This window comes from Strongyloides ratti, scaffold srae_chrx_scaffold0000008 (assembly GCF_001040885.1).
Source record: "Strongyloides ratti genome assembly S_ratti_ED321, scaffold srae_chrx_scaffold0000008".
Taxonomy (NCBI): Eukaryota; Metazoa; Nematoda; class Chromadorea; order Rhabditida; family Strongyloididae; genus Strongyloides; species Strongyloides ratti.
Genome location: NW_020171516.1, coordinates 955 through 142403, shown reverse-complemented (window position 1 = coordinate 142403; position 141449 = coordinate 955). Strand labels below are relative to the sequence as shown.

General features: G+C 18.8%; 27 protein-coding genes across 27 annotated transcripts; 13 read left to right on the top strand and 14 right to left on the bottom strand.

Annotated features, from left to right (window-relative positions):
• Window positions 1-3889: 3889 nt before the first annotated feature.
• On the bottom strand, window positions 3890-5938 carry SRAE_X000248900 (Peptidase S9, prolyl oligopeptidase, catalytic domain and Six-bladed beta-propeller, TolB-like domain-containing protein; the record flags this gene model as incomplete). The annotated part of the gene is made up of 2 exons (XM_024645772.1): window positions 3890-5784; window positions 5827-5938. The coding sequence occupies 2 exons, from the start codon at window positions 5936-5938 to the stop codon at window positions 3890-3892; spliced, it is 2007 nt and encodes a 668-aa protein (XP_024500022.1).
• Window positions 5939-8127: 2189 nt separating this feature from the next.
• SRAE_X000248800 (Hypothetical protein) lies at window positions 8128-8799 on the top strand (the record flags this gene model as incomplete). The annotated part of the gene is made up of 1 exon (XM_024645771.1): window positions 8128-8799. One exon carries the CDS (start codon window positions 8128-8130, stop codon window positions 8797-8799), a length of 672 nt encoding a protein of 223 aa, XP_024500021.1.
• Window positions 8800-8917: 118 nt separating this feature from the next.
• SRAE_X000248700 (Protein-tyrosine phosphatase,receptor/non-receptor type domain and Protein-tyrosine/Dual specificity phosphatase domain and Protein-tyrosine phosphatase, catalytic domain-containing protein) lies at window positions 8918-11635 on the top strand (the record flags this gene model as incomplete). The annotated part of the gene is made up of 3 exons (XM_024645770.1): window positions 8918-10936; window positions 10986-11280; window positions 11328-11635. The coding sequence occupies 3 exons, from the start codon at window positions 8918-8920 to the stop codon at window positions 11633-11635; spliced, it is 2622 nt and encodes an 873-aa protein (XP_024500020.1).
• Window positions 11636-18427: 6792 nt separating this feature from the next.
• Window positions 18428-19433, top strand: SRAE_X000248600 (Hypothetical protein; the record flags this gene model as incomplete). The annotated part of the gene is made up of 3 exons (XM_024645769.1): window positions 18428-18539; window positions 18584-19261; window positions 19309-19433. 3 exons carry the CDS (start codon window positions 18428-18430, stop codon window positions 19431-19433), a joined length of 915 nt encoding a protein of 304 aa, XP_024500019.1.
• Window positions 19434-22219: 2786 nt separating this feature from the next.
• Window positions 22220-23211, top strand: SRAE_X000248500 (Doublecortin domain-containing protein; the record flags this gene model as incomplete). Its single annotated transcript, XM_024645768.1, has 2 exons — window positions 22220-22349; window positions 22463-23211. The coding sequence occupies 2 exons, from the start codon at window positions 22220-22222 to the stop codon at window positions 23209-23211; spliced, it is 879 nt and encodes a 292-aa protein (XP_024500018.1).
• Window positions 23212-23363: 152 nt separating this feature from the next.
• Window positions 23364-25176, bottom strand: SRAE_X000248400 (Sialin; the record flags this gene model as incomplete). Its single annotated transcript, XM_024645767.1, has 6 exons — window positions 23364-23594; window positions 23639-23736; window positions 23788-24157; window positions 24207-24767; window positions 24835-25082; window positions 25152-25176. 6 exons carry the CDS (start codon window positions 25174-25176, stop codon window positions 23364-23366), a joined length of 1533 nt encoding a protein of 510 aa, XP_024500017.1.
• A 4677-nt stretch (window positions 25177-29853) lies between these two features.
• Window positions 29854-30867, top strand: SRAE_X000248300 (RNA-binding protein squid; the record flags this gene model as incomplete). The annotated part of the gene is made up of 1 exon (XM_024645766.1): window positions 29854-30867. One exon carries the CDS (start codon window positions 29854-29856, stop codon window positions 30865-30867), a length of 1014 nt encoding a protein of 337 aa, XP_024500016.1.
• Window positions 30868-36818: 5951 nt separating this feature from the next.
• Window positions 36819-42135, bottom strand: SRAE_X000248200 (Potassium channel subfamily K member 18; the record flags this gene model as incomplete). Its single annotated transcript, XM_024645765.1, has 7 exons — window positions 36819-37138; window positions 37187-37417; window positions 37779-38250; window positions 38302-39230; window positions 39283-39472; window positions 39657-39809; window positions 42061-42135. 7 exons carry the CDS (start codon window positions 42133-42135, stop codon window positions 36819-36821), a joined length of 2370 nt encoding a protein of 789 aa, XP_024500015.1.
• A 2661-nt stretch (window positions 42136-44796) lies between these two features.
• Window positions 44797-45154, top strand: SRAE_X000248100 (Hypothetical protein; the record flags this gene model as incomplete). Its single annotated transcript, XM_024645764.1, has 2 exons — window positions 44797-45078; window positions 45134-45154. The coding sequence occupies 2 exons, from the start codon at window positions 44797-44799 to the stop codon at window positions 45152-45154; spliced, it is 303 nt and encodes a 100-aa protein (XP_024500014.1).
• A 554-nt stretch (window positions 45155-45708) lies between these two features.
• On the bottom strand, window positions 45709-47628 carry SRAE_X000248000 (Calmodulin-like protein 3; the record flags this gene model as incomplete). Its single annotated transcript, XM_024645762.1, has 3 exons — window positions 45709-45750; window positions 47109-47447; window positions 47500-47628. 3 exons carry the CDS (start codon window positions 47626-47628, stop codon window positions 45709-45711), a joined length of 510 nt encoding a protein of 169 aa, XP_024500013.1.
• Window positions 47629-53453: 5825 nt separating this feature from the next.
• On the bottom strand, window positions 53454-53791 carry SRAE_X000247900 (Hypothetical protein; the record flags this gene model as incomplete). The annotated part of the gene is made up of 2 exons (XM_024645761.1): window positions 53454-53501; window positions 53564-53791. 2 exons carry the CDS (start codon window positions 53789-53791, stop codon window positions 53454-53456), a joined length of 276 nt encoding a protein of 91 aa, XP_024500012.1.
• Window positions 53792-55126: 1335 nt separating this feature from the next.
• On the bottom strand, window positions 55127-55472 carry SRAE_X000247800 (Hypothetical protein; the record flags this gene model as incomplete). The annotated part of the gene is made up of 2 exons (XM_024645760.1): window positions 55127-55189; window positions 55233-55472. 2 exons carry the CDS (start codon window positions 55470-55472, stop codon window positions 55127-55129), a joined length of 303 nt encoding a protein of 100 aa, XP_024500011.1.
• A 1143-nt stretch (window positions 55473-56615) lies between these two features.
• On the bottom strand, window positions 56616-59474 carry SRAE_X000247700 (Sterol-sensing domain and Patched family-containing protein; the record flags this gene model as incomplete). Its single annotated transcript, XM_024645759.1, has 5 exons — window positions 56616-56930; window positions 56998-58575; window positions 58615-59058; window positions 59106-59216; window positions 59292-59474. The coding sequence occupies 5 exons, from the start codon at window positions 59472-59474 to the stop codon at window positions 56616-56618; spliced, it is 2631 nt and encodes an 876-aa protein (XP_024500010.1).
• A 293-nt stretch (window positions 59475-59767) lies between these two features.
• On the top strand, window positions 59768-62365 carry SRAE_X000247600 (Pheromone shutdown, TraB family-containing protein; the record flags this gene model as incomplete). Its single annotated transcript, XM_024645758.1, has 3 exons — window positions 59768-59775; window positions 61258-61262; window positions 61317-62365. The coding sequence occupies 3 exons, from the start codon at window positions 59768-59770 to the stop codon at window positions 62363-62365; spliced, it is 1062 nt and encodes a 353-aa protein (XP_024500009.1).
• Window positions 62366-62497: 132 nt separating this feature from the next.
• Window positions 62498-64201, bottom strand: SRAE_X000247500 (Sodium/solute symporter family and Sodium/solute symporter, subgroup family-containing protein; the record flags this gene model as incomplete). Its single annotated transcript, XM_024645757.1, has 2 exons — window positions 62498-63661; window positions 63710-64201. The coding sequence occupies 2 exons, from the start codon at window positions 64199-64201 to the stop codon at window positions 62498-62500; spliced, it is 1656 nt and encodes a 551-aa protein (XP_024500008.1).
• A 3748-nt stretch (window positions 64202-67949) lies between these two features.
• On the top strand, window positions 67950-69539 carry SRAE_X000247400 (Large neutral amino acids transporter small subunit 1; the record flags this gene model as incomplete). Its single annotated transcript, XM_024645756.1, has 3 exons — window positions 67950-69188; window positions 69246-69330; window positions 69385-69539. 3 exons carry the CDS (start codon window positions 67950-67952, stop codon window positions 69537-69539), a joined length of 1479 nt encoding a protein of 492 aa, XP_024500007.1.
• Window positions 69540-75500: 5961 nt separating this feature from the next.
• On the bottom strand, window positions 75501-78610 carry SRAE_X000247300 (ShKT domain-containing protein; the record flags this gene model as incomplete). Its single annotated transcript, XM_024645755.1, has 2 exons — window positions 75501-78439; window positions 78487-78610. 2 exons carry the CDS (start codon window positions 78608-78610, stop codon window positions 75501-75503), a joined length of 3063 nt encoding a protein of 1020 aa, XP_024500006.1.
• Window positions 78611-79390: 780 nt separating this feature from the next.
• Window positions 79391-81823, bottom strand: SRAE_X000247200 (Carboxylesterase, type B domain and von Willebrand factor, type A domain-containing protein; the record flags this gene model as incomplete). The annotated part of the gene is made up of 4 exons (XM_024645754.1): window positions 79391-80385; window positions 80433-81606; window positions 81645-81766; window positions 81814-81823. The coding sequence occupies 4 exons, from the start codon at window positions 81821-81823 to the stop codon at window positions 79391-79393; spliced, it is 2301 nt and encodes a 766-aa protein (XP_024500005.1).
• A 2375-nt stretch (window positions 81824-84198) lies between these two features.
• Window positions 84199-85481, top strand: SRAE_X000247100 (Hypothetical protein; the record flags this gene model as incomplete). The annotated part of the gene is made up of 3 exons (XM_024645753.1): window positions 84199-84352; window positions 84393-85352; window positions 85471-85481. 3 exons carry the CDS (start codon window positions 84199-84201, stop codon window positions 85479-85481), a joined length of 1125 nt encoding a protein of 374 aa, XP_024500004.1.
• Window positions 85482-85577: 96 nt separating this feature from the next.
• On the bottom strand, window positions 85578-86789 carry SRAE_X000247000 (Six-bladed beta-propeller, TolB-like domain and Strictosidine synthase, conserved region domain-containing protein; the record flags this gene model as incomplete). The annotated part of the gene is made up of 2 exons (XM_024645751.1): window positions 85578-86649; window positions 86689-86789. The coding sequence occupies 2 exons, from the start codon at window positions 86787-86789 to the stop codon at window positions 85578-85580; spliced, it is 1173 nt and encodes a 390-aa protein (XP_024500003.1).
• A 380-nt stretch (window positions 86790-87169) lies between these two features.
• On the bottom strand, window positions 87170-88586 carry SRAE_X000246900 (Solute carrier family 22 member 13; the record flags this gene model as incomplete). Its single annotated transcript, XM_024645750.1, has 2 exons — window positions 87170-88339; window positions 88380-88586. The coding sequence occupies 2 exons, from the start codon at window positions 88584-88586 to the stop codon at window positions 87170-87172; spliced, it is 1377 nt and encodes a 458-aa protein (XP_024500002.1).
• Window positions 88587-89848: 1262 nt separating this feature from the next.
• On the top strand, window positions 89849-91797 carry SRAE_X000246800 (Hypothetical protein; the record flags this gene model as incomplete). The annotated part of the gene is made up of 4 exons (XM_024645749.1): window positions 89849-89905; window positions 90103-90225; window positions 90396-90542; window positions 90598-91797. The coding sequence occupies 4 exons, from the start codon at window positions 89849-89851 to the stop codon at window positions 91795-91797; spliced, it is 1527 nt and encodes a 508-aa protein (XP_024500001.1).
• A 1326-nt stretch (window positions 91798-93123) lies between these two features.
• Window positions 93124-94397, top strand: SRAE_X000246700 (Gamma-aminobutyric acid A receptor/Glycine receptor alpha family and Neurotransmitter-gated ion-channel ligand-binding domain-containing protein; the record flags this gene model as incomplete). Its single annotated transcript, XM_024645748.1, has 2 exons — window positions 93124-93283; window positions 93334-94397. 2 exons carry the CDS (start codon window positions 93124-93126, stop codon window positions 94395-94397), a joined length of 1224 nt encoding a protein of 407 aa, XP_024500000.1.
• Window positions 94398-96611: 2214 nt separating this feature from the next.
• On the bottom strand, window positions 96612-97543 carry SRAE_X000246600 (Pyrroline-5-carboxylate reductase 3; the record flags this gene model as incomplete). The annotated part of the gene is made up of 2 exons (XM_024645747.1): window positions 96612-97375; window positions 97414-97543. The coding sequence occupies 2 exons, from the start codon at window positions 97541-97543 to the stop codon at window positions 96612-96614; spliced, it is 894 nt and encodes a 297-aa protein (XP_024499999.1).
• Window positions 97544-108386: 10843 nt separating this feature from the next.
• Window positions 108387-109308, top strand: SRAE_X000246550 (GPCR, rhodopsin-like, 7TM domain and 7TM GPCR,serpentine receptor class x (Srx) family-containing protein; the record flags this gene model as incomplete). Its single annotated transcript, XM_024645746.1, has 2 exons — window positions 108387-108822; window positions 108875-109308. 2 exons carry the CDS (start codon window positions 108387-108389, stop codon window positions 109306-109308), a joined length of 870 nt encoding a protein of 289 aa, XP_024499998.1.
• A 13616-nt stretch (window positions 109309-122924) lies between these two features.
• On the top strand, window positions 122925-123149 carry SRAE_X000246500 (Hypothetical protein; the record flags this gene model as incomplete). The annotated part of the gene is made up of 1 exon (XM_024645745.1): window positions 122925-123149. One exon carries the CDS (start codon window positions 122925-122927, stop codon window positions 123147-123149), a length of 225 nt encoding a protein of 74 aa, XP_024499997.1.
• Window positions 123150-124613: 1464 nt separating this feature from the next.
• SRAE_X000246400 (Hypothetical protein) lies at window positions 124614-125342 on the bottom strand (the record flags this gene model as incomplete). The annotated part of the gene is made up of 1 exon (XM_024645744.1): window positions 124614-125342. One exon carries the CDS (start codon window positions 125340-125342, stop codon window positions 124614-124616), a length of 729 nt encoding a protein of 242 aa, XP_024499996.1.
• Window positions 125343-141449: the final 16107 nt, after the last annotated feature.

The window sequence follows — 141449 nt, the reverse complement described above, 5'->3', positions numbered from 1 at the left end:
AATTGAATATTTAAAGCATTTTATTGAGTTAAAACAAATCTGTTTATTTAGAAATATTTTAAACATTTATATTTTAGAAATAATCTCAAAATATTTTTGACATTCTATTTTTTGAATATAATTTCTTTATAATAATATCTACTTAACACTTTAAAGTTTTAAAAAATATTTAAAGTTTATCTAGCTGTAGTTTAAAGTATATAAAATAATTTTTGATATTATCCATAATTTTTTGATAGAAATTTTGTTATATATACAACACATTTTGATTTTTTGTAACATTTATTTCAAATTATGTATAATATGATTTATGATGTATAAAATTTATTTTGATAAAATGTAATTTTGCTATATATACAACTAACATTAACTATTCTTTAATTTTAAGAGTATATAGAGAATAGTTTAAATAATGTTAAATAATGTTTTATATTATCTTTAATTTTTTGTTATCTTTAAAGTTTATATAATGTGATTTTAAGACATATAAAATATTTTTGAAAATTACTTTAAAAATTTTTTTATATACAATTTTGTAAATTAATAGACAAATTATAATTAAAATATTTGATAAATAAATCTTTAATTATATATACTGATATTTATCCTTTACATATATAGCTATAAAAAAAGAATTAATGTAAAAAATAATTTATTTTCTTTTAAATTTATTATAAATTATAAAATCTAAAAATAAAATAATATAAAATTATAATTAATTATTTTATCATGAACTTTTACATTCTCATTATTCTTTGATAAATATCTTTTCTTTTTTTTAAAGAATACAATAAATTTTCTTGTCAATTATTAAGAAGTAGAAAAAAAAATACCTTTGATTTGCAACTAAAAATTGAAAATTTATATTTTAAATATTTATGTTGATATTAGTGTTGAATAAAAGCTTTAAAACTTTGATTATCTAAAGAGAAAAAAAAATTCTTTCAAAAAATAACATTTATATATTTACAAATAAGACTTTTTGTAACATATTTTTATGTTGATATCTTTCTTTGAATATTTTTTATTTTATATCTCAAGAATAGAACGTCTGTTTTCAGTGAAGATTATCTTATTCTAAAGTGAATAAAATGCTGCATTAATTGTCTTTCTATTGTTATGTTTAAATAATTACGTTTTAAAAAGTTATTACCAAAAGAATAAAAAGACACAAAATTAATAAAAATGTTAAAACAATTTTTTACACTTTTCTAAGGATATCTGGAGAACAGAAAATGATATAGATATGGCATAACAGTCAAAATGTAGAGAAAAAAAAATCTCCTAAAGTTTTTTTTATTATTTTTCATATAAATGTTTTTTTTTAATTATAGAGTTTTATAAAGTTTTGAATTTTTTACCTAAATTTAAATTATCAAATATCTCTTTAATATTCATCTTTTTTGAAAAAATATGACCAAAAACGTTTTCTCCGATTTTTTTTTACCTTAATGTCAAATTTGGCTAAAGAAACTATTGAAATTGTAATGTTACAGCAAATAAAACATTTGCAGTTTTTGCTGTAATATTAATATAAAGACGCAATTTTTTCAAAAAGTTATTGAATTTCTTCTAATTAGCGCATTTTTTCAATTTAGGAAAAGTTAAAAAATATCAAAAATTCTAAAAAAATTTTTCTTACTCAATTCTCGTCTATATATATTTACAATATAAAAATATTTAAAATTTGAAACTTTTATTAGATTTATACTTTTATATTACAAAATAGTCACATTAATGGTAAACGTAAATAAATCTTAAAGACAACATTTTTGATAAGAAATTTAAAGCAACTATTTTAAAAATCTTTTTTATTGTATAAATGCTTATTCTTTTTATCTAGGATGAAAGTGTAAAGAGAGGAGGTAAATGGATATTGTGATTGAAATATTAAATTTTGAAAATTATTTTAATATATATTCAATTCATTTTTAACATTACTAAAAATAAATTATATTTTTTTTATTAACAAAAGTAAAACATTTGAATAAATCAAACTTTTATTTCTATCAATATTTATTATAATACAATAATTTTTAGATGTTAAAAAAGTAGGAAAAGAAAATTATCAATTTATAATGTTATCTTTAATTTATTCAAGGTTATATATAGTTATTATTAATAAAATTTAATAATATTTTTATAATAATAAAAAATTATAAATTTCTTTTTAATAAAATAGAGTCATTATCAAAAAATATTTTAAAAAGTAATTCTTTTTATTATAACTAAAATACTACTACTTTGATATATAGAAAGGTCACACAATTTAAAAAATTGCCAATACAGAAAAGTCTTATTTATTATTTGAAATGATTAATAGTATACTTTTGGCGTGAATAAAGATGAAAAACATAACTTATGAATACACTATATTGGCCACATCTCCTTTTCGTAGAATATTAACAGTTCTCGAATAAGACACTTTTTATTTTAAATGATAATGCAATGATTGATAAATCCTAAAACTTTTCACAAACACATATGTTTTTGTTTATTTAAAATATTTTAATCATTTTTAGCTTAAAAGTTTAGTGATAATTATAATAATACGACCTGTTACAAAACCACAATGACACTAACAATATTCTAAACATTCTAATTAATAAGCTATTTCGAAAATCGTAAATTTTTAATGACAGGAAATTACCATTTATATGAACATCTGTTCTTAATGCATAAACTTTATCATATTAAAATAGTAAAAAGTTTTAAAATATAAAAAAAACAGAAAAATATTAAAATAAACAAAATAAATTGTCAATATATTTGTCAAAATAATATTTACCCCAATCACTAATTATTATTTATATATTTTTTTAAATTTTAAATTATTCATTTTATAAAATAAAATAATAAAACCATTTAAAACAATTGAAACTTTTAAATTATTTTACAACTAAAAACATAATTAATTATTTTTATAACTGATACATTGCATATCTTTTAAAATATTTTTATGCTTAATTTAACTTTATGGTAATTAAAAATTGTAGAGAATAAAAATAAATTATTTAAAGAAATAATGTAAATATTTATTAAAAAATGAAGCATATTGAACAAAAAATTACCCTTAGAGATTTTCAATAGTTAAATTATCAAAAACAATACCCGGTTTTGTTGTATTTCTCTTCCTCCCACTTTTCTTCATATTTAGACTTTTGTCATTCATTCCTGAATACAAAATAAGCAAATATGTATACTTTTTATTTTCATATATTATAAATTCTCCTGTATAATTGTGATATTTAAAAAAAAAAATAAAAACTAAATGTATTTTTTTATTTGTTTAACAAATTTCAAAAAACATTGATTGTTTATTAAATCTCCTTTGGTTTTTGTAAATCATTTTAAAATTAGAAAATTTACTATTTTTTTATCAAAGAAGTACTCGTTTTTTCCAAATAATTATGATATTTTTTAGCACTGTTTCCTTTATAAATATAAATTTTGCAAGAAAATTAAATTATTCAAAAAAATTAAAAAAAAAACTTATTTATTAAGTTTTATTTCAGAATTTAGAATCTCTATAACTGTTATATCTGGAAAACTTTTTGCAATTGATTCAGAAATAAAATATCAACGTAAGTTATAAATAATAATCTTAATATCGTTATGCTTAAAAAAGTTATTATGATTTTATTTTATGAAGCCTATTTTTTTAATAATAAAATATAAATTATTTTTAAAAAATCCTATTTTTTGAATTCTCATGAATATCTATAAAATTTGAATTATTTTTTGAATCATTTATATCATGTGTTTAAAATTCTTCTATATATTTTTAAAAAATGAAATTTTTAGTATCTTCATTGTAAACTAATTTATTAATTACTTTTATTTTCAAAAATAAAACCGTAAACACGTGATATAAATTATACACAAACTGTTAACTATCCGTATCTTGTGACTCTAAACTAAGAGGTTTAATATTTAGTGCTTTACAGATAAAGAAGTATGTTGCTTCTGTGCTTTTTTGAACAGCCTCTGCTGTTCTGAATCCATGTCCCTCATCAGGGAAAATAATAAGATCTGTCATAACATTATTTGACTTAACAGTTTCATAACATTGAAATGTTTGTTTTGGTGAAACAATATTATCTCTTAATCCATGCATGAAAAGAATTGGTGTGGTTAGTCTTCCAATATGATTAATAGGTGATCTTTCATAATAAACATTTTTTCCACTTGGCCAAGGAGCAATTAATTGGTCATTGTAAAGTGCTTCAAATTTATGAGTCTCTTCATTTAGTGCCATTAGATCAGCTACACCATAAACTGAAACTGCAGCACTAAATGGCGGAGGTACAGTTGGATGAAGAAGTACAGACAAAACAAGATAACCGCCAGCAGATGATCCATAAATTGCTAATTTATTAGGATCTACAAGTTTTTTTGAAATAAGATGTTTTGCTCCATTAATCATGTCATCTCTGTCAACTATTCCCCAATTGAATTTAAGTTTATCTCTAAACATTCGCCCAAGTCCAGTTGAACCACGATAATTAATATCAAAAACACTAAAACCTCTACTAGTATAAAATTGTTTCTTAAAATCTAAGTTATTATAAGCTTGTCCAGTAGGACCTCCATGAGCTAGAAATATAACAGGAGGTAAAGTGTTTTCAGGAGCTTTAAATTCTGGATTATATGGAGGATAAAAATATCCACTAACTATAGTATCATCAGAAATAAAAGATATTTCTTCAGGAACGGAAATTGGAATATTTTCCAATTTTTCTGAAGGAAATGATTCACGAACAACATTAATAGTTCCATCAAAAATATTAATTCCAATAACTGCATATTGACATCTTGGACCAGATGCTATACAATATAATATATTTGAATCAGATGATCCAAAAGCTAAAGATGAAAAATTTGTATATCCGTTAACAGGAATGTTTTTTGGAAAATCATGTTTCCCATATTTAGAAAATTTATTAATTTTTAAATTTTCTTTTTCAACATAAACGATAGTATTTTCTTTACTTGATACAGCAAATACACGTTCACTTCCTAATTGCCACAATGGGACACCAACATCATTTGATGCATTTGTAAGATTTTCTTTCATTTCAAGAGAAAAGGTATCCTTATTTAACAAATATTTGTATACATTCCATTTATCTTCACTGTCATCAATAGCAAAAAAATAAACATTATTATCAATAGCTATATCTGGCCATCCAACTGCAGCATAACTTCTATCATTATGTTCTACTTTTATTTGTCTTATTATTTTTCCATATTCAATTTCTCCAACAACAATGGAAGAAGTATCCCATGGCATATTTGGTTTTTTCCACTCTATCCATGCAATATATTTACCACATGGACTTAATCGAGGACATGCATAAAAATCAGAACCTGAAGCTATAATATTTTCTTCAGAAGTTTCAATGTTTATAGAAACGAGTAAGTTATCTGGTTCAGTTTTTTCTTTTAAAAATTCTTCTCTTACACTGTAAATAAAAGGATGTTGATAAACATAATCAGCATGACGAACATCAATTTTATCTTTATGAAGATCCAAATTAATTATTGATTTCATATTTTTGTCTTTTGGTTTTTTTAATAAGCATATCTGTCTACCCTGTGTAATAAATACATCATTAGAATTACTTTTTGAAACATGAAATGCTCCACCACCATATTCATGAATTGCAGCAGCAACATTTGTTTGCTCATCTGTCCATTCAATTATTTTATTAATTTTAGGATTAAATTGAAATAATGCACGTCTACCTTTTGGAAAAGTTTGTTCAACCCAAAAAACAGAATCTTAAAATATTAAAATAACGAAAATTCAATTTTTTTTATTACCTTTTGATGTTTGCAATTCACAAATAGCTTTACAATTTCCTGAACTTAAAAATGATGTGTCAATAACAGAAGACCAACTGCCATATTCTTTAATTAAGGGTTGAGACGTCATACTTCTAGAAGTAAAAATTTGTTTATTTGAAATAATAAGATTTTTTAAAATACAAGCGCGTGTTTCGCACACGCTTGCCCGCAGGGCTAGGCTTAGTAAGCTATATATTTTTTTAATTATATCTATAAAATAAAGTTTTGTAAAAAAAAATTCAAACAACTTTTAAATTTTTTAAAACATATTTTTTACATTTCTTAAAAGAATATATAGAGCAGCGTTATCATTTAATTTAATTACTTATTTTTTTATAAATAGAGCTAAAAATTTTTCTTATTTATAAAATAACACAAATATGAAAATTTTTGATAAAAAAGTAAAAAAAAAAAAAAAATTAAAATTAACTGAATTCATAAAACTTCATTATTTTAAATCAAATTAATTTTAATTATTTAAAAGAATATTATTCCAGAATTGGTAAAGTGTTCATTTTAATTCTTTTTAAGATCCAATCTGATCTTACTTAATTAACAATTTTTTTGATACAAAAAAAAAACTGAAAAAAATTTTTTTTTGTTAAACATTTCACTATATATAATTAAATGTTTATATATAGTATTTATAAAATTAGTAAATATATATGGCATATAAAAATTTTAAAAAATTTCATATTAAAAATGTTAGAAAAAAAATTATTGTTATCCATAGTATATACAAAATTTTATATTTACATAAATTTTGGTAAAAGATATATATAAAAAAAAATTTTTGCAAAGTGAAATCAGTTTGCAGAAGGCTTCATATATAAAAACACAATATTTATCCTTGATCTTCATTTTAAATTGAAGCTAACAAAATTACCTCGAAAGGTATTTTTATTTTCTCAAAAAAATTTTTCTAAACGGTATTTTTTTATATTTGAAAAAAAAATCAAAAAAAAAAACCACATTTTCTCTTCGTCATATCTCAAGAACAAAACATACTTTTTGAATGAAACTTATATCATCAAAAGAGAATTAATTAATGCGTAATTAAAGTCTTATTAACAATTTTAAATTTTTTAGATTAACTAACATTTTTTCTAAATTATATACAAAAAATTTTTTTCAGTCAACTTTATATAGCAAAAGTCAATATTTTTTCATTAATTTTTATCAAATTGTAGCCCTCAAAATTTGCTCTAGACAATTTTTTTTAATAAACACAAAATTTTTAAATTTTTAAAAATCTTTTTTTTGGCTATATCTTTGGAGCTAATAAATATTTTTTTATTGAGACTAATTTTATTTGAAAAGCCTTCAAAAATTACATAATATTTCTACTCATCATCTTATTATAAAAGTTACTTTATGAAAAGTTATGGCTAATTAAAAATTTTTTTATTAAAAAAATTCATTTTTTGATTTATCTTAAGAACGAATAAAGGTACAGAAACCTAATATTACTTAACATATATAGCTTCAAATCCACCAAGAGGTTTTTTCTCTTTTTTGTTAAATTTTAAGCCCAACTTCAGAAGCTTATATCTTGCTTCAAAATTATTTTTTTGAACATGTTAATAAAAAAACGGTTTCTCCGAACTTTCTTTACCTATACATAAAGTATTATCTCAAAATCACTTGAAACTACAATTTTGCAGTAAATATTATTGATACTACTTTTTATATTATGCTGCAATATCTCAAAAAAAAGATTTTTTTTGAAAAAATGAATGTACTTATCGTTTGTCAGTGTGTTTTTTTACATAAGAAAATTTTATTAAAAATTTAATTTTAGAAATATTTTTTTGAAAGTCATTTCTCTACTATATATATAGAAAATAATATTATTTCCTTTAATAACTTTCTTTTATAATGTATCAAAAGATTATTACTTTCTTAACATTTTAAATATATTAATTTTTTGATCAATTAAATACATAACAAAAATATGTGTACAATAAATAATTTTAATAAATATCTTTAATAATATTTTTATTATTATCATTCCATTTTTTCTTAAAAATTTATAACATCCACTAAGCTTATTACATATATATTATTTAGTCATAAATTTATTGTAATATCAGTCATCTTATATTCAAATTTTTACAACAATACGTTCATTAATATAATTTCATCAAATTTAAATATTAATATTATATTATGATTATTTTTTGTTAATAATTTGAAATAATTGAATGTAGCATTCAAATTTTTATCTTTAAAATAGTAATTTATAATGTCGTATTTTTAATCAAAAAATAAATTACGATGTTGCTGTTTTTACATCACTTTACAATTCTATGGTTACTGCTTCAAATTATTACTTACTGCAAAGGAACTATTCACGGATCTTTATTTCTTTCCGTTTCTAGAAATATCACTAAAAGTACCTTTCCTGTTGCTATAAAACTTGAAGAGATATCAGATGTAATACTTGTGAAATGTCCAGGAAAATATTACAAGCACTCGAATGCTAGAGATAATTTTGCCTTAATTGACTCTTTATGGTCGCCAAATTCTACAAGTAGTATTGAAAAACCAATCTATGTTTGGACAACACTGTCGCATAGAGCATCTGGATATAGTATAGTCACTTGTGGGGAACTTGGTATAAGACGTTTTGACAATAGTTTAATCACCTATGATTGGAGTTACCAATTCAATTGGCTGTCTAAACCAAAACCATTTGAAATAGCAAAAAGAGAGAAAATATCAAAGACACTCCCTTTATCTAATAATTGTAATGACAATCCAGCTAAAGTTGTCAAATTCACCAGAGATAAACAAGGAAATATGAAACGTCTAAATATAAATAATGCTGATTTAAAGGAAGCAGATGAAATACCTCATGTCAATAAATTATATTACTTTTTTGTTGTACCAGAAGAAAATTCTACTCTGGTACATGTACCTCCTTGTGAAATTGTTAAGAGCAGTTAATGAAAAACCAGAAATAAAAATTAATGGTCAAGAACATCCAGTATCTCCAAATAACAATAAAATTCATGTTATTAAGCGAGAAAGCATGACAAAAGTATTCAACATAAAACTTCACTTGATGTCTTCAGATACTCCTGATTTCTATAAAGGTGAAAAAATTTTAATCAAAGAAATGAGATACACAGAATCAAGTATTAAAGATATGCCAAATACTGATGAAATGATAATAGACAGCTTTACTCTACATCAATTTAAGATACTGAAGTTCACCTACAATTATCCTGCACTTGAAAATGATAAAGTTATAGAAAAAATATATTATTTTGGACCAATGAAAGATGATTATAACTTTCCAAATCAGGACATATTATATCTGGCAAATGAAACGTCTATTAAACCAAATTGTACCATTAATGGAATCACATATGGATATTTTAATTCAATTATATATGAAAATGAAACTATTAAATTAAATGAATTTATTAATAATAAAAAGAATAATTTTGAACGTTCTGGAGATTATATTATTTTAAAAAATAATAAAACCAACATGATATCTTTAATGTGCCGTTATATTACTCTTACTGGAAGTGTTACTTTAACTCAAACATTTATTAAAGGAAAAAAAGTATTTATGGGAAAAAATAAAAAAGGAGAAGATATATATAAAATTTTATCACAAACTGATGCATCAGAATATGAAAAAAAAATGGCTGATAAAAAAAAAGAAATGGAATCTATGAAAAAATCTTTTATTGATAAATTAATTGATTATATTGGTATTGGTGGTACATATGGTCTTATTGGTGGTATATGTCTATTTATTATTATTATTATAATAATTATTATTATATTATGTTATTTCAAATCAATTAAACCACGTCTTATCAGAAAAAAAATTCAAAAAACATATCCTAATATATTTGAATTATGGAATGATATATCACAACAAAAATTAGAAAAATATTCACAAATTGGTGTTAAAAGAGATTATGTTGCTGATTGTGAACGAGGCCATGATTACAAAAAAACATGTGAAGGTTTTGAAGAAATATTTATTGATACAACATCTTTATTTGATAAATATTTAGTCAATTGTTATAAAAATATTAATGGAACAATAACTGCCTATTATATTGATAAAATATCACCACAAAAAAAATATATCATTTCTGATGGACCATCAAATAATAATATTAATTATTTTTGGGAATTATTGTATCGTGAAAATGTTAAAGTTATTGTGGCATTTATTGATATTGAAGATGACAATGTAAATTATTGGCCAAAAAAATCTTCACAAAAATATGGTAATATTAATGTTGAATTTATTAAAAATTTGTCTGCTAATGATATTTCACATTTATCTATTTATCATTTTCAAATGACTGTTGATGTTGGTAAACCTAAAGAAATAACATTATTTCATATTAATAATTGGAAAGAACATGAAATACCTAAAACTGATTTATATATTACAAAATTATATGATGTTATTTCTTCATATTCAGGCAATAATATTACACTTATTCATTCATCAAAACAGCCTGATTCACGTTCATATATTTACCTATACTTTTCTTGTGTCTATGAAGTTATGAAAGAAAAAAAGAATATATCTAATCCTATGGAAATTATTAAAGATATTCGTGAAAATTTTTATGGTGGTAGTATTTCTGCTATTGAATATGCATTTATTATCAAGTCACTTATATCATATTTTATGGAAAAAAATATGCTTCTTGATTTAATTAACCATCGTTTAGAATTTAATGAGCAATATAAAAAATATAAATACAAGTATGATTCACGTAATATTTATAAGGATGAAAAAGTTAAATATTTTATCAGATTTGTTAATATGATTGATCGCGGAAAATTAAGATATCTCTATGATAAATTTATCATAACAAAAAAAGTTGATAAAAAATATATTACCAAAAAATGTTCCCGTTTTTATGCTATACTTCAAACTCCTAATAAAACCAAAATACGTCATCCAGAATTACCATGTTATGATAAGCATTCAATAAATATTGGAGAAAAAGATTCTACTAATGTTGAAGGATTTATTCATGCTAATGAAATGATTTATAAATATGGTAATGGTAAAGAAAGAAAAATTATCATGTGTCAGGTATGCTTATATTTATTTTTAAACTTTTATTTATTTCTTTTTTTTCTAGGCACTTGTAAGAGAAACTGTTGATGATACATTTGATATGTTTTATAGATATCGTGTTAAAGTTGTTGTTTTACTTGTAAGTAAAGAAGAAATTGATGTTTTAGATAAATGTCATTTCAAATCATATCCTGATATTAATAAATTTGTCCAATCACTTAATTATATTCTTATAAATAGAACTAGTATTATTGATAAAAATAGTTGCTTCTATGAACATGATTGTGAACTCCAACATATAGCCACAAAAAAAACATTACTATTGAAATTAATTCAATATATGGATTGGCCTAATAAAAGTAAATTTTAACATTTAATTATTTTTTATTATTATATATTTTGTTAGATATACCTGTTGATAGAAAAACATTATATGGATTATATAAAAGAGCTGTTGAATTATGTAAAAATGATTATTTGGTAATACAGTGTAGTTCAGGTGTTGGAAAATCTGGTACACTTGCAATGATCATCCACATGATTGATACAATCGACAAGGAAAACCCATTTGATCTCTTCAAAAGTTTGGACTTTATAAGAGAACATCGTTATAAAGGAGTCCAAACTATAAGTCAATTTTTCCTGGCTTTATGTATTCTTTATCAACATTTTAAAGATGAAATTAAATTTGTTGATGGAAAATTATATGATTAATTTATGGAATTGGCACAAATTGTCTTTGATGGAGAAAAATTAAGTTAATGCTAAAATTTATTTTTTTACTACTTCTTTTTATATATTATATAAATATAATTATTTGTTTTGTCATGCGAATATATAATAATAAATTTTATAATAACACATTTTTTCTATTTTAAATACATTTTTATTTACAATAATTATAATAACTTTAAAAGAAAACAACTTCTTTATTTAAAATAAATATTTTAAAAAAAAAAGTAACAATACTCTATATACAAAGTTATGATATAAAATTAAATATAGATTTATTTTTTTTATCATTATGATATTATTATATTTCTTTTCAATATATAATAAAATTTTAATTATCATATTTATATGATATCATAATAGATATAGTATATACAAAAATAAATCACACTTTTTTTTAGTTATTTTTTATTAGTATTAATTTTAAAAATTAACTTTTTATATTAATTAATTAGAAATTATAACTCATATCAAATGCTATTTATCTTAAAAATATTTTTTTTTGCAATATTAGTGGGTAAATTTCAATTTACACTATTAGCTTATTATATTAAAGTAAAAAATAAATATATTTTAAAATAAAGGTATAGAAAGTCAATCAGTTAAAATGTCTTACACTTATTATTTTTTTAAAATACACCAATATTTCGTTTAATCTTCAAAATGAATTTTTAATTAGAAGCCATCTTATTATGTAATATTGCAATTAACAAAAATAATAATTATAATTACATTAAAGGATAACTTTTTTTTCTATTGTCAGTCATAATAAAGTTATATAGATATTATTTCTTCTAAATATTTTATGGTTTTAACAGTTTATTATGATAGTGATTCTACTGAATCTATTGAACAAAAACATTTAAAAGAAAAGAAAGATAATTTTGAAAATTTTGTTGATAAAATTTGAAAATTACTGATAAATCACTATTGACAGAAATTTTATTTAATGTTTATATTTCTTATAATTAAACAAGATAATTACATTGTTAATAAACTTTCTTTACTTCTGAAAATTATACAATACTTAAAACTTATATGTAATCTTTTTGTTAAATTTAACCTATTCTTAATCAAAGATATAATTGTTTATGACAAACATAATTTATTCATGTACATTAAATCATGTAAAAACATTCTACAATTTATTCCAAGTTGAAGCTTATTCTTTCTAACGATAATATTTATATTTGTTTATTTGTAAACAAGTTTTTGTAAATTTGATCTTTGTTGAAGCATTCTTGCAATTCAAATAAAATATTTTTTAATTCAGGAATCATTTATATTTAAAATCACATATCTTACATTAATTAATTTTTGAATCAATTATTTATTTTGAATCTAAAAAGAATTATTTTACTTATGACATGATTTTTAAGATATCTAACAAATTTTTAAGTTTAAAAAAAAGGAATCTTTACATAAAGATAAAAACTTTAACTTTTGATCATCTTAGATTGCTTTTATACAAACAAAAAAAATAGTTCAAGTTATTATCAAAAAACAATATAACATTACATTTGAGTGATATCTTTTTTATATTTACTCATACATATATAAGAATTACTCATTACAATATAATGATGATTATTAATTTGTACCAAAAAAATCTTAGAAGTTAAAAATGGTGTTCTATCATTCTATGTATTATAAATATTTTATACTAGATACATGTACAACTTTACAATAATTTTATTTTTTTTTTTTTATCATTATTTTATTGCTTTGAAAAAAAACCTTATTAGATCAAACATTACTTTTACTTTAAATTTTATATTTAATTGAATCCCTATTACAATAAAAAAATACAAAATAACAAAAATATAAATTTTCACCCATAAATTTAAAACAATTCAACTTTTTCCTTATTATTGAAACTTTTTTTTTTTATTAACTTTTAAATAAAACAAAAACGATTATTAACATATTAAAAAATAACATAATACTTTAAATCTTATTTTATTTTAAACAAAAATTTATTAATTTTTTTTTTAATATTTAAAATTTATATTATGAATCCTATATCCTATTTATATAGAAGAAAAATGACTTTCAAAAAAATAAATTTGAAAATAAATTTTTTAATATTAGTTTCTAACGTAAAAAAACACGCTGATAACAATAAGTATATTAATTTTTTCAAAAAATTATTTTTTCACTAAGATATTATAGCATAAAGAAAAAAAAGTAACATCAATAATATTTGTTGCAAAATTGTTGTTTTAAGTGATTTTGAAGTGACAATTAATGAATAGGTAAAGGAAGTTCGGAGAAACCGTTTTTCAAATTAACATGTTCAAAAAAATAATTTTGAAACAAGATATATGCTTTTGAAGTTGGGCTAAAAATTTTCTAAATTTTTTTAATTTTTAATGTTCTATAACTTTTTTAAAATTAGTTTATCAAAAAAGAAAAAAAAGTTCTTTTGGAGAATTTGAAACTCTATATTTTAATTATTATTAGGTTTATGTAACTTTATTTGTTCTTAAGATAATCAAAAAAATTTTTAATTAGCCATAACTTTTTATAAGTAATTTTTTTAATAAGATTATAGAGTGAAAAATTATGTGATTTTTGAAGACCTTTCAGATAAAATTAGTTTTATCAAAAAATATTTATTGGCTCCAAAGATATGGCTAAAAAGAAAATTTTTAAAAATTTGAAAAATTTCGTGCTTAATTTAAAAAAAATTATTAAAAATTAAGTTTTTGAAGAAAAAAAATTGTCTAGACCAAATTTTGAGGGCTACAATTTGATAAAAACTTTATGAAAAAATATTGACTTTTGCTATATAAAGCTGATTAAAATACAAAAATTTTTGAAAACTGTTAGTTAAACTAAAAATTTTAAATTTGTTAAGAAGACTTTAATTACGCATTAATTAATTTTCTTTTGATTAAAATAAGTCCCATCCAAAAATATTGTTTCGTTCTTGAGATATGACGAAATGAAAATGTGGTGTTTTTTGTGATTTTTTTAATTTTTTTTTTCAAACGTGAAAAATAACGTTTAAACTAAATTTTTCGAGGTAAATAAAAATTATTTTTGGGTTAATTTTGTTAGCTTCAATTTAAGATGATAATAAAAAAAAATAATGTGATTTGATATAAGAAACTCACTTCAGACTGATTGCATTTTTACAAAAAAAATTTTTTTGATACGTTTTACCAAATTTTACATATGTTATATATATACAAATATGTAAATTTTATATACTATATATATGAATATTTTTTTTTGTAACATTTTTAATTATAAAATATTTTAAAAAATTTATATACATTATATGTGTATGTTATAATTTTAATATATCATATATATTTATTAGTTTTATATATACTATATATTAACATTAGCTTATATATAATGTAATATTTAACAAAAAAAATTTTTTTCAGTTTTTTTTTGATATAAAAAACTATTAATTAGTCTTAACTTTTTAAAGAGTACATTTCTTGATGTGATAATAAAGTGGAAATTTATGTAGCTTTTTAAGATTTTTCAGTAAAATTTAGTTTGGCTTGTAACTAATTTACGGCTTTTAAGATATGCTCAAAAAAAACTTTAAAATTTAAAAAAAAATATTTATTATTACTATATTGAAAAATAATTTTTTTTATCTATGAATACACAAAATTTTGTAAAAAATAATAAAAATAAATGTATTAAATTTAATTATTCACAATATATATTTTTAGTACAATACTCTACAATTTTTAAATATTAAATATAATTAATTTGGTTTTATATTTTGTAATGCTTAAAAAAATACTCATTAAAAAAATTTAAAAAATGATATAATTAATATTAGGTTGTCCCATATGAAATGTTGTTTTTTTAATGCGCGACGTTTACAGCTAGTTTTAATTAATAACTAGCTATGTTTTAAAAATTCTAAAATATTTGCTAGATTTCTATGAATCTCCTCTACATAATGATATAAAGATTATGCCAAAATATAAAGTTTAATTATTTTTAATTTAGTTTTTTACAAAGCCTTCTAAACGTCGATTTCCTAACATTTTCCTTTTTGAAGTTAAAAAAAGGACAAATGAAGCAAAAATAGAAAAAATTTTTGATAATGTTTTTGAGGTGAATCTTGTCAATGCTTCTACCAAAGAAAATTTTTTATAAAGATTCAGGGTGGGAAAAAAGAAGCTTAAGAATGCGCAGCATGGAGAAAAATTTCATTCTTTGATAAAAGCGTCATGAAGAACGATTTTAAAGCATATTTTTTTACAAATTGTCAGAAGGACATCTGAAGCTTCAGATGTTTCAAAATCTAAAGTTTCTAACCATTTGTAGCTAAATAGATACTCAAAAAAGAAAGGTCAAAGGTTATTGCCAGGGTTGAACATAAAGCAAGCAATTCATCGTATTGATGTCTGTTTTTTATCAACTTTTGAGAGTAAAAATGACTCATTTTTTAAATGAAACATAACCTATGAAAAGAATTGGATTCTAAGCAGCAATAGTATCCATTTTTTATTATAGTTTCATAAAAATTTTGTCTTAAAAACTACAATAAATCTTAAAACAGGAATATGGTAGTATTTTAAAAAAAATTGTGCACTGGAGATCTATGAAACCTAGTAAAACTTGTTGAAACTATGAAAACTGAATCCAATTGTGCACAATTTAAAAAAATGTTAATAAAAATAGCTCTAGGACAAATCTTTTTAGCAAAAATAAAAAGCTAATTAATTTTTATAAAAAATTCTCTTTCATAGATTTCGGAAACCATGCTTCAAAAACTGAAGGATTCAAAATAAAAAATTCTTCTTTTGCCCAAAATATATCCCTAACCTTGCCCTCACTTACCCTCATTTTTTTTAAAATTTGAATCATTCTTAAAGAAGAAATTCTTCAAAAACGATAAGCCATTAGAATCTGCCCTTGAAGCTTCTATCGCTTCTAGTTTTTAAAGTTTTTATTCTAAACGCTTGAAAAGGTAGTTATACGATAGAAAACAATTTGGTGAATCTAATGACTGTTATTAGAAGAAAAAATATTAATTTTCCACTGAGTTACGCGCATTTAAAAATTTAACAAAAAAAACAACATTTCATGTGGGACAGCCTAATAGAAATTTTTTCGTAACGTATTATACTTCAAAAATTATAAAAAAAAATGAATTTTTAAAAATCTATACAAAAATTTTATTTTTTTTTAATCAAAAAATTTACCAAAATATAAAAAAAATAAAAAATATTTTAATAATAAAAAATAACAATAAAATTATCATTCTAAATGTTTTTAAAACAAAAAAAAACACAAACAAAAATATAATAATTTTATAACATTTATAGTTGTTTTATATTTTTATAAAATAAGAATAATTATAGATTTTTTTTTTCATTTGCAAAGTTTATACATATATATATTTAAAAAAATTCTTTTCTTTAAAATTGTTATATTTTTTAATTTAGTTTACCCCATCATTTAAAAAGCGTGAGTGAAACCATGAATTAAATCAAAAATAGGCGCATTATTTTCTTTATATAAATTTATTTTACTTTTTAATCAAAAAATTTATATATTTATATTATTTTACAAATAAGAAAAATTTTTACCTCTATTTAAAAAAAATAAATAATTAACTTAAATAAAAACGTTCCTCCATAAATCTTTTTTAAAAAATGTAAAAAATCTGTTTTAAAAAATTAAAAAACTATTTGAATTGTCCTCAAAAAAGTTTAATTTATTCCATTGATATAATTAAAAAAATATATAGCTTTCTAAGCCGAACCCTGCAGGCAAGCATGTGCAAAGCACGCGTTTATATCAATCAAAGAATGTTTTTGTGATTATTCTTATATAATACTTTTAACAAAAATATAAATAAGAGACAATTTAACAAGATTATTGTATAAATTTCATATATTTAAATTTTCTTATTTACAAAGTTTTATGTTCTTTAAAAAATAAATTAAATATATATTTTCAGAATTTATTATAATTTTTTGATCTTAATTTGAAAATTACATTGTAGTATTTTAAATATATGTTTCATTTATATTTTTATCACTTATATTTTATGCTTTTTTTATTCCTTAATATTTTATTGCTTTTATTATTATCATTGTTTAAACTTTTGTTATTTTTAATATATAAATGTAAAACTAAAAATTTATTAAAATTAGGTTATGAAAAATTTGTTTTATTTTTGACAACATCTTACGAATGAAAAACTTTTTTAAGATGGAAATTTATCATTCCTGGACAACTTTAAAGAAATATAATAAATATTTTAATTATACATAGATGGATTGATTTTTGTGTTAATTCTATTATTGTACTTTTTCATAATTTTATCAATTTATTTATTATATTTAATGTATGTTTAAAAAGAATGTCATGGAAGCATTAATATTATTCTTTTTTCTTATAATTTAATTTTGTTTAAAAATTACAATTTTGAAATAAATACTATTTTTAACATTTTTGATATATATGAAAACGTAATTGTTGGAGAAATAACTGCATTTTTCGTTGTCAACGCAATATTTTCGTTAAAAAATTTTAAACTCAAATTTTTCTTACATATACAAAATTATATTATTTCTTATTAATAATTAATAATTGTTTGTTTTTTTACAAATGTAGATCATGCTTATTATAATCTCTATTTTTAATATTTTATTGTTTTTAAACCAGATATGTAAAAAAAATGTTATTATTTCATTTTTATAGTTATAAATTAAAACCAGTTATTATTATAATATTTATAAATATGTGGAATAAAAAAATTCTTAAGTATAATACAAATTTTATATGATTATAAATAAATATTATTTTTCTATTTTCTTTTTATTAATTTTAATTAACTTAATTAAATGTAATAATATTTTTAATAATGAAGATATTATTTATAAGGGAAAAAAAGGTTAGCCTACTTTTTAAATATTTAAAATTTCTTTTTCTTTACAGAAAACTCAATATCATTAAATATTTATTTGGCATGTAAAAATAATCCTCAATTATATATGTGCTCAAAAATAAAAAACTTTGAGGATACTTCAAAAAAATTGAATTATTTAAAAAATACCTTAATTTATTCTTCAATTAAAAAAAATAAAATGTTTAACAAAGTAAATATTGTCAACGATGATAAAGAAATGGAAATAAAACTTTCAAAAGATATTTTTAAATGTTTTCATGAAAATTTTGATAGTATATGTGGAAGAAAAAAGTGTTTTTGTTTGGATTCAAATGATTATAGTAAGAAAATATGTGAATCATGGATAAAGGAATGTTACATGAAGGAAGAAAAAAGTAATAAACGAAAAAAACAACAAAATGTACGTCAAATGGATACGAAAATAAGTGATGATGATTCAAGATCATTGAAACTTTCCACACTAAAAGAATTTTCAAATTTTATAGCTAAAGATCAAACTGATGTTCATAATGATCTTAGTGCTATGTCAAATTTTCACAAGTTTGATTCTTTAACTGATCAAACTGGAGTTCTTCATAGGGCTAGATCACGCTCACCTTGGGTAAAGCCTGGACTTTGGGAAGCAAATCCTGATAATCCACATAACCGTGATCATGCTAATAAATGGTTTTATTATCCAAAATCAGCGACAGCAGATTGGTTATCTGGTAAATATTTAATATTTTTTAACTAAGTTATATAATTGTTCTTTTAGGTCAAGTTTATTGGGGTGGACATTGGGCTGTTCCAGCTGCATCTGTAGGTGGAACAAATGGTTTTAGTGCAGTTCATTTTCCATCTGTGGGTAGCTTTCTTGATATTGCTGATGATTATGATTAAAAATTTACCTAAAATTATAATAAATAAAATTTTTATAATAATTTAAATGATGTATAATTTAATAAATAAAATATATAGTTGATTTTATATAAAAAAAATTTATCTTCATAATTTAAATTAATTTTTTTAAATAGCTCAAAATAAATGTTAAATTTTTTTTTATATTTTTATATGGTAGTTGATTAATATTTATCTAATAAATATATGCAAATATTTCTAATATCTTTAAAATAATAAAAAATAATTTTAAAATATTTCTCGTTTATTTATATTCCTGTTTTAAAATTCCAAAATGTTTGCATTGTTTTTTTTTTGGTAAATAACAATAAAATGCCTAAAAAATAAAATAAAATTTGTTATTATTCAATTAGAATGATAACAATTATTTTTTTATTGATATTTTTTTATGTTAATAAATTAAATTATTTTATCTTTGTTGTTAAAAAGAATTTATGGTATTTAGATAAATTTAATTATTTAGTCAAATTATAATAGGGTATATTTTTTGCATTGCTATGGTTTGATAATTCTGGTAAATATTAGTTATAAAAGTTAAATTATTCAAATTTTAATATCATAATTTATTATATTTGTAAATATTTTATTTAAATTCATACATGCTTTTTAAAAGTAAAAATATTTTATGTTTAATGATCTAAATCAATTATGCATTAAATTATTTTTTCTTTCTTTTTATAGTATTATTATTTATTAATTTTAGTAATGTTAAATTATTTATTCCATTTATTTTATTACTTTTAATACTACTACAACAACATTCTTATGAGTAAGCAGTGTTATAAACTAAACTTTTTAGAATATTTAATTGTTACTGTTCGCTTGATTGATACACAAGAATTTTATGTATGTTTGAATGGGTATGACTAAATATTTCATATCAATTAAATATATAATGACAAATAGATTCAGTTAAAAATATTTTGAATATAACTAAATTAGTTGATCTTTTTTTATATTTCTATTAAGACTAAAGTACAAATCAATGATATGTTTGATGATACGTTAAAATATATCTTATTTAACTAAATATTTAAATTTAAATTTCATCAGATTTTATATTTCTAGAATTTAACATTTTGTCCAATTAATTAATTATATATTAACATTTTTGACAATGAAGCAATTATTTAAAGTTGTTAAAGAAAAATATATAAATGTAATTATAACTACTATTTGTCATTTTTTTATTTCCTATATTATTTAAATAAGACGTAGAATTTTAAACTTTAACAACTAAAAATATTTAACAAATAATCTTAGACAAAAGACTATAACATAATATTATTAAATTTTGTAATTCTTATACAATCAAATGATAAGTTAAGCATACATTTACAAAAATTACAATTACAATATTATATTTAAAAAAGATATTCATTATTTTGTTCTATTATTTATATAATTTATTTTATCACCAAATAATTTAATAAAATATTATTTTTAAAATTTAATATAAAAATATATTATATTATATAAATGTTAAAAAAACTTTATAATTTTTATATAATATATTTTTTTTTCTTTTTATAATATCAAAAAAAAAAAAAAATTGAACAATTTATTTTTCTTTTATTATAATTTTGATTCACTAAATTTGTATAAATATTTAAATATTTATATAAGGTAGATAAAATATTTGGTTGGATAATAATGTGTAAATGATTTATCATTTACATTCAAAAAATTTAATGCATTAATATTTTCCCTATTTTAACTTTGTCATTTAAAATAACTTTATTTTACTATCAATGTTATTTTACTAAATTTTTATTTAACTTTAATTAATTTCTTTATGCTATTAATACTTTATTTCTTAGATAAAATTCTTTATGCAATCATTTCATTTCATGATAAATTTTTTTTTCATACTTTTAATGATTAAGACATAATATGATAGTAATAGACAATATATACATTTTTTTTTTAAAATGTTAGTATGTGATAAGAATTAAGTTTATCTTCTTAAAAAACAAATAACTTCAGTTAAATTGTAACGTCAATTGATAAATTTATTAATAAAATCAAAGTTTACGTCCAACAAAATGATATTTAAGTTTTAATACATTTGTAAATAAATAGTTGATGTATTTCAAATTGAATCATTTTAATATAACAAAATTTTAAAATAAATTTTTTTTTTTAAATATCTTTTAGTAACTATTTATATTATTTAAAGTATAACATTTTATTATTATTATAATCTCTTTTGTTGTAATCATACATCTTTTCAAATACCTAACATTTTAAATTTATATAAATATATTTTAATTTACATACTGATAACTTTTTTTTATTTAGATATGAATAGTTATAGAATAGTATACCTACCTAACAAAAAGATCAACCATTTTTTTTTCTATTATTATAAAAAAAGATAAGATGTAATTTTAAAATCTTTTTTTTTTTCTAATAATCTTAAAAATTTTAATGTATATTTTATTTTCAATAGGTTTTATAAAATATTTTTCACTATTATTTTTATTACTTTATTTTTACTTGTAATAATGACAATGAAACAAGAACAATAGTGTTAAGGTTTAACATAAATATAAAATAATATTTAACAATTATATTCTTATACAATATATTTTCTTACTATGTTATTTTAAAAACTTTTTTTTATTTACCTATTTTTACAGGAAATAAATTTTTTATATTTTAGACAATTATACATTTTACCACATAAAAATATACCAAAAAGATTAAGCATTATTTTGTACTATATATAAATTTAAAAAAAAAAAAAACTTTATATATTTACTATAATGATAAAAAAAGAAATTGATAGTTCAAAAAGACAATCACCAAAACCTCTTGTATTACCACCATATAAAAAACAATTATCATGTATTGTTGATCATGATCATCAAACTAAAATAATTAACATATTTGCAGGTAAGTCATACTAATTATTTTTTTATTTAAAAAATTATTTAAAAAAATTTTAAAATATATTTTAAAATATTTTTATTTTTTATTTAAATTTGTTAAATATATTTTAATTTTAGCTGGAGAATATTTTCTTCCACCTATTCGGGTTAATGTCTGTTTAAAAAAATATCGCTCAATAGATGTATTATTAGATGAAATTTCAACACGTATTCCAACATTACGCTTTGGGGCTAGAAAATTAGTTACTGCTGATGATAAAAAAGATATAACAAATATTGAACAACTAGTAAATGGAGGTAAATATTTGTGTTCTGACAAGAGAGATATCAAAAAAATTCCTTCATTTGATTGGGATTTATATGAAAAAAGATTAAAAAGACAACAAAATTTTAGAACTTATTTCAGTCCAACATTATTTTTTGATGATATGAATAAAAAATTAAATAAATTAAAAATTTCAAGAACATCATCGGGTCTTGGAAATCACAAAATTACAAGATCATATAGCAGTCTTGATAAAAAAAATTTTGCCAGAAATAACAGATATTATTTTAGTACACGCTTACCAACTAAAACACAATTAACAAAAGATTCAATAAATAATCATTCATTAACAAAATCAAAATCTCCACATAAAAGCAAATTAGCATTAAATAATAATTTGAATGACAAAGATATTTCAAAACATAATAAAGATAAAAATTTAGATGATGAAAAAAATGTTGAAAAAAGAGAAAATATTAATAATGAATGTATTAAAAGTATAAATGGTAAAAGTGATGGTTTATTTATTTTTAGAAGACATGATAAAAATAATAACAAATCTCAAGTAATTCATCAACTGCAAACACCATTAATCTTTTAAAAATATTTTTATTGTGGATATCCCGTGTATAGTTATATATACATAAATATATATATGCGGCAGCAATGATATGATATTTTTTTTTTGTTAATAGCAAATTAATATAATTTTAAAAAAATATATATAACAGTTTTATAAAATTTATTTTTTATTTAATTTACTTTCAAATTCTTTAGTTCATTATCAATTTTTTTTATTGTATCATCTATACCCTCATCTTGTATTTTTGTATTTTGTAATGGTTCACCTAATAATTCATCTTGTGTTTCAAATTTTGCCCATCCCATTGGTGATGATGATCCATATATTTGAAAATGTATACCACATAAAGAAAGAAGTCCTGTTAAAATATAAAAAACATATTTCCAATCATCAGGATTATTCTAAATAATTATTTATTTATTTATATATTATCTAATTAACTTACACTTTTTACTAATAAACCAATAGTAAATGGTGCTAAAACTGATGCAAATTGCGCCCAAATCCTACAATAAGATCCAACAACAGCTGTATATTTTGGGGCTATACAAACAATACTTGTATTATATCCTGGAATATATCCTGATGACATACCAACTGACATCATTATCAAAATAACTGCCATTAATTTATTTTCACAATCAAAATATGTTACTAAAAATATTAATATAGATGCACCAATTGAACCAATAAAATTAAACATTTTTGTAACATTTGTATTACTCATAATCATATTTTTTTTTAAGTAATCAGCCATTGTTGCAAAAGTAATTTTTGTTACTAATTGTACAATAAATGGTAAAGCACTCATTATACCATTTGATGTTAAATTTGCTCTTAATACAGTTTTATAATATAATGGAATGTATGTAACTAGACCAACATTAAAAAAATTTTGTGCAAAAGAATTTAATGAAGCAGCTAATACTGTACTTGATGTTATTATTTTTTTCCATGGTATTGTCTAAAATAATTATTAATTAAAAATAATAATAAATTTTTTTTTCACTTACATTATTTTTTGATATATTAACAACTCTTTTTTTATTACCATTTATAAAATTAATTTCCATTTGTGTTATTTTTTTATCTAATTCTGGTCTATCAATAACAAAAAAAAACCATATTGTACAAAAAATAGTTCCAATAATTGCATAAATATAAAATGCAGCTGGCCATCCACCTAACATTTTTATTTGACAAAGTTCTGCTGTTAAGAATAATGCAGTTATAACTGATATTTGATTACCAGTTGTTGCAATTGCTACAGCCATACTTTTTTCAAACATTGGAAACCAATCAGCAATAAGAACATTCATACATGGCACTAAAATTCCTTGTCCTGTACCCATAATAAAACGTACAACAATAACAGCATATGGACCTAAATATCTAGCTGTTAATGGTGTTAAAAATGTCCCTGCAACATTTAATACTGCTCCCCAAAATACAACATATTTTGATCCAAATTTTGTACAAAGATATGCACCAGGTATTACACTAAAAAGTCCTCCTAAGTAGAATGATGTAAATATATAACTTTGTTCCTGTCCTGACCATTCAAATTCACCTTCCTATAAAATTAATAGAAAAAAAAAATTTTATAAATGTTAAAAATAATTAAACTTTTTTTCTTCTTACATAACGTCTAACTAAACTAATGTTACTATTACCATTTTCATACATGCATTTTTTATTATATTCAGTTAAATTATATTTTTCTATTTCTTGTGACTTTGGTATATTATTTTTTATCATACAAATCATTGCCATATTAATATTACTTCGCATTAAACCTTCAATTCCTAATGCTAAAGCAAGTAATATAGCAATCCGTAACCTTCGTGAATATGGCGACCATAATAAATTAATTTTTGATGATTCCCTATCTTAAAATAATAATAATTTGAAGGTTTTATTTATTTTTTTTTTTTAAAAAAAGAAAAAAAAAAACTTACTAATTGTTACATTTGTTTTTTCCATTTTTCAATGTTATTAAATAAAAAACCTAACAATTATATAATTACAAATATATTTTTAATAAAATAATTAGAGTAAATGTTATAAAAATTTAAGTAAGATGGTATCACTAAAATTATGTTTATAAAAAAAAAAGAATATATAAGAAACTTTAAAGGACAAATCTAATAAAAGAGAACAACTGCTAAATATTAATTTTATATACATATACAATTAAAAAGCTGTAGTAAATAAAAATTAAGAAGATTGACAAAGAGATTAGTATATATATATATATATATATATATATAAAACAGATAATATATTATATTAATAAAGTATTGCCATAATATATATTTACCTATAATATTTCAAAATTAATAATTAAATATTTTAATAATAAATATAAAAAATGATTTTTTTTTTAAAAAAAAAAACATATGTGTATAAATAATAATATAAATAAAAAAATTTATATATTAATAAAAATTTTATTTAATATAAATTAACAAAATTATTTAACAAAAAAAAAAGTTTTTAAGAAAAGATTGAAGGTATTCACATTTTTATATAAATTTTGTATACTTAATATTTTAATTTTAAATAGCTTTAATCTTTACAATGTCAACGTAGACAAAATACAAAGTTTAGATAAGCATATTTTAAGTTTGCCATTTATGTTTATTGGAAAGAAGCATCTTAGCTATTTTATTCATGATTATTTCTTATTTTACTATTTAATTTTTACTTTTTAAATAATTATAATTTAATGATAATAATAAAAAAAAAGTAACTTAGTTAAAGATATAAAATATATTAAAAAAAATTTTTATAATAAAAATGTAAAGAAAAATTGAAGAGTAAACTTGATTATGTCAACAAAAATTTACTTGTTTAGTAAGTTTATAAATTTTGTTAATCCTATGAAACAATACTTTAAAAATTTAAAAGGTGTCAAAATTAAAATATATATATTTTTTTTAAATATCAATTTATCTATCTATCTATATTTATATATATTTTTATAAATTTAATAATATTTTAAGTATTTAATAGATAAAATATTAAAAAATATACTTAAATGATTAGTTTATATTTATGCTAATATAATTAGAAATTATTACTTATTCCCCCGTTTATAAATGTTAGTATATATTTTTAACCTTAAGTTATATCTATGAATACTGATAACAATTATTAAGCATATTAACATTTTTTTGGAATGTTACAAATTGATGTAAAAAGAAGAAAGTGAATTGATTTATATTAGAAGAACAGTATTTTAGTTTTTAAATGACTGCATGATAATAAATTTAATAAATAAAGCTTTACTTGTTGATGTCACAATAATTGTTTATTCATATAAATCATACTTTATAAATTCACATAAATTTTAAATATTTTTACTTCATTGTTTGTAAAGTTTATTTTAATAATATTTTCATATACTTTATTCAACATCTAAATATACATATCAATGATATTTTTGCACTTTTTTTTACCATTTTTTCTAATACTAATTTTGGAATAATATGATATAATATTTTAGAAAAAAAAAATTATTAATAAAATTTAGATAATAAATATGATAATTATTGTCAAAAAAAAAAATAAAATAAACTATCATTCAATTTTATATATTAATGACCTACATTTAGTAAAATTTTTAGTTGACATTTTTAAATTCTTTTTGAAAAAAAATTTTATCCTGTCATATTCCATTATTAATGTAGCATTTTAATGATTTTATTTAAACAAAAATATCTTTCTTTATGAATCAATGAAATTTAACTACTAATCATGCAATTTCCTATTAATGTTTTTTTTTCTTCATATTATATTACTACATAATTTATTTAATTTTCTTTTTATTCAAATGATAATAAGAATATTATATCTATAGAAATAAAATATTTTTAATACTTTTTTTTTCTTAACATTTATTTTATTTATATTTTTATTAAATAAATAAAAGTAATTATTACTTTTTATTTAATATATATATTACTTAAATTTTAAAAACTTATATAATAATTTATAAATACAATTAATGGCACATTATAACAATAATCCTAGCTTAAAGAGAAAAAAAAAAATTGTTGGCTAATCTAAACATATTTTCTTACCATTATATTAATTTTATAGTTGAAAAAAAAAAATATATATATATATATAAATAAAATTACCCGCTGTTAGTCGTCCTCATTTTATATATTCATACTAGTATGTCATTGTTGTCTTGTTATATAATAATATTTTTATAGAAATCTTTTTAAGATTTATTGTTAAGAAATAAAAATATATTTTTTTGCATTTTGCAAAATAAACACTTAAAAATGATATTTTTTAAGCTTTTATTTAAAATTTTTGTTATTTTCTAATGTTATTTATGAAATATTAGAAATTGTAAATGATAAACGATCAAATCACTTTAAAATTTTTTCTTTGTCTGTTATCTATATAATATAGTTCTACCAACCAATCTTGAGTATAACGTGAAATATACATCGTCATCAAAGAATATATATATATATATATTAATGGCAGAGACAAAAGTAAAAATGGTTGTTGTAAGTCGCCACCAACACAGCAAAAACTATGGTGTACAACTATGTTTAACTCAGACAGTTGAACTAGCTCAATCGACTTTACCATCTTATAGTAAATGTTGTAAAGAAGCTTGGGTTAGCGCTAACTAATATATAAAGATCTTTTCAATGTAATATATACACCTTTTTATAAAAATTTTAAAAGATAAATGCATATTAAATGACAAGATAAAATAAAAATAATTTTTATGATTGTTCAATTTTTTTTTTATGTATTTTATAAGATATATATGTATATATTTTTAAAAAAATATATTAATAATTTATTATTAAACTTATATTTATATTATTATTTTAACTTATTCAAAATGTCTATAACATTTTCAATTTAAAAATTTGTAAGAAATATATTTTTATTATAATTCTATATATATATATATATATATATATATATACCAATTTTATTACCATATTTTTAATGCATGATAGTATTATTAATACTAACAAACTTTTACCCTCTAATTTTTGCAAAAAAGAGGACACCAAAACTTGTTTAGACTTATGGTTGCATTAAAATTGTTTCATACTTCTTTTTAGTATATGCAATGCTCTTTAAAGCATATTCCTATTTTGCTTATCCTTGAACAGTCATCACTCATATTTAAAACAACCCTTAAAAAAATTATTTTTTACTCCATGAAACTTTTCTCCATAGTATAATGTATAATTTTATTTTATACATATACATATACATATAATATTTAAATATGGAAAATGTTAAATGTATAATTCCTTTTAATTTAAAATTATTCTATACTATTTGTATCCATCTCATACATATAACTATAATATATTTTAACAATCATAATGATAAGACAGCATCTTTATGAAAATATAATAATTAATTTAGTTATCATTTATTTATCACATCATTTAAAATGTTATAAAAATAATTATTTTGAAAAAAAATTTTTTTTCTTTTTTTAGTAATATATATACATATATAAATATATATATGTATAAATATATATATATATTTTTTTTTTAATTTATAATTTACAATATAATATAACATATAGTTATGATCTCCCTCCAAAATTATCCTTTTTAATAATTAAAGGAAGACAATGTTAGTCTATTAATATTAAAAATTTTAATATTACTTCTGTTTTTCGGTAACATTAGGTTAATTATGGCAACATATTGGCATTTCAATGAAGGTATATGTTATATATTATGTTGCCGAAAATTATGAACTAGGTCAAATAGGCGGATATGTTATGCTTTTTTGCATGCTCATAAATGCCATATATATTTTAAGCATCATTATAAATCTTCAATTATATATGTTTCCTTTATTAGCACTTCAGATTACACTTTTTGAAACAGATGTGGTAAATTGTTATTACAATTTCATTGCCACATGACATGTCGATTTTAGTCTTTGTATTTTGGTAGATAGTCAAAATATACATATATATTTATATATATGTTAAACAAATGTCAAATAGTAAAAAAAAAAAATATTCTTTTGCATACTATATTATTCTTTAATTTAAATCTAATAATTAAACAAACTTGTGCCAATGATTGGATAATGTTTTAACATATTCATGCTTATTTATTTAAAACTTTTTTATATATATTCAATTTAATTTAAAATAATTTTTTCTAAAATTAAAATTATTTCTATTTATTATAATATAAAAAAAAAAAATAAAATTAATTTTTATATAATTAAGTAAAAAAATTATAACATTTAATATGATTAAAATTTGCGCAACATAAAATTATTCTTAAGATTTATTCATACTACTAAATTGTCGTGTTGTGTGTTATAACGGAAAAATATAAATAATACCAATTGAGTAGTATTTAAATTAATCTTTAAATTGTATATACTCTTATTCTATTTATGTATATCATATCGATTTTTTGACTATTGACTATTGTTTATTTGAATTTTAAACTACTAATCTTCTATTTTTCAGGGTACTTTTTTTAGATAGTAAAAACCACCTTTTTGTAATTTTTTTTTATTCAATTATTTAACTCTTATTTAAAGGTTAATTTTGTAATTGCTAATTTTTTTTTTTAAAATTCTTTTAATTATTTTATAATAATAACATTGTAAGAATTTTTTTTCTGTAAAATGGATTCATCTGAAGGTAATAAAAAAGCTAATTCCCCTGCCGCTACTACCCCAGCTGAAAGTAAACCTGATGCTCCATCTTCTACTAAGAATTCTTCCGGATCTACATCACCAATTAATAAAGAAAGTGGAAGAGATTCAAGTAAAGGAAATACATCTGAAAACATCAAAACTAATGGTCCTACCTCACCAGGAGGTAAAGGACAAACGAAAGGAAATGAAGACAAAAAGATATTTGTTGGAGGAATTCCTTACGATATATCTAATGAAGAACTTAGCAAATATTTTGCTCGTTTTGGGCCTGTTGCTCAAGTCCAAGTTAAATATGATCGTCTAACCAATAGATCAAGAGGATTTGCATTTGTTGAATTTGAAACAGCTGCTGGTTGTTCTAATGCTTTAAGCGTTAGAGTACAAAATATCAATGATAAAACAATTGAAGTTAAACCAGCTAAATCTCGTGAAAACAAAAAAGTTTTTGTTGGGGGACTTCCATCGGATTTCCCAGAAGCTGATTTAAAAGTACATTTTGAAAAATTTGGAAAAGTCGAAGATATTGAATGGCCATTTGATAAAACATCAAAAGTCCATAAAAATTTTGCTTTTGTTGTTTTTGAAGAAGAAGCAGCTGCTGATCGTGCTGCTGCTGAACAGAAACAAATGTTTGGTGTTCGTGAATGTGACGTTAAAAAGGCCGTTCCTCAAGGAAAACGTTTCGTAAGTAATCATCGTAATTTGCAAACATTGAGAAACTTTAGTGGAGCTTATCGTTGTCAAATGAATATTGCTAACCCTAATTGGTACCCACAAGGTTGGAATGGATTGGCAAGTGGTCCTATACCAAATTACAATCCAGCTGGTTGGGCTCCTGATTGGTATCCAAGTACAATTTATCCACAAAATGGATCTGGTGGATATGGTGGATATCAAAATAATGGTAATACAGGATACGAAAATTATGCTTCTAATGGAGGAAGAAATAATCAACGTTACCCTCAAACACAATTTCAATGAAGTAAAATGGTAAAAAAAATGTATTTACATTTTTTTTCATTTTTTATTGTGTGTACACTGAAAGTTTTTCAAGACACCCTTAAACACCATTATAAAAATACAACATTTTTTCAACAATTTTCAAAATCAAATTTTATTACAATTATCTATCTATCTTATTTTTTTTCAAATAATTGTCTAGAAAAATTTTAAAAAAAATATATCAAAATAGGCAATTTTTTAGATTAGTATGCTGTCATAGGAATTCAATAACGGAGAAGATCTTTTTGCCAGTCAAGTATTTACCATACTTAAATGCCTCAATAAATAATGTTTTTTTTTAAGCAAAAAAAAACAATTTTACTTGAACAAAAATATCATTATTAAAATTATCAATATCTCAATCTTCTAACCTTCCAAAAAAAAAACATCTATGCAACTTAATCTCAACATAAAAAAATTTTACTCTAACAAAAATAGAACAAGTTTCTGTGTGCGTCGCATCATCAACAAACCTTAAAACAAACAGAATTTTTGATTTTGAAAAAATGTACAAATATTGTTGTATAATTACTTCCTCTTTTTTCATTTATCCTTATGATAATTTGTTGTTGTTTAAACATAAATTAACATATTTCATACATTTTTTTTATGCCTTACTAATTACAAAAAAAATTACAAATAATATTCTTGTAAAATATGGTGGAAAATATTTTAAAATGTTAGCTTCAGTTTTTTTCCAGCATATTTTAAATAATTAACAAAATTTTAGGAAATATTTTTTTTAAAAAAAAACATACTAGTATATTTAATAATAACTAACTTTCGAGTTTATTTTCAAAATTAGAAACATAACTTTAATTGCACGTGTAAATTATAACATAATGGATGTTTTTTTTTTATAACATTTTATCAATAAAAAAAACATTCAAGTAACACCATGCTATTTATTGTAATTTAATAATTGAATTGTCTTTGACACTTAATTTTGTTAAATTATTTTTTTCACGCTTTAAAATAAAATAGGTTTCAAAGCAAACATAATTATTTTAAAAAATGTTTTTTTTTTTGAAAAATATAATATTGCAAACATTCAGTGAAATTTATAATAGTAATATAATATATCTAGAACATTTTTCTACATCAAATAACAACTTTTTTAATTTAATTATATATCTACTTCTATATAAAAAAAAGTATTAAATATAAAACATTTTAAAAATTTTATTTTTCAAGTGAATAAAGTTGTCGAAAAATTGGTTATCTTACCATAACTATTTTATTTTTAAATTATATATTTATAGTAATTTTATTATAAAAGTTTTCTTTTTGATAACTACTAAATTGTATAATAATTTAATTTTTGAAAAAAGTTATTGCTGGAAATATGAATAATGCAAATGATTTTTGAATTTTTATAATCTTATTTTCCAAAAAAAATTATGAATATAATTTTTATCATTACAACAACAAAAATAACTTTATTTTATAAAAATATAAAATGTTTTTTTTAAGACATAACTAAAATCTTTTAATAGATTAAAAATTTCTATTTTTCTTAGTTTTATTTTTAGATTTTTATAAGTTAATTTTATAGTTTATTACACATTTACTGAGACAATTAAAGTTATACAAGAGATAATTAAAGGTAAACAATTTTTATAATTGAATTGTAGTAAAAATTTTACATTAAAATTATAATTTTATAACCTAATAAATAAGTTTTTAAAAGTATATATTTTTAGTTTAAATTTTAAATTGACATAATTATTTAAATTAAATTTTTTTTTTTAATTTTTTAAAATAAATATACATTTAAATATTAATAAAATAACATATGACAATTACTTAATAATCTTAAAGTGTGCTTTAAAAAAGAAGTTTATCAAAATTTGTAAGTACTTTCATTTGTTATAATTTTAATATATAATAATTACTAAGCGATTATTATGCAAAAAGTAACTAAATATATAAATTATTTAATAATTTTAAAAGCATAAAATTATTTTATTGGTACTTTTAGAAATTCATTAATATTAAAAGTATAAGTCTATCTATTTATAAACATTTTAAAAAATATGAAAAAATTTAAATATGCAAATAAATATAACAAGTCAGTTAACTTTAGTCTTTAATAATATACAGGTGAATTATAAAATAAAAAAAAAAGAAAATTACAATAATTAAGATACTTTTTTATAATACTAAATAATTTATTAAAATAAATTGATAATTTATTTAAATTATATGATAGATTATATAATTATATATTAAAACAAATATAAAATTTTAAAATTACCTATTAAAATTTTTGCTTGGTTATTTATCCTTCTCTCTTTTGCAAGTATAAGTAGATTCAAGTGGGATATTTTCTAGAAGTAAATTTGAATTCCAAAATTTTATAACTATAATTAAATTTGAAACATTAATAAATATTATAATAAGATAATGCTATTTATATATGAAATGATTTGATAAAATTTTTTAACTTATAACACAAATTATAAGGTTAAGATTTTTTATTTTCAAGTTATAAAATGATAAATTGAAATAAAAAAAAACAGTTTAAGTATTACTTAAGATTAATTAATAAAACAAGTTAATTTCAATAATATGCGTTACAAAGATCTTGTAACATGTGTTTGACTTACAATTAAAAATATAATCTGGCAAATACAACAAGTATCTTACTAAAAGATGATTAGTAATATAAAAATTTTTTTTATAATAGTTACTTCAAACTAGCTACTCAATTTTTTTAAAACATTTTTTATTTTGAACACAATATTGTCTTTAGTCATACCAAACTTAATTTATTATATCTCTGAATAAATTGATTATTTATAAATGTTAAATTGCAATTTTTTCTCTAAATTACCCTAAACAAGATTCATAGTGATAAATAATAATATTTTACCAAAAGTAATATTTTTCTATAAAGTAAGATTTTAAAATTTTATTAATTAAAGTACAAATAAAAGTTTTGATATATTAAACAAAATTTGTATAATAATAACTTAAAACTTTTGTTATAATTAAAAACAAGTATTTTGATTTGTGCTAAACATGAAGCAACATATATTAATATAAATTTTCTTTAACATTAATATTATCATTTTAAGCATAAATAATTTGTAAGATAATTGTACTATTTTTAATTATAGATAAGTTTTCTGGAAAACAGAAAACATGTTTTAATCATTTTTATTTTAATATTCTCAATATATACTTTTTTTAAAACTTAATAATTTAAAATAAATTTATTTCATTTTTGATCAACTATTTAATATATAGTAAATGTTGTTTGAATATCATCTGATAAATTATAATATTAAAAATTAATATAAAAATAAAATAAATAAAAATTTTTTTTATAATACTAATTCAAAAAAAGAGGTAATTTTTACTAAAGTATTTATAATTAATATCTCTCAATGGTTTTTATTTAGTAAACCATTTAATTCATACTTATTTTTTTTTTAAATATTTAAAATAATTGTAATTTTAAGAACAAAGAAAAAAAACTTAATAATAAACTTTATTTGAAAATAGCCATTGTATTCTTCATTTCTGTTCTTAACTACTTCTTTGACAAAAACAATTAAATGTTATTAAAATATAATACAACAGGTAAATATTTTAAAGTTGTTAAATCAAAAAAAATTATTAAAAGATAACATAACACTTTGTTTTAAGAAAAAACTATACTGAAAGAAGTCAAAGATAATACTTAAAATAATTAAACTGAGCAATTTATAACAATAACAAATTAGTAGAGAGATTTTTTATAAATAAATATTTCTTTTAAATAAAAAGGTAAAAATTAAGATTTATTAAATGATATGATAAATTATAAGTATATCAAGATTATAAAAATTTATATGTCAAAAACTTTTTATACAATTAAAAAACAATATAAATACAGTGAAAGTATAATTATTTAATAATGTTTTTTTTTTATAAATAAAATCCTTACTTTAATAAAAAATTTTTAATTTAATCTACAATAATTCTTACCAATAAAAGTAATTTATATTAATTTCAAAAAAAAATATTAGAAATAATATAAAAAAAAGTAATTTTGTACATTTTCTACAAATATTAAAAATATTATAATTTGTCATTTTCTAACTGACATTTTTTTATATATTAAAAATATCTACAAATTGTCCGTTATTTATATTTAACAGTTTATACTTACTCTAATCTTTTGATTATTAACAAAGTATTTTAAAAATTATTTTAATATTTTTTTTAATATTAAAATTATATAAGCATAAACCTACGCATTAAAATATAATATGGAAAATTAAATTACATAAAATATTTTTTTATTTTTATCGTTTATAAGCATTTTGTGTAAAAAATATTTAGTTTAACTTTTTTAAGTTCATTACAAAAAATACCAAAGTACATTAAAATATTAAATTTAAACTTTATTTTAAAACCATATTAAAATCAAAAGTATAAATATACTTGTTTTGAAGTATTTTTTTTTAATCTAATAATATTTAATATATAACTTGTCATAATAAATTTAAATAATATCTATTAAAGTAAAACATGTGACATTTAACACTTTTTTTATTATTAAATTAGTATTTAAAAATAAATGTACTATAAGAAGTTTATTTAAGATTCTTGTGAAAATATTTTGAAAATCATATTATAATCTGTAAATATACATTAATATTATTATAAAAAAAATCATTATTTAAATGACATTAAAAGAAATTTTTATCAAAATTTTTATTTTGATTATTATAAAAGTTTTTTTCTAATGTAGAAACAAAGAGAGATCAAATAAGTTTTGAATATTAATGTGAAATTTATCAACAAAAAAAAGTTTTCTATCTGTCATAAGATTTTTATAAAACAAGCCTAATTTCTTTTTATTAAATTGTTATTTTCAGAGTAAAAACTTGACAAAATAATTTAGGTAAAAACAAAACTTAATTATTATGTATATAATAAAATTATTTAATTTTAATTTTTTATTATAAGTAACGATTATTTATATATAACAGAAAATTTTTTAAATCATAGTTTTTTTTAAAGTTAGATTCATCCTATTTTCTACTTTACATTTTAAATTTTACTTTAATAAAAGAATAATTGTAACATTTTTTTTCGAGTATTTTAAAACCATTAAAATAAATTTACTGTAGTGTTTTTCTTTATTCTACAATTTTATGCTAACTATGATTTGTACTTAGTTAAACTAAAAAAATTTTAATTAACTTTTAAATAATTTATTAAGTATATTTAAAAAAAGATTTCTGTAAGTGCTACATCTACCTTTACTTTTACGTCTGATTAGTACCAATATAATTTAAATATTTTGATAAATCTTATAATGATAAAAATTATTGTAACTTTTTTAACTTAAAAAATGAACTTTTTCAATTTATTAATAAATTAATTTATTAAAAATTGTCATTTGTTATCAATAATTAAATATTGAATATATTAAATAATGAATTCAATTTTTAATTTAATATTGCAAAAAAAAATTTTTTTAAACACATATTTTTTAAGCCAAGAAAGTTTTGATACTTAAATGAAATTTACAATTTTTATAAAATAATTCTTTTACTATCGAAAATGATATGATTACTATTCAAAAATAATATTATCATTAAAAAGCTTATATTTCGTTTATTTTCTTTGTTTATATTTTAAATTTTATTCATTTTAAAGTGTCTTTTTAAATATTTTATATTATTATCTAAAATTTTCAAGATTCTATTAAGAACAAATAATAAAACAAAATAATTGAAAATATTTTATAAAAGCAATAAAAAGACATTCAAAAAATTTCACCATTTATAATTATTAAATAAAATAATTAAAAAAATTTGTCTCATAGAATCAATCAAATATATTTTATTTGATTTTTTTTTGATGTTAAGTATGAAGGTAAATATTTAGGAAAAATATAAGATATGAAAATTTATTATTATTTTTAAATATTATACATTATTATCATGTGCTATTGTTGATGGTGGAAAATCTATTTTAAAAGATTTGCTTGTGATTGATGAGATTGATGTTGAAGAATAATCTTTACTACTTCTTAAAGACAAAGAAGATTCTTTTGTGACTAATGATGGTTTTTCTTTAAATAATGATACAGTTGAAATGTTTTGTAAAGAGCCTTTTGACTTAGTATCATTTTCTTCCCACTGTGTAACACGAAATTTTTGCCATTGTTGTCGATATGCCTCAAATCTTCTTCTTGCTTCATCACTATATTGTTTAGTACCATTTAATTTTCCATTTGGTAAGTAATCTATAAAATTTAATAATATATATATATATAAATAATTATTTATATTACCTTTATTTTTCCTTATGTTATTATCTTTGTCATAATATTTTACATTTTGGTGTTTTGAAATTATGTCATTTTTAAAACCTTTAAAAAGATTTCCTTCATATGAGGTTATCGATCCTCGTTCATTTGGTGGTAAAGGCGGTGGTGTTGGTGTTAAAATAGCATGTTCATAAAAAGCTAAAGAAGGGCTTAAAGATCGTGATGGCAATATATTTTGTGCAATAGATGGATTTGCTGAAATAAAAAAAAAATGTTAGAAAAGTTTTAATATAGTAAAAACTAAAAAGATAACTTTATAGTTTATATTAAAACTATTCTCAATGAAACAACTCACAGAAACAAGCACAAGTTGATTAAGTTATTAGTTTGATAAAATTACTGATATCAATAACTGAAATATTAAAGCAATGGTTACTGTAAACATAAAATTGAGCATGCTATATCTTAATGTGATAGATATAAGCAATTATTATAAACTTTAAACAATATATAATAATTTGTAAACAAATTAATACGATAATAAGAAATTGAATAATAAACAAGAAATAAGAATTTAACACAATACAAATTAAAATATCAAATATCTATTCATTACGAAATGGTGGAAATTCTAAAAGTTCTTCATCATCAGCAAATATAACACTTGCACCATCATTAATTTCATGAAAATCTGTTATATAAATAGGTTTATTAGGATCAATATTTGGTTTTCTTAATGTTTCTAATTCACCTGCTTCTACTTTTATTGCAGAATCAACAAAATTATTCATATTTAATTCATTTAATTCATTTTCTGGTATATTAAATTGATCACCCAAATTTTTAACTAGTTGTTTCATAGTAAGTTTTTGTCCACCAAACCATATTGCTACATTGCCAACATTATCAATTTTTCTACCAAAATAATGAAGTTTTCTTAAATAATCTGCTGCAATTTCAATAGCAATTGTTGTTAATGCTAAACCAATAACACAATATAATAATGTAACTGCTAAATATCGTTGACTTTTTGGTACTAAATCACCCAAACCAATTGTTGTTAGAGTAACAAAATTAAAATAAATTGCCTTAATATATATTTTTAATATATTATTTTATAAATATTAAATAAAACTTACTTTAAAAAAATCCATTTCAGGTTCATATGATGCTATAATAAATGAACCAAAAACTATATATAAAACAAAAGCTATAAAAAGACTTATTGCACCATATTTTTCAAAAGGATCTTCTTCTTGTATAATTTCACTTTCATCATCATCATCAACAATACTATTATTAATTTTTTCTATTTTTTCTGTTTCAATAGCAAATTTAGTTTGTTTTTTTATTTTATTTTCAATATCATTGTTCTTATTTTCCATTGATAATATATTTGTTGTATTACCATTAACATCAACAACTGATTCTTTAAAACTATTTATTGAATCTTTTTTTATAAGTTGTTGTTTACTTTTTGATTTATTTAAAATTTTTCTTTTTTTGCAACATCTCCAACAATATTTAATACAATAATACATTGGTTTTGTCCATTGTTTAAGAATTTCAGCTAAAAATTTACCAAAATTAGCAATTGCTAACATTGTAAAAGGTACTCCAATTAACCCATAAAAAATAACAAACAAACGTCCTCCTGTTGTTTGGGGTGCTGTATTACCATAACCAATTGTTGTAATAACTGTAAAACAAAATAATATAGCATCCATTAATGTCCAATATGTATAATTTTCATCATCAGATAATAAATCTTTTATAAAAAATAAATCTTCTAAATTTATATCATTAAAAAAATTTTTTTCTTCATTAGTATTATTATTAATAAAATCTTTTTCAGTTGTATTTTTTTGTAAGATAATAGGAGATGAATCCATTGTTTGTATTGATAAATGTTCATAAGATGGTGATTCATGTATTGTATGTAATAAATCTTCTTTATAACATTCATCCAAAATTTTGAGTATTTCAATGTTAATGGCATTCTCTTTACAATTACTCCCTTTAGAGATAGTTTTTAATGCACTTATAACACAACGTCTTTTTCTAAGCACTATAATTTTTTTTTTAAAATATATTATTTTTAATAATAAAAAATAACTTACTTCTTGGTTTGCGTTTTGTATGATAAAAGCTATTCTTATCATCTTTAAATGTACTATGATTGTTTTTAGATGTAAACATTGAAACATCATACTTAACATTATTTAAATTTTTTTTTAAATAATCATCAATAATATCATTTCTATTTTTATACATTTCATCATTATTTATAAGCAACAATTTATTATTTCCCTATAAAATAAATTAACATTATATATATATAAATATATATCTTTTTTTTTTCCTAAAACATTAAATAATTTTCTAAAATATTGTTAGTATTATTATCTTTAAAACAATCAACATTGATTGTTATCATAAATATGTAAATTTTGTACAAGAACAGTAATATTGTTGTAAAATAATTAAAACATACATTCTTTTGCTTACTTAAGAATTCCATAGAGAATTCTTTCTTATTTAAAGAATCTTTTGGAATTGCTTCAATATTTCGTATGGCAATAGCACCTACGATAACATATATACCAACAGCAACAATTATAAAAAAATGAAGAGCATAAGGTGCTAGCTAAAAAAAAAAATTAAAAAATTATATATTAATTATGATTGTAAATTTTTATTTTTGTTAAGAAATTCTTAAAATATACCTTTTTAATATCAAGTTTTTTAGAACTTGTAAAAGATGAATACCTTCTATTATAAACCATTTTTAAATATTAATTTGAGAATTACATATATTATATAAATTATTAAAAATAGATTTTTAAATGTCCATAAACAGCTAAATATAGTAACAATTATATTTTTAAAAATAAAATTATATAATATTTAAGAAGATCATTAACTTGTCTTAAAAAAATATGACAGATGATAAATAAGATTGTTTTAGATAAATTCCATTACAATTCATTTTATAGAATTATGAATAATGATCTACTTAAAAAAAAAGTTTCAAAATAATATATGGTGTTAAAAATTATAAATGTTATCTAAAATATAAAGCTACAAAAATGACAATTGTAATTGTTGTAGTAAATATCATTTCTTTAAAAGATTATATTTTCATTAAACAAAAACAAGTAGATTTATTTGTTATATAAACCTGATAAATTTTATCTTCTCACACTTATTCTTTTTTATTGTGAAAATAATAGATAAATAAAAAAGAAAATATAGACTTTTTAGTAAATATATTTTAGTATATTTATATATATATTAATGTTTTCAAATAATGGATAATAACGTGGAAAAACTTTTTTTTAAGAAAATATATTATTTACAATATTGTTTCAAATTTGTTTGTTGTGAAATTGAAGACATCTTAAAAGTAGAAATAGTATAGAAGCATAATAGAAAAGTACACGTTTTAGTTGGATCTATGAAATATCAAACTTTATATAACTTTAGTATACTCATTTACTAATATTTTGTTATCAGTCATCTTAAGAGCTTTATATCTTTATAGACGAAAACAATTTAGTAAGGTCATAAATACATTTCCATGTCAGAAAAGAACAAAGTACCATATATAATAAAAAGATAAATATGATCGTATACTTTAAGTTTACTTATCTCATCAAAATCTTAATATTGTAACATGAAGTTATCAAACATAATATAAATATTTTGGATATTATGAAAATTGTTTTACTTGAAAATTTTTCTTTTATTTTGATAATCAAATCACTCAATCAAAATTTTGTAAATTTATTTACATATCTTATATGTTCTTAAAAATTAATTTTTAATATTTCCTCTATAAGTATAAATTTTTGTTTTTAAATAAGTTTATTAAATTCAATAAGATAAGAAATAAATATGTTTACAATGAATAAATGTATTTTTGAACAATATAACAAGAGGACTTTAAAGTTAATTCACACAACTTTTTGAGGAATTTGAATAAAAAGAATGAAAAGAAATAATTACACTACAATTATAAATAGTAAAAAGAAGACATACTAATTTTGAAATAGCTATAAGGGAAAATTAATGAGTAAAGAGGTCAAAAAAGTGACTAGTCAAAATGAAGAATTTACAAGAAAAAGGAGTAATTTAATAATTTTTAATACAAGATTAAAGTTAAAATTTTACCACTTTATCTTTTTATTTTCACTAATTGATTTTAATACACTTTTTTTTTTAAATTTCTTTTAAAATTATTAAAATAAGGAAAATTATTTTATGGTAAAGGAAAACAAATATGTAATGATACAACTAAAAAAAAATTCCATTAATTTTTCCATCTTTTTTTTTAGTAGATTAAATAAAAATAAAATAGAAAAATTAATGATTATTTGTAATGTTACAAACATAATATTGTTAAATCATTTAAATAAATTTAAAACAAAAATATGTTTATTTAACTATAAATAATGATAATAAACAAAAATATTTAATATAAATATAAAAATATTATGATTATTTATTATCAAAAATATTTTTATCAAGATTATTTTATTTTCGTTCTTATATTACCATATTTTACTTCATAATTTCTGCTGAAATATGTCAAATATTTTAAAAATTAAAAAAGATTATTTTGAAAAGATTAATATTATGAGAAGGATAAGAAAAACATCAATAAATAAGCAATAAATTATTTTTTTTATGATTCTTTTAATTTATATTTTTATAAATGGTTTTTTTTTCTCTTAGTATTTCATTGATAAAATAAATTTTTTTAAAGTATCATGTAAAGGTTATTGTTATGATAAATGGTATATTAAAAGAATATTCTTAACAAAAATGATAAAATTATAATGGAATAAAATTTTGACAAAGTTTACATTGTAAAAACAAATGATATATAAAATTACCTTCTTAAAATGAACTTTTATTTTCTTGCAGGAATCATTGTTTACATTGTCTTTTTGACTTTCTAACTCTTTCATATCAAGTTTAGTGAATTATAGGAAATAATATATTAGTTGGTTCAAGATAGTAATTCTTGAAAATATAAATTATTCTTTTTTTTTTTAATGAAATATCTAAAATAGATTGAAATTTAAAAAACTACAAATTAAAATTTTATTTATATTAATAAATTAAATGCATATATAATTGAATATTTTTTATTATAACATTGATATTTAATAAGTCAAAAATCATAGTTTATGTAAAAAATTGTCAACACTGATTAAGTAAAAATATCAAAAAGTAACAAATGAAAGATGGATCATTATTTTATTTACTATTTAATAAATATTCCTTATAACAAATTCAATATATATTTAATAAAATATACATACAAATTTATTCTATGTGGTTGAAACAAAAATTAAGTAAATTGGAAATTTTATCTTTAATTTAATATTGTTAACACACTTCATATATTAAAAATAAAAATAATTTCAAAAAGAGATAGGTGTTATATGTGCAAAAAATTATAAATTTTTAATCAAATATCAAAAAATTAATATTACTATTTTTTTTTCTTAAATTTTTTTTAAATAAACAAAAAAAAAAACTAGAAAATATAAATATGCAAATAAATTAAAATATTGCTTCATCCAGATTTTACCAGGTTAATAATAGTAGATAAATTTTTTTTTACCCATTAATTTGCATATAAATTCACTCAATATTATGATTTTCTCTTTAACTTTATGATAAAATTTTACGAATGAGAAAATAAAAATGATGGAGAAAAAAAAATAAAAAATTATGACAATATATAAACAATATATATTTAATTATATTATCAAAAGACAACTACTTTAATGTATTAGAAAAAAAAAATTTTATTTTGAATAAAAATAGTATATTGAAACATTTTAGAAAAAAATTATAAATAATATATCTTTTGTTTTATCAAAATATTTTTTTTTTATTGTGAATATAAATTTTATGAAATTTGAGAAAAGAAAAGTTAGATTAATGTACTATTATTCACAAAATAAATATTATTTAATAAAACCAATTGATAAAATAATTTAATCATGGTGATTATAGTTTTATTAGTTAATAATACCTGTGAGAAATATTCTTTCTTTTGTCTAATAAATTATTACTATTATAAAATAATAATTTTAAAACAAAATCATATGTTTATAAAAAAAAATTCTTATAGCCATATGTTTTAATAAAATTTTAATATGAAGTATAACTAAATATATTCTTTGAACTTTTGTATTAATTATTACCATTAATCAGTTTATAACTAACTTTTTTATTTATTTAGGTAGAAAAATATATTCTTTTGAAAAAAAAAGTATCAACTACAAAAGATTAAGTAATGCATTTGTATGATATAAAGACAATAATTTTAATACTATAATATATTAATATTTAGCTTAAACTTTTAGAAGCATTATTATTTATTTATTTAGCATCTTTATAATAATTATAAAGATATCTAGCATATGTATGGATTAAATGTAAAAGATATAAATGAATTAATAATGGGAACATCACATTGTAAATGCTTTTTTAAATGAAAAATTAAAAAGGATCTTAAATAAAACTATAAAAAAATTTTTTTTACCGATATTATTAATATATTATTGTTTCTTAAACTTTAGTAAAGTAATACATTAAAAATATCAAAAAAATTTTATTAATATATTTTAAATTTTGTTAAAGTTTTTTGAACACAATATTATTTTTATATTTAACAAATGTGTTTTAATATAAAGACAAGCATTAAAAAGCCTTACTATTAATTAAGTGAGTAAATATTTAAACATTATATCTCTTTTAGTAAAAGTAAATAGTTTTAAATTTGCTAACTATTTGTAATAACCATATGAAAATATATTGTTATTCCCAGACTTTATAATTTTTAGAAAGCTTTTAATGAGATGGAAAATATTTAAGCCATTAGAAAAGAAAAAAATTACAATTTTTTTGGAATAAAAATGATAAAAAGAAGTTTACAAGTTTACCAAGAAATGTTTTCTATTAAAAATTATTTTTGATAAAAAAAAAAAATTAATTGTATAGAATGTAACTGTCAGCACATAAAATTGAGCAAAATTAATCTCTCATATAGTGACCCTTCATCATTGTATCATTCTTTGAATAATTTAAAGTATTCTTTTGTTAAAATCAACTCTCAAGAGAAAAATTTGAATGAAAAATCTTGAAAAAACTTCCATTACTTCATACCATACCATTTTAACATTTATTTTTTTTAAAAAGATAATAAAAATTAATACTCTCAAGTGAAATATTCAAATCTATTATTACCCATCAATTTAAAAAAAAAAAGACTTCCTATTATCAAACATCTGATTGTAAATAATAAATTGTTTCTTATGATGACGACAGATTTGGAAAAGTGTTTATCTCTTCAGGTAAAACAAAATAGTTTCATGATTATTAACAAAAAAAGTATATTTTTATTTCACAATACTTATTTTGTTTCCTAAAATAATAATTATTTATAATTTTATTATACTTTGATCTTATTAAATTTCAAAATTAATTTAATCATAGATAAAATTAACTATGTCTGTTTTTTTTTTCTAAATACACTTTTATATATGTTATTTTCGTTATAACAAAAAAATATTTTTTTAAATACACACATTTTTTTTTTATAGATAATATAAATGACATCACTTTCTGAGTATGTTTCTGAACAACGAGGTAAAAATCAATCAGGAATAGGTTTAATAACAAATTCATTCAAATCAATTGGTATTGGACAACGTTTAACAGGAGTTTTATCTAATTGGAATGGAAATAGAGTGAATGATGATAATTTAAACGAACCATTGATAGATGAAAATAATGAAAACAATGATACATCATCATCTTGGTTTAACTTATCAAATCGTAAGAATAGTAATGATAATGGAAATGATTGTTTTGGTCTTGGATATTTACAACGTGTTGGTTTAACAGTAATGTTTATTATAATGGCAATTATTTGTTTTGTTTCTGCAGGATTTCTTATTCCAGTTTTAGTATTTTATACAAAAAAATTTGCAACACTTAATACTATTGGTTGTATATGTTTGATGACTGGTTTGTCCTTTTTAATAGGATGGCGAAATTTTTTTAAAGTTCTTATATCGGATAAAAGGCGTACAGTATCAATAACATATATCTTATCAATCATTTTAACATTGTTTGTCTCAATATCTGTAAGTTTTTTTATTTTTTTTTTATTAAAACAAAAAAAAATGTATTTATAATTATTTTTATTAAATTTGAATAACTGAGAAATTTAGACTAATTATATAATATATATATATTAGAATAAGAATTTTTTTTTAATTATTTAAAATTATTTCTTTGTGCAAAAATAAGTAATATATATAGTAAAAATATAAAAAAAATAGATAATAATTAAAAAAATGCAATATTAATCATTCTTTTTAATCATATTATAATGTATATATAACAATTTACAATTTCTGTTGGTGAAAAATCTAATACGGCCAGTAAAGGCAATTAGTGAGATTTTGAGTATCAATCGTGGCTGTTGAAATATTACAAACAGTTGATAAAGTAATAAGTTATGAATCTGTCATCATTTTGACGAATTCTTCATAATCAATCTGAAAATAGATGTATAAGTAAATTTATTAAATATTTAAATATATTTTTAAAATCCCTTTGTTTATTTATATTTTAATATAAATCATTTTCTTTACTTAAATACCAAATAGCGACATATCTAAGTGAATATGCCAAAATAAAAGTTATCAAATTTTCTTTTCAATAAGATTAACTCTCAATTCTTTTAAACTTCCTTTATATTTTTTTTTAAAAGAAATGACAAATCATTGCATGGTTTAGAAGTTTTATATTTGTTTTTAGGCCGTTATTTAAATATATTACTATTGTTAACAACTTATATATATAACATATTATCTACCCTTATATATGAAATAGAAACCGTTTATCCATCATAAATAAAACAATCTAATGTATTATTTTATGTTAACAATAAATAATTGTAGAAAAATGCACTTAAACTTTTGAAACTATTCTTGAATAAGTTAAATGACAAAGGATATTTATTACTTCCTATTCTTAACTTTATCAATTATTATAGAAAAAAAAAATATTTTTACAATGAAATTAAATGTTTTATTTTTAACCTGTCTGTCATCTAAAATGATTATAATTTTCATAAAAAAAAATATAATGGCATGAATGAAGTGTATTCAAAATGAGACAACTATTTCATTTTATAATAGATAAAAATTATCTTGCATTTTAAAAACTTTTTTAAAAAAACAAGTATTTTTTATTATTTTTAAAATATTTGCGTGTAAAAAATGTTAAAAAGTAACTTAAAATTTAGTGTTTTTTTTTATTTAAAATGTTGTAATATCACATGATTAATATCATATATAATATAATAAAATTGATCATAAGTTATAAAAGTTTGAAAAAAATATTTGATAGATTGAAAATTAAGTAGATTTATAATTTTTGATTAGATGAAATTATTTTAGAACTAAATATTAACTAATTACTTTTTTTATTTCTTATAAAAAAATAAATACTAATTATATTGAGATATGAGATATTTAAAATATGTTTTTACTATTGACATCACTTCCTTCTCACTATAAAAGCTATTTATAAAGTAAAATCCAGATATAAAAGATAAGTTATCAAATTTTGTTTACATTTTTATGATACTATTAGTATATCTATTATCTATCTATTATAAAAATATTTTTGCACTTGTTAAAACTAAAATGATAATAGAATTAAAGCTAATTCACTAACATAATAGATGTGTTTTGAAATCAAAGAACAATGATTATTTTATATATAATAATTGTTATAAGAATTATAAAATAATTAATTATTTATCTTGGTAAATGATTTACTTTTCAAATAAGAATTTGAACAATGTATAACGATTAAATTTTGATAAAGTAATTTTTTTTTTACTCACCTGACCATCACCATCAATATCTACTTCCGCAATTATCTCATCGACTTCTTCATCACTAAATTGCTCTCCCATATGAGTCATAAAATAACGAAACTCATCGGCTGTGATATATCCATTTCCATCTCTGTCAAAAACTCTAAATGCTTCCCGAATCATTTCACTATCATTTTCCTTATTCATTCTTTTCATCATTTGACAAAATTCAGGAAAATCTATAGTTCCACTTCCATCAATATCAACCTCATTAACCATATCAAGTAATTCTTGTTCAGTAGGATTTTGACCAAGAGATCTCATTGCAACACCTAATTCTTTTGAAGAAATGGAACCATTACCATCCTAAAATTGTAATTATAAAAATTTTTTTTAAAAATAAAAAAATAAACAAAACCTTATCAAAAAGTCGAAATGCTTCTTTATATTCAATTAATTCTTCATCACTTATTCCTTCTAATTCAGCTTCTTGATGATTATTATTTTTCCATCTATTAAATAGTGATAATTTTCTGTTTTGGGACATATTGATAAAAACAAATAAAAAAATTTAAAAATTTTTTCTGAAAATAGTAATTTACTTTTTAAATATAAAAAAAAATAGATATATTAATATAATAATGTTTTGATAACTTTTTTTTTGTTGATAGATAAAAATTTATAATTTTAAAAAAGTAAATGTTAATTAGAAACGAAGAATTAGAATAATGTTATATGAATTATAATAATTGATACTTAAGTTAAATTTATGAGAATCCGATGATAATGCAATAAAATTGATGTCACATATATATTCACATAAATCCTTTCTTTTATAGATATCCATTAAAAAAATTAAAAATCGACATAGATAATGGTATCTTATCAATATATAGATTTAACCATTATATAAACCTTACCTCATAATCAAATTTAGTAAACTAAAACAATGATATTAAATGTTAATAAGATAAATATATATATTTTTTTAGTTTAAATATATGTACCTAAATTTTGAATGACTTTTCAATTAATGTTATAAGAAATATTAAATATAACATTTTATTTATTATAATAATAGTGATATTTCATATATTTTTTATACGTATATATATATATATATATATATATATGTATATATATATATTTAAGAAAAAAAAATGAAAAATGTTTTAAATGATCAAAAGATATTTTATCAAAAAATTTAACAATATATATTAGCGGAAATAATTTTTTTACCTCCCGGCAAGTAAATTGCTTAAAAAATAAAAAATGAATAGAAAATAAGATATCTATTCATGATAATATACACAGGGAAATAGCGTTTCTTTATTCAACGATGATAGCTTCAAATAAATTTTAACATATTTCTAGAAAATGATAGTAAGGGACAAAGGGTGGTACATATGTTAGTTCAACTTCAACATATTTTTCTTAGGCGCATTGTTTTGAAAATAAATATATAAAAACATAAAATAAATTTTATTTTTATAGAAATTTTTTCTTTTAATCATTTATTTTACTTAATTAACAATAATAATAGGAATTTTAAAAAAATGAGGAAGTTGATGACTATAATTAATGAGTTTTTTTACATTGAATAATTATAAATGATCAGAACTTCATTTAAATTTTTTATTTAAATTTATTATATATTCAAAAATATCTTAATGAAATATCATTAAAAATTTATCATAGAATCAAAATTCAAAAGAATAGGAAGAAGTATATTTATTGTAATGAATAATATATTATTTTTAAGATTAACTAAATTTATATATATATTTTTATTTAAAAAAAATAATCTTTTGGTTTAATAAAGTATTAAAATTTAAAAAAAAACTACCCATTTTTATAATGATTGTTTATATTAGATTAAAAATAAATAAATAAATGACTTTTATTTTTAAATAAAATATATATATAACTTTAAATATATTACTATATTTTATACTATATTCATTCTTTTACAAAATTTAGAAACAAAAGATAGCATTTTAAAAATGTCATGTAAAAATTTTTAAACTTTGTTTGGTTTTAACTTTTTGTTTTCTGATGACTAGTAATGAAATTTAGTCGTCAAAGTTTTTGATATGTATTGTAAAAAAAAATGGTGTAATAATAAAAAGTATATGTTTATAACAATATACTTTCTTGTTATAAGGTATTTACAAAAATAAAAATTTAAGTTTAATTATAATTTTTTTACTTAATTAAAAAAATTTTAAATTGTTTTTAAAAGTTTCTTTTATTATTTTAATATATTATTTATTTATATTAAAATATAAAAAGTTAGCTTTAAAACTTAATAAAAGTAAAATGTACATTTATAGAGAAAAGATTGTATTATATGTGAAATAAAAAAATACATCAACTAAATATTGTAAAGATTTTAAAATATAAAATTAATAATTTTTACAAAAAAAAGTATATTAAATATAAATTTAACTTATATTATATTATTTTTTTTTTAGATTAATAATGTCATACTCACTACTATAGCAGCTATTTTTCAAATGTTGGCATTAGTTTGGTAAGTGCAAAAATATTCGGTAATTATATAAATATATAATTATTATTTATGTATAGTATATATCTTAAAAAAAAGTAAATTACTTTTTAAAAAAAAAATTTTTTTTTACTTAAGTATTGTTTAACATCTTAAAAGTTCAAATTTGTTTTAGAAGCATATATCAGTATATATATATATATATGGATATGCAAATATTACCATTTTGTTATTAAATAATAACAGATAAAATTCTTGTTGTTTTTAATAGTTATAAAATTAAAAATGCATATTACACTTAAATATATCTTATTATGTTTTTTTTTTAATTTGTTGATAAGGAAACAATTCGTAACTAGGAACAAAATAAAATGATAAGAAAATTTTTTTTTTCTAATATTTATATTTTTTAGGTTTATGATAACATTTCTTCCTTTCGGAGAAAAAATAATAAATTTCTGGAATTCAATTATTTTTGGATCACGTGTATCTAATATTCTACCTATCTAAGAAATTTTTAATTAATTTATATAAATATTTAAATAATGACGCAATAAAACTACTTGTATTAACATGATTAATATAATAGTTTTGATGAAATTATATCAAGTTAAATAAATAATTATATGTCTATAATTTTATAAATTGTTAATGTAAAAAAAAAATTGTTTAAATGAATGAAAATAAGATTATTTAAAGTATAACTTTTTTAATGTTAAAATTTTTTTCTTTTCAAACAGTTTAACAATAAAATAGTTTGTAACTATAAAAGAAAAAAAAGTTATTTAATTTATAGCATAGAAATGATTTAAAATAATATTTTATAGTTATGAATAAAAAGTAAAAATAATTCATCAATAATAAAACATTATATTTATATTATTTAAATACATATATTATTAAAAAAAACGATATAAAAAGTTCAAGGATTACAAATATTTTAAAAATAATAATATAAAAACAATGAATGAAACATTTGTAAAGTATTTTAAAAAGTGTATTTTAATTAACAAAATTGTAACAATAAAAACAGCTTTCAGGTTATCCAAAATAAAAAAAAAAAACGAATATATATAATTATTTTTGATGTATGTTGTGGTAGAAGTATTATAATCATCATCTTTTTTTTATTTTATTATATTTTGCCATATAGAAATAAAAAATATACTTTTCTTGTTATTATATAAATTAAACTTTAAAAAAAAATTACTTTATATATTTAATTTTTTATTCATAGACTTATTATTGTATGTATTTCTTTTTTAATTAAACATAAATTATCATATCTTTTTAATATTTATAAAAATTGGCAAAGAAAGAAATAAAAACTTTATTTTAATAAGTTTTTATATTTACATTTTTTTTTTTAATTCAAAGTATCTTTCCTTATTATTAGTTATAAAAGTAAAAGTTATATTATCAATGACAAATATATTATTTAAATTTATTTTTATAAAAATAAAATAATTATAAATATATATATGTATGAGAGAAAAAAGGCTAATAACATAAAGTTTAATTAAAAAAGAAATAAAAAAATAAAAATTTTTTAAATGATTTTTTACTTTTGTCATTTTTAAGAGTTGTTAATGAATAAATTTAAAAATGTATAATTGTAAATAATATTATATGATTAATGTTCTATTCAGAAAGACTAATGAACTAAAAAAAAACTACTTCAATATTAATCTAATTTTAATACGAAATATTTATTTTATTAGAATATTTTTTCTATACCTAAAATTCATAAGTAAAATATAAATTTATAATTATTTATGTAATATGTTTTATAAATGTATACATGAATAAAAATAAAAATAAACTACAATATGCAATAAATAGTTGATATTTAAACAAAAAAATTTTTTTTTTCTAAATATAGTTTATAACTATTTAAAATTGTAAAGATAACTTAATCATATATTATAGTTTGTAAATCATTTTTATAATTATTTATATCACATTTAAAAAAAAATTATGTAAAATATATACAAAAAAGACTTTTACATAAGTCTTTTTTAGTATCGAGTATTATTTTATAAAGATTTCTAAAGCTTCTTTTTAATACTCATAAAATGTAAATTTCGTTATTATTAATAGTGAAATTAATTATGTTAATTTTAATAAAAATTTCTTTAAAATTCGAGTAAATTTTATAAAAAAAACATTTTATAAGATTACAATAAAATAAAAGAAATAAAATGATTAAATTTCTATATATTTATACTATTTATTATGAATAACATATTAAACATTTAACTATTAAATTAATGGGTTTAAAGAATAAAAAAAAAAGATTTAATAATTTAAAACACTTTTGTTTTTGTCTTTTTTTTTTGCAAATATTTTATATAATGACAAATATATACATAAAAATAATATGTTTATTTATTAAAACTTTTAAAACTTTTTATAATTAATTTTATAAAGTAAAAAATAAATTTTATATTTTTATATGTTATTTATAAATTGTATTTGAAAAAAAAAAAGTTAATAATTTGATGTTGGGAAAGGTTTAAATTTTAAAATTATCAGAAATATTATAATATTTTAAGTAATTTATAATAAAAAGTTATATTAACATTTCCAAACTTTTTAATAGAAAAAAAAATTTTTTTTTAAATCAAACAAATACGAAAATTGAAAATAAAAAAATCAAATAATTTATTAATATAGGAAGAACGAACTTCTATGTAGTACTAATAGAAAAAATATTGTACAAATAAAAGAACAAGTGATATACAATATTATTCAATAAATAAAAGTTGTTTTTTTTCATTAACCAATGTTTTTTTGCTTCTTATTTTCATAATATGCTTTGAGATTTATTATCATTAGAAAAATATTGATTCAAAATCACATTGTATTAAATTAAAAAATAAATTTTCATATTTAAAAGTAAAGATAAACTTTTTTTTTGATATAGATAATTATATTTATTAAAAATAACAATATTTTGATAAAAAGAAACAATTATTTTTGAGTAAATCTATTTAAAAATAAATAATAAATAGTTATTGATATGTCATACTCGTTATATCTTTATTCATATTTATAAAAATTGATCATTCAAAAGTAATACTTTTTTGTAATAGTAATAATTTTTATTATTATTTAATCAGTTTATAAAATAATGTTAAAAACTAAATGGTTACCTTTGTAATACAAATTTTATTAATGTTTAATTGATTATAATTCTTTATCTAATGTAATTCAACTAAACTAACTTATTGCTTTTTGATAAATAAAATTAACAACAAATATTAATTAAAATGAGACAAAATACACTTTATATCAAAAATTTAGATAAAACATTTTATCAAATATATTTTAGACAGGTCTTAGTAATATAATTTTTTTTTCTTCTAAATTCTCTTTGTAGTAATATTTTTGAAACTGATAAAGTGGAAACAAGAATTTCTTTATACATTTTTTTTTAAACAATTTATCTTCTTTTTTTTTAATGATAAATGTTTCCACTTTCAAATAAAGTAATATTTTGATAATATTCTTTAAAAATTGTAAATTTTATATTATAGAAATTGTTTAAATTTTGTATTATTTTTATTCTATAGAAAATTTTAAAAAGAATAGTTAATTTTTTTTTTCTACATATTTGAATTAATTTTATGGAAAAATGATTTAATATTGAAGAAAAAAAAAGACTGTTGCAGTATTATTTGAATATATAATTTTTTTAAATGTAATATTAAATAAATATTTGCATAAGAAGATTATAAAAGTTATAAAAATGAATGACTGTTATTTATTTAGAAAAATTTTTTATAAATCATTAAAATTAGATTTTTAAATTTGCAATTTTAAAATTTAAGAAACAATTACAATCATTTTGGGCATTATATTTAAATAGAGGCAGCTTTTGCTTGATCAATAATTTTTTCTTTGTCTTCCTAAAATAGATAAATATATTAAAAAAAAAAGTTATGAATAATATAAATATTAAATTACATACCAATAATTCATGATACCATGATTGTATTTGAAAATATTCTAAATCCATTGTTTTATGACTATCCATAAGATCAATAAAAATATCAAAAGCAGCATTAACTTCAGATATGGCATTTTCATATTCATTTAATGCCACATAATATGCACATTGAATTTTTGTTGTATTAAATATATATCTTAATGCTTTAAATGGTTCATTTTTTTGATAAATATAACTATTTTTAATCATAATTATTTTTTATAGATATCTAGAAAAAAAAAATTTAATAATAAATATTTAATATCTTGTTTATTATAATTTGCAAAAGTATAGCTAATTTATTTTTATATAAAAACATTTTATCTAAAAATCTTTGAGTTATGTATATAGTCAATTATATACTTAAAAGAAACTGTAGGGAATATTATAAATGTTGCTTTTCAAGAAACAGGTAATAAAGCTGCTTTTTATATATATTTAAAAAAAAATGTGAAAATATTTATGTAAATAATTTAACAATTTTTAGTAAACATTTTTATTAAAAACTTTTTTTTGTTCTTACTAAAATTATAGTTATAAATAATTAAATAAACATTTGAAAAATCATGTTTATAAAACTTTAATTTATATTAGATAAAATATAATTAATTTTTATATAGTTATAATATATAAAATATAAAATGAAGAGAAAAAAAAAACGATGAATAAGATATAACACGTAATAAAAATAGCAGGTAATTTTTTAAACATGAATATAAAAATTTCTAAATGATATGAGAAGTAACCTTATGTATTATATCAGTACGAAATAAAATATTGTTATAAAACATATCATTATATATATATATATATATATATAACTAAAATAATCTCACCTTCTTATAGCATGACTGATTTTGTCAAATTATTTCTTTAAGTTCAAAAGATTTATTGACGGTCTACTAAACAATTAAAAGAGATTATAGCGATTTTAAAAGATAAAATGTTATTTTTTTGTCATATCATGTCATTTTTAAATTTATTTATAAAGTAAAAAGAACTTTTTTTATAATTAATTTGAAAATTATTAAAAATAACAAAGATGAATTTTTAAAAAGACATATATTTCAATGACATTTCATAAGATAATATTTTATTATATTGTAATAAATAACTTAATATAATATTACTGATATTTATTAATCTTTTTTTTTGAATAACTTTATATTTTAAAAGAATAGAAAATTATAGTTATCCAATAATCATATAGAATATGTTAATTTTTATATACAATTAAAAATATTTTAAATGTTGATTGATTATTTTATAATAGTTTTTTTTACCTATAATATTTAACAAAAAATTGTATAAAATTTAAATACAATATAATATAATTTAATTTTTATAAAAGTAATATTAAAAGTTTTGAAATAATTATATATACTTCAATTTTATTAAAGGAAAATAATTTTCATATTGATATTAACAATGACAAAAAAAAGAAATATTCTTTATATATTATACTGTTAATATATTATCTTATTAATGAATAAATTCGTTATACTTGATAAAGTATTTGAGTATATTTTGTATAACAAAATACTTTTAATGTTCAAAAAGATTGATATTTTTGTTTTCGGCGAACATATAAAGTTCATCTCTTTCAAACTAAATATTGATATAATTTATTTTAATAATATTTCTAACTTACCACAAGATTCATATACCAAGCTCTCATTTGGTTTCTCTCAGTGGAATTAATATCAGATGCTTGCATAAATTCATGAAATTTATTAACACTGTTAATAAGCTCAAAGTAAGCTTTACTTAAATTACCTTGTTCTATTGCATTCCTAGAGACATCTTTGCAATGAAAAAAAAGATAATGAGCTTTAACATATGTAGATTCATTATTTGATATTTTTTTGTTAGATAATTCTTGCATTTCCATTATAAATTTTGAAATTTTATTGAAAATGGGTAAAGTCTAAAATTATTTATGTTTTTACTAAATTGTGTCAGCCAAATTTTAAACAAAAAAAAAACATGTAAAAATAAGACTTATAAAAAATATGCACAGAAACATTTAGGTTTTATAAACAAAAATTATTTTTTAAAGAAATTAATAAAAAAAAAAGAAGAAATTAAAAAAAAAAATAAATTATTATAAATCATTATATTACGATATTAATTATGTTTATAAAGATCTAAAAAATAATATAATATAATTGCTTATGTTTGATTTTTAATTTTAACTTTCAAACAAAGACTTAAAAATTTTTTAAAAAAAATATTATTTTTTTTCTTATTAAATTATATATATACAAATGAATTTAAAGAATAAAACATTGAAATTATGTTTGAAAACATAATTATCCTATTGTTATAAAGTAAATTTGGTTATTTATGTTTTTGAAAAAATAATAATAATTAAAACTACAATTTATAATTCTAATTCAAAATAAAGATATTTTTATAATTAAAAGTTGATGAATATTTAAATTAAAAATAAGTTTTAAGTATGGAGCTAGAAAAAAAAAATTTAAAAGTTTTATATATATGTGTCAAATTTAATAATATTTCAATATATAAAAAAATAAGATGTCTTATATAAATTTAAAGAAAAAGAAATTATAAATCTTTTTTATTAAAAAAAAAATCCGATCATCCTTAGATAGGAATATATTTTTTACATCAATAAAACGATTAATTCCATTTTTTTATATAATTGTTTCTAATGGAAACAAAAATTTTTATAGAAGCAATTGTATTAAATGATATATGAAATGTTATTAAATATATGTACATTTAAATGAGACATTAATAAAAGTATATATTTATTTCAAAAATTATAATTTTTTTTTCTTTTAAATTATTGGAAACTAATAACAAATTTTGCTAATTATGGTTAAATATTATTTTATACATTTTTAATTAAAAGACTACTTTTAATAAATGATTAAATATTAATTTAATTTTGAAAACGAAATTAGTTTTATTATTAGCTTTAAAATTAAAAATTGACACTTTATTAAAGTGAAAAATTATGTTTTTGTAATATGTAACTTTTTCATTTTTCAATAAAAAAAGATTATCAAGAGATGACATTTTGTAATGTTTCTTTGTTGTTTTTAATATCTGTATTTACAGTTTTTTCATTTATATTAATATTGTTACTTTTCTCATCTTCTGTTGTTAGTAACTTTAAATGTGATGAAACAGTCATATAATTTTGTTTGTTTTTATCATAATTTTGAAAAAAATTTATTGTTAAAAGAGAAGGAGTTATTAAGAGACCATGAATTGTTCCAATAATAGATACTAAGCAAACCGTTTGTGCAAATGTTTTGACAATTGGAACATGAATTAAAAATAATGGAAACATACATATAATTGTTGATAAAGCTGCCTATATATAAAAAAAAAATTATATATATATATATATATATAAAATAAAATATCTAAATATTACTTACTTCAATCATTGGCATTCCTACATAACTAAAAGCCTTTGATAATATTATTAATTGATGTTCATTACTAATTTTTGAATATTTTATATCATTTCTTAATTTTACTTTAAGCTTATAATAATGAAATGAAATATGTGCCGCATAATCGACTGCAAAACCAATTGCCATTAAAATGTTAACCATAATAACAATATCTAAATCTTGTCCTAATAATCCTAATATTCCAATTAATGTTAAAGCAATTGATGTAACAGAAATAATGGCAACAGAAGTAATTATTATATCTGGTACAACAAAAAAACAAACAATAGACATGCATCCAATTGTTAATAAGACAGCTTTAAGCATTTCTTCTGGTACTGTTATTATTAAATCAAATATTGTTGCATCATAATCATATGCTGTTACATTATATTCTGGATATTTATTAATTAAATTTCTTACTCTACTTAAAAGATATGCTCTTTCATGCCAACTTCTTTTTTGATGATTTATTATTACAATTACAAAAGCATTTAGTTTTACATTTCCATTATTATCAATTGTATATTTTACAACACTTTTATCATTCATATAATTTTCATTTAAAAATTTTGGTACCAGTTCATATGATAATATTTTTGATGAATTTTTTATATTTTTATTAAAATATTCCTCATAATCTCTTAACCAAACATATGAACGTTCTTTTGACCATGATTCAGGAAATTCTTCTAATTTTTCAATCATTTCCATAAATTTTCTACTTGATTCTTTATTTGTAATATTTGGTGGTGAATGAACCATTAATGTAACTGGTGCATATTCACTATAAATTTCATCTAAATTTTCAAAAACATTAATTAATTCAGAATCTTGAGGAAATGTTTTTCTTGGTTGAAATGTTGATTCCATACCATTCATACCAATTCCAGCTAATATATACATTATAATTAAAATAAATATTACAATTATTTTTCCTTGAATTGATATAACAAAATTTGTATATGATGACCAATAATATTTTTCTTTTTTAATAAATATTTCATTTTGATTATTTTCTTTATTATTATTATTTTTTTTATTTGTATTTAAAATTAAAAATAATGGTGCAAATATTGTAAATTCTAAAATAAAATCAGCAAATACTGCTACAGCTGTACATATACAAAATTCACTCATTTGTGATGATGGTGATGTAATTCCAATACTAAAAGCAAGTGTATTTGTTATTGATGTTATTGTCATTGATGGTCCAGCTTCTTGTATCACTGTACTAAATCTTTTTATATTATTTTTAATCATTGAATGTTTTTGCCAACAATGATATATTAAAAAAGCATCATCAACACCTATACCAAGAACTAAGAATGGTGTAATTGACATCATACTATTTATTGAAATACCAAACCATCCTATAAATGAAAATGATATAAGTGATGCTAATCCTGGACTTGATAATGCACCAATTAATAAAATTATTTGTGATAAATATGGTATATCACGGAAAACATAAAACATATATATTATCATTCCTGTTATACCAAAAATTAACATTTTTGTTGTATTTATACTACCACGAAGCATTTCCAAATTTGCAATCTAATAATTAATAAAAAAAAAATAATAGTATAAACTTACCTCATCACCATAAATTTGTACATTAAGTATATTAGAAAAATTATCTAATTTAAAATATTCAAAAAGATTTTTTTCAATATTTATCATCATTTTATACTGATTTTTAGTATTTGGATGAAGCATATACCAAAGAGAACACATATCAACATCTTTAATAGATGATATATGTGAATTTAATGAATCATTATATAAATTTACACCAAAAAAATGAGATCCTAAAAAAACTTTGTGCCCAAAAATATATGAATTTGGATATGATAAATTAATATTATTTGATAATGTCAATGACACATCATAATTTAACTTTTGCATTTCATATCCCATTTTAAATGCATCAAATAAAAAATTAAATGTTCCTCTTGGAGAATAAATATCTTTTAATTTGATTGTTTCATTATTATATGTAAATGTATTATTTTGTATAAAATGATCAAGTCTTTCAATCTAAATTTTTTTTTTTTAAAAAATTATATTATATTGAAAACACCTACTTCAGATAAAACTTTAAATGTAATTGGTAATCTTGTTTGATTTTTTCCTTTAATAATAAGTGCAACAATTTCTATATTATCCACAGATAAATTATAAAAATCACCAAGAACCTTAAAAATATTGTTATATATGTAAATTTTATTTTATTTCAAAACATAAATTAATTGAAAGATTTTTTTATATACCTTAAATTCATATTTTGCTTCACCATTTCTATGAGCAAATCCTCTTCTAATATCAGTTTTGAAGGTAAAAGGCAAAAAAATATAGTAACTACAAATAGGTAAAATTGTAATTAGTGTAACAAATATAACAATAAATGGATTTTTTGCAACAAATATACTCAAATGTTTGTAAAATAAACTCATATTTTAGTCCAAAAATTTGTCATGAAAATTTTTTCTAAAATTTAATCTAAAAAGAAAACTAAAAATATTGTTAGTTAGACAAAATAAAATAAAAAAAATAATAAAAATTCTAATATATTTAAAAATAATATAGTAAATAAATAAGAAATCGTTTATTTTCTTAAAGATATACCAGATATATATATATAAATGTGGAAATTATTTCCCTTTTTTTAATAATCATCCAAAAAAAATCCATCACTTTTGTATGAAACAACCAGGTTTATACATTTCATATATATAGTTTAATATTAATGGGCATGTATATAAAGTAAATAAAAAATAATTTGAAAACATGTTCATGTATCACTTTTTTTCTTCATATAATAAAAGAAACTTTTTTATTTGTTGCTAAAGATAATCATATTTATATTTTTGTTATAGTTATAAAAAAAATATTTTAACACTATATGATATATTAATGATACAATAATTGTTTTTAACTAATTAAAAATTAAAAAAAAATATATATTTTAAGATAAAGTAGAAATATTAATAATATTTTTTTTTAAAAAATTAAACTTAAAAAAAGCAAAATTATGTCTTTATTTTAAATTGTTATGATCAATTTAACACAATAAGATTATATATTTTAATTAAATAAACATATAACAAGTTTAGACATTATAAAAAATAAAATATTAAGTTATCAAAAAATTTAATTTTTGGCTATAATTTGTTATTGATATTATAATATTGATAAAATATAATGTCTAAATATTGTTTATATTTTATAATATATAAAAAATTTTTTATGTAATCATTAATAAGGTTACTATTTTATTTTTCTTTAAACGTACACTACTGAACGTGTTTGATCTGTACTCTTATGCAACGAAAATACTCTCAAATATTGTTAAAATTTGTTAAAAATTGAAAAAACTTGTTGTCATTTTTTAATAAATTATTGTTACAAAATGAATACATTAAATAACTTCAAATTTCTAATTTTAAATTATACAAATATTTATTTACAATTAAACAATTTATTTAAATTTATTTTTATCACATATTTATTAATTAATAATTTAATTAGATAAGTCTATTGTTTTAATAATTTTATTTATTGTTTTTTTATTTTAAAATGACAGTAAATTTAGTTTTTTTATTAATAATAATTTTCTTTGTTCTGACTTCATTTATATTGTCTTCTTTTCATTTCAATTAGATTGTTAAAAGAATAAATTAAAATTAATTGTTTTAAAAAAAATTAAAAAAAACATTAATATAAATAATTAACATCCTTTTATTAAAACATTTTTATGTAACAATAAAACTTTAATATATCAATTAAGATATTAATAAAAGTTAATTTTCTTTATTACATACAATAAAAATATTTTTACCACAATATTAATTTTTATTATTATATAATCATTTATAGTAAATATTTTTAACAAACAATAGTACAAGTATCTAGGTATCATTATCAATAATAATTAATTAAATAACAAAAAAGGTCAATCTTACAACGAAAATAACATTATTATAATATATAAACATTCACCCAATATTTAAAATATAAGTAATTTTAATATAATGCTCCTTTTATAAAATTATATTTGATGGTAATAATTACTATTTGCCAAATAAATATATTAGTCTAGTACTTTTAATTATCAAGGATCATCAAAAAACATTTTAATACTTCAGTAAATGTATAAAGTAGTATTATAACATATTTCAAAAATAATAAAAAAAAAAATTATTTTTTATAAATATTCTTTAAACATTCTATTCAAAGACAAGGTTAAGTGCATTCATAATAATAAATATTCTTTATTTCATTTTTTTTATTTTTAGAAATTTTAATGAGTGATAATACAATAGAAGTTGATTCCTATAAAAATATTTATGCTAATGATAAATTTGAACAGAAAAAAAAACAAAAGAATAATTATAAACAACCTTTTTCATCATTATCATTAACTTTTGATAATATACCAATTACATTTAACAACATATTTCCACCAAATATCTTAAAATATTATACAAAAGGAAAAATAATATTAATTGGAACAGGGCATTTTTTAGAACAAAGTAAAAATGATGTACGAGAAGTTATCAATTCAACAATCCCTGATGGTATTTTTGTTGAATTGTGCCGTTCCCGTATTGGTATTTTAAATATAAATGAAAAAATTGTTTTTGAGAATACATTAAATCCACTTGAATTAATATATAATTCAATTAAGCAAGAGGGATTAACAAGAGGTTTAGTGTCAGCTATTTTAATTAGTTATTCAAATGAATTAATGAAAAAAAGTAATTGTTGTCCAGGAGGAGAGTTTCGAATTGCATTTAATGAAAGTAAAAAAATTAAAAATTCTATTTTTGGTTTTTGTGATAGAAATATTGAAATAACATTAAATCGTCTTTGTACAAATTTAACATTTATTGAAAAACTAAGACTATTAAAAAATTATTTATTATTTAATATAAATAATGATATGGAAGAAAAATTATTTGATAATTCATCATTATATCATAATTTAAGTGATTTTACCTCATTATTATGGAAAAATTTTCCAACATTTAAAAAAATTATGGTAGATGAAAGAGATCAATATATGGCTACCATTCTCCTTCAAAAGTATAATGAAATTTTTGAAGAAAAAGCTAAAATTGCATTAGATAAAAAAAAGAATATGGAAGTTGTTAAAATTGTTGCTGTTGTTGGATATGGACATATATTTGGTATAAAAAAATATTTTGGTAAAGAATATGATATTGATAATTTAAATTCTATATATATAAAAAACAATAAAACCACAAAATCATTACACATTGCCATTCTCATTTCTATAATTGGTGGGGTAATTTTAAGTGGGTATTATATTTTAAATAAATAATAAAAAATATTTGTTTTAAATTATAATTTTTTTTTCATTCTTTTTTTTTAAAACAATAAAATATTAAATTATATAAACTTTAATTTAGATTATACAAAAAAAAAATATTTTATATAAAATATCGAATTTTTTTTATGAATTGGTAATTTTTGTCATTGGAATGTTTTGCTCTGCATTTAAAGATATTTGAGAATGTTTGATAAATTTTTTATGAATATATTCTTCAAATAAAATAAATCCTTCAACTATATGAGAGATTATAATTGTTGATATTACACCAATAAGTGTATAATATTGGTAAGAAATTTGTGACAAATAATGGAGATAATTGTTTGCTTCTTGTATATTAGTTTTTTCAAGGTAGTTGAAAGGTAAAAATAATTCCAATGCATCACATTTATTGGCAATTGGTAAAATTGGAAGAGGTGTTTTGTAGTAGAATGTTAAACATATTAATACAATAATAAAATATAAACTAACTAGCTGTGATATTGTTGCTGATATTTTATTTTTTATCCATGGAAAAAACATTGCTACTATAAATATTCCTAAATTTAATCCTCCAAATGCTCCAAAGACTGATAATGATATTTGAAGGACTGCTGAATTTAAATTTTCTATTAATAATGCTAAAATAACTGAAATTACAGCAATAAAAAGTGGTAGATATTTTGATAATGTTGACCTTTCATCTTCTGTTAATGTTTTCATTTTTGTGTATTTTTTTATAATAATACAAATAATGTCCTCTATTATTATTTCTGAAAGGGCATGATATGATGCTGTTAATGTACTTATTCCAGCACTATGAACAGCAGCAACAAAACAACCAAGTAATCCAGGAATATGAGAAAATTCTATCAAAACAAAATATGGTAATATTTGATCAGGAGCTTTATTTATTGGATGGCAAGTTATTTCAAAAACTGAGTACATAATTATTCCAATAAAAACATACATTGATAATATAGCAAAATTTATTGGAATATTTAATAAAACAACAGTTTGTGCTTTTTTTAAATTTTCCATTGCTTGATATCTTTGAACAGACATTTGATTTGTTGCAAATAGTGAAATTATCATAAAAGAACCACCTATAATTAATGCCGGAGCTGAATGGCGTATTCTAGGATCTATTCTAAAATCTGTCAAAAAAAGTCTTTGATGTTTTAAAGCAGTTGAATAAATATGTTCAAAACCATGATCATATATTGATATTATAATAATTAAAAAAAGCGTTGCTAAGATTAAAATCATTTGTAATGCTGATGTTATGACACCTCCTCTTAATCCACCCTATTTAAATATATTTTAATGATTTAATTTTTATATATTTTAACTTACAACTATTAAATATATTGAAGCTAAACTTGAAGTAAGAAGAATAGTAAGATAAAGTGGTATATTAAGAATTGTTGATAAAGATAATGCTGGAGCATATAATGCAACTGCAACATAAAGTAATGTCATGATAATAAAAAGCATAGATGCTATAATTCTATTAACAAAAGAAAATCGTCCTTCTAAATATTGATAAACATTTTGATATCTTCCATTATATAAAATAGGTAAAAATATATATGCTACTATAGGAAATCCAATACAATACATAACTCCATACCAATATATCATTGATCCACGAAAGTATATTTCAGATGGGAATCCTAACAATGATATTGAAGAAAGGTAACCAGATGCAACAGATAATGCAACTTTATAAACTCCTAATTTATTATTTCTTCCATAATTACTACTAAGACTTAAAAAATCAAATATACCAGCAAATGATATGACTCCCAAAATCGTAAAAACAACAATATAGTCAACAAAATGCATTTTACTAAAATAAAAAAATGTCATTATTTATAAAATATTTAAAATTATGAAAAATAAAAAATTTAAAGAAACAATTTTACTTATATTGTTATTACTTTAAAATTATATTTTTTTAAAAGAATAAAAAATGTTTCCTATTTAACAAATGTCTTTTAAATGATTTAAATAATAATAGTAATGATAAATTATTTTAAATATCTTTAAATACAATTAAATATTAATAAAGTTTACAACAAAAATTATCAGAATATAAAAATATTTTTAAAATATTTAAAAAAAATATTGTAGATAAAGTTATAATAATAAAATATACTTTTGAAATTTACATATATTTAATTTCTTAAAATTTTGTTATATAATTTAAAAGAATATTTTTTTTATGTTAATAAATAAAAATGTTTAATATTATTGTTTACAAAAATTTAACTAAACAGAAAATAATTTTGTGAACATATATTTCAATTATAAGCATATCCAATAAAAATATTAAATTTAGGATAATTCAAGAGAACATGATGCATCTAATTACTGGCAGAATAAGTTAAAATAAGTAGTAGGATATCATTTATGAAATTTTATTCACAAATAGTATTTTATATATTATTTGAATATAAAAAAATATATTACATGTATAATATTAAAGTAAATATATTATATATATATATATTTATTTAAATTTTCAATTAAATATTTCTAACATCTTTAAAACTATTTCAATTCAAGTGACAGTAGTTGTTAGACAAAATATTTAAACAATTTATGGTTAAAAAAAATTTATTTTTTACTAATAAATAAAAAAAAAAATAATTATATGCTTTGTTAATTTGAATTCACATTCATAAAAAATATGTATTATTTTTTTTATTTATAAAGTACAAGTAGTAAAGTTATATGTAAATGAGAAATTTCTGATATTCCAAATTTTAGAAAAATAATAATATAAAATTTATAATATATAAATTATTTTTTTGCATTAATCAAATACCCTTTTTAATATTTAAAAATATATATATATATATATTATATTATGTAAATTTATTGTAATTCTATATATATTTTATTTTTATTAACGTGACTTTTTTTAAATGAAATCAGTAAGGCGATTAATAGAATAAATAAAGTGTTTACAATTTTTTTTTTTAAATTTATTATTTAAAATGTCTTATGTATATTAAATTTTGGATAAAGACAAAATTTGTTAATAAAAGTTAAGTACATTTTAACAAAATGTACAATAAATCTAGTACATGTGTATTATGTATATATATTACAATATTATTTTGTCAACATAAAAATTTGGTTTTTTTTTACTTTATGAAAAATAATTTCTTTTTTGTTGACAAAAAATTATTACAAATGTTTATATATTAAAAAAAAGATCTTAGAAAGAATTTTCTTTTAGAAATTAACTTCAAACATTTTGTATAAATTGATTCTCTCAACAATACCTCTCTTTAAAGACATACTTTTAATCTTAAAATACATCTGCTGACAAGTGTTTATAATTAATCAATCAACTAATTCTCTATTTGAAATTAGAATTAAAAAAAAGTTAAAAAGGTTTTGTTCATTTATGACAATTTTATTATTGTCTTTATTTTCTTTTTAACTTTTTTTTATATTTACATTTACTTCTATTGAAAGATTGTATGGTTAAAAGCTTGCTTGAATAAGCCTTATATTCATCTATTCTTGATGACTATTTATATGTATATATATATGAAAGACGGCATTTATATTTCTGTTAAAATGTATATAAATAAAAAAAAAAGTATATTTTTAGATGATAATTATACTAATATTATAAAGTTATTAAAATTGTAATTAAATATTAAAATTTTTTAATATATATGAAAACTTATATTGTAAAAAAATATATTAAATGGTATTTATTTTTTTCTACTTATTTTTCTTACATATTTTTATATAAAAGATGAATAATTATTTTTCCAAATGACAGTGAAGTTAAAGAAATATAGTAGTAACGATATGTCATTTTCTATATATTAATAATTCTATCTTTGGCCGCATCTATCATTATGGCAAATAGTAGGGATATATGCTTTAATAAAAAAAAGTAAAAAGTTGGCGCTTATGTAAATAGTATATTGTTTAGTGTAAATAATAAAGTGAAAACTTTTTAAATGAAGATTATCTTTTTGCCAGTTTTTATTTTAATTGTCATCATTAACAACTATATTGCGCATTTCTCTATATATGTATATATATATATATATATATCTTTTATAAACTATAATAATTAACAATAATATATTTATTTATTAAATAAACAATCATACCTATAACAAGATTTAGATTTTTTTTTTATTTTTATCACAGTTTGTATATTATTTGCGCATATTTTTATCATTATCATAAATAGTGCCTTATTTTTATATATAATCTCTGATTAAATAATATATTTGATAAACATAACCATATAAACAATAAATATTTTTTTATGAAATATGCATTAATAATGTGAATAAAATTTATAATACACCTATAATTTTAGTTTACCTCTTATTAAAGCATACTTTTTGATAATATTTTTCGTATCTTATATATATATATATTTATAATTAATAACAATTAATAATAAAAATACTTAGTATTAAACTAAAAACATATAGTAAACTATATATATATTTCTACTTTTTAATTGTAATCGTAATTGATCATATATTTTGAATTTTTAATATATTTTACTATCGTTTTTTTTTTAAATATATATATATATATAATATAATACTAAATATTACTGATCATTGTATTTCGTATTAAAAAATGAATATAAATTTCAAACATTTAAAACCTACTTCTTTTATAGAGGAACAATAATTTATATTATTAAAAATAGTTTAAAGGTAATTATTGAATATTTTACTACTATCATAATCAAAAATAAACTTTAAAAAAATTTTTTTGAAGAGGTGTAACAATTGTAGGGGGAAAATAAAATATATTTTGTTTAGAAATTATATTTTATCTATTATATATCATTATTAATCTATTGTTTAATGCCAATAATATGTTGGTCAAACTTATGTTACACACAATATGTCAAATAAAATATTCTTTAATATTTTTAATAATAAATATTAAGCTTATAAAATGTTTTAAAAACTATTATTTTAAGTAGGCTTCCTTATCTAAAAGAAGACTGTTTTAGTATTTAAATTTTGTTCTTAAGTTTGAAAAACTTAAACATCTTGAAACTCATTCTTTTTGATTATCTTTAAGAAATATCTTTTAACTATAAGTTAAGTTAAATTGAATGACAAAAATATTCTTTAATCTTTTTTTTTATATTATTACTTTTTTTACTTTTAAATATTATTTATTAATACTTAAAATTATTAAAATATTTAACACAGCTATTGAAAATAATTGTAAAAACTATTATTATTATTTCTAAATTCTTATAAATATAAAAAATATATACATTTTTTACTTTAAAATATAGTAATATTAACAAATAATTATAAAATTAAAATACTTTAAATTTATTATTATATAACATTACTTTAATAAGTCACCTTCGTTTTTTCTTTTTTTTGATTATCTAAAGATTTATCTTTTGTATTGCGTTATCAATATCTTTCTAATTCATTGAACTTTTTTTTTCTTATCTTGGCTTAATCATTTTATAATAACCTTGCATTAGTTTAACTCTTTTTTAAATCTTTTTTATTATAAACATTTTATTTCAGTATTGCCATTCAAATAAATTTATTCTACTTATAAAATGTCGCAGTCTCCTTTTAAAAAGCCTGATGAAAATCAGCCATTAAATCCTGAAGATGAAAAAAATGAACAAAAAGGATTAGAAAAATCTTTGACATTATTTAATGGTGTTTCAATGATTGTTGGATGTATCATTGGATCTGGTATTTTTGTTTCACCAACTGGTGTTCAAGAAAAAGCTGGAAGTGTAGGTGTTAGTTTATTGATATGGTTAATATGTGGTATATTTGCTGGAATTGGTTCATATTGTTATGCTGAATTGGGAACATTAATAAGAAAATCTGGTGGTGATTATGCATATATAATGGAAGCATTTGGACCATTTTTAGGATTTGTACGTTTATGGATTGAAGCTGTTGTTGTAAGACCATGTACATGTACCATTGTAGCATTAACATTTTCTATATATATGTTACAACCTTTTTTTAATGATTGCCCACCTCCAGATGGTTTGGCACAATTAATAGCAGCAGCTTTGATTATTATTTTAACTGCTATTAATTGTATTTCTGTAAAATTAGCTACTGCAGTTCAAGATATTTTTACAGTTGCTAAAGTTTTTGCATTAATTGCAATTATATGTTCAGGTATTTATCTTATTATTTTTGGTGATTATAAATATCGTGAATCATTTGAAAATATTTGGGAAGGTACAACAAAAGATTTTGCCAGTGCATCATTAGCATTTTATTCTGGTTTATTTGCTTATCAAGGATGGAATTATTTAAATTTTATTGTTGAAGAATTACAAAATCCAAAAAAAAATCTTCCATTAGCTATATTAATATCATGTGTAACTGTTACACTTATTTATGTTCTTACAAATGTTGCTTTGTATGCTGTTATATCACCTGATGAAATGCTCCTATCACCTGCTGTTGCAATTGAATATGCAAATAAAGTTTTTGGACCTTTTGCTTTTACAATGCCATTATTTGTAGCATGTTCAACATTAGGTTCAGCTAATGGTGTTATTTTTACATCATCACGTCTTTTTTATGTTGGTGCAAGAGAAGGACAAATGCCAATTGTATTAACAATGATTAATAAATCAACTAAAACTCCAATACCAGCTGTTATATTTACTGGATTTTTATCTTTAGCATATCTTCTTTTATCTAAAGATGTATTTGCACTTATAAATTATATTGCTATAAGTTATTGGTTGGCTATTGCTGGGGCAATCGCTGCATTGTTTGTTTTTAGAAAAACAATGCCTGATGCACCAAGACCAATTAAGGTATATAAATTAATTAATTTAGTCATTTATCATTTTTTAATATTATTATTATTATAGGTAAATCTTATCTGGCCGATAATCTTCTTCATAGGGTGTATGTCATTAGTTATAGTTCCAATAATCGGAGCTCCTAAAGATACAGGTAACCTCGTATTTTATTAATTTAAATTAATTAATAATTTCTTTTTTTTTATAGCAATTGGTATAACTATAATGTTGACAGCTGTTCCAATATACTTTATTTTTATTGCATGGAAAAATAAACCAAAATTTATTATGAACCTTTCAAATGGTTTTACAAAATTCTGTCAAAAACTGTTTATGGTTGTTGATGATAACAAAGAAGAATAATCATTAAATTGTGTTCGTAAATATATAACAAATGGAATTTGCAATTTAGTATTTTTTTTAAATTGTTTTCCTGATCATTAATTATTAATATTAAAGATTTTTAAAATGCAATTAAATTTTGTGGTATTTTATAAAGTTAAATTGTAAATTTTTATTAATTTACTTTTAAAATATCACTAAAAATAAGAAATATTATATTTTAAAATAAAATTTTTTCCATAAGAATATTATTCTCAATATAGTAATTTTATTAAATTTTTAAATTATAAAAATAATATAAAAATTTAATATTAAATTTTATACAACGAATATATGTAATAGTTTTTTTATTAATAAAATTATTATTAAATTTACTTTATAAACAAAAATATTTTATAATTTATATGTTTTTTTTTTTTGAAAAATAAATAAAATGCTAGTTTTTTATTACAAACAATTATATTCCATTGTAAAATTATACAACAAATTTTTTATAGTGATAAATATGATCTCACTATTTACTACATTTATTTATTATTTTTTTTACAACTTGTAGTTAACATTTGAATATTATAAAATTTTTTAAATCAGTGAAGCTCATTTTTTTTTGTGAAAAAAAGGTATGCTGGTATAATAAAATTTTTAATTTATTTACAAATGATTATTAAAATTATATTTATCTTACTCTTATTTTCAATTAATTTTTTTTATAAAATCTGTATTTTAAAATTTTTAATTGAAATAGTGAAGTTATAAAAGCTATAAAAAGTGAATCTGCAAAAATCTTTCTTATACTTTTTAAAAAAATAAGTTTTCAAAATATTAAAGAAAAGAAATTTAAAAAAAAAGTATATAAAAAATACATTAAGAAAAGTAATTATAAATTTTTAAATGATTATAAACTTTAAGATAATTAAATAATTTCACAAGAAACTAATACTTTATTTGGATTTATTTTTTTTACAGAAAACTTATAATAAAGATATATTAAGAAAATGATAAATATATTAAAAAATATTTAATAAATTGAATTTCTAAATAAATTAATAATCTTTGTATTATTACGTCAAATTACTATGCTTTATAAATAATGACTAAACTTTTTTATAATTGTTACTTTTTCTTAATATTTATTATTTAAACACAGTAATACTACTTTTTAAAAAAAACTGTTTTGATTAATTTCAAGTTTAATCTATTTTTTTTTGAAATAGAAAAAATTTTAAATGAAAGATATAAAAACATTGCACTTTAATTATAATTAATTGATTTTAAAATTTTATATATTATTTTTTGTACTTTTAAATTAAGAATTTAAATAAACTAAAATAAAATTGTATAATATTTATTACATAAAACAAAATTATCTATATTTTAAAATTAAAAGTTTTTATTAAATAAACGGAACAAAATTTATTTTTCTTATTAATATATAGAATATTAATAAGATTTTAAAATTTGGTGTTAAATTAATAAAATTTATACTTTTTTATGATAAGAAAAAGCAGATGTTATTATGTTAGTTGATGTATTACATTGCTTCAAGAAAAAAGTTTTTTTAATATTTTTGTAAATTATTTATAAACATAATTATTCCTACAGTGTTAATGTCAATTTTAAAATGTAAATTAAACATTGCTACTATCATTATTTTTAGAATCTTTAAGAGGGGAGACTTTGTATGTATAAGATGTATTTAAATGAACATTTAAAAACTTTTTTCAAATGTAATCTGTATAGAACAAGGAACTAGAAACTAAATAAATAGTATTATAAAACATTATTACAAATTTTATCATAAAAGATAATTCTTATAAATGTAAAAAAATTAAAATATGTTTCAAAACAATATTTCGATTTTATAAATATTAATTTACTTTAAAAATTATAATAATATTCTATTTGATCCAATAAACTTTTTTTGAATAAAAAACTATTAATATAATGTATAATTAAATTTTTTCAAATTAAATATAGCTTTGACAATTTTGTTCACGATCTTTAAAGCTTTATGAGACTTTTTTAAACAGAATTTATTTTATAAAACATAAGTTTAGTTTGTCAATGATTTTATTAAGAACAATGTCACTGTTTTAAAATTTTTTGTTCTTCCTAATTATCATATTTCAAATTAAATTGTCATACTTTTAATGAAAAGATTTAATATTTTGTTTTATTTTATCATTTTTATTAATGTTATGATATATATATAATCAAACAAAAAGATACATACTAAAAGATAGAAGAATGTAAAACAAAATAAAAAACAAAAAAATTGTAAAACAAAGATAATTATGATTAATTCAGTGTAAAATAATAACATTAAAACTAATATATCTTGATTTAATTTATATTGTTGTTTTTGTTGTTTCTAATAAAAAATATATTTTTTTTAATTTTTACTTCTATTATTTTAATATACATTATTATATTCCATCTTATATAAGTACATATTAATATTAAATACAAATTGAAAAAGTTATATTAAAATATATAAATGATTAATTAATCTTTTAAGCAAATTATAGAATGTTTTTATAGTTACAGAAGAAGATATAAGAAACTTAAAAGATTACGCAGATTAAGAAGGTAAAATAATGAAAACAATTTTATAGACAAAAATAATGATGTTTTTATAGTAAATCATTAAGTATTGAAAATAATAATTTAAAATAATAGATAGCAAAAAATGGCATCTAAATTTAGAAAAACAAAACGAACATAGTGATGAAATAATTCTTCATTATATGAAAATATAAATATTTCATTAAAATCATTTACTTGTACATTAATGATTTAAATGATATTTTATTTAACAAAAATTTAAAATTTACTTTTTCAAATTAAGAATTGTATTTTCAATAAAAAACATAAATCAAATTTAAAGTAAATGTAATTTAATTGTTATTAATAATTTTTCGATTAATAAAAAAAAGTTTTATCACAAACGAAATAAACTTATGACATCTATTGAACGAGCAAGATATTTATTAAAAAAAATAAAATAATCTTTTGAGATGAAACAGAGTTTAAAGATTTATCACATGGAAAACATTTGTAATTAATAATACAAAAAGAAGAATTAAAGAAATATTTGAAATGTATATAGAAAATATTGGTTCATGTACAGAAGAAATGTTAATATTTTCGTAAATAAAAAACTTAATATGAAAAACAATTTGCAGAAAAATGGATAATCATAATAAAGATGGTTTTCTTATTGAACTTCAAATACATTTTGAGCGAACAATTTTGAATCAAACCAATAGAAACTGCCAAAGATTTCTCATTTAATAAACAATTTAAAATTTACCATTATGATTAAAAAAAAACAAATTTAATTTTTATATCTCATTTGTTTTATATTCTGGAACAAGAAAACTATTATTTTATTTATTAGAAAAAATATATAAAGACATGTTTTTAAATTATAAGTTATAATTTTAATTCAAAAAAAACATATAGGATTTAAATTTGTTGAAGTAGTTTCATGAAATATCAAAAATCTACAATTCAAGTATATTTTAAAAATTATATTTATGACATTAGATATTTCTGTGAAAATAATAAACAATTCTAAGCATGTTTACGGATGTAATCTGTATTTAACAAATTGCACAAAAGTTTTAGAAAGATCTTTTTATCTTTCTGCTTCTAATTGCACTTTTCGAACAAGAAATTCAATTATTAACAATGTTAATCATGTTCTTCAAAACAGTCATGCAATAAATAGTTATCATGAGCACAGAGATAAATTACCATTGTTTTTTGATAATAGTGTATATTCCTATACAACAACAGTTGATTAGTTTAATTTAATTTTACAAGGAAGTTTTATGCTTGATTTAAAAACCATTTTTGTCAGTGATTTTTATACCAATGATAAAAATTTTCTTGTTCCTTTATTAGAAAAAAGTTTGAGGAATAAATTTGTTTGTGTTGCTAAAAATAAAAAAATAAGAAAAATGTTTATAAGATATGTTTTAAATATATATTTTTACAAATTAGCATAAACGGTTGTTTACTAAATAAAGATAACAAAAAAATTTTTTTCACTTTATTTACCAAGCTCTATTTGCATGGTATGAAAGTCGATTAAAAATAATTTCTAAGAATAGTTACAGTAAAATAAAATGTCGTAAAGTAATACATTTACTATATTAGGATTCTAACTTTATTTTTTTAGTAAATTTTTTTCTTAGTCTAGTAAAATATCATTAATCATTAAACACTTTTATTACTTTTAGTAAAAAATTATCTTCATATAATATACATTTACCTTTTCCATCACTTTTGTAAACTAATTCAATATTTTTTGAAGACAGTCTCACACATTAAAGAGAATAATAAATTTTTACCATATATTTTAATGAATATCATTTAAGATAATTTAAATAATATTTATTTAATCACTGAAAAAGTTATTACAAATAGAACAATTGAAAAATATATTAAACATAATGATACAAAAAACTGTAAATTTGATGAAGAAAATAAGTTTTTTTAAAAGATATTTTAAAGTAGAAAACATAGATGAACTTTTTTAAATAATTGATACTCGACATAAAAAATTACAATTTTTTTCAAAAATGCTTGTATTAAAAATAGATAAAAAAAAGTTTATCTTATAAGCAGTTATGAATATTATTAAAAAATAATTATTATTGATAATATTGAAAAAAATGTTTTTTCTTTATAAATGTAAAATTTTAATAGATATTGTTGGTTAAATATTATTTATTTAAAGATCTTTTTTTATATACTATATATATGATATTTAATTTTTAAAAGTAATCAAACACTGATAGTTTACATTTATTTTACTTAAAAAGTCAAAGTGATGATTGCAGATAACAATCTTTTACCTGCCTGAAAATTTGATAGATAGTCATCTACAGAAGACAAAATAACTTGGATTTTGTATGGATTACTTAAAGTTGAGTCATAAGTTTAAATTCTTCTTTGGGTATAAATTAAGGTAATAGTAGGATTGGGTAATTTTATAGAAAAATTCTGGAACTACATTGTTGTAGAAATAAAAAGGTAATGTTTTTTTTTGAGTCATTAAAAAAGTAACATGGAAATATTATTATTAAATAGTTATTTTTAATATAATTTGTTTATTATGCGGTTAACTCGAATATGTTTTTACACAATCATTTTTAAAAAGATCTTTTTTACTTTCTGTTAATCTTTTTGTTTATTTATTTTTTTATTATTGTTAATTTAAATTGATATATTTTAGTTTAAAAAATATGTGTTATTATATTGTTCAATCAGTTTATTAAAAGCTTGCTATGTTTGAAATTGCTTGTATTATTAAAATTTAAAATTATAAAAATTTGATAGTTAAAAACTGTGTGATGATAAAGTGGAGTATACAAAAATGATGCAATTAATTTTTGTGATAACTTGCTTAAAAAAAATTACTAATAATTATAATTAAATTAGAGTGATATAAATCCAATATTTATTAAAATTTTACTTTTAGTATTTGAAATAATTAATTATAATAAATTTTAAAAAAGACATATATGAATAAATTTTTGTAGTTAGATATGATAGATATTTGAAAAAAATTGTTTCATTTAACTAAACTTATTTTAATTAATATTTTTAATTAAAGACTGATTTGCTATTTTTAAATTATTTTATATAAATTGAAATATATTTAATTAGTATTTTCATATCATGAATTATTAAAGAATTCTTTATAATTAGTGTTACAGTTATAATTATGTAAGAAAAAAATAATGTTTTCATTTTAATTAAAAGTATTAGAATTTTAATTTTCAAACAATAAATTAATCAATTAATAAAATATATGAATACTATAGCAACAGTTTTCTGTAAAAAAAATGGCAAAATCATAAAAAAAATTAATTCAATTAGATTCTAAATGTCAATTTTATACAGAATCATAAAAATTTTATTTTGACAATAAAATAAAAATAAAACTAATTTATATTAAAAAATTATAAATTATTGACATAATCCACATGTTTTCATACAATATTGTCTACGATGATCATCCGGTACAGGTAAAATATCACAATATCCAAAAATTTTAGATAAAGCACAATCTTTAAAGGTGTCATGACAAACTGTATGATGTGGTTTTTCACACATTTCACATGTGTATTTACATAAAGCACTTACAAATTTACCTAAGATAAAATGTGAACATAAATGTTGATAATGTTTACATCCAACTACTGCATCATGACATGAAGTATTTTGAGACAAATTTATCATTGGAGTAGTTGTACTAGATATTGTTATATTAGATATTGCAGTTGTTGTTAAATCTTGATTTATTAATGTTGTATTTGATTCATCATTTTCTAATAAAGTTGTTAAAATTGAATCACTTGTTATTGTAGATAAATTATTTAATTGTAAAAATGAATTAAATACACTGTTTTCTTCATTTTCAAATGTTGTCATAGTACTTTTTTCTGTGGTAGTTATTTTACTAACATTAGAAACTGTTGTTAATAAATTTAAATTAGAAGTTGTTTCTGTTGTTACTGATTGTGTTGTTGTATCTGATAATGTTGTATTTAGTATCTCATCTTTTAACGTAGTTGGAAGTGTTTCAGTTGTTAAAGTTGGATTATTTGTAATTGTAGATGAATGATTTAATTGTAAAACTGTACTACCCACAATAATTTCTTTAATTTCAGATGTTGTCATAGTACCTTCTTCCTTAGTAGTTGATTTACTAATATCAGTAACTATTGTTGATAAATTAGAATTAGAAGTTGTTTCTGTTGTTACTGATGGTGTTGTTGTATCTGATAATGTTGTATTTAGTATCTCATCTTTTAATGTAGTTGAAAGTGTTATATTTTCTATGATTGGAGTATTTACTATTGTAGATGAATTTTTTAATTCTAAAACTGTACTAGATACGGTGCTTATTTCATTTTCCGCTGTTGTTATAGTACTTTCTTCCTTAGTAGTTGTCATGCTAACATCAGGAGATGTTGTTGATAAATTTAAATTAGAAGTTGTTTCTGTTGTTACTGAATCTGTTATTGTATGCGCGAACGTTGTATTGAGCATGTTATTTTCTGTTGTAGATGCAGGTGTTTCAGTTGTTAAAGCTGGAGTATTTGTTATTTTAGATGAAATATTTAATTCTAAAACTGTACTAGATACGAGATTTTCTTTATTTTCCGTTGTTGTTATACCAACATTTGAAGCTGTTGTTGAAATATTTAAGTTAGAAGTTGTATCTATTATTACTGATGGTGTTGTTGTATCTGATAATGTTGTATTATTCACATCATCTTTCAATGTAGTTGAAGGTATTTTGGTTGGCAAGGTTGGATTATTTGCAATTGTAGATGAATTATTTGATTGTAAAACTGTACTAGATACGGTGCTTATTTCATTTTCCGTTGTTGTTATAGTACTTTCTTCCTTAGTAGTTGTCATGTTAACATCAGAAGCTATTGTTGATAAATTAAAATTATAAGTTGTTTCTGTTGTTACTGATGGTGTTGTTGTATCTGATAATGTTGTATTTAGTATCTCATCTTTTAATGTAGTTGAAAGTGTTATATTTTCTATGATTGGAGTATTTACTATTGTAGATGAATTATTTAATTCTAAAACTGTACTATCCACAATAATTTCTTTATTTTCAGTTGTTGCCATAGTACTTTCTTCTTTGGTAGTCATTTTACTATTATCAGAAGTTGTTTTTATAATTGCTGGAGTTATTGTATGTAATAAAGTTGTATTTGACATATCATTCTCTAATGTAATTGAAAGTGTTTCAGTTGTTAAAGTTGAATTATTTGTAATTGTAGATGAATGATTTGATTGTAAAACTGTACTAGTTACGTCATTTTCCTTATTTTCAGATGTTGTCATAGTACTTTCTTCCTTAGTAGTTGTTATGCTAACATCGGAAACTGTTTTTGATAAATTTAAATTAGAAGTTGTTTCTGATGCTACTGGTGGTGTTGTTGTATGTAATAATGTTGTATTTAGTATCTCATCTTTTAATGTAGTTGAAAGTGTTATATTTTCTATGATTGGAGTATTTACTATTGTAGATGAATTATTTAATTCTAAAACTGTACTTGATACGGCATTTTCTTTATTTTCATTTGTTGTTATTGTACTTTCTTCCTTGGTAGTTGTTTTATTATCATCAGAAGTTGTTTCTATTATTTCTGGTGTTATTGTATACGATAACGTTGTATTTTTGAGAGTAGAATTATTTGTAAAAATTGGTGTTGATGTATTTATTTTTTCTGAGACAACTGGTAATTGGAATGTTGTTGTAGATAAATTTATTTTGTTTTCGATGGTACTTGTTTCAGTCGTCATTTCTGTTGTAACGTTATTTGGAATTGCAGAAATACTAGAAGGTGTTATATTTTGAACAGTATTTGTTTCAATTGTTGTTAATGAATTATTTAATGTAATATCATTTTCGTGTTTTAACGTAGATTCTGTTGATGTAAATGTAGTATTTATAAGAATTTCATTGGTTGTTATTGCTTTAGTTGGTTCCGTAGATGTAATAAATGTGTCTGTTTGTAACGGTGTTGTAAAATTATTTTCAGTGGCATTTTCTACAGATGTTATCCCATTTGTAACCAATGTTGTTTCATTTAATAATACTGGTTGATATCTTGTTGTAGTATAATTTGAATTTTCAATTATAGGTGTTGATAAATTTTCTTTTATAGTAGTTTGAAAAGTTTCCGTAATAGGAGATATTGATAAACTTGTAGTTAATGTCTTATTTTCGCTTATTGTAGAGTTTTCTAAATCATCTTTACTATTGATATCTAATTTTTCTGTAGATATATTTATATGTGGAGTTGACAATGTAGTTGAGTTTATTGAAATTACAGTAGAAGAACTTGGTTCTGTTGAGAATGTAAGATTAGTACTACCTATTTTATATCTATAATTATCAATATATTTTTTAATTAAATCTTACCATTTTTATTTTCAAGATTATTTTCAGTTACATTTAATTTACTAAATGAACCTTCTTCTATCGTTAAATATACTAATGATAATAGTAATAATAAGTTGAATAAATATTTTTCTTTGATAATCATTTTTATTTATTTGACTGTTACAATACTTGATATTTTATACTAGATATTTCAAAAATTAAATGTACTTTTTTTGTAAAGATTAAACAGATTATTATGATAAAAAGAGTTTGAAAACATTAAAATAGATAATATAATTTTTTTAATATATTTTTAAATGCTTTCATTGTAAACTTATAGACAAAATAAATTATACTTTGACATTATAATATTGTTTTTTATTATCATAACTGTACTTTTTTATTACATTTTTTTATCTCCTTTAGAAAAATGAATTTTATGAATTTGTTAGTATTAACAAAAAAAAAAGTTGTTTTTTTTTATAGAAATACTATATTTAAATTGTTTTAAACTATAATATATTAATTAACGTTCAATTAGACATCTGATTTTTAATAAACTATAAATATAATTCTCTTGTACTTATTGATAATTTATTTAAGCACTTTATTTTAAAAAAACAGATGATAAACTATAAAAGTTGACTTTAAATAGCTTAATCAGACTATAAGTTTCTTAAAATAAATATGACTATTTAACAAAATCCTATTAACAGAGTTTAAAAACATATTGTAAAATCATGTTAAAAAATTTATGTGATTTTTATTGTATCATTATTAATGTTTCTTTAAATTTTAATTAAAAAACAAATATTGATCAGATATATTGTAGCAACATTAAGAAAGTATCTATTTTTTTAAATTTTAATAAAATTAATATATTATCATTCATTATTATTAAAAATATTAAAAATTCTATTTTAAAAAAATTATCTATAATATACTAACATCTTATACTAGACAAAACAAAATTACTTAAACCTAAATAAGCTGAAAAATCTGAATAACCAAAACTCATTTGATATATTCCATCTGGATTTAGTATTGATAAATCAAATGTTGATGCTTCATCTCCAAGAATAATAAAATTTAAGCTTCCTTGATTTTTTATAATTGTAGAATATTGTTGTGACTGTCTTAAATCCATATAATCTGTTACTGTTACAAAAATAAAGTGATTAATATAACCAGTTGTATTATTTAAAAAATTATTTGATGAAATAAGTTTAAATAATTTTAAAATATTATTTCCTTCATTATCTCTTTCTATATTATTTAATAAATTCTTATTAAAATCATTTTTGTTTGTAACAGAATTAAAATTAATAACAATATTTGGATATGAATTATATGAAATAACAGAAATTCTTTCAAAATGATTCCAATATGTTTGAATAATATCATTACCAGATAAAATTTTAATTTGTTTCTGAAAAGCTACTTCTGGGACAAAATTTTGTGATGATGCAATTGAAAATACTATTGAACTATTACATGGTTGATAATGATCATAAAGATTTCCCGTTGGTTGAATAGTTGTTGTTAAAATATTTTTTGTTGAAGATGTTGAAGTAGTTGATTTTGGATATTTTCTACCATTATTATTTCTAGAAAGACTATCTTCAAAAGGCCATTGATCTAAAACAACTGACAAACTATTTTCATATAATTGATAATCTTTTTTATGATAATTATCTAATATTTGATCATTGTTTAATGTTTTAATATTTAAATATTTTAAATTATTAGAAGAAGTTATTGACTTCCATGGATTTGAAAAACCATTTAAAGATGTAGCATTTTTTACAAAAATTGACCAATAAGTTCCAAGTTTATGAGCCATATTAATATCATCAACAGTAACAATACTATTATTTTGTGAATCAAAAAATTCTGGTCGCATTGTTAATGCAAAAAAGTCATCTGCATGTGATAATGCTATAAAAAAATATATATTAAATATTATTGTTTTAAAATAAACATACGATTATATGTTTTACCATTAATAATTTGTTTTGGACAATAATTATAAACATAACTATTTTCATACATATATATATTATTGTTACCATTATTTAATAAATTTATACTATGTAATGCTAAAAAATTATATATTCCAAGTCCACCTGCTGTATCAACAACTATTTTAGTCCATTCATATAAATCTGTATCATTAGTTTGAAAAGGAACATTAAAATTATAAAGAAGTTTAGCAAATTGATCATTATTATCATTAGTAAATAATTGTGATATTAACATTAAAACCATTTCATAACCACTTTTATTTAAATATAATTTTACAAAGTTAAATAAATCAAGAAGACCTCTTCCAACTTCTTGATCAACACTTCCTAATACAGTTGGTTTTAATGGTACATTTTTATATAAATTTGTTGGTATATCTGGTAAAAAACCAATAAAATCTTTATCAATATATAATACAAAAGAGTATCCTTTCCATTTTTGATAATCTATAAATTTTTGAATTGATGTATTTTTTATACAATTATTTATATAATCCATAGGATAATTATCCCATTCATATTTAGTTACATTACATAAATCAGCAGCAATTTCATAATTTGCATCAATATTTAGTAATGGCATATTACCAGAAAATTGTAAATTTATATCTGCTGACATAATAATTAATTTATCAAATAAATTATTTGCTAAAGGTGATAAAGATTGTGCTGTAACAGATACTGCACCTGTAGAATGTCCTGCAAGAGTTATCATATTTGGATCACCACCAAATTCTGATATATAATTTTTTACAAATTTTAATGCATTAGTTTGATCATATACACCTCTATTTGGTGGAATTTCATCTGTAAATGTAGTAAAAAAACCATGAATACCAAGTCTATATTGTACTACAACAACAACAATATCATTATTAACAAAATTTGTTATAAATCCTTTATATCCCCATTCTTTAATACTTCCACTGTTAAATCCACCACCAGGTATAAGAACAAATACTGGATATTTTTTTAATGCATTAACATTAGGTGAAAATATATTAATATATAAACAATCTTCAGATTCACCATCTGAAACAGTTAAATTATCACTTTTTAATGTTTGTGGACACATAGATGGTTGTTTTTGAGCTATTTGTGGATTATTTGGAAATTTATTTATTGGTATAGAATGCTAGAAATATGTTATTTAAATTATTTTTTTTTAAATACCTTTAAACGTAAATCATTTATTGGTGGATGAACAAATGGAACTGCAAAAAAAGTATCTGCTTTTCCAAAAAATTTTTCACTTTTATTATTTCCTAAATCTACATGAGTACCTATAATCGTTCCTAAAGATGTTTTCAATGTAACATTATTATTTGGTAATGGATCATACGATAAATCATCCTTTATTATACTTTCATATTTCAATGGATGTATGATGAAATTTCTAAGTATTTCTTTATTTCCTAATGTTAAAGTAACAATTATAGAAAATAGTAATTGATAATAATATAACATTATACTAAATGAAATATATTAATACTTTTTAGATTAAATAATCTAATTTTATCATTATCAATGATACAAACTTTATTAATATTAATTTCAAATACTTTATGTGTTATTAGCATGTATTATTATTAAAAAAAACTATTAATAATAAGATAAGAAAATATACCGTTTAACAATGAAAAAATATTGATATCCTTATTTTTTAAGAAATTGATATTATTACCTTAATGATAATTTTTGGTTGTATTTTTAACAATCAAATTTTGTCAAAGTATTTGCAAAAATTTGCTTTTAAAATTATTAAATAATATCATTAAACACAAGAATCCAAATACAGTAATCATAATCTGTCCATAAAATCTATAGAATTTTATTGAAATTATTTTTAGTTGTAAAAATTGTAATTTAAATTTTTAATCTGTTACAATAGAAATCTGATAACTTTTATACTACCAAGTATTGATGTAGGTAGAAATATAATACAATAATGATAAATTTATAAAAAAATAAAATTTTAAAGTATAATTAATTTGATGTTTTAGAAAACTTTAAATTTAATTATTTTAAAAAATATAATCTTTTTAATTTTAAAAAAAATAAATCTCGTTTTTTTATTTGAAAAGAATTGTTTTTAGTTATAAAATAGATATAAAACATTTTACATATTTAAAAAAGTTGTCAGAAACATTTTAGTTAGAGAAATAGTTTAAATGTGTAACAAATTGCACACATTACACTATATAAAATAGTAATTTCTAATTCTTAATATCCTCCAAACTAAAAATTATTTATTTCATATTTTAAAAAAATAAACGTAAAATAACAAAAGTTTATATTTTGAAAAAAAAAAAATAAATTACATCATTCTGTCTAGAGTTACATTAAAACATATTTAAAATTTTTGGATTACAAATTTTATAAAATTAAATAATTAGTATCATTATTACTTAAATACAAATTATTTTATTTTATTCTTTCACAATATTTAATTGCTTTTAATTGATAAATTTGTGATATAATAGAATTACTAATAAATTGCACGTGGTAAATTTCTAAATTGTTTATCAATTAAGAATTGAAAAAAATTTTTTTTATAATAATCATTAATTATAACTCAACGTTTTAAATAATTTGAGCATTTTTTTTAATAAAAATGTTACTAAAATGTTGATTATTTATATTAAATAACTTCTACAATTTAGTATAAAAAAATAACAATTATGTTTTTTTTAAGTTGTCAAAAAATTCATTTTTTTTATTAAGATTTTGGTAAAATAATGTTTTTTCCTTCTGGAAAATTACGTCAACATTTAACTTTATTTATACTTAAAAATTAATCTTTTTTTACTTTTAAATAATCTTTTGATACATATCTCCGTCTAATAGATAAAAATTGATAACAAACTACAAAACTATATGCTGATAAAAAATTTGGTAATTTTAAAGATAACTTTTTATAATAATTGAATTGTGAAAAAAATATATTAGAAATTTGAGATTTCATGTAAACAACATATGCAGCTATAAAAATTAATTCAATTAAATATTAAGATCAACATCAAAAAAATATTTTATTTCTATAAACGTTGAATGTTTTAATTGAATTTTATTATTTCAATGAAATAAAAAAATTAATTGTTTTATTACTAAAATAATAAGTAAATTATCTATATTTATATATACAAATATGAGATTTTTTTTAATTATCTATAATTTATCACAATTTCTCAAACTTTTCTTTTTAACATTATAACGTAAAAAATGAAAAATATTTTAAACAATGTTAATTTAAACTAGATTAATTTCATATCAAAAATAATTTACAAATAACTGTTTTCATGTTAAAATAAAAAGTTTCTTTGTTCTATAAAAGCAACACTGAAAAATAATACTGATTTATTTTTTTTGCATATAGTTATAAAGTGAAATATATACATTATAAAAGAATATTATTACCTTTTATGTTATTAAAACTTTTATTTCAATAAACAAACAGCTTATAAAAACAATACAAAAAAAAATAAACAACTTTTTAAGAAATACTTGATTGTCTCAATATGATACTTTATAAATCCTTCTTAGTGTAAACATGATAAAATATTAATAATTCTTTATAATGGATAAATTATTACTAATTCGTATGACGATTTTTAAAAAAAAAAATATTAATTATTCATTGAAAATCTTAAAAACAAATAAATGTTCACTTTTAAAATGTAATTTATAACTTTGAAAAACATTTATTTTCTATATTTTCCTGTTTAAAATGACTACAATTATTATAATTTTAATATTGATACAATTTTTAATTAAAAATGTTTCAACTATTGAATGTCTAGATTTTATACTCAGTAGATCAGATACCTCATTAATTGAAAGTGTTGATGATAGAAAATGTTTTGCCAATTATTGTACTTATGGTATAAAAATAATTTATTGTTAATAAATATTATTTTTTAGTTTCAATTGAATTATTAATGAATGAGAATAATAAAACTATTTGGGTTCCAACCAGGTATGCTAGAGAATGTACAAATATACCACAAATATCAATTGGAAGTAATAATATAGATTCAATAAACATGTGTAAAGTAATATATGATCCAAATCAACAATTAAGATATTTTGTAAAAATATGTAATACAAATTTATGCAATGAACAATGTATAATACCTTCAAATGAAAATGAAAATATTAATAATAATAACAATATTAATATATACATTAATTCAAATTGTTGTGATAACAAATCATTAAATTGTTGTCAAAATTCAAAAAATAAACCACCATGTTGTAATAAAATATTGCCACATTGGCCACCACTAGGACCACAATTAATAAATACATCTATTACTTCACCAAATACAAATGATTCATTAAATTCAGCAAATTTTAAATGTTGTAACAATAATAATCCACAATGTTGTAATATTTTAGGTTCTTCAAATATGTGTTGTAAGATGATGTTACAATATTATAAAGAATCAACAATTATTGGTAGTACAAATAATTTACCAAATATTCCAATTTTAAATAATAACAATTTAATGGAGACACATGATACTGTAATGATTAATAATATTTGTTGTAAAAATTATAAACCAAATTGTTGTAGTAACAATTTAAATACAATTCCATGTTGTAATAATTTTCACAATGTAATGCATCCAGGACCTATTATTAATAATTCTGTAAATAATGATATAATGTATGGTCAAAAATTTGAACAAATTAATACACCTATAACTTCATTGATAAATGATAAAAATAATGTAGTAAATCCATTTTTAAATTGTTGTGATGAAAAAAATCCTTTTTGTTGTATTCCTGTAGAAACTGCTAACACATGTTGTTTAAAAATTTTATATAAAGAACAAAAATTAAATCATCCTCCATTAAATGCTTTCTCAACTTCAAATGGTAAAAATAAAAAATACTTTAAATTTTTTATAATTTTAATTTTCATTATTTTATCATTATTATATATCAATTGTTAAATTATTTTTAATGATATTTATACTATAAAATTTAATTTTAGAAATTATATAATATTAGGTATATTAATTTTTTCATGTTATAATATTAAATAAAGAAAATTATTATTTGATAAAAAAACAATTTATAACTAATTATTTTTTATTTTAATTATTCAATTGGAGATTCTCTTTTTGGTATACGAACAAGATAATCATCAATAAAAGACCCAAAATAAAAATATTTGTCATCTTCTGCTACTTCAGTAATCCTTGGAAGAGTAAGACCATTATTATCATGATAACTTTTAATAATATTTCCATTGAGATCTAATTCAAGAAACAATGTACCAGGATGAGGAAGTACACTTTCAATTTTAACAAATACCCATGGTGGAATATTTGATGCTAAAATACTTCTAATACTTCTTGCTAAAAATCCATTATTAAGGAAATCAAATATTGATGGTTTTTCTTGACTACGTTTAGCTCCTAAAGCAACATAAAATGATTTTCCAGATTTTGATAATCTAATATTATCTGGCATACCAGGTAAATTATCAATAAATAATTTTGCTTCATTTTTTTTTGGGCCATTTACATAATACCTCCAAATATTTGCTGATGTAAAGTCACATACAACAAATGAATCACCATCAGGATGCATTTGAATACCATTTGGAAAATAATATCCTGTTGTTACTTCTGTTCCTTCTCCTGTCTCAATATTTATTTTTAATACTCTTCCACGTGGTTGATGTTCAAATATAACTTTATGAAAATCATTGTATCCATATTTTGTAGATGCATCAGTAACAAATATTTCTTTTTCATTATATATAGTTAAATCATCAAGAAGTGTAGCTTTTTTGTTATTAATTTTTTTATTAATATCAAATACTAATTTTAATGTTTTTTTATTAAAATTAACTATATATACTCCATTTACTGGATCAACTGTTATCAATTCATCTTTATTTAATTTTCTTATACCAAGTGGTCTTCCACATTCATAAACATTTTCACCATTACAATTTTTTGCTAATTTATTTATTTTTATTTCATCTTCAATAATGCCATTTCTTATTTTAACAATTTTTCCATCAAGAGTTCCTGTATATATAATATCATCATCAATAACAATTGACTCTGGTCCAAGAAGTTGTCCTTTTAAAAGCCAATCACCTCCAGAAAGTAAATTATTTTCTTCCAAAATACCAGTTAATGAGGGAGGTGGTTGTAAACTATAAATAAAATATTTATTATATTACTTTATATCTTACTGATAATCCCGTACATTTAAATCTCCATAATTAATTAAAAATCGATAAAATATTATTGAAGTAATAACAGTTAAAAAAAATATGAAAAATTTAGTTATCATATTATAATTGATATATAGAAATAATTTATATACTTTTAAATATTTTTATAAAATGAATTTAACAAAAATATAAAACAATGAATGTATATATATATATAATTTTAAAACATTTAAAAAAGAATACTTTAGTAGAAAATAGTTGTCAATAGTATGTCAATCAAAAGAGCGACACAACAATGTGTATTAATATTTTTTATTTTGTGTCATAATGATTCATATTATTTAATGATAATTAACAGTATATAAGTGTTTTGTTTAAAAAAAATTAATAACTTTAAACAAAATATATAGCTACATTCTTTTATTTATTAGTTTTAAAAATTTTATAGTTAAAACTATTTATTTAAAACAACATTATTTTTTTTATTTTATTATATAAATTAATTATTTAAAATTTCATCTTCACTTATGTTTTCGTCTGTAATATTTTCTTCTTTTGTTTCAGGTAATAAAAAAAATAATATTGTACTAGTAGTTGATAGTACTGCAAATAAGATCATTAAATTGCTATTTTTTGGTATCCAAGTACGTAATAATGTATTTAATATTCCTCCAAAATTTGCTATTGTTTGACATAGTCCTATTGCTGTATTTCTTATTTCAGTTGAAAAAATTTCAGGAAAATAAACATATATACAAACATATGTAAATGCTAAAAGTAATTTACAAGCCATCCAAAATATAAGATATGTTGTTGTATAATTTTCTGGTATAAATATAAGACATATACATGATATCAAAATTGCAATTGAACAAACTATTAAAGGTTTTTTGCGATGAAATTTATTCATAATAAATGGTCCTGATAATACAGATGGTAATTCAGCTAAACCAGAAAAAACAAAATTCCAATAAGGATTACCAGATAAAGTTGAACTACTAATTGAAAATGTTAAATACAAAAGAAATTGTGTCGTCCATAAAAATGATGTAACAAAACTATAAATTATATATTTTTTGTGTACAATAAAATATTTAAAAACTTTCATTATTTCATACTGTGTTTCCATTATTTTAACTTCATTAATCATTTCATCAATATTAACATTAACTTTATTATTTATAAATTTTTTTAAACCACTTGAATTTTCTGATTTTAATAAAAAATAAAAACTTTCTGGCATAATAAAATATGCTATAAAAAAAACAATAATTAATGGAGCTGAAAGTAATATTGATAGTACATCCCAACTTGGAAAATAATATGCTATTAATGCTACTATACAATATCCAACAGACCAAAGAACATTAAACATTAATCCTACTGTTGTATGATTATCAAATGAAACTGATTCAAGTACTAAAATCCACATACATACTCCAGCTGCTGGATAAAATATTCCTTGAATAACTCGTAAAATCAAAATATAACTATATTTTGGCATCCATGCTGTTAACATTCCTGTTACACCAACAATTAAAAAAGATCCTAAAGAAATTAATTTTCTACCATAAATATCTGATAAATAAGCGATGGTTACTCCTCCTATCATACATCCAATATAAAAAGTTATTGAATACCATTGCAATTCATTGTTACTTAAATTATACTATTTTCACCAAATCTTATATTATTTATATTTTACTTACAGTATCTTTCATTTTTTTTGATTTATTTAATCTAGGATTACAGTCATCACAAACAATATCAATTTGAACAAATGATGGAATAAGCATAGGAAATATAGTTAAACCCCATATAAAAGCTCCAAAAAGTGATAATGATAATTGTTTATAATTCCATATTCCTAATTTTTGTAAAACAATATCAGGTTTTGGAATAACTGGGGAAGACATTTTTTTTTTAATTTCTTTATCGTAAAAAAATTTTTTATTTCCCTAAACTATATATATATATATTTATTTATTTTAAATTTATTTTACTGAAATCTAATTAAAAAAAATTAGTGGCAATTAATGTAATTACTTAATTTTGTATAAAAATGTTTATTAAAACTTGTATAATTTTATAATAAAATATATATTATTTTAACAATTTTTTTGATTTAAAAATGTATGTGTTATTTTATTATATAACATAAAAAAGAAATTTTTAATTAATGAAATCATTACTTTTATCAAATATTTGTGTTAATTTTCTTTTCTATATAGTTATATTAACAAATTTCATTAATATTTTTGATTTCTAATTTTTAGAAAGAAAAAAAAAAATATTTAATTGCATATATTAATTATCAATATTGTTAATCTTTTACTATTTTTAATTTACCGCCAAATGTTTTTGTTATTTTAATTTTTTTTTTGTTGTATAATTATCATAAGCGTCAATCAACTATTAGAAGTAATAAGAAATTTGACCTTTTTTTTTTGTTCTAATTATGCTATCTATACCTAGCATACATTATAAAGTCTATCTATACTTTTAATATCTAAAAATATATTTTAAACATTTTACATACCTAAAAAATATTTAAGTTTTTAAACATGTATAATTTTATCGTTTTATTATATTAAATTACATTAACTATTCCAATACGACATCATTAACATTACTTCTATTTTAATTTTTTAATTCTATTAACTAAAATTTATTACAAAAGTTTTACTATAAAGTTTTTTATTTTTAAAATTTAAATAATAAAATTATTCTAAATGGATGATTTTTTTTTGTCTTTAAATTTAAATATATAATTTTTATTGACGTAAAATTTTATATAAAATATTTTGTTTATTATGAAAGATCTTATTGTTGTTTTTAAAATTAACGATTATAAATATTTTATATTGTTAAACTAGCCAATTGATTTTTAAAAACAATTAATTGTAAGAGAATAATAATGCTTTATTCATTTTTAATTTAAATTCTTAATATATGTATTAAATAATATTATAAGTTACTAATTTAAATAAAACAATTTTTATTTTTATTTTTAAAATATAATAATTAAAATTTATACTACAAGTTTTATTGAATATAATTTAGTGAATAATTAATTATTTAAATACTATCATTTAATGGCTTAAAAATCATATTGTAATCTTATTTTATTTTAGTGATATAGAACAATTGTTATTCTTTCATTAGATAAATAATAACAATGAACACGCCGAAATCAGTAATTGCATTATCACAATGTTTTGGAACAGTGCAATATGTAAGTTTTAATAATTTTACTTATTATTTATTAAAATAATTTTCTCAATCATCATATAAATTTATTATATATTTATATATTTAAAAATTAATAAAACTTTATTAAGGTATAAAAAAGGTTTTATGATAAGATTATAATTATATATATATTTCATTAGTCCATTAAAGTTCTAATTACTTAAATAATTGTCATTTTAGATGAGTAAAGAAGATCATGACCGCGAAAGAAATAGATGGCAACAAAGACTAGACGAAACTGAAGAGAAACTTCTTGAAATGTCAAATGCGAATTCACATATGATGCAAATAAAGGCGCAACTGGTAAGTTTTAGTGTCATATAAATAATATTATTATATATATATATTTATCATAACTTAATTATATATAAATCAATTAGACAAAATATAGTAACATTAAAATAATTTAACATATTTTTATCTAATATATTTTTAATTAATATTATCTAATTATGGCATTCATTGGTTTACAGAATAAAAAAATTATTGAGTTTGAAAAAAATCAAAGACCGTTAATAGAACAAAATAAAAGATTAAATGAAAGAAATAAAATTTTAACACAAGAAATAAGAAAAATTAATGATAAATTAACACATTCTCAAACTGATATGATTAGTCTGGTATATTAATACTATTAAAATATTTTTTATTATTTTTTTATTTTCTTTTTTTTAGAAAGATAGTTATGATAGATTAATAAAAGAAAATAATATTTTGAAAGAACAAAGAACATTTCCAGAAAAAATTAAAGAATTAGATCGTTATCGCAATCAAGCTCTTGAATATTCAAAATGTATAACTGCATTAAGACATGCTGGTATGGAAAAAGATAAACGTTTTGAATTATTATTACAAAAATACAGAAGAATGAGGAGAGCTGTCATTAATAAGGTAAATACAGAGTTAGATGAAGATAAAATGAGTCAATTTGGATCTGATGGTTCAGTTGAAAGTTTCTCCTGCTTAGATACAATAAATGAAGATTTATTAGAATTTGAAAATGTTGAAAGACAAATAAAGAGTGAAATATTTGATTGTAGTGAGAAAGACAATGACATTGCTCAAAAAGAAGAAATAAAATTTTTAACTGAAACAGTTGAAAAACAAAAAAATGAGATACAGATGTTAAAGGATAAATGTAATAATTTAGAATCAGAAATTGCTAGTTCAAGAGAATGTAATGATTTGTTAGAATTTCAAATTTTGGAAATGACAGAAAATATGAAAGATATGCTTCCAATATCTAGTGTTGAACATGAACGTAAAATGTATAATGAAATAATTAAAAAAATAGTAGTACTATTTAATTCAACAAGTCAAATTATAGAAAATGAAAAAAAAAATCTTCCAAAAAATATAACAATATTAAATAATATGTCATCAAAGTTATACATTGATATAGATAATGAAATTAATGATGAGAAAATAGAATTAATAAATAACAGAATTTGTACATTTACTAAAAATGTACAAGCAATAATAAAAGAAAGAATAGAATGTGATAAAATACATGATGCTGAAAGAGATGCTTGGAAAGATGAGTTAAGTAAAATGTATGATCAATTACAGATTGCTTTACAAAATGTTAAAGTTCTTGAAGAAAAAGAACATCCTATTAGATCACTTTTAGAAAGAAGATTGGAAGAAGCTCGTTATAGATTAAAAGAAGCATTACAAACTATTGAAAATTATGAAAATCTTATGGAAGAAGCTAATAATCGACTTGCTCAATTGGAAGTTTCAGAAAAAAGAAACGATGAATTAGAGAAAAAAGTTATTTGCCTTCAGACGTATGTAAATGAATTTGAGGAACAATTTGCTGCACAAATTGATGTAATTAATCTATTAAAAAAACAACTCGAACTTGTGCGCTAATACAACATAAAAATTAAAAAAAATAAAAATATTTTGAATTATTAAATATTTATCTAAATTTATAGTTAAACATTTTTTTTTAACTAAGATAACAAGATAAAAGTAATATTAGAAAAATAAATATTTGTCATCAAGTAATATTAATCAATTTTTAATTTTTTAAATCAAAAATGATATAATTGGATTATTATACTTTAAAGGGTAAAAAAATATAATATTTTAAGAATTATTAAAATATTGTTAATTAACAATATAAGTAAAAATTAAAAATATATCATATTAAAGAATGAAGATTGAATTTTATAGTAGTAAAACAACACTTTATTTAATATTTCTACTTGATAAGAATAGATAAAAAGTTTCTTTTTTTTAAATTGGTGATAACGTAAAATTTTGTATTAAGATAAATTTCAAAAGGTGCAATAATCTATAATGAAACATTTATAATCAAGAAAATTATAATTTTTTAAATAATTTAACAAGCTTATTATGATTAAAGTATACTTAAATAATTATTAATTTTATAATTAGTAAATAAGTATTTCAATATTTTTTTGAATTTTTATTTTTATATTACTTTTTAATTCTTATAAATTTGTATTCACTTTTTTTTATTATTGTATTTCTTAATTTTTTTTTGTCAAATCTAAAAAACATTTATTTATTATATTTACATAACTAATATAATAATTACCTCAGATATGTATTAAATTTAATATCAGAAATAATTTTATTATTTTATTAAGATATATTTATTAATATTTACTTATTATATGTAATTTATTTTAATGATATAAAAGTCAGTGTTCATATTATGTAATATAGATAATTCATTATACGTAAAATACATTTGACTAATGAATTTCTAGTATTGATATCATATTATCAATGCCACATTCATTCAAAATACATTTAAATAATGAGGAAAAATATATTTCTTTATGAAAAGTAATATGATAATAAAATTCAAATTAACAACAATAAGTAAAGCCTAATATTACTTTAAACAAAAAAGATTAAAATAATAGCAAGTAATAAAGAAAGTATAGTATAGTAAAAGTAAATAACGATTTTTGCTATTAACTTGATTTAATAGATTGTAAATAAATTATATAAATGACAAGATAATGCTAAAAATTAAAGATAGGTAATATATTTGTTGCAGCATCATTATTTAAAAAAAAAAAAGTTTCTTCGCATTAAGGCGTAACAATTTACAACTACTAAAATTATGATTGGCATTTTTGAATATATTGGTTGTACATATTATCAAATATTTTCAATAAAATAAGTTAAATAAACTTATTTTATTACATTATATTAACAATGAAAAGTTTCCAACGCTTTTTTGTTATACTTTTTTTTATAAATTTTATTTTTGGACAACATTTTGCACAAGAAAAACAACGACAACATGGTGTAAAAACACAAATTATTCATAGAATATTTTCAGATTATGATCCATCATTACGACCACCACCACAAGGTTTTTTTTTTTTTTTAAAACTATATAAAAATAACGTTTTTTTATTTTAGAAGGATCAGAACACAATTCAATAGTGGTAATGGCTTCATTAGTTATTTCAAGAATAAATCTTGATGGTCAAATGGCAGAAATGGATATTACATTAAAACAACAATGGCTTGATAATCGTCTATCATACCAAGTTGATCCACGTGAAGGTATTGATGAAATAAGAATTGATAGTAGTCGTGTTATTTGGACACCAAAAACATATTTTCCAAAATCTAAACTTATTTCTATTGAACCAATGGATACTTCTTATGTTGTTGAACCATCAGGTTTTATTAGATCAAAAGAAAAACTTACACTTCAAACATCTATAGAAAATACACCATCTTTTCCATTTTCTTCTGATAAAGCAATAACATTAAAATTATCTTCTAAAGAGAATAGAATTGAAGATGTTGCTTATGTTTGGTCACATGCGCCACCAGCTTTAAAACCAGTAACAGTTTTTGATTTTGCTCTTCCTATGGGATATTCATTTAAAGAAGCATTTGCTGGTGATTGTGTTGGTAATTATACAATCGGAAGTCATTCTTGTATTTATGTAACAATTCATCTTGAAGGATCATCTGGAGAATCATTAATTTCATCATTTATTCCATCATTGTTATTACTTATTTCTTCATGGTTACACTTTTTTATTTTACCAACTTGGTCAGTTCCTAGAACTATTAGTGCTATAATACCATTTATTGTATTCATTTGTGTCGCATTATTTTCAAATAATTGGTTTTGGAGTAAACATCTTGGAAGTGGATTTCAATATTGGTTATTATTTTGTATTGTTTTATCTTTTCTATCCTTTTTAGAATATTTTCTAGTAATAATTTTTAATGGAAAACGTAAAGAAATGCATTATATATTACCACAATCAACTCAAAATAATAATTCTTTGACAAACAATAATGAAGTTAAAGTAACAAATATACCAGTTGAAATTGATGATCAATCACTTTCAAAAACTAAATGCCAGAAATTTTTACAAAATATTGATATTATTTCACGAATCATTTTCCCATTAGCAACAATTGTATTCATTCTTTTATTTTCAATTTTCAATTATTTTTAAAACTTTTTTTTTGATATATCTTACTTTTAATAAAAATATATATAAAAAAACAACTAATTATGTTTTAAAGTAATTCTTTTTTGACATTTCTAACAAATTACATTTTAAAAATTTATGATAATTATTATTTATTTTTAGAAAAATCTTATTTTTAAACTTAAAATTAGTTTTTAATTTGTTGTTTAAATTGATATTTACTAATATTTTATTTGTTGTTATACATTTGTTAAGATAATTAAAAAACATTAGTTGTTAAAAATGTTTTTTATTATAATTTTCTAAACAATGTTGTCTTATCAATGTTAAAAAAAATTTCTTTATAATTAGAAATTTAAGTTGCTAATAATATATTTTAAGTAAAATATATTTTTTAACAAAAGATATATTATTATAACCAAGCATATTAATCTTTTTAATAAATCTTTTAACTAAAATATAATATCAAAACAATTTCGTAAATAAAAGTAGCAATAATGTTTTTACAATTTAATATTAAAGTATTATAAAAGTAATAAAATATTAGTTAATATAATTTAATTAGCTGTATATCAATTTTTTTTTAGAAATAAAGTTGATACAATATTTTTAAAAACTAAGTAATTACTACTAATGTTTTTTGAATAAAATAAATATACTATTAAACAAAATCTTTTTTTAGTTTACATTAATATTAAAAAAAACAAATTTATACATTAAAATTATAAGTATATTTTTTTTATCTATTATCAGGTTTAGAAAAATAAGCATTATTCTGATTTTATATTTATATAAAATATTTATTTATACAAAATTATTAACTTTTCTAACTTTTATTATTATCATTTGTATAATAATCATATTGTGTTATTGTTCCCTTTTGTTTTGATAATTTAAAAAAAAAATTTAATATTTAAAGTTTATACTTGTTCAGTGATTACACAAAACACCAAGTACTAGAAAAAAATTAAAAACTTTCTTAAAATACTATTAGCAATTTTTTCAAAATTAGTACTTTATATTATTTGTTTCCTTAAAATTAAAAATTTTTTCGTGTCTCTAAAATGTTCTTAAGACAGGTTTATTATGTTATTTGATTTAATAAAAAAAATATAATAAAATATAAATGAAACAAAAATCATTTTTAAAAAATATTAATAAAAAAAAGATTAACATTTAAAAATAAACAGACATTTTAAAAATATATATTTTTAAAATATGCAGAAAAAAAAACTTGAGAAGAAAAGAAAAAAAATTTGACTAAATTTTTTTATTTCTAGTTAAAATACATTTAAACTAACAAAAAAATAGTGAATGATTAATGAACCACAAAGTATAATGGCAAAATATTAAAAAAAAGTTCAACTGTTTATTATTAGTAGGTTAATATATTTTTTTATTGTAATATGAATGTATACATGATAATTTATTGTTAATTTAAAAATGTTACAAAATTACTAACACTTTTACAAATACTTAGTAAATTTTAACAAATTATATTTTCTATATTTTAAATTGTTTTATATAATATATCAATAGTATATATACACTAGATTTATAATTTCTCAGTTATTTTCAAATTTATTTATCAAAAAAAATTATGTAATATAAATAAAACTTATAAAAACAATAAATTATTAATTAAAAACTTTAGACAAAAAGTTTTTGCATGTTGTAAAAATAAATTATAATGTGTTTTTTTTTTTCATATCTAGCATAATTAAACTTGACTTTTATTTTAAAAAATTTATCCTTCGAATTATTTTTATTGAATAAAGTACTAAAATATTTTTAGTTTTAATGTTACATCTATCCTAAATATTATTAAACATAAATTACACCCACAAGAATTTATAATAAACTTTAAAAAAATTAATCAACTTATATTTAAATATAAAAATATTAGTCATTTTTATTAATTAAAATTGTTTTTATATATGTAATATTTAATTAACAAATTTATCTATTTATTCTCTTAATACTTTTCTGTTAAGCAATCAAAATTATTATTTACAAGTAAATTTATAAAAAAAATTATTTTTTAAAGAGAATAAAAAATAAAAAAAGTTTGTTAATAAATACGAAATATTTTATAATGTTAGATAAATTAAATTTTTTTTCTGATTAACGATAAAAAAACAGTTACAAATGAAAAGTTAAATTTTTTTATATTTCCTTTTAATTGAATTATATTAGTGAAAAAGTTTTATAAAGTTAGATACACTCAAATAAAAAAAATTATTTTTTTCCCATTTCTTTTCCACGTTCACAAGATGCTGTTATTGCCTCAATAAAAGCAGATCGTACAGCCCTTTTTTCTAGCTCAGCAATACCAGCTATAGTTGTTCCTCCAGGACTACATACTTTATCTTTTAAAACACTTGGATGAATCTCAAGCTGATTAACCATTTCAGCAGCTCCAGCAACTGTTTGTGCAGCAAGTTTTAAAGCTAAATGTCTTGCTAACCCATTTTTTACACCACCATCAGCAAGAGCCTCAATAATAGTAAAAATGAAAGCTGGAGAACAACCACTTATAGCAGCTCCTGCATCAAATAAACTTTCTTGTAATTCATGACATTCACCCATACATTTTGCTATACATTTTGTCATGTCTTTTATTGCTGGATCAGTATTAACATTATCACAGGTTAATAATGTTATGCCTTTTGAAATTTGACATGAAATATTTGGCATTAAACGTATGATACTTTTATGATAATTTAAAGATACAAAATCTTCATACAATTGTTCTAATGTAATACCAGCCATTACAGATATGATACCATTTGTATGTACAAAGTATGACTTTTTTAATTGCAATAATAAAGAATTGTATGTTTGAGGTTTAACACAAAGAAATATTAAACTAAAATTTGTATTAGGAAGACTAAACATTTCTTCATTTGAAGTAAAAGAATTATGGAAACCATCTTCTTTCCAAGCAATACATGTTTCAGAAGAACGTACACTTATATATATATTAGATATTGGTATAAATTCTAAATTTTTAATTAAATATTTTATAAATTAAACTTACTATCTTTAATTAATGCATGAATTATAGCTCTTGCCATATTTCCACCTCCAATTATTGCAATATTATCATGAAATTGATAGTCTTTTTGATGTTTATCAACATCAGAAATAACATTGTTATGTTCATTCATTTTGATTTCTAAAAATATTAATTGTTATTAAATAATAAAAAAAAAGTTTACTATAATTTTAAAAATGTTCTAAATATTAAATAAAAGATAAAGTTCGATTACATTTAATATGTAAAAATATGTATTACATGACTCGTGGAAGTATTGTTTAAAAAGTAATAAAGTACTTAAACTAACAATTTATTCAATTCAAATTTAAAACAATTTTATTAAAACTATTTATTATTATTTCATTATAATAGCAATAGAAAATTTTTAAATTAATAAAATAGTAAATACTTGTCTATTTAAAATCTTAAAGAATAGCAAAAACGACTATAATGATTGGAAGAAACAATTTAAAGTATAAAAAAAAATAACAAAAATATTGTAATCTGATAGATAACTTTCATCTATTAAATAATAAAATATTTAGTATGCTCGCAAATTGAATAACAATAAACTTATTAATAGGTAATCATATACTAAAAATAAATTTTTGTTAACAGGAAGTTATGACAATTATTAATTATTGAAGCTCTTTTAGAAATTATTAATAGATTAATTAATTAAATGGTTATCTTAATAATAAAAAATTATATAGCAAAAAATAAATAATATCATTGTAAGTTATACTAATTTGTAATACTAAAAACTAATTTATGTAAGGTAAATATTTATAAACTTAACAATATGTATCTTTTCAATAATACCCAAATTTGTTTCAATATAAGTAAATGAATGAAAAGTACAAAATGATTACTTTAGACATTCAATATTTTTTAAATTTTAAAAAATGATTACAAGTATAAATAACATTTTAATATAAAAAAGTGATTATAAAGATAAATTATTGTTCGATAATTCAAAAAAAAGTAAAATATAAACAAATGAAGTTTTAGAAATTTTTTAAAACATAGTGAAAATACCATAATGTTTAAACAAAAATATATTTTATAAAAAAGTTTAATTATATTACAAAGAAAGAATAATTTTTTTGTTTAAAGTTTTAAGAAAATCTACTATTATACTATTTATTTATAAATCTTTTAAATATTTTTGTTTCATAAGTTAGTTTACTACAATTTTTTTTGATTTGATATTAAAAATTATCTTATCATCTAAATTTTATATTAATGATAAAAAAGTAAAGTACAATATTTGATGTTTGAAAAGTTATAACTATAAATTATTTTACTAATTTTAATAATTTGAAACATTTAAAAAAATTTAATTTTTTATATAGATAATTTTTATTTAATATAATTGTTTTAACTCTAAAAATTTTTTATAACGTTTACATAGAAATCCATAGAATAAAGATTATTCAGTTTATAATATAAAAAAATTCATATATATAAATTTTTGTAAACAAATTGAACAAAATCTGTAAAAATGTTTAGAAATAATTAGTAAAAATAAATTAGTCTCCAAAAAAATATGTTTTAAATTAGTTACTAATACTAGAATTAAACAAAATCATCCAATTACAACTATACTATATAATGTCATGGAATAACTGCAATTAAAATAATTGTTAAATGTTTTTAATTCAATATTTAGAAAAAAATTTAACTTTAAATTGCTTTACAAAATTTAAAATAAATTATAATTAAAAGTATAACTTTATTTTTTAGAGATAAAATTGTCTAATTCCAGAAAAAAAGCTTATTCTGAAAACGCAAACGCAATTTCTAAACAATCAGAATAATATCAAAGTGCATCTACATAACAAATATAATCATTTTATTTTAACATGATTTTTTTAACATATTAAAGATGCTTTTGTATAAAATATAAATATCATTTTTTGTTATATTCTTTTATATAACATACTATTAATCTTACTAACATTTATATTGATTTTATATATATACGATTTATATATACTTTAATCAAAAAACTTATCTATAAAACAAAACGAAAATTTCATTATTGCATTAAAAAATAAATAATAATCATTATTTAGAAAATGTTATACCAACATTTAAAAATATAATATATTGAAAAAAAAAAACAATAAATTTAATTTTATGGCACAATTCTTTTTTATTAAAATTAATATATTCTTGAACAACAGCAAAATTTTGTATCAACTAAAAAAATAAAAGTTATAGTTTTATAAATGTGAATAAAAAGCTCTATTAAATAGTTTTTAGATATTACAAGATTTTTTATGTTTATTTGTTTATTATATTATATTTATAGTATTTATAAGTTAAAAGGTGTCGATTTTCTTCATAAATTCAAAGCAGGACAAATGAAGTTTTTAAAAAAAATAATATGAAAAATAACAATATTTCTTAAAATTTTTTATTATGATTAAAAAATATTTTAAAGAAAATTGTTTATTTTTGTAAGCACAGGAATTTTTAACAATAAAATAGTGTTTTAAACAAATTTTTTTATAAAGTATTAAAAATGCACGATTTATTATTATACTTTGTATATATTATGGTTGTATAATAATGAATATTTTAGATTTTTTTAGCTTACAAAAGTTAAACTTTATATTTATTCAGATCATTTAAAAATAATAACTTAATTTTAAAAACATTTTAGTTTTATTATTATCATCTTAAAACATTAAATTATCACAAATTAAATGATCTAAGGTTTCATAACAGAATGATTACATAATTAAAAAAAATAAAACTATAATATATATTACACTTTTGAGAATCTATAAACTTAATAACATAAATTTTAATAAAAAAAAGAAGTTTATTTTCATTTCTCATTAGAAAAATAAATAATTTTGCTTTTCAGTCTGTTTATAATTACTTCAATATTAATATATTAATAAAAAAAATGTCAATCTATTATCACTTAACCTTTAAGCATACAAAACATTTCTAAGAAAAAAAAAGTTGTTTTTTATTCTTATCCAATAAAGTATTACATATATATTGCAGTTATTGTTTTTTTTAATTTAAAGATTTTACTTTTTGTAAAAATGATTTAATTTCTTTGTTAAAATTAAAACAAAATATACAGTAAAAAATAATAATTATCTTTTTAAAATTTTTTTTTATTTATTCAATTATATAAAAATGTGCTTTTGTTTATTTGATTTTTCTATTTTAATTTAGATCATAATGATTAATAAAAATAAAACAGTTTCTTAGTTTTTAATTTTCTTAAACAATTTAACTTTGTAGTAAAATTATTTTATATATATACATACTAAAATATGTGGTAAAATAAATAGCAATTATTAAGCTTATATAAAATCTATAAACCACACAAATAAATGGTAATATTATTTTGTAAAAACTTTTGTCAAAATTTAACAAAAACACAGGGGATATAGCTCAGTGGTAGAGCATGTGACTGCAGATCATATGGTCCCCGGTTCAATCCCGGGTGTCCCCTTCCTTTTAGATTTTTAAAAAGCAAAGTTTTATATTTTTATTTGTTTTACTTACTGAATTGCTTTTCGTTTTGTCATTTTAAGTATCATTTAATAATAAAACCAATAAAATTGAAAAATATTTTGCTAACAAATAATTTTTAGGCGATATTTTAGTTTTGAAGTAAAACATGCTAATTATGTTTCTTAAACAATAATTTTTTTTAATTTTCAAGTTATTAGAAACTGATAATCAAAAAAACTTTTATGAATTTATAAAAAAATCACCTAGTTAAATTAACAAATAATTTTTTTCTATAAAAATATTTAGTTTAGCAAATATCTTATTTTATATATTTTTGATTTTTAAAGTAATTTATAAACAAATAATCAATATAAATAAGGATAAAACTTTTAACTACAAATTGTACAATCTTTAAAAAGCAGAAATATCTTTCAATAATTGTTATAACATTTTTTAGTTTCAATAGCTTGTGTTCTAAATGAGTATGATAAAAGTACTATAAAATATTTTTTTAATTATTTTTTAAAAAGAAATTTTAAAACAGATAAATTTTTTTTTATAAAATATACTTTTAAAAACAATAAAAATTTAATATTATCTTTTAAATGGTTTTTAAATGAAAACTATATTTCTTTTACATATTTAACTATTTTTAGAATTTAACATTATTATTTTATGGTTTTTACGTTACTTATATATTGATATAAAACTTTTTTTTCTCGTACATTTGAAAACCTGTACTTTTAACATTTAAATAAGTTATTTTATTAAAAAAAATAATTTATTTTTGATGAGTCAATGAAGTATACTTCATTTTTAAACTACTTTTTTTGAGATTCTTTCAAATAAGTTATCAATCTGTTTATAACTTCATTCAATTATTAAAGTCAAGTATTCTAATTATATAGCTAAATTTTTAATTTCTAAAAAAATTGATGTTAAAATATCCAGTAAAATTGAATTTTAAAAGTAAACCATTTAGATTTTATCATATTTTACACGCTGCATAAAATAAAACAAAAATATAATTTTTTAAAATAATTAAATATTGTCTACAAATGATATTCTGCTGTTGTATCAATAATCTTTATAGCAAAATGGATCTATTTTTAAAAAGTGGATATCAAATTTTATGACGTAGTAATGTTTTTAATCATAGGTCAAAACTTGTCTATATAAAATTCACAATATTTATTAACATAAAGCTCTAATGAAACTAAACTATTTCTTACTTATTAGATTAAACATTAACCTTTAAAATGCCCGACAAACGATTTTTATTAAAGTTTTTTCATAATAAACCGTTAAAATGATTTTTTTATCTTTTTTAATAAAATTTTTAAAATAAATTTTGATTATTTGTAGTTTTGCTAACAGCTTTTTTTACATTATCTGTCAAAAATTTAATTATTTTTACTTTTTTTTTAATTTAAAAAACAAAAGAAAATTTTTATTAACATGTATAACTGGAACATAGTAGTAATAGATGGCAAAAAATCAATGTTTAATTTTTATCAAATGCCATATGAATGGTATTTTGATTTTAAGATTATTTAAATTTCAAACTATTTTACGATAGGTATTTTTAAACTTTTTAGTAATAAAAATGCTTTTTAAATGTTATAAAAAAGGTTTTAATTTACAATTTTTATATTTCAAACTTTTTTGTTTTCTCACAATAAAAAGCGTATGAAAATTGTTTTTGAAATACTCTATGATAAAAATAGGTAATCACGACCAAGTAAAAAAAAATATTAAGTTGATGTCATTTAAAATTACAATAGTTATTTTTGTTTTTTTAGAGTTTAATTTTATGATTATTAAAGCAAGTAGAGAAACACAAAAGAGAAATACTTTTATTAAATTAATGTTAATTCATTTTAAACAAATTTTTTTGAGTAAAAAAATAATAACGTTATAAATTTGTATAATATTTTATTTATTTTAAATTCAGTTATGAATTTTAAATTTTTTTTGTATTAGCACATTTCTGTGTAAACTAGTTTAAAAAATAAAATAAGTTTTTTTATTTTTGTAAAAACACAAAATTAAACAAAATATACCTTTAAATTGCTGTTTGCCATCAAAAATATAAAATAAAATATTATTATGCAAAAAAAGAAATATTTTTTAAGAAAAATGAAAAAACTAATGAACCCGACGTGATTTGAACACGCAGCCTTCCGATCTGGAGTCGGACGCGCTACCGTTGCGCCACGGATTCACTGTTGACGAAGCATTCTGCTACAATTAATTAAGATTTGTCAAACATTTAACTTGTTAAAATTTTACTTCAAATTTTCAATAATATTTACATACATTCACTATACTAAATTAAAGTTTACCAGCATTTATTTAAATATAAATTTCTGCTTTTCTTGTAAGATTTTTAATTACTGTTTCTGCTCTAATTTTTCGGGTAGTTTTAAAATTGTATAAAAAAGGAAATTTTTTATTTTTTCAAAATATAACTATTTAATGGAAAATAAATTATTATTATTACTTTTATGACTACTTTTAAGGCAATAGTTATATAGAATACATATATTTATTTTAAACAATATAGAAAAAATTATCGTTTCAAACTAATATTAAAAATTATTTATGTTTTACTAAAATAAAATTTTTGTGAAATATTAAAACCTTTTTTTTAAGTAATATTAAATATTGAAATTAGGTTTTTTTGAAAGATAGCTTTTGAAAAATATAAATGTATGCAAAATTTAAAAGTAATTAATTAAAAATAATGTGAGTTATAAAATTGGACGTGTTTAAAATTTTTTCCAATTTTTGATTTTTACCGATTTTTCTAGCATCAGCAGCGTGGCGCAGTGGAAGCGTGCTGGGCCCATAACCCAGAGGTCGGTGGATCGAAACCACTCGCTGCTATTCCTTTTGAATTTCTAAATCTAAATTATGAATATTTTAAGATTATAAATAAATTTGTCTTATAAATTACTTAAAATTAATATTTAGTACTTTTCTTTTTATTAATTTCAAAAAGTATTTATAAGTCTCCAAATTCTTGTTAAAATCGAGAACACTATAAAAAAATTAAAAGTTTTTAATTTTAATATATGTATATATTAGAAAGTCAAAATTTACAGTTTAAAAAAGCAACGTCATTTTGGTAAGAAATTTCATTTACAAATAAATTATCATTATATTAATAGTTTTAAAATCTTAATTATGAAGAATAACTTTTTATAAAAAAAAACTATTAAGAACAAATAAAAATATGAAAGATTGAAAATATACTACAACTTTGTCTAACTAACAAAATAAACTTTAGTTATTTTAATCAAACTTTTATTCTCTTACTTTATTAAAAGTAATTAACAAACTAACGTTATTTTTAAGAGTACAAATATTTTATAAAAAACTAAAAAATAACTTGTAGTCTAATAATTTTTTCAATAAACTTTAGTATTTTTATTCAATTTAAAATGTGCTTATTATGCGTAAAATTGTTGATATCTTTTGCGTAATTTCTAGATTTTTTTAATACTATTTATATAAGATATATACATTCTTCTAGAATGCTATAAATCAAAAGAATATACCTGTTTACAGAAAAAAATTGACAACGGGGATATAGCTCAGTGGTAGAGCATGTGACTGCAGATCATATGGTCCCCGGTTCAATCCCGGGTGTCCCCTTTCTTTTAGACTTTTTTTAAGATTCTAAGAAGCAGATATTTCTATAATTTCAAATAATTCTTTTTTAAATTTTTAAATTGATTGTATTAATATAATTTTAATTAAAGTTTCTTATAAAACAGTGAAAGATACAGGAGTTTTTGATGACAAATATATTGATGATATTAAATAAGTATAAAAATAATAATATTATAATTTGATAGTCATTGTTTTTCTTTATATATCTTTTGGTGTGTATACCAGAATAAATTTATTTATTTCTAACAAATTAATAAACTAACTATAAAATGTTTCATTGCAATTGTTAAAAAAAATGCTTTTTAAATAACTCTTTTTATGGTTTCAATTATGCAATACAATATTTTTTATATTTTTCAGTAAAAATCTTTTGAATGAAATAAATTATATTTTTAGTTTTTTTAATTTATCATAGATTTATAATCTTTATAAAATTCACATTATATTGAACATAATTTGTTTTATTTTTTATTGTTTTTTCTAAATCTTTAATATCTTTACTCATTTAAGGTGAATTTGTAATATTTTAAAAATGATTCCATAGCACATTAATTTTATCTAAAGGCTGTGGCGAGATGGCCGAGCGGTCTAAGGCGTCAGTTTAAGGCACTGATATCTTCGGATGCGTGGGTTCGAATCCCACTCTCGTCAAAATTTTTTTTCTTATTTATATTTTTGTTTTTTTTTGCGTTGAAAATTAGATAATAACATGAAAATATAGTTAATACAACACATAAGTGTAGATACATATAAAAAATTTTAAGTTTACGTTTTAGTTCTCCAAAAATAATTTTAAGCTCTTATCAAAATACATTTAATTTAACTTCATTAATTCTTGCGAATGTGCTTTTGAGTTTAATTCAAATAATAATTTTTAACAACTTTATTATTAACCATTTTGGAACTATTATTTTTTTGTGGATCTAATTTCTTCAGATAAAATTATGCAAAAAATTGTTAGTTATTTTAAATGTATTAATTTTATGTTTTCAAAAAAAAAATTAGTTGAAATTAAATACTTTCTTATCGTAAGTACAACTTTATGAAACTGAAAACTAAAATGTTATAAAAAATCTCAGCTCTGATATTTTTCTAAATGTAATTATTAAAATTTAGTAATCATATAAAAAAAATATTTTTAAGGAATGATAATTACAATAAATTTATTTGTTAAAAGATGGTGAATAACATAACGTAACTGGAAAATAAGAGAATTAAATTTGAATTTTAAAAATATCTATAATTACAAATAATTTCTTAATCTTCAACTTGAAAACTTACAACAAATATTTTTGGTAAAAGACTACATATAAAAACATGAATCAAAATATTGATAAGCAAATTGGTAGTAAAATGATTTTTAAAACAAAATTTATCTTTTCATGTTTTTGTTTTAACGAACAAATTTAAAGCGATAAAAAAAATTTTATTCGCTTTTATGAAAATAGTCATAATGACATTCTGATGTAACAGAAAAATAGAGTAGATCATAAAACACAAACGACCATAAATTTGGAAATTAATATATATTCTGAAATAGTAATATTTTTAATAAAAAATTAAATTTCATGTTTAAAAAATAAATAACATTTTTTAATATATGAATTTTAGGATTATGATTAAAAATTCATAATAAAGTTCAATTTATTAATTAAAATCAAATTTATTTACAAAAGTAGCAACTACGGAGTTTGCAATTTTGAATATTTTTTTATATATAAAAAAAAGTTGTACAAATCATGTTAATTTTATTTGATCTTTTAAATGTTGTGAATTTTAAAATAGTTATAAATTCTATAATTTTATTATTTAATAATTAATTTATTGTAAAAATCGTGATATAAATTATTCTAAAGTATGATTTTGAAAACAAAAAATATAATTATTATTGTTAATAAAATGATACACTTTCATTTCGTTTATAAAAATTATTTCATTTTTGTATAACTAATTAATTTTTTATCTATTTTTTTCTTAAATTATGAATGATCTTATGTTGTTCATATATTTATAATAGTCTTATTAATATTATTAAAACGTTATTTATACGTATAAATTACTAAATTTGCTAAGATTATAAAAATATTAAATATTGGTTGAAAGACAGCTTTTAAGAAAATGACGTAGAAACATTTTAACTTTCTAGGAATTATAAATATGAATTAAATTAAATTATTATTATTTTTTTTAGTCAAAACATATTTTCTATTTTTTTCAGTGCTTTAATTTATTTTCTTAAATTTAATAATAAAACATACAATATTAGCATTCATAGCAATAAGATTTATTTTAAAAAAAATTTCGTATTATTTATCATTATCTTTTGATTTTAAAAAAATAATTGTTTTTTGTTGCTGTATTCGATCTTCCACTACCTTTTTATGCAGGATTACTTTTTTAAAAAACTAATTTTTGTTATTTTAATGTTATGGCTAATTAGAATAGTTTTATATGGTTAAAAATGAACATTTTTGATGTCACCGGGGACTTAACTCAGTGGTAGAGTGCTCGCTTTGCATGCGAGAAGTCGCGAGTTCAATCCTCGCAGTCTCCATAAATTTTTATTAATTAACACTTTTTTCCCTATAAAAATTACTATTATCAAATAAAAAAATTGTGTGAAATTAAATATACAAAGTTTGTTATTTTTTGAAAATATTTATAAAAGTTATGTATAATATATTTTTTTTACCTTTAATAGACAACTTTTTTCAACTTACTATAAAAGTTAATTAAAAAAATTTCTAAATCTGTGATTCACATTGTTGTAAAATTATATGTTTTTTAAAAAAAAATATATTCACACTTTTTCTATATTTTTTTGTTGTTATTTTTCAAATATTATAAAGTAAAATGTTTTAGATATAACGAGGTATATGAAAATTGAAAAAATAATTGTTTAATGTTAAGTTTTATTTGATTATAAATAAAATTGAAGATATAAAATGTTTTGAAAACCACTAATCAATCTTTTTTGTATATATAAGGTGAATCATTGATAACCTTATTATATAGAATAATAAATTCTAGTTAAAAATAAGTCTATTCGATGGTTAATATTAAAATAATATAAAATGGTTAGTTTTAATTCTTCTTTCTATTTATAATTATTGAAGTCATTGCTTTCTTTTTCAAATTTTGTAACATTACTGTTACTACATGTAAATTAGATAAATTATCAATTTATGTTTTCAAATATATTTTATTTCCATTGTTTTTACTTTTTTTCATAAAATTAAACTATATTAGTAAAAATTAAAGCTAATAGTTTATTAGAATTAAATTATAACAAAAAAAGTTATATATTACCTTTATTAGTAAAAGTATCAAGATTAAAATAAAAATGTTATGAATATAGTGTAATTATGATGTTTAATTTAAATTAATTTTTACAAAATATTTCACAAACCATCAAATATATATTTAATATATTTAATTAAATGATACAATTTTTATTACAATTTGATTAATTTATCATATCTGAATCAAAAGCAAACTATAATAGTAAATATTACATATTTATTTATAATTTGATTTTAACTAGTAAAATAAAAGACAAAAAATTTTTCATATTTATACAATTTAAATAATAGCATATTTTAATTGAAAAAAGGAAAATTAATATAAAAAAATATTTATGTATTATTGTTTTTTTTTGCTTAGAAAAATCTCATCAAATTGTACAAGAAATATTTGTATTTGCAAGTGAAAATGTCTGATTTCATATATACATAAAAATATGTAATAATTTTTTTGAATATTTAAAAATGTATTTATTTAAAAAAAATAATAAAAAAATTATCACAAAAATGAATTCTGAAATAATGTTTAGATTATGTACATTATTACCAATGGCATTTACTGCTTTATTTGGTATAATTATTACTATATATTCATTCTTTAAAATTAGAACTATCAAAAAATTTCAAACACCTTTTGGATTTTTAATGCAAGCATTTTTTTCAAATATTTTTTTATATTTTTTTGTTATACTAATTTGGTTATTATTAAGAATCTTTCTTAATATAAATACTTTTATTGAAAATTCCAGTCATTATTTTGGTTCTGTAATGATATTTTCATGGTATTTTATTCAAATGATTACAGTAACAATTTCTATAAATAGATTTATTGCCATTAGTATTCCTATATATTATAGATTGCATTTTACAATTGAAATGACAAAAATTTCAGTTGGAATAATCTTTTGTATTACAATATTTTTAAGTATTATATCATTAATAGGTAAATATTTTTTATAATTTATAAATGTTATATATTAATTATGAATTTATAGATAATTGTGGAATGAAATTTTCAACAATAACATTAACATGGCATTATCCTAAAACTGTATGTGGTAGAATTTATTCATATTGGTTACAATTTATTGGAAGTTTATGCATTTTGTTAATAAATTTAATGTTTGATATTTTAACTTTAATTTTATTAATTTATCGTAAAAAACATTCTATTCTTCCGTTACCAAAATTAGAAAAATCAGCAACAATAAAAACTTCATGTTGTTTTAGACAAGATGTTCTTTTTTTTTGTCAATCATTTTTACAAAATATTAATGCGTTGTTGATTGTTATCTCAATAAATTTTTTCACTAAATTGATAAAATCTTTATATGGTAAATTTTATTTTACTACATTTGCTTGGTTTCTTTCATACGTAATGGATGTTGTAATTGTAATTGTATTTAATAAAGAATTACGAAAAATATAGAAAAATATGATATAAAAAGAAAAATAATATTTACATGTTTTTTAATATTAATCAAATATAATAAAATTTTGATATAATAATTAAAGTTTTATTAAATTTATATTTTTTTTTCTTAAAAAAGTTAAAATATTTTCTATTAAACGCTTATATAAAAGTTCATGATGTAAATAGATAAAATATAACTAAAATAAAAATATCTTTTGATTAATGTTTTAGAAAACATATTACTAATTATAATCATTTTCAAAAGATGTTAATACTTGATTAATACATAACAAAAATTAATATCATTATAATGATAATTTCTATTAATTATAAATTTTTATATTAATTATTTTAATATTTGGTAATATAATAATGCTAATAATTATTAATATCACACTATTATTTAACTCTAAAATTATGTGATATGTAAAACTTTTTTTTTTGCTTAATTCAAATCGTTTTTTACAAATATTTTGGTATAATTGTTTTACAAAATTAGAAAAATATTCTCTAGTTATCTTTTTATCATTTGAAAAATAATTTATAAGCAAAATTTTTTTGTAATCCTAGAAAACTAAAGTTATTACCTTCTGACTTTAAAAAATTGACTTTACTTTTTTAGACGACAGATAATTGGTATCTTTATACTCTTTTGATTGTTCATTTTATATATAAGTATAGTAAATAATCCAAATTTCACACGTGGTTAAAAATCTTTTTTTGAAATCTATTATTTTCTTTGAAAAATGCTTCAAACATTGTTTTGAAATTATAATTCTAATGTGCTTTTAAACGATAGTCAATAAATACGAAACCAACATTATGATTAGATTTTTCAGTTCTAATTCTTCAATTATTATTTAATGTGTGCGTTCCTCAAAAGCCTTCATCATTTTAGATATCTTTATGACCGTTAATCTTCAATCTCCTAATATTAAATCATAAACTTTTTCAAAAATTTCTTTCGTCGATGCAGTTTTAAGACGAACACTGCGTAGATCATCTTTTACGCTTGTTCTTCTACGTTTAAATTCAGCAACCAATTTCTTAATGATTGAAAAAGAAGGAACATCTTCTTCTTTTACATGTTGCATTTCGTCAAAAATTTCTGTAACTGTTAAGCTCTTTTTTTTACAAGATATTTAATTATTGTTCTTTTTTCAAATTTATTCAGAATAGAAAAAATTTCAAAATTAAATGGTTTTAAATATACATAACTGATAAACTAAGTAGCTTTTAAATTTGTTTTTTTTATTTCCTGTGATAAAAAATTTTTCCTCAAGATAGGTCATTTTGTGGTTTCACTTTTATGATTATTGTTTCAGGTAGAAAACTTTTCAAATGTTTCAAGTATATCGCCAAAATACTTTGTTAGAAATATAATGAAATGTAAAATTAATTTATCTTTTTTTTCTATCATAAGTTTATGCATTTATAAGTTTAATCACATATGACAAATATCTAAATATATTAATACATTATTAAAAGCAATGTGAATAAGCTAAATTTCTTTTTTTCCTTTAAAATTTCCCTTTTTTTTTAAATTTTTCGCAACTACTTAAAAACATTCTAATATATTTTTATCCAATAATTTTTATTGGATTTTCTTAATCTTTCACACGGAAAAAAATATTCACATAATAAATTTTTTTGGTATCAATACAAATGTTACAATCTTACAAAATTATGCATCATTTTTAATGTAATATATTTCTTAATGCTTCTTCTTATCATCGCTGATACTATATGAAATATTTTATATCTGCTTCATTTTTTAAATATATACTTAATTTGTTGTTTTTATTAAAAAGGATGTAAGTTTCATTAATCGTTTTTCTATTTTCTACAATAGTTTTCTAATTGTTTTGTGTTTTTTTATAATTATCATATATTGTTACATTATTATAACTTCAATTTTATTTTAAAGTTTTTATATTTATTCTGAGTTATTATTAATTGTTTCTATTGTATTTGGTCTTTAATTTTTAACATTAAAATTAATTGACATTAAGAGTTACTAAATTTTACTATAATCTGTTTTATCAAAATTTTTTTTCTTTCTTAAATGCATTATTGAGGTTTTTACTGAAGAAAGTGACTAATAAAAAAAGCATAAGTTTTATAGATAAAAAACAAACAATATTAGTTTTTTTGTTTGATTTTCTTCATTATCTATTAATTTTTCTACAACATATTAAAAAAAATTTTTTTCTTATTTAAAATTCTTGGCTTTTCTCTTCTTTAATTAATTATACTCTTGATCTATTATAAATTATTTAGTAAAGTTTATGTTAGATGACTTAGATTCTAAAATATTGGTATTACTTCTAACGAAATGCAACTAAGAAATATTTTTTTATTTTTGTTTAGTATCCATTTTAAAATATTTTTTAAAAATAATATAATGTTAATTTATAATATTCAAAAAAATTTTAATCTAAAAAAGTAAAAAAACAAACTATCATTAAAATTTTTTAATATAATTAAATTACAAATAGATTTAATAAACAATTTTTTTTAATTTATTTGTAAAATCACAGTTTTGCGTCAATATCATACAAAAAAAAATATTCTATTAAATATTGTGTTATCTTTTTCATTGAATCATATTTTTTTTTTAATTTCGTTCATTATCAATATGTTCTTCTTTTGTTCTATTTTTAGAGATAAATTTTGTAGACATTTTAAGCTGAAAAGGTAGAACAAAAAAATTAATTTATGGTAGAGATAAAAAAAGTTAGTTTCTTTTTAATTTCTTGTATTTATTTTTTATTAACAACATACGAAAATATTTTTAAATATAAAGTAAGAGCAACGCATATAAAAAAAAACTTGTTAAAACTTTAAATATATTAAGTAATACAATATACAATTAGTCAACTCAATGTTAAAAAATTAATTTGAATGAATATCATTTTCTTTACTGATAATTTTTTATTTATATTTTTAAATTATTTATGTTTATCAATATATTTAAAAACATTTATATCTATTTTGTAAAGTTGTTAATGTAATAAAAAAAAAGGAATTGTTCAAACAAATAATATATTTTCATCCATTACCTTGTCAGTTTCAAATTTTTTGTTTTTAATATGTTAACTATTCTATCACAATAATAAAAAAATCATTTTCTAAAATATTTAAAAACAATAATTTTAAAGTTATTTAAATCTAAATTGTGTAACATTGTAAAAAATATTGTATATAATATAACAAAAAATTATAGATCTAAACATACAAAGAATTAAATAATTATTTTTACTCATTATGTTTATAAAAAATTAAGTTTTTATTAAATCATGATCATGTATCTTAATGAAATGTTTAAGAATGTACCATACTTATAAATTAATAATAATCTTTATTAAATTAATTTATGATTTTGTGCTAAATATCATTATAAAGACAAAACAAATTTTACATACTTTTTTATAGTGTTTATCTTATCAATTTACAAGCTCATGCTTTGCACATACTTGCCAGCAAAGCATTTTTTTGTAAGCTATAGTTTTTTTCTATTTTATCCATAAAATTAATTGAAATAATAATTTGTAACCATCTAATTTGCCATAAAATATGACATAATTTTTGCTAACAAAAAGAACTTGAATAATGCTACGTCATTCATTTGTACTAATTTCATTATAAACTACATTTTTAATTTCCATATGCCATTTTATCTGCATCTCATTACAATCAAGAAAATTTGGTATTTCTAAGTTAGTTTCAATGGCTTTGCCTTCATTACAATTATAAAAATATGGTTCATTTTTACTAATAATATTTTTTTCCAATTGTTCAATTTCTTGACTAAAATATGAAGAAATTAATGTTTGTTAAAATAATAAAATAATAGTAAATTATTTGAAAATTAAAGTATTTATAGCAAAAAATTTTATTGATCGTTTTTATAGCTAAAAATATAACAAAATTATTTTAATTATTAAATTTAGTTATTATACTAAATTAAATTAAAATTAATTTTTATTATTTCAAAATACATATGATATCTTCATTAAAGCAAACATTCCAACCTTTTTTATACATAATTTCAATACAAAACAGCATGTTAACATAGCTTTTGCAAAAATAACTGGTAACATTTTTTATATTTTTTTAATGATAATTTTAAAAAAAATTATTCTGAAATTTTTTCAAAAATTAGTTAATATTTCTATAAATTATGCAATTTTATAAAATTATTAATAAAAAACAATAAAAAAAGTTATCACAATAAATTTTAAAATGTGATCAAAATTATTTTAAGAAATAAATAATAATTTTATATTATACTAATATGTTAACATAAATGCAGTTAACTAAAATAAAACTGTTAATAATTTATTATAAATTTAAAAAGTAAGTATAATCTTTCATTTCATTTACTCCTTTTATATAGAATAAAATGAAAACAAAATATCTAGTCACAAAAATATTTATCATTTTTATATTGTATTATTACACTTTATTTATAAAATACATTTATTTGATGCATGACAATGTTGAATTTTGTTTAAAACATTTAATTGAATATTTAAAGCATTTTATTGAGTTAAAACAAATCTGTTTATTTAGAAATATTTTAAACATTTATATTTTAGAAATAATCTCAAAATATTTTTGACATTCTATTTTTTGAATATAATTTCTTTATAATAATATCTACTTAACATTTTAAAGTTTTAAAAAATATTTAAAGTTTATCTAATGTAGTTTAAAGTATATAAAATAATTTTTGATATTATCCATAATTTTTTGATAGAAATTTTGTTATATATACAACACATTTTGATTTTTTGTAACATTTATTTCAAATTATGTATAATATGATTTATGATGTATAAAATTTATTTTGATAAAATGTAATTTTGCTATACATACAACTAACATTAACTATTCTTAAATTTTAAGAGTATATAGAGAATAGTTTAAATAATGTTAAATAATGTTTCATATTATCTTTAATTTTTTGTTATCTTTAAAATTTATATAATGTGATTTTAAGACATATAAAATATTTTTGAAAATTACTTTAAAAATTTTTTTATATACAATTTTGTAAATTAATAGACAAATTATAATTAAAATATTAGATAAATAAATCTTTAATTATATATACTGATATTTATCCTTTACATATATAGCTATAAAAAAACAATTAGTGTAAAAAATAATTTATTTTCTTTTAAATTTATGATAAATTATAAAATCTAAAAATAAAATAATATAAAATTATAATTAATTAATTTTTCATGAACTTTTACATTCTCATTATTCTTTGATAAATATCTTTTCTTTTTTTTAAAGAATACAATAAATTTTCTTGTCAATTATTAAGAAGTAGAAAAAAAAAATACTTTTGATTTGCAACTAAAAATTGAAAATTTATATTTTAAATATTTATGTTGATATTAGTNAATTTTTAATATTTTTTAATTTTTCCTAGGGTAAAAAAATGCGCTGATCACAAAAAGTTCAATAATTTTTAAAAAAAATTGCGTCTTTATATAGATATTGCAGCAAAAGCTGCAAATGTTTCATTTGCTGCAACGCTTAAGTTTCAAGAGTTATTTTAGCAAAATTTGACATAAAGGTAAAAAAAGGTCGTAGAAGACGTTTCCGACCTTATTTTTTCGAAAAGATGAATTTTTAAGTAAGATATGATGGTTAAAAGTTAGGTAAAAAATTCAAAATTTTTAAAAAATTTTCAAAACGCTATAATTCTTGAAAAAATGAATTTTTTGAAAAAATGAAAAAAACGTCTCGGGGGATTTTTATTCTCTACATTTTGGCTATTAGATCATATTTTTATCTTTTTTTGTTCTTGAGTTATGCCGGTTTAAAAAAAAAAAAATTTTCAAATTAAAAATTTTTTTTTAACTTTTATCAGTCATAACTTTTTAAAAACTTAATTTTAAAAAATAGTGATGGTTACAAAAATTATTAATTAATTTGTGCTCTATCAAATGACATAAGTACGGTCTCAAAAAAATTATTTGTTCTTGAGATATTAACTAAAAATCATCTTTTATTTAAAAAATACAAAAATTTTTAAAAATTTTCAAAACGCTATAATTTTTGAAAAAATGAATTTTTTGGAAAAATGAAAAAAACGTCTCGGGGGATTTTTATTCTCTACATTTTGGCCACTAGATCATATTTTTATCATTTTTCGTTCTTGAGTTATTCGCGAAAACGTGTAAAAAATTTCTAACAATTTTTTCCTCTTAGGATAATCAAAGTTTTAAAAAGTGTTATTCAACACAAATATCAGCATAAAAAAAAGATATATACCAATTTATAATGATAATGTAACAATTTACTTTAATTTTTTTTAACTTTTATATATTTTATAATTTTATATTTATAATAATAATAAATTAAAAAAATAAATGATTTTTTTACACTAATTGTTTTTTATAGCTATAGCTGTAAAGGAAAAATGTCAATGTATAAATTTAAAGAATTAATTATTTATTCTTATAATTATTTTATCAATTTGCATATAGAAAAATTTTAAAAAAATAAAAAAATGTTGAAAAATAAGGAAATAATCAAAAAATATTTTTTTATGATACAATAGATCACATTATTTAAAAAATTTTTAAATTTTGAGCGTCTGAAATACATGCTTTAAATCACCGATAAAATAAAAAAATCTATAGCTTACACAAAAGACCTGCCCTGCAGGCAAGCGTGTGCGAAGCACGCGCTTGTTATAAAATTTAAAAAATAAAATAAAAAATATACATATTTTATAAAAAAATCTGCTTTATTTGATAAAAACTTTTTTCCTTGCTTATTATCAGATAATTTACTAAAAAAAACATATTTTTTGTTGTTAATTCGTGATTCTGTTTAAATGATTTCATACAAATTTTTATGTTAATTAGTTATAAAAGAATAAGATTTAACCAGAAATTTGTAATAAGTATTTAATGATTTTACTAAAATGTCATGTTATTGCGATAATAATATTTTTTTTTCAGAATGTATAATTTTATAAAAATAATAAAAACAGATAAGATTAATGAATTAAATCAAAAAATATATTTAATTATTTAAACCACACTCTTTTATGTTAAACTTATGAAAAAAAAATTTTTTTCTTATCTATTATTCTTGGCTTTTCTCTTCTTTAATAAATTATACTCTTGATCTATTATAAATTATTTAGTAAAGTTTATGTTAGATGACTTAGATTCTAAAATATTGGTATTGCTTCTAATGAAATGCAACTAAGAAATATTTTATTATTTTTGTTTAGTATCCATTTTAAAATATTTTTTAAAAATAATATAATGTTAATTTATAATATTCAGAAAAATTTTAATCTAAAAAAGTAAAAAAACAAACTATCATTAAAATTTTTTAATATAATTAAATTACAAATAGATTTAATAAACAATTTTTTTTAATTTATTTGTAAAATCACAGTTTTGCGTCGATATCATACAAAAAAAAATATTCTATTAAATATTGTGTTATCTTTTTCATTGAATCATATTTTTTGTTTTTAATTTCGTTCATAATCAATATGTTCTTCTTTTGTTCTATTTTTAGAGATAAATTTTGTAGACATTTTAAGCTGAAAAGGTAGAACAAAAAAATTAATTTATAGTAGAGATAAAAAAAGTTAGTTTCTTTTTAATTTCTTGTATTTATTTTTTATTAACAACATACGAAAATATTTTTAAATATAAAGTAAGAGCAACGCATATAAAAAAAATACTTGTTAAAACTTTAAATATATTAAGTAATACAATATACAATTAGTCAACTCAATGTTAAAAAATTAATTTGAATAAATATCATTTTCTTTACTGATAATTTTTTATTTATATTTTTAAATTATTTATGTTTATCAATATATTTAAAAACATTTATATCTATTTTGTAAAGTTGTTAATGTAATAAAAAAAAGGAATTGTTCAAACAAATAATATATTTGCATCCATTTCTTTGTCTCTTTCAAAATTTTTGTTTTTAATATGTTAACTATTCTATCACAATGATCAAAAAATCATTTTCTAAAATATTTAAAAACAATAATTTTAAAGTTATTTAAATCTAATTTGTGTAACATTGTAAAAAATATTGTATATAATATAACAAAAAATTATAGATCTAAAAAGTTGTTTATTAGATTTATTAAAATAATGACCTGAAGACTTTCAGGTTTTAAAAATCAGAAATAAACTTAACTCATTTATCTATATTATGTTTCTATTGAATTTTTCTTTTCTTTTATAAGCACATTATTTTTATATTGAAATATAAACATGATGTGCTTCCCACAACATCATTTAGATGCATAATACATCTCTATAGATCTAAAAATACAAAGAATTAAATAATTATTTTTAATCATTAAGTTTATAAAACGTAAAGTTTTTATTAAATTATGATCATGTATCTTAATGAAATGTTTAAGAATGTACCATACTTATAAAATAATAAAAATCTTTATTAAATTAACTTATGATTTTGTGTTAAATATCATTATAAAGACAAAACAAATTTTACATACTTTTTTTCTGGTGTTTATCTTATTAATTTACAAGCACATGCTTTGCACATACTTGCCAGCAGAGCATTTTTTTGTAAGCTATAGTTTTTTTCTATTTTATCCATAAAATTAATTGAAATAATAATTTGTAACCATCTAATTTGCCATAAAATATGACATAATTTTTGCTAGCAAAAAGAACTTGAATAATGCTACGTCATTCATTTGTACCAATTTCATTATAAACTACATTTTTAATTTCCATATGCCATTTTATCTGCATCTCATTACAATCAAATAAATTTGGTATTTCTAAGTTAGTTTCAATGGCTTTGCCTTCATTACAATTATAAAAATATGGTTCATTTTTACTAATAATATTTTTTTCCAATTGTTCAATTTCTTGACTAAAATATGAAGAAATTAATGTTTGTTAAAATAATAAAATAATAGTAAATTATTTGAAAATTAAAGTATTTATAGTAAAAAATTTTATTGATAGTTTTATAACTAAAAATGTAACAAAATTATTTTAATTATAAAATTTAGTTATTATACTAAATTAAATTAAATTAATTTATATTACTTCCAAATATTTATTTTATCTTCTTGTAAATAATATTTCCAATAACTGTCATACAGATTGTCAATAAAAGAGCGGGGTGTATCGTAGCACTTATATAAAATGTAAACAACATTTTTTATATTTTTTTAATAATAATATTAAAAAAAATTAATCTGAAATTTTTTCAAAAATTAGTTAATTAATATATTTCTATAAATTATGCAATTTTATATAAATTTATTAATAAAAAACAATAAAAAAAGTTATCACAATAAATTTTAAAATGTGATCAAAATTGTTTTAAGAAATAAATAATAATTTTATATTATATTAAAATGTTAACATAAATGCAGTTAACTAAAATAAAACTGTTAATAATTTATTATAAATTTAAAAAGTAAGTATAATCTTTCATTTCATTTACTCTTTTATATTAGAATAAAATGAAACAAAATATCTAGTCACAAAAATATTTATCATTTTTATATTGTATTATTACACTTTATTTATAAAATACATTTATTTGATGCATGACAATGTTGAATTTTGTTTAAAACATTTAATTGAATATTTAAAGCATTTTATTGAGTTAAAACAAATCTGTTTATTTAGAAATATTTTAAACATTTATATTTTAGAAATAATCTCAAAATATTTTTGACATTCTATTTTTTGAATATAATTTCTTTATAATAATATCTACTTAACACTTTAAAGTTTTAAAAAATATTTAAAGTTTATCTAGCTGTAGTTTAAAGTATATAAAATAATTTTTGATATTATCCATAATTTTTTGATAGAAATTTTGTTATATATACAACACATTTTGATTTTTTGTAACATTTATTTCAAATTATGTATAATATGATTTATGATGTATAAAATTTATTTTGATAAAATGTAATTTTGCTATATATACAACTAACATTAACTATTCTTAAATTTTAAGAGTATATAGAGAATAGTTTAAATAATGTTAAATAATGTTTCATATTATCTTTAATTTTTTGTTATCTTTAAAATTTATATAATGTGATTTTAAGACATATAAAATATTTTTGAAAATTACTTTAAAAATTTTTTTATATACAATTTTGTAAATTAATAGACAAATTATAATTAAAATATTAGATAAATAAATCTTTAATTATATATACTGATATTTATCCTTTACATATATAGCTATAAAAAAANATAAATTATAAAATCTAAAAATAAAATAATATAAAATTATAATTAATTAATTTTTCATGAACTTTTACATTCTCATTATTCTTTGATAAATATCTTTTCTTTTTTTTAAAGAATACAATAAATTTTCTTGTCAATTATTAAGAAGTAGAAAAAAAAAATACTTTTGATTTGCAACTAAAAATTGAAAATTTATATTTTAAATATTTATGTTGATATTAGTATTGAATAAAAGCTTTAAAACTTTGATTGTCTAAAGAGAAAAAAAAATTCTTTTAAAAAATAACATTTATACATTCACAAATAAGACTTTTTGTAACATATTTTTATGTTGATATTTTTCTTTGAATATTTTTTGTTCAATATCTCAAGAATGGAACGTCTGTTTTCAGTGAAGATTATCTCATTCTAAAGAGAATCAGATGCTGCATCAATTGTCTTTCCATTGTTATGTTTAAATAATTACGTTTTAAAAAGTTATTACCAAAAGAATATAAAGACACAAAATTGATAAAAATATTAAAATAATTTTTTACACTTTTCTAAGGATATCTGGAGAACGGAAAATGATATAGATATGGCATAACAGTCAAAATTTAGAGAAAAAAAAATCTTCTAGGGTTTTTTTTATTATTTTTCATATAAATGTTTTTTTTTAATTATAGAGTTTTATAAAGTTTTGAATTTTTTACCTAAATTTAAATTATCAAATATCTCTTTAATATTCATCTTTTTTGAAAATATATGACCGAAAACGTTTTCTCCGTTTTTTTTTTACCTTAATGTCAAATTTGGCTAAAGAAACTATTGAAATTGTAATGTTACAGCAAATAAAACATTTGCAGTTTTTGCTGTAATATCAATATAAAGACGTAATTTTTTTAAAAAGTTATTGAACTTTTCGTAATTAACGCAATTTTTACCTTTGGAAAGATTAAGAAAAAATTTTTCTTACTCTATTCTCGTCTATATATTTTTTAGAATTTATTTGTAAATTTATTATTCTTCATTCTACATAAAAAAAAGTAATATAAAGAAATATGTTTAAAAATAATATTTTCAAGCATATGCACTTAATTATGTGCAAAAAAATGTATACATCGTAGATTACTGTATTTTTTTTTCAACAAGACAAAATTTTACATATATTTCTATACTTTACATTTTAATGTAAAATACATTAGATGATTTTTTTTTTGCACATAAATTAAAGAAATCAGTTTCTTACAAATACTATATATGCTTTTATATATTACTGTAAAGAATTTTTTTCTATAAAAATTTGTTTTTTTAAAGTAATTTTAATTTTTTAAAAATTATGCTTTAGCTTTAGTGGGTCAATTGGGAGGAACTTTCAAAAGTAGCCTTCCTAGCTCAGTTGGTAGAGCGTTAGACTTTTAATCTAACGGTCAGGGGTTCGAGCCCCCTGGAGGGCTAACTTTTTTGTGGTTAATTTAGAATTAAGAAAAAATAAATATGATTATTACAATTTAATAGATTTCATTTAACTTTTTCATATAAAATGAGTAAATTATTCATGTTAATAAAAATGTTACGTAATTAGTAAAATCATTTAGATGACAAAAAGAATAACAAGAATAAAAAAAATATATTTATAAAATTACGATAATATCTTAAAACTTTTAAAAAACAATAAGCAAAAAAACATTTAGCTTTTATAATTTTTTGTTTTATTTTTTACTATCTTAAACAGCTAGAATTCTTTTTAGAAGCATTTTTGAAACATTATGAAATATCAAAACATCTTGAAACCTTAATATTTTTTAAAAATACGTTGTAAACTTATAAAGAAACATAAAATAATGATAAATTTATAAATGTCTAGTAAAATGTGCTTCAATTTATTTTCTATGATTGTTTAAAAATCGCTTTTTAATTGCTTAGCTTTGAATTAAATTATTAGTATTTTTCTGTAATTACTTTATTTTTGAAGATTCATTTTAAAATTCAATACACAAAAATTAAACTTTTCCTTTTTCTATCGTAAATGTTTTTATGCATAACATACAAATAATATAATAACATTTTAAATAAAGGCATTTAAAAAGATTGATCTTTTTTTTTAAAATCGAATTTTAAATGTTAATACCTTCCTTTTTTTATAGCTATATATTATCTAAAATTTATTTTAAATTAAAGTTTACAATTTTTCCTAATATTCATTTTTTTATTTTTGTTGATAATAAATTTTAAAGTATTTTTTTAAACATAAAAATAAAAAAATATTATATATTTTCTAACTTTTTTCAAATCAACAAACTGTTTGTTTTCTTGGATATTTATTTCATTTGAAAAAACACTAATAAATGTTGATTAATTTCTTATTACTACGTTGAAAATATTACATTATTAAAAAATACGGTTTTTATAAAATTTAAAAAAAAAATTAATTAAATATACATATTTTATAAAAAAATCTGCTTCATTTGATTAAAACTTTTTTCCTTGCTTATTATCAGTTAATTTACTAAAAAAAGCATATTTTTCGTTGTTAATTCGTGATTCTGTTTAAATGATTTTATACAAACTACTATTTTAATTAGTTATCAAAGAATAAGATTTAACAAGAAATTTGTGATAAGTATTTAATGATTTTACTAAAATGTCATGTTATTGCGATAATAATTTTTATTTTCAGAATGTATAATTTTATAAAAATAAAAAAAACAGATAAGATTAATGAATTAAATCAAAAAATATATTTAATTATTTAAACCACACTCTTTTATGTTAAACTTATGAAAAAAAATGTTTTGCTTTTCTCAAATTTATTTTATCTTTAAACAATTTAGAGACTGAAAACGACGAATTAAAAAAAGTTTTAAAATTTTGTTAATGCTTCAATCTACATACTCTCTTTTTAACATAAACACATTAAAAATGTAATTAAAAGATATATTACAAAATATAATTTTTAAACTCTTTCATATACAAAAAAGTTATAGCAACAACATAGAATTAAACATTGTTGTATCATAAAATATATCTTAAATAAGATTAGCAATGAAAAAAAAAATTTTAAATTATACATCAATTGATTTTTAATTAACTTTTTATTCATTTGGATATGTAATTAAAGTTTTCTAAATTAAATAATATATTTTAAATTCATATCAAAAAAAATTATTGGTTAAATAATTTTTTATATTTTATAAAATTATATTTTATAAAAAAAACATTAGTAAAAAATTACAAATATCATTTTGTACAAAGAAAAATCCTTTTTTATTATTATGTATTTGACCACATTGTTTAATATTTAATATGTAAAAGTTTTTATTTAAAACTAAATACATTCAAAATAATATAAAAGGAATATAATTTGTAAAGATAAGTATAATCAAAATGCATTTTATAAAATATTTGACTATCTTTGTCATCTTCGCCATTCAATTCAGTTTACAAGATGTTTCTTCTGAAGAAAGTTCAAGTCAAATTGCAATAACATCACAAGAAGGAAACAATTTGTCTGAAGAACAAGGAGTAGTTCAAACGAAAAAAAATTTATTAAATAATTTAAAAGATAAATTTAATGAAAAAACAAACGGAATGAAATCAAAATTAGGTTAGCTTTTACATTTCTTTTAGGTTAATTTTAAAGACAAAGTACAATCAGGATATTATAAAAACAAGAATGAAGTTAACAAAAAGATTAAACAAAATAACAAAGTTTAAAAAAGCGTAAGTTATAAATAAAACGTTTTAATTATTTTTTTAGTTGGAATTGAAAGAGAAATTAAAAAGCAAAGCTAGCAATATAGGAAATAAATTGAAGAATAAATTTTTATAACTTTTTTAAATATTAGGAATTTAAAAAAATATAAAAGAATTAAATACATTTTTCAAAACAGAATTAAGGTTGCTGAGAATTTCTCATATGATATAACAAGTTTTTTTAATTCTAACTAAGACAAGTTTCTAGATACGTTTTTTTATAAAAATTTAATTTTTAAATATTCTTTTGAAAAAATAAAATAAAAATTTTATTGAATCTATACCCAAGAATGTAATATCTGTTTCTAGGAAACAAATTTCATTTGGAAAAGCAGTACAAATTGGATAACTTATATTATCATTGTAACTTTAAAAAGCATCTTATAAATTAAGATCAATTAAAAGTTTTAAAATTCACATGAGCATTTTCTGGTTGCAGCGAATCGCTCTCTGCTATTTTGTTATTCTCAATCTGGATTTTAACACAATATAAATTAAAAGTAACATTATTACGTAAAACTTAGAGAATTGCAAACAATATTAATAACTATTTAAAAGAATAAATTGTATTAAAAGATCTCATTTAGAGTCTATTTTCTTACTGATTTTTTTAAAATAAATCTGCTTTATATATGTTCGTATTTTTTCTCCCTTTCAATGCATTCAAGAGAGTGACAATACAAAATTAACAACAATAACAAAAATAAAAAGAAAAATTTGTTTTTTTTTACATAATTTAACAACAAAAATAAGTAAGAAAAAAGTGTAGTAATTAAAGTATATAGCAAACAATTGCCTAGTACAGAGTGTTTAATATTATTAATCTTTAATTTTTTAAAACGATATGGTTTTTTAAAAATTTAAGGAATTTTAAGTCTAGCTTTTTAAACGTTTTTTATTATTCTGAAATTTTTTTAAGCTAGTTAAGATGTGAAATATTTCTTTCAACCTTTTTTATTTTTGAGATAAAATTTTACTTTAAAATCATTTCAAATTATTGTGCCGAACCATATATATATTTTGCAATTTTCACTTCACTATAAATATTAACAAAGTGGTTTTTTTAAACGATTGTTCTTATAGTTATCAAAGCATTTTTAATTTAAAGAAATTATAAAAATTCAAAAGAATTGTTTGGAGGTCATTTTTTCCTTATATATATCAAGAGATTATGTGTTATAAAAATCTTTATGTTATAGAAAAAAATTTCACATTTTTTAAACATGTTTACTATCATTTGTAGTTATCTAACAAAAAAAGTTTCATCTATTACAATATTGTTTAATAAATAACAATTAACATTGTACCATTTATTGCTAATTAAACAGAAGCACCAGGAAGACCTTCATCTTTAGGTTTTTCTGTTGGATTTTTAACTTGAGCGTCTTCTTCTTTTGCTACATTTGCTTTAGCTCTTTCTTCTTCTTCAGCTTTTACTTTAGCTATATATGCGGCTTTTTCTTCTTCTGGTGAAAGTGTAACTTCTTTTAGCGCTTCTTTTGGTACTTCTTTTTGTTTTTCTGTTGTTGTTATTCCGTCTTTTTTTGTTGATTCTTTTGATTCTTTTACATCTACTACACGTTTGATTATTGCTTTTCTTATTTCATTAGCTCTTCTTTCACGTTCTTTTCTTTCACGTTCCCTTTTTTCACGATTTATTTTTTCAAGATCTCTTCTCAATTTTCTTTCTCGTTTTCTTAATTTTTTTTGAACTTTTGACTGTAATTTTCGGCGTTGTTGAAGTACTTGTTGTTTTCTTCGAAATGCTTGTTGATTTCTTAATTGTTCTGTTTTTAGTCTATTAATTAATGTTTGTCGCGTTTGGCGTTTTAATCTTGAAAAAAATTCAATTGTATCATCTTTTAAAAGAACATCTTTCAATGCTTCTTTATTTTTAGAATCTACTGATATATCTTTTTGTGTCATATAATTGTCTAAAATTATGGAATCATCATCCACATTTTGATAATCTTGAGATACAGCAGTACCAAAAAGTAATACAGAAATAATCAAAATATTAAGCTTTAAAGATAACATTAAAACATTCATTTGATAGTAAACGATAAAATCAAGAACTATTTATATAATTTTTTTGTTTTCAAAATATTTTGAATTTATTTTTTTCAATTAAATTATTTTTTTAATAATTTTTAAAAAATATTTTCTTTATAAATATAATTTTAAATATTATATGACTACAATGTTTGTTTATTTAACAGTTGCATTTTTTTTTTCTACAATAATCGTGAAAAAGCATAAAAACATTTATCACACCTGCTTTTGACTTTGTAAATATAAAAATAAAATATTTATAGTACCTTTTTATATTCAAAAAATAATTTTTTTAATTCAAATTAGAAAACGTTTTTTTGATGCAAAATTGAAACTGTCTGATAATATTTTTATTTTAAAATTAATTTTACTGGTGTTGAAATACAGTCTTTTTAAAAAAATGTCTTTTTTTAGAAAAAAATTATGTCATACAGTATTCTTTAGAATCAATTTAGTATTGAATGGTAATTCTTTTTTTATTACATATTTATTAATGAAGCATTTTGATTTTTTAAACTTGAGTAAATTTTTTACATTTCTAATTTCTTCTGTATGTAAAATAAAATATTTGCTATAATTTTACAAAACGTTATTTGACTACTCATATTTTCTTAAATTTTGAATTTTATTGTTATACCAATGTTATGATCATCTTTTTTTTTAAATAATCAACAAAAAACATACGTTTCACGTATCATAACATTGAAAGTATAAACCTGTATAAACATTATAGTATATTAAACTTTATAAAAGAAAATATTTTTCATTTAAAATTGTATAAATTTTTAGCTTATTAAATATTTAAAAATGCATTTTTATAAATTTATTTCAGAATTTTATTTTATAAATATAAATTTGGTTTTAAATAAAATATTTATGTTTTTTATTTTTTCAATAGTATATTTGTTTTATTTAATATTAATATAACAATTTTAATTAACTAAGTTACTTCTTGCATTCCAATATATAAATTATTAATAATGTTGTAAATTATTATTGACAATAGATTATAAGTAATAAATAAATTTATAAAAATTTTTTTTAAAGACAATTTTTTATAGAGGAATCATATTTATACCTAATATAATACTAATAAAATAGTATCATAAAAGAAATAATTTAAAAAAAATTGGATTTATATTTTTAAAATAAAATTTAAATTGTTGAAAGTTTTATATATTTAATAACAAAAATTTTTACAATTTTTTAATTTTAAAACAAAATAATATTCTAAATGCTTTTTTTTTAAAAGTAACATAAAATTTTTAAAATTACGATAACATCTTTTTAATCTACATATTAAGAATGAATAATCTATTCCAATAAAAACAAAATTAATTTTAATAAAAAAAGCACAAATTAAACAATATATTTTATTATTGTTAGATTAAAATAACTACTTTATATAATGTTATAATCCATTTTATGTAAAAACTATAATACTATAAAAGTCAATTAAAGTAGTTTTTAAAAAAATATCTTATGAATAAAAAAAAATATAAAAATGTTGTAATAATTAAAAAATGAAAAAAAAATCAGTAGCAAAAAGCATTACTTTTTTAAAATTAAAATTATTTTTTTGAAAAAAGTGCAGAATCATTAAAATTTTAAATCTAACTTCAAAGTTTCATATCTAACTTGAAATTATTTTTACAACGAGTTTTCAGAAAAAACATTTTTTTTAATTTTTGATTACATTTAAGTAAAATTCCATTTCAAAGTTACATCAATTAATTTTTTGTAGTAGATGCAAAGCAATTACTTTTTACTATATAATTATTGAAATACTTAATTATTTTTAATATTAATTGGTATTTTGATTTCTGCGGATTGTTTTTATCATAAAAAAAATATTAAAAATAAAAATGATCTAAATTGATTTTCACAACTCGTTTCTTGTTTATATATATTATTTTTTTTTCTTTTTTGAATTTAAAAAATGTTAATAATTTGCAAAACATTACCAATTAAATCTTTTAAAAAAAAATTTATAATATTAATCAAACTTAAGTAAAAATTATATAAATATGTTCAAACAAGATCTGCTTCATTTGATTAAAGAATTTTTTTCCCTTATTCATTATCAAGTAATTTAATAAAAAAAAACTTATTTTTTGTTGTTAATTCGTGATTCAGTAAAAATGATTTCATACAAATTACTATATTAATTAGTTATATAATAATGAGATTTAACCAGAAATTTGTAATAAGTATTTAATTAATTTACTAAAATATTATGTTTTTGCAATAATAATATTTTATTATAATAAATAAATAAATGACTTTAATTATTTTATTTACACTCTGTTATATTAAACTTTAAAAGTTAAAAAATAAATATAAAAATAAGTTACAAACTAAAACATTAAAACTTTTAAATAAACAAAAAAAAGTTTTACCAATAAAAAAGTATTGGACATTGTTGTGTTGTAGAATAAATTATTAAAATGATAAGCAATAAAAAAATAAATTAACAAATTATACATAAATTATTTTTTAATTAATTTTTTATTCATTTGGATATGTAATTAAAGTTTTCTAAATTAAATAACACATTTAAAAGTTACATTAAAAAAATATATTAGATAAATAATTCTCTATATTTTATAAAATTATATTATATAAAAAAAACATTAGTAAAAAATTACAAATATCATTTTATACAAAGAAAAATTTTTTTTTATCATTATATATTTGACCATATTATTTAATATTTAATATGTAAAAGTTTTTATTTAAAACTAAATACATTCAAAATAATATAAAAGGAATATAATTTGTAAAGATAAGTATAATCAAAATGCATTTTATAAAATATTTAACTATCTTTGCCATCTTCGCCATTCAATTCAGTATATAAGATGTTTCTTCTGAAGAAAGTTCAAGTCAAGTTGCAGTAAGATCACAAGAAAGAAACAATTTGTCTGAAGAACAAGGAGTAGTTCAAACAAAAAAAAATTTATTAAATAATTTAAAAGATAAGTTTAGTGAAAAAACAAACGGAATGAAATCAAAATTTGTAGGTAAAAAAATTAGGTTAGCTTTAACATTTCTTTTAAGTTAATTTTAAAGACAAAGTACAATCAGGATATGATAAAATCAAGAATGAAGTTAACAAAAAGATTAAACAAAATAACAAAGTTTGAAAAGGCGTAAGTTATAAATAAAACGTTCTAATTATTTTTTTAGTTGGAATTGAAAGACAAATTGAAAAGCAAAGCTAGCGATATAGGAAATAAATTGAAGAATAAATTTTCTAAACTTTTTTAAATATTAGGAATTTTAAAAATTATAGTAAACATGAATAATACAATTTCTTATGTAAGAAATAATTTTAAAGCTATTTTAAAAACAAAAATATTTATAATTTATCTTATATAAAACAATTAATGTTTATTGTAATTTTCTAATAAAGAAATAAAAAAAATTTGAAATATATGTTTCAAAATGCTATTAAAATTTTTAAAAGATTTATATAGTATTAAGTTATATTTCATTATAAATTTATCTTGAATTCTAGTTAATAATGTTTCCTAGAGTGCTTTATTTATTTTTTCAAAAAATTTGAATTTAAATATTTCTTTAAACTTTTAATTAATAAACTTTTTTTGTTAAAAAAAGTGTTTTTAAACTGTATTAAAAACAAATAAAAGATAAAGAAATGAAATGAAATTGAACTTGAAATGTTGTGAAAATAATTTCTAAAAGATTTACTTTTGAATTTGTTGATAACTAAATATTATTATCTTAACAAAAAATAAAGTTGTAAATAATAAAATAGAACATACAATCTTTATTACAATCCAGTTCTTTATTATTATCAAATAAAATATATGCTAAGTTTAAAATATATTTTTTTTTAATTTTTTTATATATTTTCTTTTTTTGATAAATATTTTTAGAGTTATAAAAATAGATTGCTTTAAACTGACGAAATGGTATTTTGAAGTGACGAAAAAAAAATGTTTGTTTTGTTTAAGTCAATTTTTCATATATGCTTACATTATAAATGTTTTGATTAAAATTTTTAATTTTTGAACCAAATTTTATTTGAAATTAGTTTTTCTGTTACAAATACTAATTTCACACTTTTTGCTTAATATTTATATAAAAAATTAACTTTTCTTTTATATTTTAAAAATAAAAAAGAAATTATAAAAGCTTATAATAAATCTATTAACGTATATTACTGATATATTAAATATTTTGTCTTAAACGTTTAAACTATAGTAAGGTAATAAAATTGAATAAAAATATAATAACATGTTTTATAAAAAAGATGAGTCAACGAATTTATTTTTTTTTAACATACTTTTAAAAAATTCTCAGGTTGTAAATTTATTGAATATTAAAATATGATTCCACAGTTAATAGATATTTGTTCAATTTTTATAAAATATAATTAAAAATTGTCACAGGTTGTGATTAAAACTAAAACAATCTTTGATTTACAAGAATAATTCTAATATCACACCAAAAATAAAGATGTCATTTTAAGATAAAACTTCTGTTATTTAAAAAGTGATTGATTAACTTTATACCTTAAATTGAAAAATTAAAAATTTTTTTCAGTTTGATTAACTTCAAGAGTTTTTTTCTTTTGAGTATTCGAATATTCTAAATAAAACATATAAATTTATGTATTTTTTATTTAAAGATTTTTACAATGTTAAATAATATATTGAATTGTAATTTACAATAAATAATTTCTAATTACAATTATAAATTAATTTTATTAATTTTGTTTTGTAAATTTAGAAACATTAAAATTATTAATTTTAGAGAATTTATATAAAATTGATTTATAAATAATATATTAACATGTCTCTTAAGCAAAAACTTTAAATTTATTAATTTCGAAATTGTTACTAGAATGTTTCAATATTATAAAAAAAATTATGATTATTACAAATTTAAAAACGTTTTGTTATCTTTACGTTATTATAACTGCGTAGTATGATAGAATATTTTTCAAACTTCTTATATGTTGCACTCAAAAATATTCTTTACATCTAATCAAAAACTGCTTTTATTAACTTTAATTTTAGAAAATTATCAATATTTATCCAAAAAAAGAATTTTTATTTTTGAAAATCAATGGCAAAATCTTATCTTAAAAAAAGTTTATCATTTCAATGTAAAAAAATATACCAAAAGATTTAAAATTCATTTTCTTATTATTTTTTTAATTTTTATAGTTTTTTATCAAAATGCTAGAAAAATTTAAAAAAAAATTATTTTGATACATCTGTTTCAAAAAAAAGCTATATATTTTTAGAGGAATGAAATTATTTTTTATGAATACATACTTTTATAGTTCTACAAGAATTTAAATTTGCTTGGTATTATAGTTTTAAGAGAATTTTCTCTTTTACAAATAATATAATATTAAACGTATTACTGAAAAATTAGAAAATTTAAAGTTTTTTAAACTAAGAATTGGAATACGAAAAAAATAATTTCTTTTTGATAAAAGTTAAATTATAAGTAATGAATTTTATAAATATATCTTCTCCATTAAAGTAATATTTAACCTTCTTCATAAATGTCAAAAAATTTTAAATTATACTCAGGTTGTGGATGATAATTTTAATATTCAAAGTTTTTAAAGTTCGCTATAAAAAAAATTAAGTTACAATAAATAAAAATTATATGAAATCAAAACAATGTATAAAATGACTAAAAAAAATTTGAATGTTTCATTTGCCTATTACAATATAAAAATATTTTTTGATATTAATAAAGCCAAGTAGATATTATATCATTTTACTTATTGCTTTAAAGATAAAAAGTATATTTAAACATTTTTTTTATAGTTTTACACAATTTATACGACAAAAATATTTTACCATTAATCAGAATTTGTTTTTTTTATAAAATATTTTTAAGTAATTTGTAAATATTTTATGTAAAATTAATTTTAAAAAAAAAATCATTAATTTTAAAATATTTAAAATTTTCATATTGAAATAATTATGTACTTTTAAATGTATAATACAAAAATACTTTTATTTTGTAAATGAATCTTTTAAGATCTCAAATTCAAAAACTAACTAGAATAAATTTAGACAAAAATAACAACATTTTTTATCAAAAAGCAAATGTTTTAGAAATAATATCAAATAAAAACATATTTATAGCAGTCAAAAATACAATTAAATCAAAAAATTAAAAATAAATGCAAATATTAAAAAGATAAAGAAGGTAGAAATGCGTTTATCGGGAATCGAACCCGAATCGGCCGCTTGGAAGGCGGCCATGCTGACCATTACACCATAAACGCTACATTTATTAAAAATCTTGATTTTGGGTAAAAATTGTACAGTTTTCATTAAAATTTGTCAAAAAAGTTACATAGTTATTTTTTCTAAATTGGTTATTTATTTAATTTCATATAAATTTAAACATTAATTGTATTTTTTTAATAATTTATGATAACAATATTACTTTTTCATTAGTAAATTTTGTTTGTTTTTATCAATTATTTAAATGAATATTTAATTACATAACTTTTAAACATCATTCATTAAAACATATAAATTATTAGAAGTTTTTTATAAATTTAAATGCTATATTTAATTATGATATTCAATTACTATTAAAAAGATAAAATATTAAAAGAATTTTATTTTCTATATTTTAATATAAAGTGAAAATTTTAATCTAATAACTATTCTAAAATATTAAAATGACCTATTTTTTTTATATAAATAAAATCTTCAAAATAAAAATTAATTTAGTAAAGAAATTTAACATGTTTATTAAGAATATTATAAAAAACAAAAATAATATTTTAAAAATATCTACAAAAGAAAGGTTCCACCGAGATTTGAACTCGGGTCGCAGGATTCAAAGTCCTGAGTGCTAACCGCTACACCATGGAACCGAGAAAATTTTCATCAAAAAAAATTTTTTTTTCAAGTTATAATTTAATGTTAATTTAAAATAATGTGTTAAATATATTATTTTAAAAAAATTTGTAACGTTCAAGAATAGGTTTAAATTATAAAACTTTCAGTTAAGCAGTCAAATACGCTAACTGATTGTGTCACGAAGACAAAAGTTTCTGCTTAGTATTTAAAAAAATTAATGAAATATTTGTACAAAATTTATAACGTATAGTTTTTTTTTTTTTAAATCGAGACATTTTATTAGTCAAATTATTTTAAGATATTTTAATTATTGTTTTTTATACTATTATTTTTTTAAATAGAATACTATTGCTATAAAAATAATGAAGAAACTTTTTATTATTAAAATAAAAAAAAAATTTGAAATTAATGTTATTATAAAATTTTATAGTATAGTGATTAAATTATATATTTATATAAATGATAATATCAACAATTTGTAATAGAAAATAAATGAGATTTATTTATAAATAAATTAATATCATAAAGTATATAAGAATTGTTTTAAAATTTAAGATTTATAATAAAATAAAGATTACTTCTTTTTTATAACATTTTATTTTTTGTCAAATTATAAATAATTTTAAAGTAATTATCAAAAGAAAAATTAAAAAAAAAATAATTTAAGTTTAAATATATAGTAAAATATAACAATCATAATTATTTTAAAATATTTCTCTAAATTATATACAAAATAATACATTATTTGCAAAAGTTCCAAGACATTTAAGCAATTAAAATATATATTTAAATAATGTATATCAGTAAAATTAATTCATTTGTCACATTGTAATTTAATTTACATATTAGATTAAAAAAGACTCTTAATAGTTTTTTAACAAATATTTCAATATTTATAATAATTAATTAATTTTCTTATAAATAACAAAATAATAATTAATATTATTAGATATTAGAAATATTTAACGTATTTAAAAAAAATTAAAATGTTTATGATATATATTTTTTTAACTTTTTAATAGTTAATTTATAATTATAATATTTGTTTATATGTAACATATAAATTATAACAATATTTAATATAGTTAAATATATAAAAAAGATAAAAAAAATAAAAAAAGATGGGCTCAACCGGTGATCGAAACCGGGGCCTCTCGCACCCAAAGCGAGAATCATACCACTAGACCATTGAGCCATATTGAAGAGAAATTACATTAAAAATTTCCTCGTGTTTAAATGTTAATAATATATAAAACAAATTTTGTTAAAAATTATATTTGAATTCTATGTATCGAGACAAAAAATAAATTGTAAAAATATTTATAATTTAAAGTAAATTTTTCAAGCATAAAAATATGTGCTGATAATGAATATTTAATCAGTTTTTCAATAATCATGTTTATATCAAATATTTCATTCAACGAAAGCAATAAAGTTTATTTTAAACTGATTTTAAAATGAAGTTTAGTTTAGAAAAAAATGTTGTTGAAATAATTTATGATGTTTATTTATATAAAAAATAATTTTAGAGATAAATTTTTAATTTTTAAAAAATTAGTTACCAGAAAATAATCAAAGAAAAAGAGTTTAAATAAGTTAAATCTCCACAATTTATGTACTATTATATTTCTATATTTTTTTTATTCTTGAAATAATTTTAAAAAAATTTTAGTTTTTTTTTAAATTTTAATGTATCTTAAAATTTTAATAAATAATAACCTTTCAAAAAGTAATTTTTTCAATGTAATTATGGAATGATTTAATATGAAGTTTTTGATTTAACTTAAGTTAAAGTTAATTTTATAAGAAATAAACATTTCGTTTCCAAGACATTTACTAAAAAATATTTTTTGTTTGTTTCGTCTTTTTAAATAAATTTTTAAGTTAAAGGCTATACATTGAAATTAATTTTTTGAGAAAAGTAAAAAAAATGCTGTTCTCAACTAGAAAAAAATTTTCAAAAAATAAATGCTGTTATCTAATTATAAGTATCATGAAGGTTTGGTACAATCATTCAATCTAATAATCATTTTTTGTCTATATAAGCAATAGATAAGATTATTTTAATCATTTTTTATTGTAATCTTTTGCTTATATTAATTGTTTTAGTTTTAGGAGTTATTATATATATTGTAAAACTCATATTGTATTACTCTAAGTGATAAGGGATATATATTAAGTGTAGGTTATAATATTTTATATATTCTTTTACCTTATTTATTAAGGCCACTTAATAACTTAATTATCTGATATCTTATCTTATTATTGTGTTTGTGTTAATTAAATAAAATTTAATATTGAATATAGACTCATAAAATATTTATTTAATATACAAAATTTCAACTAAAATAAATTTTATTTTAAAAATTATATTCAAATTTTAAAAAATGACAATTTTTCGACAGCTATCTACAAGTATTTAATTTTATAAATTCATTAATTTACCTTCAGAAAAAATAATGCTTTGCAAGAAATATTTTAAGAAAATTTATTAATATCAAAAATTTTATCGTAAACTATAATATACATTTAATTAAAATAGCTTTTAAATTAACTTTATAAAAATAATCAAAATTAAATAAGAGTTCTTACATAATAAAAAGAATGGTAAAACATTTACTAATAACCAAATAAAATAGATAAATATTTATTATTAATAATTATATAGGTATATAAAATAAAAAGGAAGATGATAAAAAAAGATTTTAATTAAAAAAATGTATTAAAAATTTACAAAATATGGCAAAACAATTTACATCATAAATAAAGTATAATTGTTTTACATAAAAAATCAATCCTGTAAATTTGATTCTGACCCAAATGAACTATTTTATGAAAACATTTTATGATTCTTTCAAAATAAACTTGTTAAAAACAATGTTAAATCAGAGAAAAGTAAGATTTCAAAACACATAGAAGTAAGTATTTTAATAAATGTATTTTTTTCTGAATTTACTAAATGTTTTAAAAATTTATCTTACTAAAACTTTAAAAATATAAACATAATATTAACAAAGAATCGTCTATAACTTTCATAGAAAATTATAAGTACCACAAAAGCTTATAACTAATCTTTAATGATTTTGCAATTTTGAATATGTAAAGTAGATGATAATTTATTAAAAAAACAAATTTATTCTTATTTTTAATATTAATTAACATTTTATATAAGATATATGCTTAATATGAAACATGAATGTTAATTTTCAATATATAAACATTAAAAAAAGTAAATTTATATTAGAAATTATTTATTTTTCAAATAAAATATTGTTTTTACTTTAAAATTTAATAAAAGATATTCCCATGCCGGGAATCGGACCCGGGCCGCGTGGGTGAAAACCACGAATCCTAACCACTAGACCACATGGGATATAGAAGAGGCAAATGTATTATAACTGCCAATATAAGATAAATTGTATCTATAAAAAAAATTACATAAAAAGTAAAAAAAAGTTTTTGCTTATAACCTTCATTTTTCTAACTTTAACATTTTTTTCTAATTTAAAAACTAAATATATATTTGTACATGTTACTAATATTATTATAATTTAAATACTAAACTTAATTTTTTTTGAACTAACATGTACAATGATATTCTTCTTTTTTAATAGATATTAAATTGTAAATATATATGATTTAACATTTTTAAAAAATATACTCAAAATTTTTAAACAATTTTTATAAAAATCTAATTGCTAACTGTTATAATTTTTAAAAAAGTAAATAAACACTATTTTAATAAGAATTTTACTTTTTAAAAGACAAATGATGTTACTTATAAGTTTGTTATATTAATTATATTTAAATCCATTTCAATTTTACTTATCTAAAAAGTGTTTTAATTAATATAATTTAAAAGTTTTATTCTTTGTAAAAATAATAAAATTATTATTATCATAATTATAAATTTCTATTTTCCAATTTCAGAAAACGATTCTTTTACATTATGAAATTTTTTTAAAGATTTAAATCTTGTTATAAATTTTCAATTGGAAAAGAAATTTCAAATATTATTTTTTATATTTATTAAAAGAGATAAAAAATATTCTTCGCATATAAATTTTATTTTTTTTTAAAAATGACATAAATAATAATTTTAATTCTATAAAGTAACAAATTGTTATTTTTTTGATTAATATTTTTTACTTATAATAAATAACCTTTATTAAAATAAAATGTATTGTTGAATATTGCTTTTACTAGTTCAAAATTAACAAAAAAACTTTTTAATTATAATTAAAGAGAGAAAAATTAAAAATTTCCAACCAACCGGATTTGAACCAGTGACCTAAGGATATCAGCAAGAGAAATCTACAGTCCTCCGCTCTACCAACTGAGCTATGGTTGGATACTGATGGCAAAAGCATTCTACAATTTTTCACAACTATTCAACGTCTATTTTATTAAAATAAAGTAAAAAAATAACTAAAATAAACATTAATTTAAGCATTTTATATTTTATCAAATAATTTATACTTTATAGATAACAAAAATTATAAAAAAATTTAAAAAGTGATATGGAGATATGGGGAATCGAACCCCAGCCCTCTCCCATGCTAAGGGAGCGCTCTACCCCTGAGCTATATCCCCAACGTCATGATCCAAAATGATTTTCAACGGCCTTTTATTTTTTTAAAACTATATTAAAAAAGGGAATAAAAAACATATAATATTACGGATTTTTAAACACATTAAAATATTTTATATAAAAATTCACGTCTAATTTATTATAAACATTTAAGTATTAATTATTTAATATTTTAATAATTATTAAACTTTAATATTAGCATAATTTGTTTTAACTTCTTGTAAACTTATAAATTTAAAATATTTGAAAATTAATTTATTGGTATAAATAAGATTACTTTAATATTATTAAACATCTCATTTTTTTAAAAATAATACTGAACATTATAAAAAAAACATTACATGATGTTCTGATATCAAATTAAGCAAAATTTGGCTAAAATTGAAAAAGGAAAGATGCCTCATGCTGGAATCGAACCAGCGACCTTCTGTTTACTAGACAGACGCTCTGCCCCTGAGCCAATGAGGCTGATTCTGCGAAACAAATAAATTGACTACAGCAAATATTTACAACCATGTTTTTTAAATTCAATAGAACAAATAAAACTTTTAATATCTTTTATAAATAATATATATTACAATTTTCAATTAATTGATAAAGCATGTTATTTGTCTATAATACAATTTTAATTAATCTTTAAAAATAAATAGCACAAATTGTAACATTCTTATAAAGATAAATATTGAATAAAACATATTTTTTACTTTAACTAAATAAAAAGATTAAATAATTTGTATTCTAGTTAATTGCTATATTTATTGGAAATTTTTTTTTAAATGTTGATATTACAACAATAACAATCTTCAATATGCAATATTTATAATTATTGAAAGTTTTTTATAAGTTATTTTTTACAGTACTGATAAGAAAAGATTTTAAATTGTTTAAAAAAAGTTAGATTCATAACAGAAAAAAATATAACGCATAATTTTTGACAAAAAAATTTAAATAGAATAATAATAAAGAAAAAAAAAATCTATTGTTTTAAATTTAAAATGCTAACAATATAAATTTATTAAAACATAGTAAAATTTGACAGCACGTGATACTAAAAGTTTGTAAATTGGTCTAAGTTTAAAAAATAGTTATTGAAATAAAAAAAAAGTAAAAATATTCTGATTTCCAGCTGATAAAGAAATTTTTTCGTTCTTCAAGCCGCCATAGCTCAGTCGGTTAGAGCGTGGGTCTAATAAGCCCAAGGTCGCAGGTTCGACCCCTGCTGGCGGCAACATTTTTGATTTTTTAAAAATTTAAATAAATAATCTTTTGTTAAAAACTGTTTTTTTAAATTCCTGATAAAATTTAAGTTTCAAATAAAGCAAATATCATTTAAAATTCATTTTATAAATTTTTAATCTCTTAAATATTTTTTAATACACACTAAAATCAAAAAATTTACTTTTCTTTGCTTTTGGTTATTTTGCTATTAAATGTAATGAATTTAAATTAAAAAATCGTTTTTATTTCTTGAATTTATTAAGCACAAACAATATAATAATTTGAATACTTTTTACTCAAAATTTTTTAGTATTGTCAATATAAAAAAAATTAATCGTTATGCACATTTTAATATTTTTAAACACTTAATTATACTAATACCGGTGGTTTTAATTTGACTTATAAATTTTAACTTATATCAAATAGCTTTATCACAGGATTTGACACAATGAATTAAGATTTTATATAATTTAAATTAATGCTTTTTTAAATAATTGTATTCTATGATAATTTTACATTAAATTTTGAAGTTATTTAATATATTTTAATTAATTTCTATATAAAAAAAATACTAAAAGTAAAATTTAAATACTTGAATAATTTTTTTAAAAAAAAATAAAAGAAATTCGCAGTCAGCAGGATTCGAACCTGCGCGGGCAAAGCCCAAGTGATTTCTAATCACTCTCCTTAACCGCTCGGACATGACTGCTGAGAAATGGCAGATTTTTACATAATGTTTTGTTATTTTTTTTATTTGAAATTATATATAAAGAAAAAATAACTTTTTTACATTATTTTAAATGAATCTATATCAAATTTTATTTAATTTAGTTATAATAATACTTTTATTTGTAAATTATCTCATTAATAATTGATAAAATGAAGAAAAATATGAAAAATTGAAAAAAAAATTATTTAGAAGCAGAGCCTCCGTGGCGCAATCGGCTAGCGCGTTCGGCTGTTAACCGAAAGGTTGGTGGTTCAAGCCCACCCGGGGGCGGTTTCAAGATTTTTTGTAGCAAAAAAACGAATGTATACTCTATAATTTAAAATAAAAATTTTATTTATCTTATTTTTTATTGAAAAAAATGCTTTAAAACTTTTTATTCTATACAATAAATATTTATTTTAATTTTTTGTTTAAATGTTATTAATTTTACTTAAATAATTCTTTGCTGATATCTATCGGATTCATGAATAGAAAAAATCAAAAAAAAAATTTTATTTTTTCATTAGTAAGTTGTAAAAATTTAAATAAATATGTTTTTAAATTTATGATAAAGAAGTACTAAAACTAAACATTAGTAAAAATTATTTTTCTTTTAAATATTAAAATAACACTTTTATAGTCAAATATAAAATATTAACAGTTAACAATAGACTTGAATTCTAAATCAAATGTTTATTTTAATTAACTTAATAATTTGTTGTTATATCTTAGCGAACCATAAATATAATATTCAAGTTATTTCTTATGAAAAAAATCTATTAAAGATATTTTTTATTCAAAACACATTCGTCAACTATTAATTAATAAAAAAATTTACAATAAACATAATATATTATAATTTCTTTATTTTATTTTTACTTTTTTCTTTGAAAAAATTAGTTTTTTTTTCTATTTTAATAATTTTTAAAGTATAGTTTTATTTTAAAATATAAAAACTTAATGTTTAATAAAACTAAAAAGTTTAGTGAAAAATATTTCTGATTAACTTATACATAAAAATAACAATTAAAATTTTTGATTTTTAGTATATTGTAGAAGAAATACAATTTGTATTTAAAAAAATAAAAATGTTAAAAATATATAAAAGTTGATCAAATTTTTATCAAATTAATGATAATACGATTTTTCTATTATTTTCTTATTCTAATGTTTTAAATCAAATTGGTTTATAAAAAACATTTTTCATTGTTAAAATATTTGTTTCATCTTACAAGATATAATAAATAATTGATAAAAAATTTAAAAGTTATCAAAGTGTTAAATATTTAAGTATAAAAATATATTTTTGACAACATTATATAAACTAAATATCTCTGATAAAAATTAAATGTTTATTGAAAAAAAAACTTCAAAAACTACATTATTCGTCTTCACATCATAATAGTGAACAAATTACATTGCAAAAATTTTTGATTAAATTATGATGCAAAAAAAAATAATATTAAATTTACAATATGGTTTTATGTTATCATCATAAGAATAAAGAATGAATATTAAAAATATTAATTATTAAAATAAATATGTAAAAAAATCTGGTTAGTACAAAATTTTTGATATTAATGTTGAATAATTATTTAATAAAATTATAGATCTATAAAAATTTTATTTAAATCTTAAAATCAAATATCAATTTTTAATTAATTTTTTCTAAAATATTTAAATCTAAAAATATTTCTAATAATCTTTTTGTATCATATATTTTTTTTCTATTTCTGCTATAATATCTAAAAATAAGTATAATTTTATAAAGAAATTAATTGTTTTTTTTTAACAAAATATTTAATCTTTTTAAGAAATCTAAAAAACCTTTTTTTCATTATTTCTTTAAATTTGTTTTTAGAATTTAAGATAATACATATAAAATGAAATATACATAGTAAAATCATTATTTAAAATCTAGCTCAATGTTATTGTTAAATTCTGAATCATATTCTTAAGATTTTTAAAATTTCTAAATAAAGTATTTTTTAGCTTTTAAAACTAATAACATTAAAATTTTTTTATCTATATCTGTTAATTAAAAAGTTTTGACTATGAAATATGACTGCTAACCATTTTCTAAAAAATTTTTTCAATGATAAAAAATATTATTATAACAAATTAATGAAAAATAAATTTAAATAAAAAGTTTTATCTAATCCATAAATATGACACGATAACATGTGATATTTCAATTAAAATATAATAGTTTAAAAGAAATTTGTAAAAAAATTAAAAGTTAATATTTTTAAAAGATAAGTTTAAAAAATTTAAATGCCATAGAAATAAAGTACAAGAAGATAATAATAAAGTAGAAAAATCATGAAGATAAAAACAAGTTTAAAAAGTAAAAAATGTATTTTAATAAACATTTATGATATAACAAATATTAATCAATGTCATATAAAATTAATAATTTATATATTTTGTTATCATTAATTATTTATCAATTATTATAATAACAAACCTTTAAGTGATATTCAACTAAAATGATTAACATAAAAATAAAACTTTTTGAAGAAAAAGGTTTTCTAATATAATTGCTACATCATGAACAAGCTGTTGGTAATCATTAAGTAATAACAATGTTAATTTTTTTTCTTTTCTTTAAAAGTTAAAAACTATATATAAAATAAAATTTTTTTTACAAAATATGTAGAAAAAAGTTGACTGTTTAATTAGATGATGTTTGTATGTCTGTTTACATAAATATA